Source organism: Sitophilus oryzae, unplaced genomic scaffold (assembly GCF_002938485.1).
Source record: "Sitophilus oryzae breed Bouriz unplaced genomic scaffold, Soryzae_2.0 scaffold_1000_pilon_pilon, whole genome shotgun sequence".
In the NCBI taxonomy this organism is placed as follows: domain Eukaryota; kingdom Metazoa; phylum Arthropoda; class Insecta; order Coleoptera; family Curculionidae; genus Sitophilus; species Sitophilus oryzae.
In genome coordinates this window covers 2,817,154-2,936,058 of record NW_022145617.1, presented here as the reverse complement: position 1 = coordinate 2,936,058, position 118,905 = coordinate 2,817,154, and the positions used below count along the sequence as shown (strand labels likewise).

Below are 118,905 nucleotides of genomic sequence, written 5' to 3'. Positions count from 1 at the left end.
TTATTTAATTTTAACATTACTACTTTTTCAGTGAATCTTTAAATCTGTTGTTTTTTGTTAAGTTCGTTATTTAAACATATGTATGTAATACACTCATATTAACACTAATCATATTTTTACGTTTTATTCATCATTTTCAATGCCCCCCCGGTTGCATCTTTGTAAAGGACTGTGAATTTTTGTTTATATTATACAGTATTATATCTGTTGCGAGTATATTTACCACGTTAAAATACCTTGGGAGACTATAATAATTTGAAAGGCGACCTGTATTTTTTTCTACTCCATTTTTCAAACGGTTATTACTCGAAATGCATTGGATAAATATAAATAATGAATAGAACCTTTTTTGTAGCAAATTTTATAGGGAATATTTTCGGTGAGTATAAAATTTTTTGTGGGACCAACGGGTTCTGAGAAAAATGTGAAAAACCATCGAAGGGCGTATTGGGGGTGGTTTTTTGGGGTGAAGCTCACACTTTAAAGTTAAGAACTCTTTTGATTTAGAGAAGTCTCCTTTTGGTGCGCCTACTCTCAACATATCAAAACGAATTTTTTCTTCTATTCGGGTATTTTAGGTCTAATATAAATATACTAATTACAGTGTCTGTGGTAGTGGGTTTAGTTTGGGTAGTGGGTATTAGATTAAACTGTTATTTTTTTACTAATAATTTGATACCACACACTTGGTATTTCTAGTCAAATTGTCGTTATGAACCGCATGTTACAATTTCAAATAAACCATATGTCAAAAGAAAATAAATATATAATAAAATATAATATGGTAATTCTATTCAGAGCATCATTTTCTATCGAATAAAGCAAAAAAATACTAAGGGTCTCATTTCAAAAATCAAAAGTTGTCGTCATTTCCGGTGAAACAAGAAGTGGTCAAAAATAATTGAATACGTCAATTAATCCTAATTTATGTCAGATACTGACATACCACATCTCGATTTTTTATCTGAAAAAATAAAAAACTTATAGGGGGTGAGCCACTTTTGAGACGCACCTGGTACACATAATATGTAGGTATGTCAAAAAACTATCCCATTTTTTACATTTCGTTAAATATATGGGGGAGGCAAATATTGAGTTGCACGCGGGCGGCTAACACCTTAGCGGCGGCACTGCCCAAATTTATCATTTCAGCTTTGATTTCAGTCAAATAACTATCTACTCAACGTTTATTCTCTAGTCTAATAATTATTGTAAGTATTGACAAATTTATGTCAATTCTAAAAACATGCTTTCCATAAAATAAAACTGCTCAATTAATTTTGAAGTAAATTTTATATTATTTAGTATGATAGTTATTCATAAAAGGAAGAAAAACATTAATTATCTTAATTGTATTTGGGTTTATAGATCGTCGTAAGAAAATAAAAGCAAGTATTAGTCTACGAATAAGCTCCAATAATTATTTTAGCTCGCCTGACATTTAACACGATCTTATTAATCCTTTATTTTCTTCATTTACTTGTAAAATTTTTATGATTAATGAGACTAGTTTAATTAAAAATGAAAAACACGCAGCTATCAGCAATAAATTAATAAATTACACAATTTACGTCTATACAAAAGTGCTTCGTTTGTCCGTTAGAGGGCATCAGACGTCCATAAAATTTAATATTTTCGCCAACTAGATTATTAGCGCATAACATATTTTATACACCTACATAGATTGACGTGACAAGAAACAAAAATTGTTAACAAGAGAGAAAAAATGTAGTAAATACTAGAAGGACTATTTTACGAAAAAAGAATTGGTCGTCGGTGGAGTTGAAAAATATTTATACTAAAATTTATTTAGGGGTGGGGGTATTTTTCACCCTTCCCGTACTTTCTCTTGATGTTTGTGAGAGTCAAATGTTGCAGCACTGAGCGAAACATAGACATCCAAAATCTCATTCAAACATTGATAAAAAAGATAGACTTGAACTAAAGTCGTCATCGTTCTTGAAAAAAAAATTTAGTGGCAAGAGAATTTATTTTAGGGTAAAAGAAAATATTTTGCCTGAAGAAAAACTCTATTTACTCAAGAAAACTGGTTCTCTTGAAAAATTCGAAAATTTCTCTTGAATGTATTTTCATTCAACCAAGTGCAAGTTACTTTGTTTTAAGATAATAACAAAAATACGCTAGGAAGTACTTCATTCAAGAAACATGGCCATTTTTCCAATAGCTAAATACTCTTTTGATGAAAAATAATAACGACACGCAAAGACGATAACGAAAAACGGTATATACAATCAGTCGGCAGTTCAATCAGTCGTACGTCACATTTCATAGGTCGCACATCACGCACGGGTTTTATTGCTTGGAATCACTTCACTTGGAATTTTGCATAATTTGCTTTTTAAACGCATATCGTATAGCAAATTAGTGATCGTTATTAACATGCATCTGTCATTTATTATGGAAAAATTTTAGGATATATGGATTCTTTAAAGGAGTTTCTGAAAAAATGGAAATTAGAGCATTTATTTGCTATATTTGAAGGTAAGAGACATTTACCTAATGCACCTGTTTAGATATTGCATGCGTGACTCTCTTCTTCTTCTTTCTCAGCCTGGTTCCATCCAGTGTTGGATATAGGCCTCTTCTAGGTTTTTCCATGCTTCGCGATCTCTAGCCAATCTTATCCATTGTCTTCCCGCCACTGCTCTGACGTCATCGACCCATCTCTTTTTTGGTCGGCCCACACTTCTTGTTGTTCCCCTAGGTCTCCATAGGATTATTTTTTGGGGCCATCGGTCTGGATCCTGTCTTGCCACATGTCCTATCCATTGCCACTTCCAGACTTGCTTACTCTTTTTAACGACATCTATTAATTTTGTTTTTGACGTATGTGGGTATCCGTATTTTTTCCCTAATGGTGACTCCCAACATGATTCTTTCCATGGCTCTTTGTGCTACTCGTAGTTGTTCTGCTGTTTTTCGGGTAATTGCCATAGTCTCTAAGCCATACGTAAGCACAGGTAGAATGCAGCTGTCGTAAGCCTTTTTCTTTAGGTTCATGGGCACCTTTTTATCCTTGAAAATATTGCTCATATTTCCAAATGCTACCCATGCCAAATGGATCCTGCGTTTGATCTCCGTATTTTGGTTTTCCTTGCCCAGCTTGATTTTATGACCTAAATATATATAATGGTCTACGTTTTCAATAATAACGTTGTCAACGGTAATGTTATGGATATTGTTGCTCATTATCTTGGTCTTCTTCAAGTTCATTTTAAGGCCAATTTTCTGGGATTGGTCATTTAGCTCATTTAGCATGGTGTTTAGTTCTTGAATGTCGGTGCTCAGCAAGACAATATCGTCTGCGAACCTCAGATGGCTAAGGTGTACCCCATCGATGTTTAGACCTCTATTTTCCCATTCTAATTTCTTGAAGACATTTTCCAGTGCCAGTGTAAATAACTTGGGAGAGATGGTATCTCCTTGTCTCACGCCCTTGCCGAGTAGTATTTTTTCTGTTTTGAGGTCATCATCTAATTTAACTTGGAAGGTTGCACTATCATAGATATTTTTAATAATGGAATAATATCTGGAATCAATTCTCGCGTCCTCCATTGCAGCTAGAAATGACCAGGTTTCGATGCTGTCAAAGGCTTTTTGGTAGTCTACAAAGGCCAAATGTAGAGGTATATTGTATTCTGTTGTTTTTTCAATGACTGTTTTAATTGTTTGTAGATGATCGATGGTACTAAAACCTTTTCGAAAGCCTGCCTGTTCTATTGGCTGATAGGAATCTAGTTTCGTAGACAGTCGGTTGTTGATAATCCTAGTGAAGAGCTTGTATAGATGCGAGAGAAGGCTTATTGGTCTATAATTCTCTATATTTGTAAAATCTCCTTTTTTGTATAATAGCACAACTTCTGCGTTTTTCCATGCGTCCGGGATTCTACCCTCCATCAGACATTTATTTAACAATACTTCCACGGCATCCACTAATGGTTTTCCGCCCATCTTCAGCATTTCAGGTGTAATACGATCTTCTCCTGGGCTTTTGCCATTTTTTATTTGTTGAAGTGCGTATTTAATTTCTGTGGTTGATATTTCTGGCATATCTTCTGATCCTACGTTTGTGATGTGTTTTTGTACTCTATCTTTGTTTGGTATAACAGACTGATAAAGTTGTTCGTAGAATTTGTGAATTTTACTTCTAATTCCCATGTTTTGTCTGTTGTTATCGTGCCATGTGTTTTTCCTTTTATTTTACATTTTGCCTTCTCTGCGCATTTGCTTGCGTCTTAACACTTCTCATGCTTCTATTGTTTTCAATTGTTTCCAAAATTTGGTTTCTCTTATAATCCTAAGATCTTTTCTTATTTCTCTTTTAGTTGTTTTATTTAAGGTGTCATATTCTGGGGCATCTCTGTCAGTCTTTCTTCTTTCCCTTATTAGTTTTGTCGTTTCTGGTTTTAATTTAGTTTCCGAAGGGTGTTTCATTTTACTACATATTTTCTTTGTTGCTGTAGTTATGCCCTGCCTTAGATTTTTGAGAATGCCGTTGGGGTCTTGATCTCTGAGTGTCTGTGGCTTTAGTCTCTTTTCAAGCTCATTTTGATAGGTTTCCTGATTTAGTTGTAGAGCGTCCCTTGTAGGAAACATTGATCTGGTAATTAATTTTCTTCTTTCTATATTAGTATAAATTTGTATTTTGGCGCGTACTAGTCTGTGGTCACTTCCTGTATGAAAACTGTTTAACACATCGACATCTTTACTGATTGTATTCTTGTTGGTGAGGATAAAGTCTATTTGATTGCGTGACTATAGAATAATGCGTGACTATAGAATAAGAATATAGGTATCGATTGTTTTATGCAAATAATTACAAAAATTTTAGAATTTCAAGTCGTCGTATTAAAAAATTCAAAATGTGACCAAAGCTTATAATTTAAATAATTTATTTGCTTTACGTGCGTAATTACAGTACGTCTGTCCGTGCTGTAGCTACGGGGTATCCGTGAGAGGGGAAACAATATTCTCTCGATGTTTTTCGTAAAAAATTAGATTACCCGTCCCATCAATAAAAAATCGACAAATTTGCAAGTAAATATATTGTCAATAAATGAGTGGGCGGAGCGATTTGCGGTGACGTACTCGTCAAGTCGACGTATAAAATATATTGCTGTTTATTTAAATGTTTTTTGTCCGCATTCCTTTCATAGACACAGATCCAGCAGATGTACTGTATTTGCTTTGCGTACGTTTGCTTTAATTAATCGTGATTTAACATTTTTTTGTAATTTGTAGAGTGATGAACCAACCCAAAAAAAAATCTAGGAGTGAAGAAGCAGAAATAACCTAAATTTATCAGAAAATAATATACCTCGTATCTAATATGTCTGTATATGATGTATAGACTTCTCTTATATCAAAATTAATTTTAGCTGAGTCAATAGTATTCGCTATTGGTTTAAGAAAAGTGTCTCTTTAATCAGGAAATGTCCCTTTTCAATCCAGAATTTTTGCATGAATCAAAGAGACTATTGTTCTTATAGCAAGAACTTCTTTGCATATTCATTTTGGGTCAAGAGTGAAATACTTTGGACAGATAGATTCTTCTATTCTCTAAAGTAATTTTTTAAAGCTTATGAAAAGCTGGTTAATGCTTTAGGCAAAGAAACGTCGTTCTTGGCCCTATTGAAAAGCGCCAATCTTTTGGGTCAAAGCATATTCATTTCGACTGAGAGATCCTTTTTTTCAGTGAATCGAAATAACGGTACTTAAAATATCTTAAAAAATGTGTTTATTTTTTTAAAGTTTGATACCCTCTAACGAAGCACTTTTGTATAGGGGTAAATTGTGTCCAACAAACTTATTTTTATTCCAAAAATACGTAGTAATTCTATGTCCACGGAATATTGGGACGCCCTGTATGTTAGTATTGATTTCTCGATCGAAAAGAAGTATTTGAAATTTACCAAAAAACAAATTAACTATAATAAGCTTCATTCAGAACGTCCAAATTAGTGGTTTCAATTGACGTAGAAGTTTGTTCTTCTAATTAAATTAGAAGAATTTAATTAGAAGAATTTAATTAAAAATATATTGAAATTTTCAATTGTAAGCATTCAGAACGCCAAAATTAGTGGTAAGTAGTAATTTTCAATTAGTACAAAAAGTTAACAAACGTTTGATTTTTCCCACTAATTATAACTTGTGGTTAGAAATCAAAAACTAAAAAGTATAAAGTGTAATTGAAACCATTAATTTATTCCCTCGTTTATTCCACTAATTATGAGGTTCTGAATGAAGCTTCAATCTTCAGCAATTTCAGAAAATCTGTAGAAAATTTGATTATTTTCCAAATACTAGTGTCATCATCATCTGCTGATGATTAAATCAGTTTTAATGATGAATTAGTGTTTTACAGTATTAATCATATACTGATGTTGCTAAAATGATTAACTAAAGCCGCGTCCAGTGTGAAAAGTAAAGTGTTTTGCATCGGCGGTAATGCAAAAAATTCCTACCCTTGAGCAATTAAAACGAAAATAATATTTGCCTATGAGAGATCCAGATTAATAACAATTAAACTATATTTAACCAAACATCACACATTTAAATTAATCTATATCTATAACAATAAAAAATAAATAGCAAACCAAGACATGAGATTGCTACAGATGTTCGACATATCCACCACGTCTTCTGTTATGGAGAGATGGGGCAAGTTTTTGAACAATTTCTCGCGGAATTCATAAACTCAGTGGGGGTGAAAGATACCCTCTCATGACTGCTAAGAATTTCTAATTCTTGTCTAGATTAAAACCTTTATTCTTCGGCAAATATATCCATAGGATTAGATCCATGGGCACTAAGTCAGGCGGCCTCGACGGCTGGGATCTTGGTTATCTATGCAATTATTCTTGAAATTGGATGCAAAAATTTGCTGATAACTTCAGCGTTCTGAGGCAGTGCGTCGTCTTGCTGGAAAAATATGTTTTCGAGTTCCATTAAGGGCATATCATCAGTAAGGGGTCCAAAGCCTACTAGTTAAAAGTGGCGAACTTTTAAAAATTCTGTATTTCGAAGGGGATTATAACAAAATATCAAGTGTGCTATATTTTTGGAAAGGTAATTTTAAATTCTTTTCAGTTAATTAAAAATATAGAGGATGTCCCAAATAAAAAATCAATTTTTCTGTTGATAACTCTAAACTAAAATATATTTAAACCATGAAATTCTACGTAAAAAGGTGCTTTGGAAACGTTTTCATAGAAATACAAAATTTTCCACAGCAAAAAAGTTACAGCGATTTGTTAAAAATGCACATATTTGAAAAACACCCCGTAACTCCGAAACGGTAACAGATGTCGATGTGCGGATTTCATCATCATGTTTTTGATAAAAATTGAGCTCCAGACACCGCTATTATTTTTCGTCTATCTCCTATATAAAAGGGTGTTTCCCTTTAAAAGCGTGCAGTTTGACCCACCCTGTACATTGGTACAGGGTCTGGCAATAGTGAGTCGGGCATCTGTAGCTCCTAGAATAAAAAAATTGGGAATCTTGTTTAAGTGCAAACCTGTACGAGTAAAGGATGTACTCGTAAAGTATGTACGAGGATGTTTTTCAGGAAAATATTTCAACTTCTATAGGGTGGCTCCAAAGTGCGGTTTTATATTTCATATGGCATTTTCCACAGTAAATTTTAATCAAAGCCACCCCAATGATTCTTTTTTTGAGCCACCCAATTTTTGTTTCCGATAGTTCCGAGGATAGTTCCTATTTAAGAAAACTTGTCTTTCGATAGTGTAAATTTCTGCCTATAATATTAGGGTATTATATAACTTACTAACTATAATTTACTATGTAAGAGTCTTATTACGCTGTACTTTCGGGTCGCTCTCAGGGGTCGGGTAAAGCGGGTGTGTGGACGAAGGAAATATATATTATATTTCAGAAATCTGCCTAAGGCTTAACCCGATCCTGTCGTGTTAAGCCACACCCAAAATTCCAAACACATGTGCTTTGATTAAGGCTTGATTAAGGTTTGCAGAGCTTCAGCATTTGTCATAAAATAGCGAGCCATTTGTTAGAAAACCTTATAAATTACATATCATTGTAATCACAAAACTTCAATCTATTTTTTAAATTATGGCTTTATTTTCGAGAAAATTTAGTTCAAACATAAGGAAATTTTGTTGGTGTTTGACCATCAAAATCTTAAAAATAAAGAAACTGTCTAAAAATGTGCTACAATACGGATATACGTATAGAGAAATTAAAACAACTTTGGGTGCACGTCATCAATGACACCATGCGTCATCTTATGAAGTTTGCTGGTGGTCGTATTATGATTTGCAACCAAAGTTATTTTAATTTCCCTGTAGTATAATCCTTTATTTTTGATTTCATTCTTCAGTTTTGTAAAAATACCTAGCCAGTTTTACATAAAACGTTAAATGCCGAACGCTTCTTTTGCTACTTTTTTGGGCTAGTGAAATGGACTCTAACATATTACTACTAAAAAAAAACAGAAAAACTGTTTTATACTGATTCATATACCAATAAAAGATTTAATATTTAATTGGTCAGGTCATTTAAATGATATAAAATACCAATTCTATGTCATTACTTCTAATTTATTCCATGATATTTATTATTATTGTTTCTGTGTACACGTTGTGTAGCGTTGAGACAACCTGGCTAGCACTAAAAACCGATTTGTATTCAGTATACGCCTATTTATATATATCCCAGGTTTAAGCCTTTACGGAATATAAATTCATCTATTAGTTTCCGAAATATTTTATGTTTTGGTTTAATTTTTAATTAAATAAGTAGAATAAAAATTACATAAAGTTTCACGTAAAAGATATATAATAAAATCTTTTAATTATACATTCCATAAAAAACTATTTTTCCTGATCATTTTTTCCTAGCATTTTATTCGCAGCAATTTTTTCTTATGTTTTTTGCATTTTTTTCCTAGCAATTTTCCGGTATCAATTTTCCTAGCAATATCAATTTTTCAGTCCAGACAATTTTTTCCTAGAAATATTTTCTTAGCAAAGGATTTTAACTAGCAATTTTTCCAAACTACTTTTCCGGCAATTTTTCTGTTTTTTAACTCTTATCCTTGGCAACAATTTCTTTTCTTGCAATTTTTCCTAGAAATATTTTCTTAGCAAGAGAAAATTCTACTAGGACTGTTTTCCTAGGAAATTATTTTGGGTGCAATTAATATCTAGAATCTATTTTTGTAGCAATTTTTGTTCTAGAATTTTTTTCTTATCAATTTTTTCTATCAATAATTCCTTTTTCAGCAATTTCTTTGTGGTACCTTTTATACTAACAATAGTTTCCTAGCAATTTATTGCAAGCAATTTTTCCTGACAATTTTTTTCTTAGTAATTTTTCCTTGCTATTTTTTCCCAACAATCTTGACCTAAGAATATCTTGCTAGCAATTTATTCCAAGCAATAATTACTTTTCCAGCAATTTTTTCGTAGTACATTTTGTATAACAATATTTTCGTATCAATTTATTCCGAGCAATATTCTCCTAGGAACTTTTCACGACAATTTTTTTTATTAGCATTTTTTTTCTATCAATTACTTTTTCAGCAAATTTTTCATGGTACCTTTTACCCTAACAATAGTTTCCTAGCAATTTATTGCAAAGAATTTTTCCTTGCTATTTTTTTTGCAACAATTTTGTCCTAAGAATATGTTGCTAGCAATTTTTTCCAAGCCATTACTTTTCCAGCAATTTTTTCGTAGTACATTTTGTATAACAATATTTTCGTATCAATTTATTCCAAGCAGTTTTCTCCTAGGAACTTTTCTCGACAATTTTTTTATTAGCAATTTTTTCTATCATTTACTTTTTCAGCAAGTTTTTCGTGGTACCTTTTATTGTAACAATAGTTTCCTAGCCATTTATTGCAAGCAATTTTTCCTAGCAATTTTTCCTTGCTATTTTTTACAACAATTCTGTCCTAAGAATATCTTGATAGCAATTTATTCCAAAGCAATTTTTTTCCTAGCAATTACTTTTCCAGCAATTTTTTTTGTATAACAATATTTTCGTATCAATTTATTCGACTATATTTTTCCTAGGAAATTTTCACGACAATTTTCTTCTTAGCAATTTTTCTGACTATTTTTCTCCAACAATTTTTTCCTAAATTTTTTATGCAATTTTTAAGAACAATTTTTTTACATAGAATTTTTTTCTGGAAATTACGTTACCAGCATTTTTTTCGTAGAATCTTTGTTTCTAGCAATATTTTCCTAGTAATTTATTCCAAACATTTTCTTTTTCATGGCAATTTTTTGGCGGGATTTATTTTTGCAGGAATTATGAATAATGATAACTATTTAATAGGAGCAAATATTACTAGAGCGTCACAATGTTTAATCCTCGGTACTTTCAACCTGAACCAAGAACCAACCTCTCGGCAATTTCTTCTCAAAATTATTGCCTGCATCCGAGCAAGGTTTGTTGCCCTTTCTCGATCGTAAACGTTCCGTAATTTCCACACTTATTTTAATTAACTATCGGAGAAAATTCATTTTTTCGCACATACCTCCATAATATTTAAATATACCTACAGGGTGCAAGAGTAAACGCAGGAAAAAAAATAAAGGCGCAATTTTATGACGAATATATTGAACAGTTCTAATTAAAAAAGAGCGAAATAAACTTTTGAGTTTGAGCTTGTTGAAAGTCTGACAAGTGCGATTAATAAACTGTCTGGAACTTGTCTCGATATATCTGCTAAATCCTTAGATTTGTTTCTAGAAATACTGAAGCATGCTGTTGGGAGTTTCAAGGTACGCTACCGAAACAAAGCTACTGTATAATCGAAAAAAAAAAACGGCGTCCAGTTGGCTTGCAAATGAACATCAATGACATTCCCCATATAATTTTACATATAAAATGAAACGATCTTCATTTCATAGCCATCGCTGACGCCGTTTTTTTTCGATCATACAGTATATCTGCCATATAATCAAAGCCTTTGCAACTGGAGATGTCATTTTAGATTTTTTCCTTAATCTTTTTATTCAAAAGGTGCAAGTTAATAGATTTTGTTTTTTTTTAGGTTCATTTATACCGTGTGGTGCATCGGAACGCGGGACCACAGTTTAAAGAATATAACCGCCTAAATATTCCTCCCGCCGCTCCCCGCCTGTCTTGTAGACTTGGGTCAGTCTACATCAGTTGCTCGACGTGTACACAGCGTTCCAAGTTTATTTTAGTTTTGTTTTCGGTCCGACGCATAGGGTGAACCAAAAATAGTGTTTTAGTTGTTTTGTTCGAATTGTGAATAAAATGTCTACTAGAAATATTTGTGCAGTGGATGGTTGTGAAAGTAGAATGACAGACAATATATCGTTCTTTAGGTGCCCAAAAGATGAAGGAAGGTATGTGTTTATATAGTATAGGATATTGTATAGTATACTGTATCCCCGAGTCAATCTTTTTCTTTTCCTCAACATGAAGAATATTCAAGTCATTGTTGTTTACTTCCTGTTCAATTATTTTTGTCTTCACACTTCTATGTGCTTAATACCTTAGTGCCTTTAGTTTCAAACCTCCGGTTTATTCTTTAAATTGTTGACTTATTATTCGGTATAGGCTTTCCAGCGGGAATACTATTTCCAGCAAAATGCCGTTTAACCATCGTAACTTTTTCAGAAATTGCAAAATTCATAATTATTTTATACAAAATTACTCTGTTTGGTACCTTCAATTTTTTTTAAACAAAACGTGACATCGAAGTTGACAATGACACAATCATATTTTTTGCTGGTATTGTAATTGTAGCTTTTCTGGGCCGTATTATACATTTTTTAGTAATTTGAAGGTAGATTTTTGCAAATAACTTTTAGATGCCTATTCCAAATAAAACGAAATTCTAGACGACAGTACAACTTTAACGCCTCTTCAAAAAAGTCTAATACAACTTTTGCATAAAAGCATTTGGGGAGAAAATATTTGACCTTTTCAAAATAGACCACACGGTATACCTTTAAATAAGTTTAATATAAAAATTGCAAAGTAAACAACTGGATTTATTGGTTTTGTTCTGTAAACGTAGAATGCAATTACGAATTCCGAACGTATATCTGATTTGTGGGATTTTAAAGGCTAGCGCAACATTAAACAGTTTGCGTTAAAGCGCGAACAAAATTTAGGGTAACCACAGAACTCATTCGCTAGATTGCTCTCTCGCTAGGATTAGCCCGGTTCGAAAAACGTTTCTATTGGTCGGCGTAGGGGCTGCAGGAAATAACGTATTGTACAGGGTGTCTTGTTTTCGTGTTTTATAGGGTTTCTAGTTTATGAGTAGAGGTACAAATATGCGGTTTTTGCATTACTATATGTTACTTATTTAGGAAACTAAGGCTGTATTCCGTTGCAAAACCAGGCGAACCAAACCGGTAAACTATGGTAAAGAGCGAAACCTGAAAAACATCGGTTTAATACTTTGTTTAATACGGAATGTTTGGTAAAATACTGGAAATGTCAAATGTTGACGGTTTCTAAATTACAATACCATTTCATAAAATTTATCTTTTATGCATTTTTAATGCACTTATTCTCTGCTTTTATGTTTGCTTCTTCTTTTCAATGGAGTTTAATATTGAAAAGTACTTTATTAATGAACTGTTAAACTCGTTAGACAGTTCAAGTGAAGATTTGCAGGTCCAATATTAAAATAGATCAATAATAAATAAACAAATCTAATCAATATTTATATTTTTATAGCTTACCAAACATTCACGATTACTTGTCTTGTTTGTCATGTTTTCTTTAAATGTTCCTGACTTTAAGAAACAATGGCTGCATGATAAGTTTAAATAGTCCTAAAAAGTAATTCTGTTTAGTTAATGAAATTAATTTACCTTTACTACCTATCTCCATTGCTTTTGGATATAAATACAAAATATTACAAATTTTAGAAATGAAAAGAGAATTTCACTCGAACTTCCAATATTTGCTTGATTTCTGTCACATAAATGACATTGATTGACAAACAAAACCGAAAAAACAGCCTTCTCGCGCTGGTTAGTTTGGTAACAATTATGATAGATATTTTTCAGGAACCGTCAATATTCTTTGGGAACCGTGTTCCGTAATAACCTTTGAATAAAGGCTGATTCATGGTACACCGGGCCGTACCCGAGCCGGGCACGGACGGGGCACGGACGCGCTCTGGCGAAGCTCGGCCCGTGCTCGGCTTAGCATGAATGCATACGTATAAATAACATTTGACAATATTTGGCCGTGCCTTCGCCGTCGCACGGCCCCGGCCCGTCACGGTGTACCATGAATCAGCCTTAAGAAGACTAAGGAAGGAGCATATCAAAAATTTTTGGTACACCGCGATGGGCCTCAAATATGGCCGACTTAAATTCCGGTTTATCAGTGTCGTTCTAATTTTATTTAAAAAATGTAAAACTATGATGTAGGGTAGACGTGGGGTAAACTCAATAATTTGTTGTTTTATTTTACGTTGTGAATAAATGTTGGTAGTTATTAAAATTGTTATAAAAATATATAATTCTAATAAAAATAGATAAATTATAATAAGTATTTATTAACACAAACATCCGATACGCTACTGAAGCAGGTAAGTCAAATTAACGTATCTAAATTCTCTGACATCTAATCTTTGACAAGTAATAAATAAAAGCTAAAATGCAAGAAAAATATATAATTTAGTTAATTTAAGTGAATTTCATAAATGATCGGTTTACTACACGTATGTGTATATTATATAGTCACTTACTAACGAAAAGTTGTTCCATTATTTCACTCAATTTTTGCCGAGATCTACCGCACGCTACACAACCAACTATTTTAGAGTCTTTTTAGATAAATCGCGATAGTGTCACTGTTAATTTAAGTTCTGCCACAATTTCCATCTAGATTTACTACCTTTATACAACTATCAGTAGTAGAATAAATAATAAATAACATAAAATAATCTCCGTAAAGACTGACAAATCCACAAAATTTCAAATCAAATTTAAATGTGTCAAATGAATCGTCAAACAGAACTGTCAAGGATCCCCACCCTAGAGAGCTTTTATGGTGGCTTTTCCGCCCACCATGCATGAATACATGGATAGCATTATGCTCCTTCCTTAGTCTTCTTATTCAAAGGTAATAACAAAACTTTCAGGAAACCGATAGAAACGGAACATAAAACCATAACCAAGGTAAGCAAGGGGATACAGCCTAAGATGATTCACACAGTTTTATCCTAGCCCCCTTAGTTCCTGAAATACATTGGGAATTATCTTATAATTTATAAAAAACATTAAAACTGGAAAAATGGATAGATTTCCGCTGGGAGCTGTCATTCTTGAAATATGAGACAAACTTATGCTATTTTTTATAATTTTACAAAAAAAATATATTGATACATTAGAGTATTTTTAATAAGAAACTTGTAAAAATAAGGTATTTTTGCATATTTTCACAAAAAAATGTAATTAATAGAGGATCGAAGAAGGAACTCTAACCTAACCTGACATCTAATGGCAATTTTGTTCCTATTTTGCTTAGGCGCAGAATTCCAGTAAGGTTCTTCTAGACAAGAAAAGTTGGCAATGAGTATCTTACATACATAAGTTTGGTTTGGTTTGGTTTTTTGGTTTGTGACTTTTTATTAACCCCTTTATAATAAATATTATAATAATTATAACCACGTGTTTTATTAATTGCTTTATCTACAACCGTTTAGTTATAACGTTTTTACATCACTATTTTTTTTAGTATTTCAGTTACGTTATGAGATTCATAACACAACTATACTCTTGTTTTTTTTCTCAGGTAAGATTTCGACAGACGATGACAGAAGAAAAGCAGATGACGTCCCATACCAATCTATTTATTTTACTAAAAAAAGTTTCTAATAATCTTTAAGTTAACTATGGATGGGTTTAAATATAAATCCGTCATGCGTTGTCTCTTGTTGTTTTTAACCAGTTTTATTGGTTTATTTCAGAAATGACAGATCGTATTTCAATTTTATTGGTTTGACGGAACGATGAACGACAAACGGACGCCGATGCGTATGAACTTGCCTTTAGATTTTTGACGCTTGTCAAAGTCTTGCCAAATTAGAGGTTATAAATTTGTATCAACTTTTGTCAGTTTTGTCAAATACCCTGCGTTTTGGAAGATGATGCATTTTGATTCGTGTTATTACATGTGTTTTGTGTCTTTTGAAGTCAAGTGGAGGAAAAATCGAGTTAAAATTAACTGTAGACCCAGAGCACAGTTTATGGTTAATACTCGCTGCCCGGGCAAAAAGTCTTACACACCAATAAAGTTACCATCATTAAAGTTCGTATACCATCTCATCGTAGATAAGTGCCTCTCGAATATGGTAGAAGGACCATACTAAACACATACTAAAAACTGGAGTAGCTGAAAAATTTCGACATCACACGATACGTAAATAATGGATTTTAGTACTGCACAAGAAAAATAATGCCAAAGGTACTGGTTTAAAAACTTATGATTAAAGTTAATTAATCAACCTTTAAGGTACCTCTAAAATTTGGTAAGTGTTATTAATAATATTATATAATAGTTTGTTTTATTTATGTTGTTTTATTTATTCCTGCGGAATATTACAAATTTGTATTTGTACATAAGTTATATTGATAAATATAATCATAAATGCGGGAAGTTTCATAAAGCTTGAAAGTAAGAAATAGTTCTTTTTTATATTTTTTTGGTATGTGGTGTCTTGTTCTTGTTTGTTTTGTATTAACACATACCGTTCTTTATTAAATAAAATAACTCGATTACATTTTTTCAGTTTTATGTAGTTTTTTTGACAATATTTTGAAGTAATCACTTGTCAGTCAAATTTTAACTATAATAATTTCCTGCTATGCGTTCCAGTTGTACCAACTTATTTCTTTGTAAAATAAAATAAACTACTTTGAAATTCAAATGACAGACACATCTATCACTGTCAGGGATCTTCTCGTTGGACAGACTACTGGTGTTATGAATCTATAACACAACTAGTTTTTATAATAATAAAAAACAACTATGTGACAAATGTCATAGTTAAAGGTGTTATAGGTGGGCGACTAATAAACGGAAATTAAAATAGAATTTTCTTATTTTTCGGTTGTAGATAAAAGGTTGTACATGACACGTGCGTTTAAACATGATTACAACACTCGTGTGATTAGAGTGTTGTAATCGTGTCAACGATTACAACAAACAAAACAAAACAAACTCGGTCTACGACCTCGTCGTTCTAATCGTTCACACTCATTATTGTAATCATGTTCATAAACACACTTGCACTGTAAATAAATTAAAAAGTATTAAAAAAAATTATGTGAACACTTTGTGAATTTACAAAAGTAATTGTAAATTCACTACAATAAAATGTTTTAATTTGTTGTTACTCTATAGTAATATTACAAGAAGTTGGCGATTTTAAAAGATAAATTTACAAAGAGATACACATTTTTTAAATAAATTCACAAAGAATATTGGTAAATATAAAGATATATTATAACATATTTACAAACATGCCACAAATTAGCCATACAGCGATTTTACAAATGTTGTAAAAACTGAAGAGTTGTAAAACTAAAGAACGGATGGTAAATTTACTACAATAATCTGTGGCAAGGAATAACCGTCAATATTGTTATTAAATTCACAAATTAATTTTTTCAGTGTATCATTACTATACAATCATCAATACAAACGGACAGACCTAAGGACAGACGCACGCAGACGGATAGACGGTTATTTTAATACAAATTTTGTAAAAGTGAATCAAATTATGTATTTATTAATTTTTAATTTTTATTATTTATTCAACATTTATATAATATACTCTATAAAGTCTGTCCAACGAGAAGATCCTTGACAATGATAGATGTGTCTGTCATTTTAATTTCAAAGTAGTTTATTTTATTTTACAAAGAAATAAGTTGGTACAACTGGAACGCATAGCAGGAAATTAATATATTTAAAATTTGACTGACAAGGACAAGTGATTACTTCAAAATATTGTGAAAAAAACTACATAAAACTGAAAAAATGTAATCGAGTTATTTTATTTAATAAAGAACGGTATGTGTTAATACAAAACAAACAAGAACAAGACGCCACACACAAAAAAAATATAAAAAAGAACTATTTCTTACTTTCAAGCTTTATGAAACTTCCCGCATTTATGATTATATTTATCAATATAACTTATGTACAAATACAAATTTGTAATATTCCCCAGGAATAAATAAAACACATAAATAAAACAAACTATTTTATTAATAATAACATTTACCAAATTTTATACCTTAAAGGTTAATTAATTAACTTTAATCTTAATTTTTTTAAACCAGTAGGTACCTTTTGACATTATTTTTCTGCAGTACTAAAATCCATTATTTACCTATCGTGTGATGTCGATATTTTATAGCTACTCCAGTTTTTAGTATGTGTTTAGTATGGTCCTTCTACCATATTCGAGATGCACTTATCTACGACGAGATGGTATATGAACTTTATTGATGGTAACTTTATTGGTGTATAAGACTTTCTGCCTGGGCAGCGAATATTAACCATAAACTGTGCTCTGGGTCTACAGTTAATTTTCACTCGATTTTTCCTCCACTTGATTTCAAAAGACACAAAACACACGTAATAACACGAATCAAAATGCATCATCTTCCAAAACGCAGTACTTGACTAAAAGTTGACACAAAATTCTAACCTATAATTTGGTAAGACTTTGACAAACGTCAAAAATTTAAAGGCGAGTTCATACGCATCGGCGTCCGTTTGTCGTTTATCGTTCCGTCAAACCAATAAAATTGAAATACAATCTGTCATTTATGAAATAAACCAATAAAACTGGTTAAAAACAACAAGAGACGACGCATGACGGATTTATAATTAAACTCATCCATAGTTAACTTAAAAATTATTAGAAACTTTTTTTAGTTAAATAAATAGATTGGTATGGGACGTCATCTGCTTTTCTTCTTTCATCGTCTGTCGAAATCTTACCTGAGAAAAAAAACAGAGTATACTTATTTTTATAACCTATATTCAGTCCATGCTAAGCAACTAGCTGTTTCCATACATTTTTATGGCTTATAAATAACGCCCTGTGGGTGTTCGATCTCGGTAACTAATAGAATATCTAACGTTTTAACGAAGGAGAATAAATTAGTAAAACGGATAGATATATCGAACACCTTTTGGGAGGTTTGTCGCTAGATAGTGCATGCAAGCTGTCACCATAACGCCCGTTTAGGCTTCTGTCCGATGTGACTTAAGAGTTGTGTAAGCAACATGCAGAAAAAGGTCAAAAAGTGTACCCAGGATATCCCTAAAGTGTCTCAGGCAGGGGCGCAACTAGATAGACTTTTAGGGAGACTCAAGTCTTTTGTGGGGCCTTAGGTCGCTATAAAATAATATTTATTTGAGGTTAAAACCAATTTTATACAACCCGAACCAGTCATTTGGGGGGCGAAGACCCCCCCCTAGCCCCCTAGTTGCGCCACTGGTATCAGGACTTACGACCGAAAAAAACAAGAAGTTTTAATAAGGTTGATTCTCACTACTACCTTCCATATCAGCTCCCTTCCGTTTACATAAAATATTATATCTTGTAAATGTTTCCCTTCCGTTCCATATCCTTTCCTTCCATACATTTTTTTGGCGGGTGGACTGAAGCGTATCGGAAAGAGCGTTGTCAAGTTCTTACATTTTTACCAACTCTGTTAAAATTTTGCTGATATTTATTTATTCTTTCACCTCTTAATTAAATCTATTTCCTTTTCCAAAAGATACAAATTTTTAAAATAAAACTTTCGTAATGATAAAAAGTATGGAACTGATACCGAACGGAAGCTTAGGAATAGCGTCAATATAATAAAAAAAAAATACGGAACGGATATGGAATGGAAACGGAAGGTATAGTGAGAATCAAGCTATAGGACACTGTCTAATTATTGAACAACTGACACATTGAAACTATGAAACTAAAGTAACAGTGGCATTATTGCAAATTCTAGAAAAAAATCTGTAAAATAATTAGTTGTACAGCGTGCCTAGGTACCTTGAATCAAAAACGTGCCCCTACCTTGGGTCAAACGAAACGCCGAGTGCTAGCTGCTGTACAGGGTGGGTCAAATTCGACGCTTTTAAATGGAAACACCCTTTTCTATAGGAGATAGACAAAAACTAATATCGGTGTCTGTAGCTCAATTTTTGTCAAAAACATGATGGTGAAAACCGCATATCGATATCTGTTACCGTTTCGGAGTTACGGGTTGTTTTTCAAAAATATGCTGGGTTAAGTATAATTAATTTAAAAATAATAATTTAAGAATTATCAACAGAAAATTTGATTTTTTATATGGGACACCCCGTATATTTTTAATTTATTGAAAAGAATTTAAAATTACCTTTTCAAAAATATACCACACTTGATATTTTGCTCGATTCCCCTTCGAGATATAGAGTATATAAAAATTCGCCCGCTTTAAATAAGTAGGCTTTGAAGGGCACCGGCTGTAATGCAAAAAAATTCTAGCTGTGAGCATCAATTAAAACGAAAATAATCTTATTTGCTATGAGAGATGCAGAATTTTATAACAATTTAAAATATATTTAACCAACATCAACACATTTAAATTATATCTAATAACAATAAAAATAAATAGCAAACCAAGACATGAGATTTTGCTACAGGTGTTCCACATATCGACCGTCTTGTTATGGACAGAAGGGGCAGTTTTTGAACATTTCTCGCGGAATTCATTAACTCAGTGGGGGTGAAAGATACCCTCTCATAACTGCTAAGTATTTCTAATTCTTGTCTAGATTATACGGAATAAAGAATCTTTATTCTTCCGCAAATATATCCATAGGATTAGATCCATGGGCACTAAGTCAGGCGGCCTCGAAGGCCAACGGCTGGGATTTTGGCTAGCTATTCAATTATTCTTGAAATTAGCTGCAAAAATTTGCTGATAACTTCAGCGTTCAGAGGCGGTGCGTAGTCATGCTGGAAAAATATGTTTTCGAGTTCCATTAAGGGCATGGCATATCATCAATAAGGGGTCCAAAGCCTACTAGTTAAAAGTGGCGAACTTTTAAAAATTCTGTATTTTGAAGGGGATTATAACAAAATATCAAGTGTGCTATATTTTTGGAAAGGTAATTTTAAATTCTTTTCAGTTAATTAAAAATATAGAGGGTGTCCCAAATAAAAAATCAATTTTTCTGTTGATAACTCTTAAATTATTAGTTTTAAAAAAATTATACTTAAACTATTAAATTTTACGTAAAAAGGTGCTTTGGAAATGTTTTCATAGAAATACAAAATTTTTCATAGCAAAAAAGTTACAGCGATTTGTTAAAAATGCACATTTTTGAAAAACACCCCGTAACTCCCAAACGGTAACAGATATTGATGTGCGGTTTTCACCATCATGTTTTTGATGAAAATTGAGCTCCAGACACCGATATTAGTTTTCGTCTATCTCCTATAGAAAAGGGTGTTTCCATTTAAAAGCGTCGAATTTGACCCACCCTGTACAAGCATCTACAATTCTGTATGGATCCGAAATTTGGGGAGAAACCTGCAAAGTTCGGAGTCGTAGAGAGAAACTTCTTGCAGTGCAACGAAGATTGGCCATAAGAGTATGTCGTGGATACAGGACAATATCTGCGGAGGCTCCACAAGTTCTGAGCTCAATGGCCCCGATAGACATAGTAATTGAAGAAAGAATGGAAAGGCAAGAACACTCAGGAAGAACAGCGGAAGAAAGTAGAATTAGAGTTCTGGAAATATGGTGTAAAAGATGGAGTGAAAACAGAAATGGGAAAGGTAAATGGACTAGAACACTTATAAAGAACCTAGAGTGTTGGATAAATAGAGAATATGGAGAAATGAGCTATGCCATGAGTCAATTCCTTTCTGACCACGGTTGTTTCAGGTATTACCTACATAAAATAAAGTTAGCTGATAGCCCGAAATGTCTCTATGGCGACTCCGATGCTGATACGGTGGAGCATAATATCCAGACCACTTGACTAAAAGTCGAATCGAACAAGACATACTAAAAGTGCCGCATGCTGTGTAGATTTTCGAATATATACATATACAGGGTCCGGCAATAGTGCGTCGGGCATCTGTAGCTCCTAGAATAAAAAACTTGGAAATTTTGTTTAAGTGTAAACCTAAAATATGTACGAGGATGTATTTCAAGAAAATATTTTAATTTCCTTTTGGAATGTAACCGATGGACAGCTGAACGAAGAGTTCTATACGAAAAACTAAGGGTCCTAAAAATTAAGATTTCCGATCTAGTTCCAGAGATGATTCGATCCCCAGAAAATTGGAATAGTGTTCACACTTTCAGTGGGCACACTAATAGATGCAAAAGAGAAAGAAGCTAGACGAAGTAACTAAAACATCGCAGTAAAACCGCCTCCTCGAGAAGTAATGCCGAAAGGTAGTTCCTCGGGGAGATATTCAAAGCGGCTTGTGGAGGTTTTTTAGTCGGTAAGGTTCCTCAACCGCCCCGACAGTACCACATTACCGGTCTCTGGTTTGCAGAATTTTCCCCACAAAAAAAGCGTGCCTAGGTCAAAAAGTCTAGGTCAAAAATCGGGATAGATATGGGAATAATTTTCAATGGGAAGTAACTATGTAATACAAGTATACCAATCAATCCCTTTTGAAATTCACTTAGAATTAACTAATTAGGTATTATATTTTTTGCATTTTCTCTTTTATTTACAATTTGTCAAGAACAATTATTACGATATGTCAATTTGTTTCAGTAACGTATCTGGTATTTTTGCTACAAAATAATTATTATTACTTATCTATTTTTAATATCTCAGGAAATATATTTTTTAACAAGACCAGTATCGTTCATCACTAAAAGATGCTAAAAGTAAGGCCATAAATGTAGAATTCCATCTGAAATACACAAACTTACCAAAAAAATACAAATTACGAGTATAATTTTTTTTAATACCTACTTTTGATAATTGTAATTGCAGTCTAATCAATGACAGTCTTTAGCCAAAGCTCTAAACTGAACTAGGCACCTAGTTTGATTTCGGAAAAGGCCATAATCGACTATCGACTCTGAAATTCAGGAAAGAATTAGCAGCGCCTCAAGAGCATTCTGGAAATTAAGACAGGGTTTTCTACAATCATGACTTGATCATAAAATCGAAACTTGTACCTTGTACCAAGCCAATAAGAAGGCTCGTCTCGATGTTTTTTCGTTTCAAGTCAATTTCTCGATCTCGATTCGAGATTCTCGAAATTTCGAGAGTCTCGAAAATAAATAATGATTTATTATTATTAAAAAATATCATGTTATAAAGTCGGCACCAAAAGCTAGGGTAAATTTTTTCTGTTAAAAAATTACGATATAAAATACCGAGCTATTATAGGTATGGTAACTCACACAATAGATCTTTAAGGTCGCGGTGACTAACTCCCCTCCTAAACATTCTACATACTATAGGTATGGTATGAACTAAAAGCCATGTGTAAGAAAAAAACGCAGACTTTGGCCCAAAATCCCAAAAATAAAAATATATTGTTTTAAAAAGCGAAAATCAAAACGATTCCTTTATTTTTTAATTTAGTCTTTTATCCATATGGGTTTAAAATTTACCTAGCTACATACGGAAGTTTAAAATTTTTACTTCGTTGTGCAACAAACTGATTTTTGTTTACTTGAAACAGTCTTTTATTGAAAAACTTTTTTTCTTCGACATTACTTAAATTCATTTAACTCAATAGGAGTTAATAGTGAAATTTATACAAAAATGGTGCCATAAGAACAAGAATATATTATATTTACGGCATTTCTTTATTCTGAAAAGACCGACCGATCGAACAGTTTTGGGGAAGTTATCTTTTGATTATTTGTAATAATTGTAAATAAAGAAACGCAAATTAGCATTGTACGAGAAAATATTTCCTAACATAGTTTTTTATTTCTGTTTTTCTAGCCTTTTATGAGCTGTTGAGTTATTGCAGCATCTAAAGTTTTTCGAGATCGAGACATCTCGAAAAAATTTCTCGATCTCGAAAAATCTCGAAGTCATTTTCTCGATCTCGTCTCGAATAAAATCCTCAGTCTCATCTCGATAGAGAGATTCGAGACGAGACGAGAAATCTCGAATTTCGAGAATCTAGTGAAACCCTACGACCTTGCGTAATCATCTCCTGATGAGTGTCAAATACTCGTCAGCGAGTAATAGCAGTAAGTTGAACTAGGAAATGTTGGGGGATTTACACTTATTTTCAATCAGTTCCCTAGATTCCTCGTTCTATATCAATGGCTTCCCATAAAGTGGCGCTTGTACTGAATCTATTACCCTAGTCACCCTATATTTCCTCGGGAACATTTGCGGGGGATGAATTAGATCATCATATTCGAAATCCGGAGCTCCCGAAATGGCAAATCAATAATCGAAACTCATTGAAGCCACGACACGCTGGAGGGAGATTTCAGTCTGGGCTGATATAAACGGTGTTCCATCGTTCCCAAAAAGCTCCTTACCCAGAAACCTGGGCCACCCTGTATTCCGTACACGAAAAACTGGCACTTTGAAATTTTCATGTATTTTTTTTATCAATATATCTTGTTCTAGTGGCCCGATTTTGATGATTTTTTAAGCAATTAGGAGCTAAATTTCTTGTCTTTTTAACCTCTTTTGAAGTTAAGAATTAAACTTCCCGTCTGTCTGTGATACGAGGGAAGACAAAATATTGTAATTTTGATGAAAGTTTCAAACACTCTGTAGAGTGTTTAATTAAAGTAGGGAAGTTAAAAACAAGGTGCATCAACAAGGTGCATCTTTTCTCAATATTTTGTTTTTTGGTTGATCTCGATAGCTTTATTTTTGTCCGAGATATTCGCTTTTGAAGAAGACTTAACAATTTACAGCAATTTTAGCTAAGAGCATGTTTTTGATTTTAATCTTTATCAACACATCTATGAAATAGTGTTTATTGTTTTTCAGTGTCACTGTCATTGAAAGGTAGACAAGATGGAAATCTCGCATAGAGGGCTTTAAGTTTAGAAGTTGATTACTACCTACAAATTAAAGCAACATAGATACAACTTTTTTTGAACTTAAAACCATGTCTGCTATAGTAACTATCAACAAACAATAATAATATGACCTTTCAATGACAGTGACATTTCAAAAACAATAAACAATGTTTCAGAGGTATGTTGATTAACGCCAAAAGCAAAGACATTCTTTTAATCGTTATTTTACTGCTTTCTTCGAGGTTTTCTTCAAAAGCCAATATCTCCAACAAAAATAAAGCTAATGAGTTGAATCAAAAAACAAAATATCGGGAAAAGATTCAGCTTGATGATACAGTGGTTTTTAAATTCCCAACTTTGTTAAATCATTCCACAGGGTGTTTCAAACTTTCATCAAATGACATTTTGTTTTCTCTAGTATAATACAAATGGGGACTAATGTTTAATTTAAAAAGAGAGACTAAAAAGTCAAATAATTTAGCTACATATTGCTTAAAAAATCATTAAAATCGACACACGAGAACAAAATATACTGAACACTAAAATAGATGAAAATTTTAAGAAGTCTGTTTTTCATGTAATAATAACTGATCCAATTTCTCGAACACCATTTTTTTATATAAAAATGAGTTCTCCTTGGAACAAATTAGGTAAAATAATTATCTATTACCTTTTTTCTACATTACTAGGAAACTAGCACATTTTACGTAAATTATTACAAATACGTAATAATATCACTAGTTTCCTATTATACATTTATTTATTATGTTATAAATAACATAATAAACATATATAACTTTAAATCAGTTCAATAAGAATAGAGTAACATTCTTTCTACACGAATAAATTGCTTCTAAGCCTAATTTTTCTGGTAAAACCTGATAAATCTGAGCCCTACTAAGCAATAAATCTCTTAAAAGCCATTTATTGGCTCGCTAGAAAACACAATACGCTCTTAAATCGATATTTTTAATAAAAATTGGATGAAACTGTAATATATCAAAAATAAGGGCGAAAGCAAGGAATCCTTGCCTTGTAATACCTTCTACATATGATACGCCCTGATATTTCGACTTCTAAAGAGAATTTCTGTATGAAATTTGCGTTATAATGAATTAAAAAGTATAAATAAACATAAGTACCTTCGAAAAAAGCATACAACGGCAATCCAAAAGTGTTCTGAAATGATCAATATACAAGAAATATCCGAAGATCGTATATGGACACTTGCACAGGCGACTGAGACAAAGAAAATCACATTTTTCACGACGCGTTTTCACGCACTTATTGTCTAATAAAGTGTATTTTGTGTAGTTTGTTAAACACTACGTTTATTAGTCTTATCATTTAAACTCACTTTTCGCGCGGACTTGCTATATTTGTTTATTTATGCGATCGAATTTGAGATAACACACCGACGTCCACGAATCAACACCGCGACGCCATCTTGTATATTTTTCTTTTGAGCGTTGCCAACCTGAGGATATGATTTATTCCTGTTGCAAAATGGTTACCAATTTGAAAAATTGGAAAAATGTTTTTTTGATTTTTTAATTATTCTGGAATGAAATTCATAATTAATTTCAGATACCCTGATATTATTCACGGTCTAGATATATTTTTAACAATTTAAAAGACCTACAAGCAATTATTAATAACAAAAACGTTTTTTCACTAAAAATGAGTGAAATACAAACCTAGTGATTTATTAAATTGAAGAAGAAAATAAAGGAAGGTATAGAAATGAATTTCAATGTTAATAATATACCTACCCTACCCATAAAAATACAAAAGATTAGTCTATAGTATGATAAATTTTATTGTATGTTTATTTGACTGTAAAAATTACCATAAAGATTATGCTAATTTGGCGTTTCTTTTGTTTAAGGGCATTGAAATGCTTTAATAACACGTACGTATTTTTAGAGCTGTATTGAGCATACCAAAACTCAAATCGTGCGTAATATCTAAAATTACAGAGTACTGTGAGATCAAAAACTCATTGCCAAAAGAACTTACCACTTTTTCTTGTTTTTTTCCTAACATATAATAGTTGCCCCTATTGTATGAACGAACAGGCTTTGATTTTGACAGTTAAAAAATTATATTATACTGTATGATCGAAAAAACACAGGATGATAAGCAATAACAATTTTGGCGAGGTCTATCCATAGACGTCATTTATTAAAAATTGACTTTAAAAGATTGACTAATGTGACAAGTAATGACATCTAGGGCTTGACCTCGCCAAAATTATCATCGATTGTCATTCGTCAGCTATCTCTGACACCGTTTTTTTCCATCATATGGTATATTTCAATCGGGGATTAAAAATTTTCGTCGGGGTATATTTTGAATTTTATTATAAATTAAATGATAGGGGACCTCAAAAACATAAATAAATAGTCGTATATCATAATTAAAACATTTTTAATTTATTTTTTATACATAAAACAACCAGATCGAAAAATAAAATGCCAAAAAGTTTACGAAAAATCAGCTCAGACCATGTTTTGAACATGTATTTTGGCAGAATTAACTGATATTTTACGAAAGATAGACTGCTACAAGTTTATAACGTAGCAAGTAGTAAAATCCAAGTATTTATTCCATCAATAATAAAAGAAATATAGCCTGTCCAACGAGACGATCCGTGAAAGTGACAGTTGTGCCTGTCATTTTAGTAGACAGGTAATTGAATTGTCATTTTTCTTGGATCTGTCGAAATCTTCTCTTTCTTGTTGGAAACATATTAGTATATACCAGTTGCGGCTCAAAAGTGGCCCAATAACTTTTTTTTTTCAGATAAAAAAAACGAGATTTGGTACATAAGTATATGACATAAATTAGGATTATTTGACGTATTCAATTGTTTTTTTATCACTTCCTGTTTCACCGGAAATGACTAAAAATTTTGCTTTTATATACATATTACGTATTATTTTACTTTGCTCGATAGAAAATGACACTCTGAATAGAATAACATGTCATAATATGTCAACTTATGACATTTTCTCATATGGTTTATTTAAAATTGGAACATGCAGTTCATAAATGAGACGATCAAATCTACTTTTCCAAGGCTCCTTAATTAAAAATTAGTGTTTTTAACACAGCCATGGCACTCTAGATTGAAATCCTCATTTTCTATCGAGTAAAGTAAAAATATACCGAGGGTACCATTTAAAAATCAAAAGTTGTAGTCATTTCCGGTGAATCAGGAAGCCACCAGAAACAATTATTGAATACGTCAATCAATACTAATTTTTGTCATATACTAACATACCAAATCTCGTTTTTTATCTAAAATAAAAATAAAAAAGTTATAGGGATGAGTCACTTTTGAGACGCACCCGGTATAGTCTGTCTATGACAGTGACAGTTGTGTCTGTCATTTTAATACACAGATAAATTGAAGTGTGTCCGCACTCGTTGGGCAGCTTTTATTTAATAGAGCAATGAAAATAAAAAAAATAATAATTACATATAAAAATATATTTTATACAACTGTCAGAAAAAATAATCAAACAAAAAAATATCTCATTGAATGAAATTTCAAAATTTATACAGCACAACCCTTTTTAGGCTTATTTTGAGCAAGTTTTTTTTTCTTTTTTTAAGTAACTTATTCCTTAGAGATTTTTTAATCTTACATCCTTTTACGGTAAATATACATTTATATAATTTTATCTTTATATCTAAAATTTTTAACTATACTTAGCTAGTCTCTATGTAGAATATATCCAAACCTGGGTTAAAATAAGACTAAAAACGGTTTAAAATTGCATGATATTACGTTTAATACTACAGAGTAGCTTTTAGACTAAAAAACTGTTTTAATATTAGGAAATGAAATATTAAAAATATATAAGAGTTTAAATTTACTTGTTTTTTTGAAATATTTATTTAAAAAATTGTTCCTTATCAATTTTTTGTAATCACAGCTGACTATCCTTTATCACCAATATGATGTAACATTCTTAATGAGCTAATAATAAATCACCATAGATATATAACCAGCAATAAAATCATAAGATTTAAAAATATTATTTTCCAAAATTAATACCTAAAGTCTGTCCCACGAGAGAGTGACAATGACAGCTGTCTTTAGTAAGTGACAGTTTCCTGTCAAGCTTAGTTCTCAGAACTATGTGCTGTCGCTGGCGACACCAGAAAGAACCAATGAAATTTGTACTAAATACAAATTTAATCGCTGTACTACCAAGTCGTAGAGCTTGCGGAAAAAAATATTTATAACTAAAGAGAGCATGAGAAATTGCTGGAAATTATTTTCAAGTTTGTAGAGCGGCCACTAGAGGGCGCAACTGCTATTAAAAATAAGAAAATGTAGTTTTCACACAATTTTGCCTAGACAATGGATGCTACAAACAATAGATTCATAATCTTCAGTAAATTTTGCATATTTTTTATTAGAACCATTTTCCCCTATCTGCCAAAATAAAGTGGCGGGGGAAGGTTAGATCTGTTTTTATTTAAACATTAATAACTCCGGACTGGATGAACGGAATCTAACAAACGGGGGCTCTTTTAAAAGAGCGTTTCTTACTCTATATTATAGCGTACAAACAATAATAATAAGCTTTTGAATGTAGACGCTAGGGGGCGCTGTCTTACAATTTAACTAACATTGCGCGTTTTTTCAAAAAAATTAAATGCGATAGTATATATAATTTTAGCTGATAGTAAAGAGTAAAAAATGCTTAAAAAGTCAGCGAAAACCACATCTTGATATCCTTTTTCAAACCGAAGATATTAGCAAAATTATAATAAAAACGAAAAAATAAGCCTTTAATTACATTATTTTTTTAACACGGTTACAGTAGCCCTCTTGATTATGACCATTCTAATAAAAAATAAGATAGAAACGATTAGTTTTTTCTAAAATCGACAATGTACCAGAATACCATAATACTAGGTGTATGAATATCTAATAATTAAGATATCAATGAAAGTGACTAAGAAACGACGCCTCAGTGAATTCATGGTAGGCTTTGGAAAAAAGTTGCTTTTAAAGAGATAGTTTAAACTCAAAATATTATTATATCAACATTTTGATAGTCTTAGCAGCGTTTTTTCTCTTTTGAAGAAAGGCATTTTTAGAAATACAATCAAAAGATAAAAAAACGCTGCTGAGACTATCAAATTGTTGATATAATAATATTTTGAGTTTAAACTATCTCTTTAAAAGCAACTTTTTTCCAAAGCCTACCATGAATTCACTGAGGCGTCGTTTCTTAGTCACTTTCATTGATATCTTAATTATTAGATATTTATACACCTAATATTATGGTATTCTGGTACATTGTCGATTTTTTGAATGAAATAATCTTTTCTTATTTTGTATTAGAATGGTCATAATCAAGAGGGCTAGGGATACCGTGTTAGAAAGATAAGGTAACCAAGGGCTTATTTTTTCGTATTCATTATAATTTTGCTAATAACTTTGTTTTGAAAAAAGATATCAAGATGCAGTTTTCGCTGATTTTTTAAACTTTTATTACTCTTTAGTATCAGCTAAAATTACATCGCATTTTATCGCATTTAACTTTTTCGAAAAAGCTCGTAATGTTTGTTAAATTGTAAGACAGCGCCCGCTAGCGTCTACGTTCAAAAGCTTATGTTTATTGTTAATACGGTATAAGATAGAGTAAGAAACGCTCTTTTAAACGAGCCCTCACTTGTTGGATTCTGATCAACCAGTCCGGAGTTATTAACTTTTAAATAAAAACAGATCTCGCCTTCCCCCACCACTTTATTTTAGAAGATAGTGGAAAATGGTTCCAAAAAAAAATATATAAAAATTACTGAAGATTATGAATTTATTATTTGTAGTAGCCGTTATCTAGGCAAAACTGTGTAAAACGCCTTTTTCTTATTTTTAATAGCAGTTGCGCCCTCTAGCGGCCGCTCTACAAACTTGAAAATAATTTCCAGCAATTTCTCATACCCTCTTTAGTTATAAATATTTTTTTCTGCAAGCTCTACGACTAATACTTTCCGAGATACAGCCGAGAGCTATTCTTAGTGGGACACCATGTACAAATCTCATTTGTTTTTTTTTTGTTTGACAGTTTACAGGCATCTATTACTGTCTGCCCTCTTGTGACAGTTGTGACTGTCATTTAGTTCACTTCTGTCGAAATCTTCCCTAACTCAGGGGACAAACTTTACTTAACATTATAAGATATAAAAACATTAATAATAAATAATACTTATAACAAATTAACAAACTACGTATAGTAAAAATATTTCTTGATTATTACTCATTTCAAATAAATTTGTTGTTAAAATTCAAAAGTTTTAATAAAAATATACTTATTTCATAAAACAAAATCTAAAGAATTAGTCAAATAGTAGATAACCAGGAGTTAGTAAGCAAACTACATATTCCTTTTGGTTAATGTCAGGATTTTATAACAGTTTTAATATTAACCAGTTATTTTAGTTAGTTTGTATAATAACTTTGTATGATTTTGGATAATATTTATGACAGCTCTATTAGTTTCAGTCGTTCAAAGCAACAAGATTGCTAGCTAGTTTATAAACAGACAGAATGGACTCTGTAACTTTACTTGTGAGGTTACATCTATCCAAATCATCAATAAATATTATCTTTATTAATAATAATTAAAAAAACAAGTAAATTAGACTCTTAATTCCCTTATATTAATGGATTCATACTTTTGTCCATTGTATTACGTAATGCACTTAACCTATAAAACAGTTTACAACTTATCAGGCTCTTTTAAGAAACAGGTCTGCAAATAAAATTAATAATAATATAAAGAATGTAGCTAAAATGCCTTCCTGACACAATTGATTGTTCACGAATTTATATGGGAAATATATACAGGATGATGCATCAGGGCTCGGGAAATATATAGAAAACCCCATTTAAATTTTAAGGGTGTAGTTTATTGCCTGTCCTATTGAGTTTAGAAAAAACTTGTCATAGTTTAATAAAAGTAGGTGGCCAAAATGTTTTTACCCTTGTATAGATATATAAGAGATTAAGATATCTTAAGGGAATCATAAGCAAGGACTTATCCTTCATTAAAGAGTGGTTTAACTCAAATCACCTTTGTTTAAATTTATCCAAGACGCATGTTGTTGGGCTTAGGTTTGACATCGCAAATCTACATTTCGAGTAGAAGACTAGATTCCTAGGAATTATTATTGATAGAAATCTGCGATTTGAAGACCATATTCTGGCCTTAAGTGGCAAGTTGTCTTCTGGATGCTTTGCTGTTAGGGCAATTAAGGAAGAACTAGGTTCACAAGTGGCAAGGACGGTCTATTTTAGTTTGTTTGAGTCTCACCTACGGTATGGAATACCATTCTGGGGTGTGGCCAATCAGGGTCTACTAAACATTCTTTTTATTTTACAAAAAAAGGCCGTACGATTTATTGTAAATGTACCACTTAACGAATCCTGTAGACAACACTTCAAAGCTCAAAAAATTCTTACACTACCACGTCTTTTTATTCTGGAAACATCATCCCTTATTTTTAAAAATCGTTTCAGACTACAGGGTCCTATACCCAATATTGTTACCCGCCAAACCCTGAATCTGCCCTTACCACTTCCAAATAGCACATTGGTCAAAAGATCTATAATATATGATGGCCGATGAAGATCTTTAATCATCTGCCGGTTGCTTTAAGATTGGTTAATTCCATAAAAACCTTCCGGAGACTACTGAAAAGGGAACTTTTAAATAGGGAATTTTACAGCGTTGACGAATTCTACCGGGGCTCCCTTGATATTAGTGTTTAGAGTCCAGAATTGCTTGTTAGTCTGACTTATTCTTTTTAGCGTTATTGTTAATTTTCTCTTTATTCTGTATATTGTATATGTTATTTTACTTAATTGTTTACACCTATTTTTCTGAATACTGTTTGTTGTTTAAATGGATGTATTTCTATCTTATATTTACACAATTTTTTTTTATTTTAGGTTTAGATTTAGGAATATTTATGCTTTGTTAACAAAAATTTGTATATTTTTTAAACAATAAAGTACTTTTGAAATTGAAAATTATAAGTTCTTTAAAAAAAGGCTCTTATAAAATCAGTAGGAGAGTCAATAAACAACACCCTTAAAATTTACAAGGGATTTCATATAAGTATATCTTTGACATCCACACAAAGTGTCATAACTAACATTTCGAAAATTTTACAGTAGATCGAAAAAACCGTCTTTTAGTATGATCGAAAAATTAAATTTTGTTGGATATGTCATTTATTTTGTCTGCTACAATACAAGAGACAGTATTGTTACAGTTACGACACTGTGGTGACTGTCAGATCACACTAAAAGACGTGTTTTTCGCTCTACTGTAAAACTTTCAAAATGTTAGTGGCGATATTTTGTGTGGAAGGGGACGATATACAGGGTGGCGCCAGGTACATTCGCCTCGATTGATTATACGAAAACGGGAAGACGTAAAAACAAAATATTTTATGGGTATATGCTCTTTCAAACTATATTAGGGTATCTAGCTCAGATTAAGAAAAAAAAGCGCATTTTCAATAAAATGGCAATCGCGATAGCTGATGTCACAATGGCAATTTTCTAGTGACAGTTAGTAACTATTTTCAAAATCGACATTAGTTTATGAACTTTATTATTTAAATTTATAGCAGTTTACTTAAATTTACCTACAATAGTTTAATAAGTAAGAGTATATTATTTTATCAAGAAAAATAAAGCAGTATCTGCTGGCGAAGAATGGATATGTTACTAGTGATTTTTATTTTGTGAGGAAAATTGCCTCTTCGTCTCAAATTGGAATTAATTCTGAAAAGTAATGTACTGGGTGTAGACAATCTTTTTTATTTAGCATGCATATTTAAATATCTCAAAAGTAAAAGCTTGTAAACATATTTAAACCTATATATAAATGCGTTATTTTGTGTCAAGGATCCAAAAATGAAATAAAATACCGGGTGTTTCATAAGAAAAAATATAAGTTTGGTGTGGATCTTAGTTCTAACATACCCTGTACATTTCAAAATAATGTAAAATTATGCACATTACCTTCCCACATATACCGATAAAATATTTTGTTCCTACATCTTTCCGTTTACGAATGAGATGCGCCACCCTGTACGTCCTGACCCGATGCATTACCCGGTACATAAAATAACGCTTGATTTTTAACGCCCTGTATAGACTACAACCTCAATTATTGAGAACAACGCAAAGACCAACAAGGTACTAAAAACCAACGGAAAATGATAATAATAATAATAATATGAATGTCAGTTGAATGAAGATCGTATTAACTAACCCTAGGACACATATCTCGCAAATAAATTACTCTTGATCACGCGCTTAGTTCACTTCTTTTTGTTTTTGTTGGTGGCGCCGCGAGGGGGCGTCACGGGTCTGCCCGAGTTCATGTTGTACTGGAATTTCCGCTTGTCGGCTGGCTTCAGGATCTGGAAGGAGCACATCAGGGTTTCGTCCACCGACATCATAGCTCCGGCATTGTCAAACTCACCTGATAACAACAAAAAATACCGTAAGTGCACGTTCATATTTGCACCGCTAGAGCGCTACTTTGCTTTCTCAGTTGCAGAGAGTAAAAAAATCAAGATTTAAAAAAAATTAAAAAGCGATTTTTTTATTTTAATCGGATTTTTTTAATTTTAATCAATTTTCTATTTAAATCGGATTTCTAACTAAATATTGACTTATTCTCACTTAGTAACTCTACCCGATATCGATAATATTAACATGTCTCCGGCGCGTGTCGTTTTTCCACATCGCATCGGTCACCAATATATTTTATTCTATAGTACTTACTGCAGAACAAAATGTCGGTAGAAATTACTATTATTAGTGAAAATATGAATAAGTTTGTAAAAATCTGAAAATTTTTGGGTCAAGGAATGTTTGCCCGGTTTTTTTATTATCATAAAACAAGACAAAATTCAAGCAAGTTCTAAAATGTGATAGCTGTTAATTCTACCGTTTAGGGCTCGAACACACTGACGACCAGGTCGCACCGGCCAGGCCGCTGCTACCTCTAAAACCATTAAATCAAATGATATAGCGCACATTAACGTCCTGGCCGTCCGTTGGTCGTTGCGACCAGTAGACTGCACTAAAGGTGCGTATTCATTATCCGCACGAACGAACGAACGAACGAATGTTCGCTAGTGGTATGGACGGGGACCGCACGATAGGACCGCACGAGAAGACCTTAGAGAAGACCGGAGGCATTTGTTGGCGAACGCCTTTGATGTACCGACTTGAAACGGATGGTCGAGCGAACGAACGAACGAACGGCCGCATGCGTTCGGTCCCCGTCTATACTCTGTTTTTTTTCTCAGGTAAGATTTCGACAGACGATGACAGAAGAAAAGCAGATGGCGTCCCATACCAATCTATTTATTTTACTAAAAAAAGTTTCTAATAATTTTTAAGTTATAAACTATTGTACACTTTTTCAAATGCTTACAGTTAAATGCTAAATTAAATTTGATAATATAAAGTTATCTATGCTGAATTAACTTCGATCCGTAAACTCGTGATGAATTTCTGTACACTAATGCCAAATAATTTAGTTACTAATACCAATAATGCCAATGAAATTGCCAACATCTTGTACACCACCAAAATACACCAACGGTTTACCCTTCGATTTACCTATAGTATTATAAAACGTATTGTCAACGCCAATTAACAAAGCATATAAGATCGCAGGCAATCTATGCTATTATAACAGATAAAGATTTAAATAAGACATCATCAAAAATTAATTCACCTTTAAGTCAGCAGTTGAATTTCAGTTGAGGTAGCAAATGTTCAACACTATTAAATGAAGGCCTAAATTTATAGTCAGTTCGTTTTACGTTCACAGAGTTCAGAGATGGGCAATGTCTTTACATATCGAACTTGCTTTGCATGATACCCTTTCCTGGATCGTGTTCAAATCACATCATCGGCTGAACAAAATATTACATGATAATGGCAAAACACAGCACAAAATATAAAGTTCAAATCATAGAGAAATATAAGGTATCTGGTTCCTCGGGAAATAAAACTTCGTCCATAATTTCTGTACGCACAAACACAACACAAACAAACAATGTTTATGCTACACAACTGGTTTTGCTACAAAAATAATAACAAAATTCCAAAACTCAAAACAAAATTGTAAACAATTGCAAAATACAAATAATTTGCTTGTCATGTCACTTGTCATTCTTGTAATGACACGTGACAGGTAGCAGGTGGCGACGCTTTGGAGCCCTAACTGAACTATGCAACATTATGGCCAAGTTAGACAACCTTTCAAACACTCTTTTATTTTAGTTACTTTATGGTCCCGGCCGTCCGTTGGTCGTTGCGACCAGTAGACTGCACTAAAATATTATTTTCTGCCACTTGTTGCCGGTTTTCTTCCAAATTAATAATTTTTCAGATGAAATCCCTCAAATTCAACGCACAATATTTTATTTTCTATTAGATATAGTGTTTTAGTGTAGTTTTTGCACACGTGCAGAAAATCCAAAGAAATAGTATACAGACTGGATCAAAGGGAAACTTAAATCTAGACCCTTTTTTTACCAAGGGTCGATTCTAGTAAAAATTCAAAACATTTTTATATGACATACCTACTCTATTTATGGTTGGTATGATACCTGTTATTATACCTTCGAGTTTCGATGTTAAAAAATAAAAAAAATAATATTTAAAGTTTTTCTACAACCATTTGTTTTTTTATTAAATTAGTTTTTTTAGTTGTATTGTAGTCATGTACAAGGAGGACAACTGTATTTTAAATATTCTATTTAATTTAACGTTTTTCAAACAGGGTTCATTACACTATATTTCTACTAGGTACATTATTTTTAAAAAAATTAAGAGTAAAACTAACTTAAACATTCATAAAAATAGAAGTAATTGCTGTTTTTATTATACTGATTCTCAGTAACAATAAAAAAGAGGAATTTATATTGTAAACATTGAAATAACTGGAAGCTAAACTTTCTACCTGCTTATATTTAGAGCCAGTGTCTGACGACCTTTTTTTACGATGGCCCTAATATGTTTACTTCTAAAGTCGATTAGAGCCATCAGCAGAAGTCCATATCAGTAGAAAAAAGAAACAGAATATCTCCCTTTTTGTCGGTCACGCCTACAAAATGCTTTTTGTTCGGCCTATTTGTTCTTTTTGGTCGTGCGCGCTCGGTTAGTTCGGGCTAAAATGCTCAAGTCTAGACGCACCTTTAGGAACAATACTGTTTTTGTCCCTTATTGATATAATGCTGAAAATCTCTCGAGTTACATGTCTCACTCTACACATATTAAATTACATAGACGTAGGATGTAGAATATTCTGTTATGAAACGACTGATGAAATAGCAGGCATTGCGGATTTGAAAAACATGGAAATAACGACGTTATCGTGTAGTCGGGGTTGGAGATTTTACTTACTCCGTTTGCCACACCAGTATTTATTAACGAAAAACCCAAGAATATTTTAAATGCATTATTTAATATTAGAACATTTAATAAGCTCATGAATAGCAACTTCGCTTTTTAGTTATTAACTCGGATATTTTAACATTTCTGAAACAATATTTTCTAATTGGTAAAACGTAAAAAACCGTTAGATCTGACAACTCTGTTGAAACTGGTCGTTCATCTGGCCGCAGCTATAAACGCAATGCATCCGGCCAGCCGACGGCCAGGTCGTTGCGACCTGGTCGTCAGTGAGTTAGAGCCCTTAAACGTACTACCAATACTGGCGTACTTGGCAAGTATTCCCTCCATCCCCACTTTGTAAACACCATTGGCAAGTGTGGCGCTCACACGACGTGTCTTTTTAAATTAATTTACTGTACACTGCAATACGATTTCTATGTTCTTTATGTTTGGCCATCCCTATGAAGACCTCATTTTCGTATAAATCCATAAATTCCAAAACAGCATCATTTGAAGACTACACGGGAAAAACCAGTTTTGTCCATTTTAACTGGAGCCGAGAAAAATGCAATTTAGTGCTTTTAAAGAAATATGTTATTTTCGGTTGAATAATTAGAAAAATAATTATATTACTACCAATTCTGAATTATTAATAATGTTAATTATGGCCATATTCTGAAATACCGAAATAAAAATGTCAAAATGCAAAACAAAACAGGGGATAAACCAGGGATGTCCAATTAAAGGTTGTATAAAACCTAAACATAAACTATTATTTTTTTGTTATAGGAAGAAAATTAATATTTAAGTAGGTTTTTATTAGAGTACATAAATTTACTACATGTAATACTAATTGCAAGATGTATGCTTGTCGCCCATGTGTAAGGACATCTCTTGTTTTTGCCATTTACGCGTGTACTACTCTGGTTTTTCCTTTGTACGGCACAATAACCAAGCTGTAATATCTCTGGGACTAAGAGTATTATTGCTTTCTTTTTTCTCGAATGATGTTAACATTTGTCTATAAAGTTGTATCGCTATCTTAGTTTCTATGAAAATGTGACATATCTGGTTTTTCCCGTGTAGTCTTCATTTGTCCACTCCATTTATTGCTATGAGAACAATTTAGGTATGTCGCCAATATTTAAGTTATTAATGTAAATTTGATATATAATCTATTATTATTTTAACGTTTTACATTATCCGCAATTAACTCGAAAAACACTAAGATCCGGAAATAAACAAGACATACTCATAACAGTACAATTATTTGCGCAGTCGTTTTTTTGCGTCTCGGCAAGTATACACAAGGCTGGCCAAGTACACTTGGCAAGTGTACAATTAATTATTGTGATCCATTGACTCGGGCTATATTTACCGACAGAGAGTGGGGACGCGATGCGTGACCAAGGAAACCGTTATCACGACATGGCGAGTATATTCCAATAACAAATGTTTGTCAAGTACACGAGTCGTGAGAATGCGCCTTTAGATAATTATCTTCATTTAAATAGTATACATAAAAGTTTTTAAAATAGTTTATTTTACTCTACACACGTAAAAACCGGCAACACTCTATGCCGCTTTTTATTTTGCCTCCCTGTCTGTCAACCGGTCATTTATATTATATAAAAATTATAATTGATATTATTGAAAATCTATTTTTAAGCGTAAAAAACTACACACACCGGAAAAGTCTAGGGATATTACAATTTTATCCAGCCATCGTCAGTAATTTTATTATTTGCATTTCTGATATAATAAAATTAAAATAAACAAATAGTTTACAGGACCTATTGGAAATAAAAATGCGAAATTTACCGAATTTTTCAATTTTTCCTTGATTTTTATTGAACTCAAAAAAATATACACATTTTTTTTTATTCTAAACTGTGAATTAAAAAAAAAGAAAAAAACATTTTTACTTAATAAAGAGTATGTCTCTCCATCGTCTCTCCATGCTCCTGATCAGGTTGTCGATCTCTTCTTGAGGTACAACCTGCCACGCTGCATTCACGGCCCGAACCAGATCCCTCTGAGTTTCACGAGGCATACCCATTCTCAAAATTCTTCTTTGGACCGCGTCCCATACGTGCTCGATGGGGTTGAGGTCAGGAGATTGTGCCGGCCAGGGTAAGATTAATTGATGAGCATTGATAAACTCACTTACCACTCTGGCTGTATGAGGCCGTGCATTGTCATGCATGAGAATGAAGTTTCTCCCAAAATCAATGGCATATGGTAACACGACAGGCTCAAGAATTAAATCACGATATGTGATTCCTGTTAGAAACCTTTCAAGAAAAACAAGATCGGTTTTTCGGCCTAACTGAACTCCTCCCCAGACCATAACTGTTCCACCTTGATAAGGGTGCACTTCCTGAACATGATCCAACCGAATAAGATTTCCCGGTTCTCTCCATACCCTAAGCCTTCTCGAATCTGGATGAATTCCAAAGCGTGACTCATCCGTGAAAAGAACATTTGCCCATTGTTCATTCGATCACTGAACATGATCTTGAGCCCACAAATATCGTACCTCTCGATTTCTCTCGTTAAGGGTTGAGCTCTCCAGGGGCGTCTGCTTCTTAAGTTAACCTCTCTTAATCTATTGCCAACAGTGTCAGGACTAACGGTTACATTATGTGTTTCCTGGAGAATTAAACTAAGCTATGGTGCTGTAAGAGTCGGTCGGCGTCGAGCATTTAATTGTAAAAAATGATCTTGCTGAGGGGTAGTAATGCGATGTCGCCCTGTGTGCCTTTCAGCAACATCACCACTTTCACGGTACCGTGTACTTAATCGCGATATTACACTTTGCGTTGTATTTAATGCTCTAGCTACATCGATTTGGCGCATTCCAGCTTCGAGCATACCCATGGCCCTTAGCATTTCGTCTCTGTTAAGATGTCTACGCTCCATAATGTCGTTTAATACTAAACAGAGTTATTTGAATGAATTCTGGTCAGTTATCATAAAAACATAGCCAGTACAGGTTAAATTCGAACAATTGATGCTAGGTGCTTTTTATATATTTGACAAAAAATGCACAAACACTTCTGCAAATATCCCAAATTTAGAAATAACTAGTGTGACTACTTCGTTTCAATCGAAGTAGAAAGAATCGGCCCACAAATATGTGGTTGTTCAAAACATTTATTTTTAACTTTAATAAAATGATATCCCTAGATTTTTCCGGTGTGTGTATTTGCTACACGTAAAAAACTAATTGTTACATGCAAAAACTACTTTTAACGTGTAAAAAACTATTTGTTACACCAAAAAAACTATTTTTTACGCGTAAAAAAATATGTTTTTAATTTATTACTTTTTCAACATTTTAAACTAGACTTTTTCAAACATGTCCTTCAAATCCTTCAATTTTATAGCTGTTAATAAGAAGTTTCACTTCAAATATGTGCACATACTGCACACACATTTTTTTAAGAATACTTACCACAATAATTAGGTGCACTGAACAAAGTGACAAGCTGCCTCTTTGCAAAGAATTCATAACCATCCTCGACAACTTGATGGGCTCGACATATCAAATCAAAGTCGTGTTTATGCAAAAATTTACCGACAACCTAAAAAATTAACTCCGTAGCTTTATACAGTTCTTTCTATTTACTCATATAACTTATTACTTCAGCTCCAAAAGTAAAACTAACTCCCCTATCGTTCTCACCCCATCCCATCTGATCCTTGTCCGGATCAGACCAAAGCAAATCACACAACAACCCTTGATCGGGTACATCGGTAGGTCTCATTATTCTTCTGATCTGTTCCATTGATTGGAGATCGGGACTTAATCCTAGAGAATAAATATATGAAAAACTTGAAAAACGATATTCAATATACAGGGTGGCGCCTCTCTTACAACGTAGAGGCTCCAAAGCTAATTTAGAGCATGTTTTAAAAATATATTAGAGTTCTACAGGCTGTTCCCATAAAAAGTTACTCATTGAAGTTGTATTTTTAATGGCACACTCTATATATGAATTGATTTTCAGATTCCAGCAAAAAAATAAAGGCGAGTTTGATTATGGATAAGTAAATATATAAAAATGAAGAACAAATTTTAAATTTCATTAAAAGCTATCTAAATTGTAATTTACCCTGTATAGCTTGATATACAGTTAAAATAACTATTGAATATGCTTTAAACCAAATTAAAACTTGACGGAAAAAATTATACAGGATGAGACAAATTTAATTGAATATTGGGCGCTTTTTAAAGCAAGTTACCCTTTTATTTTAATTGGAAGACCCATATTATTCTGATACTCAGTGGAGAATTTTTAGAAAATATATCAAAAACCTTACATTTTAGTCATATGCTTTTCCAACCAAACTCATCTTTATTCTAAAAACACAACTTTGATGTGTAATTTTTGTGTACTATTTGTGTAACACACTGTATTATATTTAACACTATGTATTTACCTCCATGACAACAAAAAATCTTCTCATCTACTATGGCAGCTACAGGAAGACAGTTGAAACAGTCTGTAAAGGTCTTCCATAACTTTATGTTATACCTACAAAAATAAAAAATAAAAATAATTACCAAAATCCAAGTTATTTAAAAAAATATATGTACCTTCTTTTACATTCATCATAAAATCCATATATTCTATTAATGGAAGCGCATTCATGATTCCCTCTGAGCAGGAAGAAGTTCTCTGGGTATTTGATTTTGTAGGCCAGAAGGAGACATATCGTCTCAAGAGACTGTTTGCCACGATCAACATAATCACCTATACAGCAAAAAGTATTAAAATCTGATATCTGCTATTAATTTAAAGAAAAGCACACACCTAAAAACAAGTAGTTTGACTCAGGGGGGAAACCTCCATACTCAAACAGACGTAGAAGATCATAATACTGCCCGTGAATGTCACCTACAAAATTAGTTAATATATTTAATGCTAAAGATTTGCAATTTTTCAAAAAATATTGCTTCAGTCTCTAGTTCAGTTTGGTACACAAATACACCCTTGGTAGCGAACGGCGTTAAGTAGTCTCATAGTAAAATAAAAGTTAACAGACAGATGTGAAGTTGTTCACTATTTATAAATATTTTTATGTAACAAGATGATGCTAAAAGTTAATACATTTAGAAGCTCTGTATCCGAATCAATAAATAAATATGAGCAAACCGAATAAAGAACATCGTATTCATGAGCATATCTAGGTCTTATCAGATTTTCCAAATATAGATTACTTACCACAAATTTTTAAAGGAGCTTCCAGCTCTAACAAAATGGGTTGACTCAAGAAAATTTCTCTGGACTTCAAACACAACCCCCTGATCTCATTTTCAGTTAGCTGTACGTTTTTTCCTGGCCTAGCACCTCGAACTAAAAACGTTTTATAAACATTATCAAATTATTCTTTGACACATAACAAGGCGTCACCGAAATATCAAGCGAAGCCGCCATATTTAGTTGCAAATATTCTCGACCTTTAAAATTTACCTTCCAATAATCGCGCTATGATCGAGTCAATGTTCAATTTGTCCGCTTCCGCCATTGAATGGAAATGTTTAGATTACTTTTAAACTATATTTTAACAAAATATAAGGAGATGGGCTGGATATTTTCGGAATTAATACGAGCCCCGAAAACAAAAACAAGAACTTTTTATCTGTATTTTACGGAAGGAACTAAATTTGACAACAGTGCGACGAAAAATTCCCTACGTCAAATACTTCATTTTAATATGCGTTTATTTTTGTTAAACAATAAACTACACGTACCTAATTGGAAATAACGAAAAATTTTAACATTAGACTAAAATCTGCTAAAATATAATTTTCCTAGTAGCTTAAAAAAACCTTAAATATATTAAAAAAATATATAAACAGAAAAGTTGTACAATTTAGGTTGGCATTTGTGTATTAATTACTAAAAAAGACGTTTGACATGTATGTGACATGTGTCGGCGAATACATAATATGGCGGCGATGTAAACAAATCATTATTTGCATTGTTTTAATAACATTTTCGCGTATAAATTCAACAATATGAGTGATATCGATGATATATTCTTAAAACTAGAAATATCGGAGCAAATCTTCAAAGATATAAGATACTACACAACGGGGGAGGTTCATGATAAGGTAAGACAATTAGAAGTGTAGTTATTTATCTATTATAAGTTATATTTTTCTCTACTTAGATTGTAAATATATTAAAACTTGGAGGTGCAGAACATCAAAACTACATTTCAGATTACGTTACGCATCTTATAGTGGGGCATAACCCCGAAGAAAACGATATTACTGATGCTAATGATTTATATGAAATACCTGCTATAACACCAAAATGGGTTCTTATGTGCGTCCGATTACAAAAACGTTTAGACACTACTCCTTATTTATATCCAACAACTCCCAGACTTTTTACTGGACATATATTCTGTTTCTCTAACATTTCTGAAGATCGAAATGAATTATGGGGCCTAATAACATATAATGGTGGACTTGTCTATAACAAACTTAATAGAGATTGTAGTTTTTTAGTAACTAATGTAACTGATAGTGTTAAATATCAAAAGGCTGAATCCTTAGGGCCTGAACGCATTAAAATTGTAACATCGGATTGGATTGTACAAGCAGTTAAAATAAATAGTTTTCCAGATCCAGCCTTATTTCATCCTAATCTAATAAATTGGCCAAAACCGTTGAAATTACAAGAATCTACAACGGCTATTACAGGTTTCGATCCAGATGTTCCTGACTGTGAAATAAAGAGTGAAGAAAAAACTATACCTAACTCAACTCAAGCGTTATTGGAGAAATTAAAACAACGTATGCCATGGAATCAGCCCCCTAGCACCTCAAGTACTTCAGTTACTAGCAGTAGTGAACCTGTAGCTCCTCCTAATGTTGTGGCTCCTAGTTTTTTGAATAAGTTGCAACATAGTCAAAATGTCCAAGGTGTTACAAGACCTACAGGACAAATATCACAGGCTTCCATGCTGCCTAGTTTTGGATCAACAGGGCACCAGTCATCTAATCAAATACCCAGATCTGTTGCACATCACAATCTAAATAGTCAACCAAATCAACAGTCAACTCTTCAACAAAATTTAAATCGCTTAATAGGAAATGCTACAGCAAGACCGAATAGTCTACAGTCATTAAAAGGCCAGTTAAATACATCTCAGATTCATCAACAATTGATGCAGCAAAGAATTCAACAACACAATCAACAAAACATTATCCAGAGAACGTCTTCGGGCCAAATCAATATCAATCAGCAATTGTTACAGCAACAGTTAAGTCAGGGACAAAGACAAGCTTTACAGAATCAACTAATGAATCAGCAAGGGTTAATTGGTCAGCAAAATGTTCAACAAAATTTAAATCAGGATGCTCAGAATCAGATTATGTCCCAGCAACACCAGCAAGTTAGTCAGTCAAGTCAGTTAAACAATCAACAACAGAATTTGTTAAATCAGCAAAACCAAATAAACCAGCAGATGCAGGTACAAAATCAGGTGATGGGAATGCAACAGAATCAGCTATCGTCCTCCAATCAGCAACAGATGCTAAACCAAAATCAGTCAAACCAACAGATGCTTGGTCAGCATCAAAATCCTGTGATTAGTCAGGCAACCAGTCAGAACCAACAATTAATCAATCAGCAATCTCAACTTCTCAGCCAAAATCAATCAAGTATAATGTTAAATCAGCAACAGAATCAGCTTTTGGGCCAGGCACAAATCCAAAACCAGCAAAATCAACTAATCAGTCAACATCAAGGTCAGATATCTAACCAATCTCCCAGTCAAGGACTACAAAGTCAGCTAATGAATCAGTCACAAGGTAATATGATCAGTCAGACACAAGTTTCCTTACAGAACCATCTCTTAGGTCAGCAATCACCACAAAAAATAGTTACTTCTCAAGCTCAGAGTCAGATCATGAGCCAGAATCAGCTTTTAAATCAGCAACTTCAACAAAATCAGATGTTAGGCCACCAGAACCAGGTTTTGTCTCAGAATCAGCAAAATCAGATATTAAGTCCACAAAATCAGTTTTTGAATCAGCAAAACCAGCTTTTAAATCAGCAAAATCCTGGTCAAACTAGCCAGTCTAATCAAGTAATTGGATCGAATCAGTTATTAAATCAGCAGGTTATGTCTCAGGAGAATCAGCATCAAACAAGTCAGGCTAATTTACTAAATTTGCCAAATTTATCCCAAAATCAGCATTTAAATCAGCTGAGCCCGCAACAAATCCAACAATTACAGCAAATGAAAAGGGAACAGTTGCTGAGTCGAAGTCAGAGTCAAAACATGACTATAGGTCAGAATAATATGGCTTTAAGTCAGCAAGGAATTTCTGGTCAGAGTCAGAATCAGAATCAACCCATGCATAGTCAGAGTCAGCAATTAGTGAATCAACAACTAATTGGTCAGTCCCAACAACTTCTACAAAATAACAGAGTTATTCAACAACAAAACATAAACCAAAATTTTGGTCAGCAAGCTTTAAATCAGCATATACTATCTCAAAAACAGCAACTACTTGTCCAGCAACAAATTAATACAAGCCAGCAACAACAAATCATTCAAACTCAAGGAAACTTAACTAACCAGCAACAATTTGTGAGTCAGGCACAGTTTGATTCTTTGCAACAACAAAAGTTAAATCAAAACAACCAGAATCAATTAAGTCAAACAACATTAAATCAGTTAAACGTTCAAGCCCTTAACCAGCAGTTGAACAGTCAAAATTTGGGTCAGCAATTAAATCAGCAATTAATGCAGCAAAACCAGCAAAATTCGCTGAATCAGGGTGGTATCAATCAGCAAGGAATGATTGTTGAACAACAGGGACTGGGAGGTCAAAATATAGGGTGTATTAAGCCAGCAAAATAGTTTAAACTCACAACCGAATTTGCCTCAGCAAGGTATGAGTCCGTTAAATCAGCAAGGACAAATAAATTCGACTATGAATCAGCAAGTTATTCGAGGACAGTTTCAACAGCAGCTGTTGGTAAATCAGAGTCAGCAAAGTTCTCAGGGTGCAATTCAAAGACCGCAGTTGAATCAGCAACAGATTTGGGCTCAGCAACAACAACAAGGAAATCCTGTACAAGGTAAGTTGTTTTTTGTTTCTTTAATACTGTTTTTACATTTTTTATTTCACTTATTTATGTTTTGATGTATTTAAAAATTGAAATAGAATAAAGATTCAAAAATTAACTCTTTTAAAATATGTATGTAAGTATTAATTAATCTGTACTTATACAGGGTGGCCCGAACTGTATTCCGGAAACTTCGGCAGCATGTTTTGCAGATCAAAATAAGTAAAAAAGTTCGTTTAAATATATGTCCTAAAATTCTTAGTTTTCGAGATACAGGGTGTAGAAGTTTCATTTTTATTTCGATTTTTTCAAAATAATTTCTGAAGTAACGTCAATATTTGGATGAAAATTGGTGTCTAGCAGTTTTTTGACATGAGAAATTTGATTTTGATGTCACTATGACTCCTACTGATAGAGGGCGCCACCTACATATGTTTTAACTGTTTTGAAGAGTAATAACTTTTTGTCCGTACCTGTATAAAACTACAGAGGGAAAAAATATACATCTCTGCGACTTTTCACGTAAAAAATATCTCTTAGAGATACAGGGTGTAGAAGTTTCAGTTTTATTTCGATTTTTTCCAAATAACTTTTGAATTCACGTCAATATTTAGATGAAAATTGGTGTCTGCGAGTTTTTTGACATGAGAAATTTGATTTTGATGTCAATATGACTCCTATTTGTAGGCGCCACCTACATATTTTTTAATTGGTTTGAAGAGTAATAACTTTTCGTCCGTACCTGTATAAAACCAAACTTAGTAAATAAATATACATATACGACGTTTTTTACGCAAAAAAAGGTCTCTTGGTAAAAATCGTTACGGGTAATGGTTCTCGAGATATTTGGAATCGAAATTATCAATACCTGTCATAATTGATATAAATTAAACTCAAATTTCCGGAATACAGTTCGGACCACCCTATATATGAAATTTAAATAACGAATAATTCTATCTGACTCGGAAAATAAGTACCAAAAATCTTCACTGCTTCCTGGACTAAAATAAATTAACTGATTTATGTTCTTTTAATCTAAATATTTACTTTTACTCCACAAAAAATATATTTAAAGAAATATGTTTTTTTGATGATTTTTTTATTGAAAAAAAATTAATATCTTTAAAAAAATATATGGTGATAATTTTATTGGCTTCTTCGTGAGACAGTCTATTCTATGTATTTTAAAGTACATAATATATTCTTTAATACGTTACATATTATAATATTGTATGTAAAATGCGTACCAAAAAAATCCATTGGCATAACTACGAAGAACATCAATCTAGTGACGGTACAACAGAGGGTTGGCTTTATCGAAAATATTAAAAAATTCTTTCTTCTTATTAAATATTCTTTTTTACAGGCCAACAAATAATCCGCCATCCTGTGAATGTAGCCGTTCAACAGCCCGGCAATGTTGGACAGCCTAGGATACAGTGGCCGCAAGGACAACAGCCTGGGATGCCCCAAAGACAGTTTATTCAACTCGGTTAGTGACTATACAGGGTGTTTTTTATAAAAGTTTGTTTTTATAAGGTGCATGATTTTATTTTTGTTGGATATGTTACAGTGAAAGTCGGAAATGCTGTGATTGTTAACATTCACTAGGAAATGCTAGCAATTACGCATTGGACCAGTGAATGTTGTATTTTAAAGAGATTTGTCGACTTTTCCTAGTAATCTGTAACATTCTTTATTGAAAGTAACATTAACTACTAAAGGTTGCCAGTAAAAGTATTCTATCGTACAGGGCGAGTGTGGTGACGAAGGATATTTGGTAGAAGTTAGAACAAATAAAACTTTTAAGAATATTGTATCAACTCAATTTCCAAGCTGATCCGCATATCTTAAAATTACAATTTACTTCTTTAGTAAAAATTATAGAAAATAACGACATATTATAACCTTCTAAATATTAAAAGGAAAAACATAGTAAACATTTTAAAGGGTACAAAACAATTAAAATAAAACATTCATAAACATAAGATTACTAGTGGTACAATTTTTTTTTTAATAAAGTTCTTTATCGTGGACAAAATAAAGTATGCCCGAATTTTCTTCAACGGGAGTTATTCATTTTTTTCAAACCAGCTACTTCAAGCATATCAAAACGTTTAATAAGTTCATCGTCACTAGGTTCCTTAGTATATTTTTCTCTTGCAGGCTTAACTTCTGTTATGACTTCATTATATTGCAAAAATGAAAAACAAGCACTATTACATTCTTGCTTACCCTAATTTTTCACAGAAAATTTCTTCTTTATGGAAAATACCTCACAGCACTTTTTACAACAATAACAGACAATTATACATAATTATAAAGCGAATTTACGTCAGATGTCTGTCAACTTTGCCCAAGTTTAGTCCAATTTAATGTTATCTTTATATTGCCTATTATTCAACTTATCCTTATTTATCCTTATATTTTACTACATATGGCAACCGCGCTAACTGAATCTTTCAAATTCACTGCTATCGTCCAGGGAATGCTACCAGGGTAAGTAAACCGACGAGTAGCGACATATATTATGAAAAAGCAAAGACTGTCATATGAAAAAGCGAAGTTGCCACTGTTGCCATTTATCAAATATCTCTATATACTTTATTTCAAGTATACCTCAGGCAACGAATCGTTTTTTTAATTATTTATTAGCTGTAAGATATTTTATACATACAAATTTAGAAATAAGGATAAAACAAAACAAACAAAATATGTATAAAACTATATATTTAATTCCACTTCAAATTATGAGCAGTGTATACCATGTTTATAGGACCACCTAATAAGCTGAGCAGTTAAATACGTAGTCTATCTGTCAAACACGTCAAAAGAGAGAGAAAGAAAATTTGGTCCCACCACATCAAAAGAGCCGACGGTTTCTGTCGCTACTCGGCGATCTACTTACTCTGATGCTACCATTCACTAGTAAAAGTTGGTTTCAAAAATAGCTGTTGAACTTTTACTGGCGTAGTCTTAGCAAATCAGTGAATGTGAGCTTTTACTAGTAATTGTTAACAATCACTGATTTCCAACTTTTACTGTTGAAATTTTGTGGATTTGTCAGTCTTTATGGAGCATATTTTATGTTATTTATTCTACTACTGATAGTTGTATAAAGGTAGTAAATCTAGATGGAAATTGTGGCAGAACTTAAATTAACAGTGACACTATCGCGATTTATCGAAAAAGACTCTAAAATAGTTGGTTGTGTAGCGTGCGGTAGATCTCGGCAAAAATTGAGTGAAATAATGGAACAACTTTTCGCTAGTAAGTGACTATATAATATACATACGTGTAGTAAACCGATCATTTATGAAATTCACTTAAATTAACTAAATTATATATTTTTCTTGCATTTTTAGCTTTTATTTATTACTTGTCAAAGATTAGATGTCAAAGAATTTAGATACGTTAATTTGACTTACCTGCTTCAGTAGCGTATCAGATGTTTGTGTTAATAAATACTTATTATAACTTATCTATTTTTATTAGAATTATATATTTTTATAACAATTTTAATAACTACCAACATTTATTCACAACGTAAAATAAAACAACAAATTATTGAGTCTACCCCACGTCTACCCTACATCATAGTTTTACATTTTTTAAATTAGAACGACACTGATAAACCGGAATTTAAGTCGGCCATATTTGAGGCCCATCGCGGTGTACCTAAGATTTTTGATATGCTCCTTTCTTAGTCTTCTTATTCAAAGGTCCCACCACATCAAAAGAGCCGACGGTTTCTGTCGCTACTCGGCGATCTACTTACTCTGATGCTACCATTTACTAGTAAAAGTTGGTTTCAAAAATAGCTGTTGAACTTTTACTGGCGTAGTCTTAGCAAATCAGTGAATGTGGGCTTTTACTAGTAATTGTTAACAATCACTGATTTCCAACTTTTACTGTAACATATACATCACAGTCAAAACATATTTGAGAGACTACAGTGTTTGTCCATTAATACGATACAGGGTACCGTCTCTCTTGGGGAATTTCCTCGCGTAGAAATAAGATTTATTTTTTATATCGACATAGGTCCGATTCTGCTTTGTTTCGTAGATATAGGGGGTTTAATCTTATTTTTTTTCGATTTATTATAATATTCTTCCAAGTGCTTTTATTGCGACTCAAATGAAATTTTGAGGGTGATGAATTGAAAAAAAAACATGTGCGTCACTGACTTTTTTTTCCTCTTGGAAAATTGTGTTGGTTATTTAATGCCAATTAAAAGTTGTCTCTTGATATTTGGTTAATTTCGGTCTCCTTGATGAGAAAGACGCAATTTTATTATTTTACCTTAATACAAGTCTAATAGCAACCTTTAAAAAGTTTTAATGTCGTTATTTAACTGGCCAAAATTTTAAATAAATTTTTATTGACTCCTCATCAAAAAATATGAAAAAAAGTTCCTATAAACATCGGTATGGAATTGTATGGTTTTAACATACCTGTAGTTACGAAACAAAGCAAAATCGGACCTATATAAGAAATAAACCTTATTTTTACATGAGGGACCTCACGAGAGATGGTACCTGTTTTTTGAAACACCCTGTATATTTATTATTTTTTTAGATGCCCACACTCATAATCAACTTCAAAAGATGCCTCCAGAGCAACAAGCTCTATTTGTGGCAAGGTTACAGAAACAGAGACAGCTCCAGCTGGCAAAACAAGTACCTCAAAGGGCTGGAGGTCATATTCTGATTAGAGGTATTAGAGTACCAGATTTATTTGTTACAAAATGATGTATATTTTTACGTATTATTTTAGGTAATGTTCCACCTGGATTGACAGCTCAACAACAGGTTCAGTGGTTACAACAACAGGCTAAGCAACAGGGAATTGTGCTGCCACCCAATTTGCAACAAAATATTACTCCAGGTTAGTTTTTGTAAGAGCTGCAAATTCACAGAAAACTTTTTTATACAAATTATTTCAATGACTTAAAATTTATGTAATTTAAATCTTTATTGTGAAATGGAAAAAGAATTAAGCGTTTTATAAAAAGGCTTTTTAGAACAGTCTTGAGTCATTAAAAAGATTTAAGGCTGTATGCCGTTGCAAAACCAGGCGAACCAGACCGGTAAACTACGGTAAAAAACGGTTCCTGAAAAATGTCGGTTTGATACGGAACGGTTTAGTAAAATACTAGAAACGTCAAATGTTGACGTTTTCTAAATTTCAATACCTCTATTATAAAATTTATCTTTTATGTATTTTTAATATACCTATTCTCTGCTTTTATCTTTGCTTCTTCTTTTCAATGGGGTTTACTATTGATTACCATTATTTATTAATGAACTGTTAAACTCGTTAGACAGCTCAAGTGAAAATTTCCAGGTCCAATATTAAAACAGATCAATAATAAATAAACAAACCTAATCAATATTTATATTTTTATAGCTTACAAAACATTCACGATTACTTGTTGCCTTGTTTTTCATGTTTTCTTTAAATGTTCCTGACTTTAAGAAACAATGGCTGCATGATAAGTTTAAATGGTCCCAAAAAGTAATTCTATTTAGTTAATGAAATTTATTTACCTCTACTGCCTACCTCCATTGCTTTTTGATGTAAATACAAAATATTATTACAAATTTTAGAAATTAAATGAGAATTTCACTCGAACTTCTAATATTTGCTTGATTTCTGTCACATAAATGACATTGATTGACAAACAAAACCAGAAAAACCAGCCTTGTCGCGCTGATTAGTTTGGTAACAGTTATAACCGAATTTTTCAGGAACCGTGTTCCGTAATAAGAAAACTTTCAGGAAACCGATAGAAACGGAACATAAAACCATAACCAAGGTAAGCAACGGAATACACCCTAGTCTTTTTATAAATGACTTATGTCAGAGTTTTATGTATATTTATGATACATTTTTAACAGCGGCATTTCTTTTCAACTGTTAGGCGGTCTAAAAAAAATATCTTTGATTAACAGCGTTTTCAGATGGAGTGGAGCGTCCGCGACGGACCGTCCGCGACTTCGAGCAAGTACCATAAGTTTATATGAACGATTTCACATGGGTCGCGTATGCTCCGTCCGGATAAGCTATATTGAAAAAACGTAGACGCGGACGCTCCGCGCGTACGGTCCGCTCCATCTGAAAGCGCTGTAACCATATAATAAGCCAAATACAATTTAGTTTTTTTAATTGGGGAGCACTTTAAACTTGACTAAACTTTTTTCTGTTGCGTTTTTTTTCATCTGAGTGTATATATATTTCAGGAACCATCACACCTCAGCCAGGACCCTCCTCTTCAATACCTCAATCGCCTCATGCTCCAGGTTTGAGTCCAATAAACCAAAACTCTGGCCAACAATTCGTTGGTGACCAAGCCCAACTAAGGCAGTATAAGTATGGTTAACATTATAACAAGGGAATATTTGTTTTAAAACATTTTTTTATATTTTTTAGGCTGCAACAACTACAATTACAAAGAGAACAAGCCCAAAAGAACCATTTAAATCAGCAAGGTATATATAATTCATAGTAATTTATTATTTATAAGAAAATCAGTCAACTTTAATTGATTTCTCTATAAATTTGGTTAATTATTACTGATTTTTTTAGGTCCATTGACTCCGCAAGCTCCAGTAAGACCAACTATTGGTCAGCCTGCTGTTGCTGACTCTACTACCAATCCCCAGGTTCAGGTTAATCCTAAGACAAAGACAGCACTGGCTAATATGCTGAGTATTAAGCTCCAAAGTGGAGGAGCTATAGGTCCGGCAAGAACTGAAGGGTTGCCAGAGCCCTCTGCTGCTGGTACCTTAAGGTAACTAATAGATATTGTAGCGATCACATACAGGGTGGCGCTTCTCATAGGCCGCGGAAGCTCCAAGGAGAACGGTAGTTTATATCTAAATGGAATTTTGCCAGCATATGTAGATTAACTGAAAGCATTTTATAAAAATATATAGAGTTATACAGGGTGTTCCCCAAAAAATACCCTATATATTAATTGATTTTCAGATTCCAGAAAAAAATAGAGTGAGTTTTATTAAAGAAGCATATACCTAAAATCTAAGGATTTTGACATATTTCACATTTTGTGAAAATGAAGAGTATATTTTAAATTTCGATAAGAGCTACCTAAATTTTAGTTGACCTTGTAAAGCCTGATATTTAATTACAGTAACCATTGTATGTTAAACCAAATTGAAATTTGACCCGAAAAGTTATACAGGGTGAGACAAAATTAATATGGAACATTAGTCACTTTGAAAAGCAAGTTAGTCCTTTATTTTAAATGGAACACCCAGTATATTTTTCCGGTGTTCAATGGGGAAATTATATATCTTCCAAATATTATTAAGGTTGCCTACCCCTCAAACAAAAGTTTTCCTAGATATTTTAATTTTTATGATTTTGCGTCAGTAGATCTTTATTATTTGAAAAAATCTAGGGTGGCTGTGTGATATACCTTTTGTTAATTTAACAAAAATTAAAGATTATAGAGTAAAATACTGAAGAGTAATAAAAAGTATCCTATTAATTAATTAAAATAAATTAATTAAGAGAAAATTTATAATCATATCAATTTTCTCTGATTTTTTTTATTTAACTGACACAAAATTATAACTAGTTGTTAAAGTTGGATTAATTAGACACGTATGTTGAAGTAACGTCAGACATATCACAGCAACCTAGATTTTATTAAATAATAAAGATCTAGTCAGATCGAATCATATAAACGAAAATATCTAGAAAAATCTTTGTTTGAGGGATAGGCAACCTTAATAGTATTTTGAAGAGACATGAATTCTCCATTGAATATCGGAATATTATACTGGGCGTTCCATTTAAAATAAAAGAGTAACATGGTTTTAAAGGTGACCAATGTTCAATATTAATTTTGTCTCACCCTGTATAACTTTTTGGATCACGTTTTAATTTGGTTTAAAGTACAATAGTTAATTTAACTACATATTAGGCTATACCGGGTAAACTCCAATTTAGGTAGCTTTTATTGTAATTTAAAAATTGTTCTTTATTTCTAGAAAATGTTAAATATGTCAAAAACCTTACATTTTAGTCATATACTTCTCTTATAAAACTCACCGTTATTTTTCTCCCAGGATCCGAAAATCAATTAATATATAGGGTGTTCCATTACAAAAAACACAACTTTTATATGTAACTTTTTTTGGGGACACTCTGTAGAACTCTCTATATTTTTAAAAAGTGCTCTGAATTAACCTATATATGCTCACAAAATTTAATTTCAATATAAACTGTCGTTCTTCTTGGAGCGCGGGTACTTCATGAAATCTTGTTCCAATACTGAAGGATAGATATCTATCTAAGTTAAATAATCTTTTTTAGAATGATGACGGCTCAACATAACGCTGCCATAAATTCCAAACCGCAAGAGATAATAACTTTGCAACAGCGCAGAGTCATTAGCGGGCCCAATGGAGAGATTGTCAAGCCCCCTGGCGTTCCGGCGTTGCCACTAACTCCTCAAAATGATCCTCCTAAACTGCAATCAGCCAGAAAGCAACGGTGCCTGTCCAGCATAGGGCTGGACCCTTCTATGGACACAATCCAAACTTGAAATGTGTGTTTTTCTAAGATATTTTTTCTGTACTGTATAAGTTATAATATTTTCTTTGCAGTACCTCCAGATCTATTCTTGCTTGGATGCATTTTTGTGGTTGTGGAGGTTGAAGAGTATTTAGAGGAAAATTTGCCGGGCTGGCAACAGAAAATTGAAAAATATGGAGGTAGGTACTAAAGAAATTGTCTTTCACTGACTGTTCAATGAATACTAGATGCCTTAATAATAAAAAGTTATGGCAGCAATATACGGTATTAAGGGAGGCGTTATAATGACAACTTTGACAGTTAAAATGTGATAATAAGCGTATATGCGCTAATAAAGTTACCCCATGGTTATTTACGTAGAGAGACGCCATGCGGTATTTTGACACTTCAAAAACGTTGTCAATTGAGATACTGTATTTTAAAAAAAATATGAACATATCTTTGTTTGGTAAGGGTTTTCTTCGTCCACTAATGTGACGTCACACTATAAGGCATATAGTCGTTATAAGTCTATAAGAGTTTAACGTATAGTTCATATCAAATAAACTTTTAGTCACGTGCTTAAGCTTGACAGGCACAGCGTTGCCCAGATTTACATATTTTCTTTTAATCAAAATATTTTAAGAAACAGAAATAAATTAATTATAAATATATTAAACAGTTAGTATTTATATTAACAAAACTCACCTTCTTAAGAACACTTAAGGAACATAAAGGGCTATTACTACCGCTTTCCCGTTCAAAATATTCTAATAAAGTTGCGATGAGTTTTTACGGCTATTAAGCTATCTTGTACACTTCGTACTAAAAGAGGTTCTAAAAAGAACAATGTTCGACTGCAAGGTCTGCTAGTAAAAATGTTTAAGCTTAAAGTATCACAACACAATCCATTTAAACCAAAACCTCGTAATACAAAACTAAAGTATCAACACGAATGACAATGTCGGGAAATAAATAAATAAATGTGGCAACTTGACATTTTTACAGCAGAGCTACCACCTGAATCCCCAGCGGGAAATTTAAATTCCAGTTGGTCAGCCCGGCGCCGAATATGTCCAGGGTTGGCAACAATGGATTTAAAAATTGCGCCCTCTATTACGTAACTAAAAATTTAATTGGTATCGAATATTGATGCAGAGATACAGGAATATATAAAAAAATTATATATGTATATGTTTTTTATATTTCTTTTAGGTGAAGTCGAAAAACAATATTGCAACAGGGTTACCCACGTTTTGTGTGAAACCCAGAGACATGGTGTCGTCATGCAAGCGCTTAGAGACCTTAAGCGGTGCGTCACTATAAGATGGTTAAGTGACGTTTTAAAAACCAAACAGGTACAGAGTTTTTCCAAGAATAACTGACACGTATGGAAAAAATATTTTAGGTTTCTTAAAAATATTAAAGTATAGGAACTATCTATAATATTTTATTTTTTATACAGGGGAGCTTAAAAAATTAAAATTCTCATGGAGTAAAAAAAGGGGTCCAATTTTTCAAAAGACGTAAAAAAGTTACTTAAATAAGACGTTTAGAATGAAAGTCACATCTCCTATAAAATACTAATTTTAATGGGTCTTATTTATTTATAAAACAAGGAAATATTTAGTTTTTATTTCTTCTATTTAGGTTTTACCTCCATGGACGGCACTTCATTTACCTCAGATATATTTAGACATAACACCCGCATCAAAGCATTTAGTATCTATTAGTGGATTCGAAGGAAATATACGTCAAATCGTGAAGCAAATGATCCACTATACTGGGGCAAAGGTAAATATTTAAATACCGGGTATTTTTCAAAAGTGGCTCACCCCTATTATTTTTTAATTATTTCAAATAAAAAAACGAGATTTGGCATTTTAGTATATATGACATAAATCAGGTTTGATTGACGTATTCAATTAAAATGAAAATTAAAAAAAAATAAAGTAAAAAAATACCGAGGGTACCAATTAAAAATCAACTTAAGTTGTAGTCATTTCCGGTAAAACAGGAAGTGACCGAAAATAATTGAATACGTCAATTAATCCTGATTTATGTCCTATGAAAACATCGTTTTTTCTTAATAAAAAATAAAAAAGTTATAAGGGTGATCGAGTTTTAAAAATCACCCTGTATAATAATATATTTTTTTTTATGTTCCGATAGTGTACTACGTACTTCTCCAAGCACAACACTCTTTTGATCTGTGGTAAGACTGAAGGTAAGAAATTCAGCCATGCTAAGAAATGGGGGATTCCCACAGTGAACGTCCAATGGCTCACGGACATTATTTTGGGGAATTTTTCAGCCATGAACCAGATGGATAATCAGACTTACCAAAATTTTTCAAATCCGCCAAATTTGAGTTTTGATCCAAAATTAGTGCCCAACGTTATGCGTAAGTAGTTTAATAATGATTGATTTTTTTCTTAAGGGCAGCTAAGGTACACCAAAAAAATAATTACCTTGAAAATATCGTTCACGATGATGAAAAAAAAAATCTGGTATAGTTTGAGATAGAGGTGGGAATTCTAGTTCCTCCAGAGGAATAGTTCCTTGAACTAGGTCTTTAGTTCACAATAGTTCCCGACTAACATTGACATCCCCGTTGTTTGCTAATGGGTTTCGTTGTCAGTCAGAACTATTCACAGTATGATCTGTATAATTTTTATAAAGTACGAAATATAACGAGACGTGTAATTGTGTATGTTAAAAACATATAGGTAAGTTTTATTGCAGATACAAAAAAATTAAAAAAGAAACTCAAATGAGAGTTTAAAAAACTATATCACAAATCAATTGGAGCAAATATTACGAAAAATTGTATTTTTCCTCACTTCAAGCTTTTTGTTTTTGTCTAAAAATTCAGAATATCTACTTCGTTTTATAAGATATTTCTTAATTTTAGGGACCTAAAGTGAAACATTCTCATAAAATATTTAGAGAACAAACTAAAAATCAAAAACAGTATCCACGACAATTTTCTGTGGTAAAAGGCCGAATCCATCGTCGTCGCCTTGTATTATATCTCGGATCTGCCGACAGAATAAATTCCCGTGAACTAGTCTTTTAATTAGTTCCTCTATGTCCGGATCCGATAACATACGGCTGGCACTCCCCACGCTTACCTAGAATCAATCGCGCTGGCCGATCTGTACGTAAACTAGTCTTTCATTTAGTTCCTCTAGTTCCTTTAGGTCCGGGTCCGATAACATACGGCTGGCACTCCCCACTCCTGCCTAGCATCGATCGCGCTGGCCAATCCGTACGTAAACTAATCTTTTATTTAGTTCCTCTAGGTCCGGATCCGATAACATACGGCTGGCACTCCTCGCTCCTGCCTAGCATCGGGCTACTGTTACCGATCCGTCGCCGTCGCATATTATTATATATCGGTCACAGTCTCGATCCTGGAATAGGTCCTGAGGAACTAGTTCTTTGAGAAATCAGGAACTAGTTTCCTTCATTCCCGGGCCGGAATAGTTCATTGGAACTAGTTCGTTCACGAACTACACACCTCTAGTTTGAGGTCTTAATATTAATATTAAGAGGTTTGGTATTTTAAATAACACGAGGATTTTTTTTAATTTTATTTTGTTCTAACAAATCAGCGTATTGTAAAAATCAATACATATTCTTGAAGGAAATTGAACGGTCTTTAAAAAAGGTCTGATACTATTTTTCATTTAATCGACTCGTTTGAAAGTTATTGAAGGTTAAAGTTCAACTTGAAATCGTATATGATAACTTCCACAATTTTGGAAATTTTTTCACGAAATAATGGCTCAAAAATAAAAAAATATCCTATTTTTCATAAAGTTCATCAAGTGTTCTTTGGTAAAACATTGAAAATACAATAATTATTAATTATCGCTAATTAAAATAATTAGGAATCATCCTGAATCATTATAGTAATTTATTTTTAACTACGACTATTTTTTATGTATCTTTCCTGGCCCCCCAATGAAATACAAAGGAACCCATGACTGCCCTATTAATGAAAAGCTGCCGTACGCAAGGGACAATATAGCTTTTTAAATAATAATTTTTTTATTAATTAAATCTGCTACAACTTCAATAATTTTCAAACGAGTCGCTGAAATGAAAAATCATATCAGACCTTTTTTGAAGATCGTTCAATTTCCTACAAGAATATGTACCTATTGTTTACAACAACACGCTGATATGTTAAAAAGCAATAAAATTAAAAAAAAATATCAAAATTATTTTTTTCATCATCGTGATGATATTTTCGCGGCAACTAAAATATTTTTTTTTGTGCATCCTAAAGGGCCGATTTGTAAATTCATTAGTTTTTGTATTCATTGCTTTTAGAGCTTATCTAACAAGTCTTATATATTATATTATACTATGTTAGGGGTTGTTTTAGATGCTTGGAAGTCTCCGATAAATATCTCACAAGAATTATATGAAAGGGTAAAAAGATCGTCCTCCCCTGTAGTACTGCCAAAATTGAAGAAACAAAAAACTGAGCACACTGACGAAAACGAGAATATTACTGACGAGATCACTGATTCTGAGTATAAAATTTTGTTTACTCAATTTGAGACACCTAGATTGAAGGAATTGGAAAAATTAGTCAGGTAAAATGCTTTATATATTACAAAAAAATATGTACACATGTAGGAAGTATTTTCATGCGTTAATATGATAAAGAGATAACAATTTTATTTGCTGGGGAACAATAAAACTCAATATTTCGTGTTACATAATTTTTTTCAGACACAATAGGGAGATAGCAGATATTCGCCTTGCGGAAAATAAGAAATAAAAATATACTTCTGGAGATAGCAACCTTTATTGTTTGAAATTTTGAAAATGGAATTGAATATTACCCAAACAGATTTAGAAATAATGAATTAAATTTAAAAAATATGATATTCATAACCATATATATATATATATATCGTAGGTCTAGAAGAAACTGAAGTAGCAGCATTTTGGACTTAATGAATATGAAAATAATTTAAAAATTAAACTTATAATTCTTAAAAGATATGGTAGAATCTTCCATGCTTATTTTAATTTTTATACAACAGTAGTAGACCGAGCTTGAAAAAGAGTGCGTGATTTTATTAAATTTTTATTATGTAATTTCCTCCTTATTTTTTTAATTTTTATAAAAATTATGTATCCCTTACGTGGAAAAACGTTGAAAAAAATAAAACTGATTAGGTATTATGGAAATTCTTGTACAAAAAAGTAATGTTATTTAAACTATTTATAGCACGCCTATGAATTGCTCGTATATAGAGAATTTCGTTTTTCCCCTTACCCTTTACTGATACCCCGTATTTACAGAACGGATCGACGCAGGGTCGGACTGACCATATTATATATATAACTATTAGGTTCGCGGGCCCCCTTTATAGTTCATTATTTATTCTTAACAATATTTGCTTTTGCATTGCATTATAGCATTTGCATTGCATTGGTTTACCTTGCATTAGGGTAGTTCCCTGATTTCTATACAGGGTAAGTCTTAAATAAGTGCAAATATTTTCAGGGCTGGTAAATCTCGATAAAAGAAACATAATATTTTCTTTTTACAATTTTTTCAAATAAATCCAAAACAACCGAGTTATTTCACATTTAAAATTTCCAATTTTTTGCTATAATTTTGAGAATCATTAGATTTTCATTCTTGTAAATTTAATCTATTACCTATGTTGCCATATTACAAAGTATGTTTTTAAATTAAAAATTAAATAAAAATCTATTTTTTTTTAAAAATTCAACATTTTCAAAAAAAAAATTCGCACAAAAAACCTCATAATCGTGTTTCTTGGGGTCGAAATATACTCCCCCTAAAAATATTTGTACTTATTTAAGTTTCACCCTGTATATAATAGGGAAAAATTGCCCAAAACGTAAGGCTAAAAAATCCACACGGGCCCTCCTTACATTGCCACACGGGCCCCTTTGGCCTAGTGCGACCCTGGATCGACATGCTGTACTAAAGAAACATACGAATAAGAATCCGTGTGTTTGATTTAGCGTGATCGGAACGGAAATTACGGAGATAGCAGTATTTCGGTGGCTATTTCAGATCATTGGGAGTTAGCAGATATTATTGAGTTAAAATAGCAAATTTTCTTTAATGGGAAAAAATGTATTTGCTTTCCCTACTTATATAGTATTTTTTTCTCTTTCTAATGGTATAAAAAAACTTATTAACGTAAAAAATGGAGTTAGCAGGTTATCACGTTTCACTGACGACATACTAACATACAAAATCTCGTTTTTTTATCTGAAAAAATAAAGAACTTATAGCATACTTGAAAAAGACTCGGTATATACATAGTTTTTTTAGGAATTTATGAATGGAAAACTGTTTTTTTTTTCTTAAAACTATCTAAAATAGTCTTAACTAATTTTTCCTTACAGAGAACTAGGCGGAATGGTTTCAAAAAGCTACAAAGAATTCACCCACTTGGTAGTACCGAAATTATCACGCACCCACAAGTTCCTTTTTGCCATCTCAAAATCGTGCCATATAGTATCCGAAAAATGGCTAGAAGAATCGCATTCAATGAAGAATTTCCTGCCGGAACTTGAATTTGTCCCTTGCACTGACGAATTTAATCAAACTTATAACGTGTCTTTGGAAAGGACACTACAAACACTGAATCGTGATAAAATTCTTGAAGGGAAAACTTTCTGGCTAACACCCAGCGTATATCCTACTAAAAGGATTGTTTCCGACTTAATAGAGTCATCTGGAGGGAAGTTAGAGCGAATAAGACGAAGCAGAGCTCAAATAGAAGCAATGAACACTGCGTCTCCTCTGTCTTACTTTATTTTGATTGCTAAAGAAGATCTGCATCTTGTTGCTGATCTATTGAAGAACAAGAAGGATAATCAAAAAGTGATTTGCAGTGTTGAGCTGGTTTTTAGTGCTGTTCTGAAGCAGAATTTTGAAGTCGAGCCCTATGCTGTTAGTGTTGTATGATCGTCAAAGAGGTTTAGGAAGAGACGGTAACTAAATGTGTCAAAATTTAGGTTCAGTAAAGTTAAGAAAGAAACCTAAAACGCTAATATTTGTGTCTTAACATTTGAATAAAAAGATTATAGTAAACGCCACGAATGTTTGGGAGTGATTCATCGGTCGCTGCCATGTGAACTAATCTGTTCAGGGTCACATAAAACTTAATTCCAGTGCCGTGGTGTTTCAAATCATATAATAATCAATATATAATCTGTTGTAATTTGTTGTTTTAACTGTCAAAGTCTTGTCAAAACATATATTTGGTTATAAATATAAACTGGAATGCCCCATTGGTCGCACTGCAAGCACACCAATGGACTGACGCACAAAAACGAACCAATCAAAGAAACGCGATACAGTATCGTCTTTGTCAATCACGCTAACATTTTAGAATAAGTAGGAGGAGCGCAGGCAGATGATTAGACCGGGCCCTTAAAAACCTACGTCTGCGGTAAAAATTTACGTTTTTAATGTAAAAATGATAGCGCGCGTGTCGATTCTAACTTCATCAAGCGATGAATCACTCCCAAACATTCGTGGCGTTTACTATACTAACCTTACGTATGTAATAAAATAACAGTAGTAATCAAATTCGAATGTGTCAAATTGAAACGTCAAACAGAACTGTCAAAAATTGGGGTTTGTCATGTCGGTTCCATCTCTGATATAGTCTGTGAAACGAATAACTTTGAATTTGACAGTTCCCGCGGGCTTTTCTAGTGTAAATTTTATTAGGTTAACAACTTGCGGCCATGCTGATGAAATGCCGTCTCTAATAGAACAGCCTCCGAGCGAGATTATGACGTCACACTAGTTAGATATTACGGATTAATTATGTTGTAGAATACATGGAAAACATAATTGTTCCTCGTATATGTAATTTTTTGGATTATATTCGACACTATTTTTTTCATATGACACAGCACTGATAAAGGCTATAAACGTTAGCTATAACGTTTTTTTAAAGGAAAAAAAAATAATGAAAAACCAAATAAAAACTTAATCAGCGTTTTTCCCGAACCTAAATCCCAAGAAAATCAAAAATTTTAGAATAATTTTACATATATATATATACAGCGATCTTTATTTCATAGCCATCGCTGACGCTTTTTTTCTATGATATTGTATTATTTGCAAATATATAATTTTTCGAACATTGATGCTTGCAAAATATACATATAAATTTTCTGAATGGACATAATAATATATCACTATTAGTAGATATTGAATATTTTTTGTTGAATTAGATTGATTTTCAAACCCCAAAATTTAGAATATATTTTACATTTAACCCATTATCATATGTACCTATTCATTATTTGTATATTGTAAAACATTTGCTGCATTTGTATGCCAAAGCAAATATTACTATAAATAGGTATATATATATATATATATATATATTGTATTTATTAACTGTATATTATGTATATTTCATGTAAACTATATCATTTTTAAAATACAAACCAAAAATACGAGGAATAATTATATTTTCCATGTATTTTACAACATATTTATTAAACCGTGGTATCTAACTAGCGTGACGTCATAAATCTCGCTCCGAGGCTGTTCTATTAGAGACGGCATTGGTCTGATATTTAGAAATGTCAAGGGCTGATGACATTTTACTTATGTCAGTCATGACATTTCGCGTTGATTTTTGCCAGAAGAGGAAGAACTGTCACTTGTTTTATTATTTTCTTTTTCTATTTCACGAAAGTAAAAAGAGTTACCTATCTGATTCGTTCAGGCACTCATTTTAAAGAATATCAGTAACTTTTTGGATAGAGAGATTTTATATTTGCCATGTTGGTAAAAAATAACGGTCAAAATTCAAAGTTATTCATTTTATAGACTATAAATGAATAGCATTATACTCCTTCCTTAATCTTTTTATTCAAAGGTTTTGTCAACCCTAAATCCTATATACTTACCATTAAATCGCTTTAATATAATATAGAATACCCCAATTGGCCCAATTTTGACTTCATTTAAAGGCGGGACATTTAAAAATAAGTGCATATATTTTTATAGATAGCAATCAAAACACACTTTCGACAATTTTTAGTTTGTAATTAATACACACGTCATGTGAATTATCACCATTTATTGGAAAAATACTATTTTTTATATTTTTATCACAAATTACATTCAAATAATAAAGGCGAGTTTACACGTACCCGTCATTCCGTTATTCCAGTCACGTTGAACTTTGATCTGTCATTTTTTTTTAATTCTCTACCCATTAAGTACTGTAAATACACGTAATAGATTAGAGTATATAAACAGGGTGTTTCAAAAAACGTGCCATCTCTCGTGGGGAGATTCCTCACGTAAAAATAATATTTATTTTTTCTTTCAACATAGGTCCGATTCTGCTTTGTAACTTTGCTACAGGGGGTTAAGGTCTTAATTTTTTTCGATTTATTATTCTTCCAAGTGCGATTTGAATGAAATTTTTAGGGTAAAAGTTACTATATTGCCTACATATTTTAATGCAAAAAAAGTGTCGTCAAATTTACCAGGGGCGTGCGTAAGCGTTATCGCTGAAATATTTTTAAATATAAAAAAAAACCTGTATGCTACTGACTTTTTTTATCTAATTAGCACAGTTGGGTAGACCGTTTAATGTCAATTAAAAGTCGTATCATGATATTTTATCAATTTCGGTCTCCTTGATGAAGCAAACGCAATTTTATTAATGGCCAAAGTATTAGAGTACCCATTGATTCCTCATTAAAAAATTTGAACAAAAGTTCCTACAAACCTGGGTGTAAAAAAATAGGTCTTTTCTAATTATCTTATAAATACCATTATTTTTTATCGGCGTTTACTGTCAGATGGCACTGATCATCAGTGTTATAAATTTTAACAAAATTTAATAATAAATTAGATTAAATAAATAATTAATTTATTAATTTTATTATTTGTAATCAATAAAATTGCGTTTATCTCATCAAGGAAATCGAAATCGAGAAAATATGAAGTTACAACTTTTAATCGGCATTAAACGTACTATACAATTTTACTAACAAGAAAAAAGAAAGTCAGTGGCGCACATGTTATTTTTAGAAAAATATTTGACAGTGATAACCCATATGTACGTCACTGATGAACATATCGACACTTTTTTAGCATTAAAATATGTAGCACTTATAGTAACCCTTACCCTCAAAATTTCATTCAAATCAATAAAACAACTTGGGAGAAAATAATAATAAATGAAAAAAAACTTTAACCTCCTGTAGTTAAATAAAAACACTAAATCACCACAATACACCAAAACACTTTTACTTTTACACTGGACGCGCGTTTCGCTAACCATGTTAGCATCATCAGCAGATGATTATAAACTAAAGTACAATCTACAAGTTGAACGTTTATATACTCGCCCAGTGGGCACCGAGTGGGCGTGGCAAAAACTAGCCAACCGAGTCAGAGCCAACTGAGCGTAACAGTTAGATTTCCGCCACTAGAGTAGTAGGAACAAAGAACTTGAAGGAATTGGACCGTTGTGTCTGTTCATACTATCTTTACATTTATTAATTCATGCTTTCATATGCATCTAATTGCCTCATAATTTGACACTTGTTTAATTCATTTTTAAATTATTAAGATCTATGCAATGTTCTTTATCAACAATATGTTCGGCAACGCAAGATTTATCCGGTCTACCATATCTTATCTGAGCTAAATGTTCTTTAAATCTAGTTAATATTGATCTTAGTTTGCCCAACATATTTCTGATTACAATCTTACAAGAAATTTAAATATCCGACCTTTCCAGTGGAGATGTTTTATCCTTTGGATTACCTAATAATTGTTGTAATTTATTATTAGCACTATACACAAGTTTATAATTGACATTCTTAAAAATTCCTTTTAGACCACGGGTTAACTCTCTATCAAACGGTATCGAAAAATATTTAGACGTATCTTTCTCCACTTGAAAAGTCGAATTTTCAGAAATCATTAACCTATATAAGAACTAAGTTATTTTAGTTTAAATTTCTTAGTTCATAGATTACTTAGTTTCCCACTTTCCAACGAAAGATATGAAATAGAAAGAGATTACATTAGGAATGTAGCTGAGTGTAATGGATATTCTCCTTCACTAGTTGATAAATTAATTAGAAAACGTAGGTATAGGTTAATGATTTCTGAAAATTCGACTTTTCAAGTGAAGAAAGATACGTCTAAATATTTTTCGATACCGTTTGATAGAGAGTTATCCCATGGTCTAAAAGGAATTTTTAAGAATGTCAATTATAAACTTGTGTATAGTGCTAATAATAAATTACAACAATTATTAGGTAATCCAAAAGATAAAACACCTCCACTGGAAAGGTCGGGTATTTATGAAATTTCTTGTAAAGATTGTAATCAGAAATATGTTAGGTAAACTAGAAGATCAATATTAACTAGATTTAAAGAACATTTAGCTCAGATAAGATATGGTAGACCGGATAAATCTTGCCTTGCTGAACATATTGTTGATAATGAACATTGTATAGATCTTAATAATTTAAAATTAATTAAGCAAGTCTCAAATTACAGGCAACTAGATGCATATGAAAGCATCAGAATTAATAAATGTAAAGATAGTATGAACAGAGTCAACGGTCCAATTCCTTCAAGTTCTTTGTTCCTACTACTCTAGTGGCGGAAATCTAACTGTTACGCTCAGTTGTCTCTGACTCGGTTGGCTAGATTTTGCCACGCCCACTTGGTGCCCACTGAGCGAGTATATAAACGTTCAACTTGTAGATTGTACTTTAGTTTATAATCATCTGCTGATGATGCTAACATGGTTAGCGAAACGCGCGTCCAGTGTAAAAGTAAAAGTGTTTTGGTGTATTGTGGTGATTTAGTGTTTTTATTTTGCTGTTTAACACCAAAGGTTCCAACCCTCAACTGTAATCTCCTGTAGTTACAAAACAAAGCAGAATCAGACGTATGTTGATATGAAAAATAAATCTTAATTTTACATGAGGAATCTCCCTACGACACATAGCATATGTTTTTTTAAACACCCTGTATAAACTATCTGTATTTGTAGATTTTTAGAGCATAAAGCTATATAGACATTTTGTATACCTATAAAGGGTGCTGCAACACTTTTCTGAGACACTCTGTACGAGTACCCGCTTACACAAAAGCCCAAGTCCTTTATTACAGGAGATTTATAAATACCCGACGTATCGTGGAAAGATCCTGTATATATAAAAATAAGTAAAATATAAATGCTATAAAGTACTTACCTATAAGAAGTGATTTGTTGGTCAGAAAAAAATAATTTTGAGACACTATATAGATTTACACGACAAAATAACAAATAAGTATGGTTTAATAGTGTATTACAATAATGTTACTGTATATATTTTGTATAAGATGATAAATGTATTCCGTCTTCTATAATTCTAACTATTCCAACATTATAAAACATCTTTATTGTCATGTAGGTATCATAAATCCATACGATCGAAAAAAAAAACGGCGTCGGAGAGGGCAAGGCACTCGATGATAATTTTTGGCGATATCAAGTCCTTGACGTCATTTACTTGACCTTAAGAAGGTTGTAATTTATTTTAATTTTGAGTGAACATACAGGGTAGTCCGAATTGTATTCCGGAAACTGCGGCAATATATTCTGCAGATAAAAATAAGTAAAAAAAAGTTGGTATAAATGTATGTCCTAAAATGCTTGGTTTCGGAGGTACAGGGTGTAGAAGTTTCATTTTTATTGTCGATTTTTTCCAAATAACTTCTGAAGTAACGTCTATATTTGGATGAAAATTGATATCTGGAGGTTTTTTGACATGAAAAATTTGATTTTGATGTCAATATGACTCCTACTCGTAGATGGCACCACCTACATATGTTTTAACTGGTTTGAAGAGTAATAACTTTTCGTTCGTACCTGTATAAAACTACTGAGTAAAACAATATACATTTACGACGTTTTTTACGTAAAAAAGGTCTCTTGCTAAAAATCGCTACGAGTACTGGTTCTCGAGATATTTCGAATCGAAATTATCAATACCTGTCATCATTGACATAAATTGAACATGTTGACTGACTAAATAGTTGTTATTAAACTAAAATTATAAATTTGAAATGATTTTGTATCAACAGAAACTGTTTTATTATCATTTTTTTAAAGAAAAATTTATGATTAATTTATAAAAATAAAAAGTTCCCAAATTTATAACTTCTCTCTCTCTCAGTCAAATAAATATCTACTATAAAGATGTTTATTTTTTGTCAATAATGACATGTATTGACTACTTTCATTCTAAATATCTTGAGAACGGTTACTCGTAGCGATTTTTACCAAGAGACATTTTTTACGTAAAAAATTACGGAAATGCATATTTTTTCACACGGTAGTTTTATACAGGTACGGACGAAAAGTTATTACTCGTCAAAACAGTTAAAACACAATATGTAGGTGGCGCCCACTACAAATAGGAGTCATATTGATATCAAAATCAAATTTCTCATCTAAAAACTCCCAGACACCAATTTTCATCCAAATATTGACGTTACTTCAGAAATTATTTGGAAAAAATCGAAATAAAAATGAAACTTCTACACCCTGTATCTCCGAAACTAAGCAATTTAGGACATACATTTATACGAACTCTTTTACTTATTTTTATCTCGAGAATTTGCTGGCGAAATTTCCGGAATACAGTTCGGACCATCCTGTATATTTGAGAAAACGATTTTTAAATGGTGTAGGTCTGGAAACGTTCTATCCTTTTTTAATCTCGCTATAATTAGTATTAATTTTGACATGTTTTATGTCAATTTTTATTAAATGACGTCTAGAGATTGACCTCGTCAAAATTATCATTGATTGTCATTTCCAAGCCATACTTGACGCCATTTTTTCGATCATATGGTATTTATATTTAGTGATTTTATATTTATTATCACTCAATTGGTTTATTGTTCCTTCAATATTAAGGATTGCGTTATTAATTCATAAATAGAGTGGACTAGAAAACAACTTCAAAATTATTATTTTTTTTTGTTTTATACATTAGATATTATATCAGTCAGATGTATAATAGTTCATAAGTGTATTGTTAAGTATTTTATTGTTAGCTGAACGCTGCTTATGTTATTTAAAGAAACATTTTTTATTTTTTGCTAAAGTTATATTTTGTATACGTACCTATTACATGTTTATAATATAATTGGGACTATCTGAAATCTGTATTTTATTTAATACATACCTTAGTTAGGTTTTTGTAATTTTAAATGTAAAAAGTGTAAACAAACTAAAGTCTACCTGGAATGGGAATCCTCCAACCGGTCTAAGACACTCGAAGAAATTTCTCAGAACTACAGAGAAAAATCAACGATTTTCTTTGATTTAAGTAAAAACAATCTTCGGATTGTCACGGGGTTTTTGGCAGGGCACCTATCTCCTCAATGATCACCTTAGTAGATTGAAGCTAAGAAACAACGGCGAATGCAGATTCGGTGGGGAAAATGGGGAAACACCAGAACACCTCATCCATAGGAACACAAAAAAGCCTTTTTTGTGTTCTGAAATGTCCATGTATGTTCTATTTGTAATTTTAATGACGTATTTTTTTTTAATTGTATGATATTTTTTATTATTTGTATTTTTTTTGTGCTTTTGTTTGTTTTGTAAATGCTTTGTCGATGAAGCTATTTTGGCTTTTTGTACAATAAAGCGTTTTATTTTGTTATTTTATTAACCTCTGTAAAACCGTCTCAGATACTGACTTTTGTCAAAGATTTGAGACTGTACGATGAGTTATAACTGAAGAATGGGAAACACAATAGATCTATAAGTTCGAGGTGATTACACAAAGGTATGTATACTTTATTGTTTATTCTTATTATAAAATAAAAGATGACAGAAGTTTTAAGAAACATAAAAAATTAAGGAACGTAGTATTTCTTCAGTTGTGCTGATTTTTCTTTCCATTCTTTGATACTAGGTAAACTGCTGACTTTGTCAATAAGGCCGTTCAGTGCTGGATAGGACTTCAGCAATCCAGGTGAGCTTTTTTCAAATTCCGGTAAGATATTGGCAAAATGGAAATCAGACCAGGTAATCTAGAAAAATATATTTTTTTTGCTGAAAAAGTTGTACTTTATTTTGAATAAAAAGATTAAGGAAGGAACATAACAACAAATTTAGGTGGAGTGCGATGGGGGATTAAAACGGCTGACTCAAATCGGTTTTCTCTGCTCAAATCTCGGTTCAGCAGTGCCGTTCTAATTTTATTTAAAACGTGTAAAAATATAATGTACGGTACACCCAATAATCTGTTGGTTTTGAGTTACTGTTCGTTGTCAGTAAATGTGTTATTATTAAAATTGTTTTAAAAAATATATATTTCTAATAAAAATAGACAGAAAAGTTATAATCATTATTTAATAACAAAAATACCAGATACGCTACTGAAACACCTAGGTCAAATTGACGTATTCTAATTGTTTCTGGTAGTAAATAAATGCGAAAATGCAAGATAAAATATATAATTAGTTGATTTTAAGTGAATTTCATTTATTGTTTGGTTTACGTATGTTTACGTATGTTATACCGTATGATCGAAAAAAAATAGCGTCCAGTTGGCTTGGAAATGACGATCGATGACATTTCCCATATAATTTTACATATAAAATGACAGCGATCTTCATTTCATAACCATCGCTGACGCCGTTTTTATTCGATCATACGGTATATAGATCATACCAAATAAACTTTTAGTCACGTGGTTAAGCTTGACCGGCACAGCGTTGCCCACTTTACATATTTTCTTTTAATCAAAATATTTTAGGAAACAAAAATAAATTAATTATAAATATATAAACAGTTATTATTTACACCAACAAAACTCGCCTCCTTAACAACACCTAAGGAACATACAGGGTCATTACCATTACTACAGTTTTCCCGTTCAAAACATTTTAATAAGGTTGCGATAAGTTTTTTGCAACGGCTATTAAGCTATCTTGTACACTTTGCACCAAAAGAGGTTCTAAAAAGAACAATGTTCGAAGTACCGTATGATCGAGAAAAAACGGCGTCAGCGATGGCTATGAAATGAAGATCGCTGTCATTTTATATGTAAATTTATATGGGAAATGTCATCGATCGTCATTTCCCAGCCAACTGGACGCCATTTTTTTTCGATCATACGGTATAAGGTCTATTAGTAAAAAAGTTTAAGCTTAAAGTATCACAACACAATTTATTTAAACCAAAAACTCGTAATACAAAACTAAAGTATCAAAACCAATGACAATGTCAACAAATAAATAAATAAATGTGGCAACTTGAAATTTTTTTACAGTAGGGCCACCACCTGAATCTACAGCGGGAAATTTAAATTCCAGTTAGTCAGCCCTGCGCAATGAATTTAATAATTGCGCCCTCGATGACGTAAATAAAAGTTTAGTTGATATCGCTCTTAGTTTCCGACATACTGTGAGAAATGCGATAATTTAAAAAAAAAAGTTAACGCCCTGTACTGTAGATTAGAAAAGATTCCGTGTTTGATACCCTTAATTTTTTTCTTTGAATAAGAAGACTAAGGAAGGAGCATAATGCTATCCATGTATTCATGCATGGTGGGCGGAAAAAGCTGTCTAGGGTGGGGATCCTTGACAGTTCTGTTTGACGATTCATTTGACACATTTGAATTTGATTTGAAATTTTGTGGATTTGTCAGTCTTTACGCCCAGCTTATTTTATTATTTATTCTACTACTGATAGTTGTATAAAGGTAGTAAATCTAGATGGAAATTGTGACAGAACTTAAATTAACAGTGACATTATCGCGATTTATCGAAAATGACTCTAAAATAGTTGGTTGTGTAGCGTGCGGTAGATCTCGGCAAAAATTGAGTGAAATAATGGAACAACTTTTCGCTAGTAAGTGACTATATAATATACATACGTGTAGTAAAGCGATCTCTTTTTGCATTTTAGTTTGCATTTTAGCTTTTATTTACTACTTGTCAAAGATCAGATGTCAAAGAATTTTGATACGTTAATTTGACTTACCTGCTTCAGTAGCGTATCGGATGTTTGTGTTAATAAATACTTATTATAACTTATCTATTTTTATTAGAATTATATATTTGTATAACAATTTTAATAACTACCAACAGTTATTCACAACGTAAAATAAAATAACAAATTATTGAGTCTATCCCACGTCTACCCTACATCATAGTTTTACATTTTTTTAAATAAAATTAGAACGGCACTGATAAACCGGAATTTAAGTCGGCCTTATTTGAGGCCCATCGCGGTGTACCTAAGATTTTTGATATGCTCCTTCCTTAGTCTTCTTATTCAAAGATTTTTTTATACTATTTAGGAAATATCGCATACCTAATATTAGACTCATTCCTTAGTGTTTTTATTGAAAGGTAATTTATAGTATATAACATACCTGTGATCCTACGGTATATCCGCCATTTTTCGAAACAATGTCCTCGAATTTTTTGAAGAAAAATGGTACGTCTTCTTCAAAAAGTTTTCTTTTCTCAATTTCTTTCTGTTTGGGATCAGTCTCAGTAAGATACTTCTTGCTTTCTGAAATTTTAAATTCAATTAAAGCGGATGGTAGGTAGTGTATTGTAAATAATTTTTTACCGAGTGCGTCTCGAATATTGTCACCCTTATAACTTTTTTTATTTTTTCAGTTAAAAAAATGAGATTTGGAATGTTAGTATATGACATAAATTTGGATTGATTGACGTATTCAATTGTTTTCGGTCACTTCCTGTTTCACCGGAAATGGCTACAACTTTTAATTTTTAAATGACACCCTCGGTATTTTTTTTTACTTTGTTGACATATAACATGTTAACTTTTGACATTCTCGCTTAAAAAAATCGTATTTTATATTTCAATCTAGGGTGCTATTGCTGTGTTAAAAACACTAGTTTTTGATCAAGGAGTCTTGGAAAAATAGACTTGATCGTCTAATGTTTTCCGTGTCTTGTCCTGGCCGGTTAAAAGATGCCCAAATCGTATTTTTAATCATATCTCTTTTTTTTTCAAATGGAACGAGGGTGGCTCATTCGCATATTTGAAAAAAGCATTTTTTAAGAATAATTTGGCACCACACATATTTTAACTCAAAAGTTGACAAATGCTATGTCATCCTATTCAAAATGTCATTTTCTATCGGTAGAAGTAAAAAATACAGGGGTGCCATTTAAAAATCAAAAGTTGTAGTCATTTCCGGTGAAACAGGAAGTGACCAAAAACAATTGAATACGTCGATTAATCCTAATTTATGTCATACACTAACCAGTGCCTTCTATTAAAAGATCAGCCTACGGGCGAGATTTATGACGTCACGCTAGTTAGATATAACGGATTAATAAATATGTTGTAGAATACATGGAAAACATATTATTCCTCAGATTTTTGGTTTGTATTTTAAAAATGATATAGTTTAAATGAAATATACATAATATACAGTTAATAACTACAACATATATACCTATTTATAGTAATAAATACTTTGGCAAATAAACTATGAACCATACAAATGCAGCAAATGTTTTACAATGTACAAATAATGTATAGGTACATAAGATAATGGGTAAAATGTAAATATATTTCAAATTTTGGGGTTTGAAAATCGATCTAATTTAACAAAAAACATTTAATATCTACTAATAGTGATGTATTATTATTTGCATTCACAAAATTTATATGTATATTTTTCAAGTATCAATGTTCGAAAAATTATATTTACAAATAATACAATATTATCTAAAAAAAGGCGTCAGCGATGGCTATGAACTGAAGATCGCTGGCATTTTATATGTTAAATTATTCTAAAATTTTTGATTTTCTTGGGATTTTTAGGTTCGGGAAAAACGCTGATTAAGTTTTCATTTGGGTTTTCATTATTTTTATTTGGTTTAAAAAAAAACGTTTCGGCTAACTATAGCCTTCACAGTGTTGTGCATATGAGAAAAATAGTGTCGAATATAATCCAAAAAATTACAGATACAATATAATTCACACCTTATAATGTTTACTGCAAATAATAAACTAATATAAACTTATCAAAAGATGACCACATATTTTTTAAAATTATTATTCTTAACACTAAAATTATCTACATTGACTATGGAGTACGCAGTAAACATTATGTGCGTGGTGTGAATATTTTATATGTAATTTTTTGGATTATATTCGACACTATTTTTTTCATATGACACAGCACTGATGAAGGCTATAATGTTAGCCGAAACGTTTTTCTTAAACCAAATAAAAATAATGAAAAACGAAATGAAAACTTAATCAGCGTTTTTCCCGAACCTAAATTCCAAGAAAATCAAAAAATTTAGAATATTTAGAAACAAGGTTCAAGAATATCAAATTTTCCAAGATTGTAAAATTCTAGTTAATTATTTTATATGTACAGTTATTTAGGGAATGTCATCGATGTTCATTTCCAAGCCAACTAGACGCCGATTTTTTTCGGTGATACGGTATAATTCTTACGTAAAATGTAAATAACATTAGACCAATTAAAACAAAGAAATATGAATTTCTTTGTATTTTTAGTAACACCTTTATTCTTAAAACTTAATTTTGTATTATGCAAATATACCAATTTTATTGTTATTTTATTCATATTCTATTCAGCCATCACTTAAATATTTGATATTAATTTGGTATTATAAATAATCAACACCTTTCATTAAAAATTACTGAACAAATATATGTTATGCTTGACATACATTATATATTATCAAACAAAAACACATTCTTCTTTTAAACTGTATCTGTCTTGTCTTTACAAAAATCTTTTTTAAAATGAACTCAAAGTAATAATCTTTTTCATGATCTTTAATACACATATTCTTTATTTTTCCCTAGATCATAATACCTACTTACGTGTTTGAATCTATCGAAGCTGAACCAACAACACTTGGAGTGGAGATTCCACAATATGAATAAAATAAACATAGTTGTCCAGTTTTCATTAATACCATCATGGGAGAATATTATTTTTAAATTTATTAAAGATATTTTCAATAGAATTCTCTTGATTTATAATTCGTACCCACTTTTCTTGCTCTTCCGGACACTTTAGGCTGCCTAGTATAATAACTATCCTTAGTAACTATCCTTTCCACCAGGAACACAACAAAGATGAGGCATAGCACCAATAACACACTCCACTTAAGCTTTATTGATGAATTGTTAGAGTCTTAAGAAACACACACAAAAATCACGATAAGTAAAAAATGTATGGGCACTTTTAGGTTAAATCACTTGCACAACGTGTAATTTTTAAAATTTCTATTTTTTTATGCGAAACCGAGAGTGACCATATATCTGGTAGTAGTTTATGTCAGTTCAACACCAAAATAATTAGTTTTTTGCACTACAATAATAAATAATACCAAAAATCAAAGAGTTAAAACCAAAAATCAACCGACAAAATATGAAACGGAATCTAACCCAATATCTAAGTATGTACAGCTGATGAAGTAAACAAAAGTCCGCCCGTAGGCTGATCTTTTAATAGAAGGCACTGCACTAACATACCAAATCTCGTTTTTTTTATCTGAAAAAATAAAAAAGTTATAGGGGGTGAGCCACTTTTGAGACGCACCCGGTATACTGCCGTGTATACTTTTTTTGAGTGTACTTACTTTGTATTAGGTCTCCTAGTGTCTCTACCATTGAGTCACATTCCAGAGCCTCTAACTCATTTTTCCCATCAAGATTGAATTTTCTTGCTAAGTATCTACAAATAGAAAAACTTTGCGCTATTGGTTTACCATCAATTTCTAAAACTGGAACCTGTCCATAGGGTGTTTCTAAAACAAAATATTCCAATAATTAATACACAAAATTATATTTTCCTCTAAAATACTTAAAACACTACTTTGTCAAATAGTAAACAAGAGATAATCAAGCATAACAACATTTTCACACACAGAAACACCTAACAAAGTTAAATTTAAAGCTTACTTTTTTTAAACTCCGGCCATAGGTCTTTGGTAATTCTAATATCCTCAAAATCCTGTTTTGCGTAAGCAAATATGTATCGAATTTTTTCACCACGGCCAGGTGTATCGAAATAATAAAGTTTATACGTTGGAGCCATTTTACTTTTGTTAGAAATCCTTGAAATCGTACCTGTACTACTGGAACTACCTACTAATTTCGCTTGTTGATAAATAAACCGAACAGATTGATGATATTCGTCACGCAGGCTATCTCTTTAATGAAGTTATTATATTCTAACAGTATGTTTATTTGTTGGCTGTCAAATTTATAGTCAAACTTAATGTGAATAACTGAAGTACCTATCATTCTGATATTATTATGCATATACATACAAGATATACTCATAATAGATAATTAGAAAGATATATGATTCATTGTTGCTATTTAAACAATTTGTACTTGGTTGTTGGATGTAGAGATTCGTCCTATTATACAGGGTGTTTCAAAAAATGTGCCATCTCTTGTGGGGTGACTCTTCACGTAAAAATAAGATTTATTTTTATATCAACATAGGTCCGATTCTGCTTTGTTACGAAGCTACAGGGGGTTAGTCTTAATTTTTTTTCGATTTAATATAATTTTCTTCCCAGTGCTTTTCGCGATTCAAATGAAATTTTGGGGGTAAAAGTTATAATAAGTGCGACATATTTTAATGCTAAAAAAGATCAAATCGTGGGCGTACAGCGAAAATCCACTAAGTCACATTTTTGGTTGAATTGGTTTAAACACACCACTATGTCCAGTTTTTCACGGTCTTTAACATGAAAAACCCATTAAGTCCAATTTCGGCATCCTTATAATAAATATAATATCCTTATAATATAATATAAGGATGCCGAAATTGGACTTAATGGGTTTTTCATGTTAAAGACCGTGAAAAACTGGACATAGTGGTGTGTTTAATCCAATTCAACCAAAAATGTGACTTAGTGGATTTTCGCTGTACGCCCACGAAATCATCAATCAAAAATCACATCAAAATTGATCAACATCACATTGTCTTTTATGGGTCTTATTAGACATTTTTTTAGCATGTGTTGTACAACATTGTTTTTCGAAGGTAGGCGTATACAGGGTGTCCAGGCTGAGCGTGCATTAGAAGTTTCTAAAGAACTACAACATCTGGCTCGGAGATTTTTTGCACATATAGTTTCACAACGAGATTTATCGATTAAAAATATTTTCAATATGGCGGCACTTCCGGAAATACAGGAAGTTAACAGCAACTTTCTTATTTTAAACGGTTGCCCCAATTTTTTATTACATACTTAAATTTTCTGAAAAATTTTATGAATTTTGATATTAAACACTCTATATCTAACATTAACCATTTTTGAGAAAAAAAATATTTAAAATTTTTGAACGAAAAAGACCTGTCAAAAATATGTGTATAGCCTAAACGTCAAATTTAGTGATTACCATCACAGCCACTGTGCCATAGAGAGAAAACATGTGGCTATCTATTTCATTCCATTAAGCAGGCAGTATTTATAATATAGGAAATTCAAATAATTCGTTTTCTGACAGATGGAAATAAATTGTCTGACCGTTTGACACTTAATGTCAAAGGAAGCTAGATAAAATCAAGAAAAATATACGTTTTCAAATTAAATCTCTTAAATAAGTTAAAAACGATTTATTTTAGGTATAGGAACATGTAGAGTTCAAAAGTAACGAATTGAAAAATCTTTTCATTAGTGAAATAAAAAAAGTGGTTTTCCATTTAAAAAAAATGATTTATGATAATTTTTTAATCGCTCAATTCCATGACAGCTATCGCCATTATTATATGACATTTGAACAAAATTTTTGAAATAGATAGCCATATGTCTTCACTTTATGTCACAGTGGCTGTGGTAATCACTAAATTTGACTTTTAGACTATACAAATATTTTTGACAGGTAGTTTTTTCCGTCCAAAAATTTTAAATATTTTTTTTCTCAAAAACGGTTAATGTTAGGTATAGAGTGTTTAACATCAATGTTCATAGAATTTTACAGAGAATTTAAGTATGTAATAAAAAATGGTGGCACCCATTTAAAATAAGTAAGTTGCTCAACTTCCGGTATTTCCGGAAGTGCCGCCATATTGAAAATATTTTTAATCGATATATCTCGTTGTAAAACAATAATATGCAAAAAATCTGCAATCTAGATATTGTGGTTCTCTAGAATCTTCTAATGCACGCTCAGCCTGGGACACCCTGTATAGCACGCGAACTACACTCACCGACCGGTATGAAAAACGAGCACCTTAAAATTTTCATTTAATTTAAAGTTTTATATATTGTGTTCTAGTGAACCGATTTTGATGATCTTTTAAGCAATTTGTAGCTAATTTATTTGACTTTTTAGTGTCTTTTTCTAAATTAAAAATGGAACTTGCCATCTGTTAATTATACGAGAGAAAACCAAATGTTGATATTTTGGTAACAGTTTGAAACACCCTGTGGAGTACCTTAATAAAACAAGAAATTTAAAAGTAACTTTATCATCTAGATGTATCTTTCCTCGATAGTTTGTTTTTGGTTTCATCTCAATAGCTTTATTTTCTTTGGAGATATTCGCTTTTCAAGAAGATACTAACATTTTTTCGTATTTTTTACATTAAAACCATACCTTTGCTTTTGCTCCTAGTTAACAGCCTATAAAATAGTATTTATGATTTATGTAATATCACTGTCTTTAAAAAATCATATTATTATTGTCTTTTGCGCAGTTACTCTAACAGAGATGGTTTTAAGTCCAAAATTTGATCAGTACGATCAGTACCATGATCCATTAAAGCAGCAATGGTCAATACTTCAGAACTTAAAACCATATCTACTAGAGTAAACATCAATAAACAATAATAATATTACTTTTCAATGACAGTGATAATAAACAATAATAAACACTATTTTATAAGTGTGTTGATGAGAACCCAAAAAAAAAGCGAATATCTCCAATAAAAATAAAAATACTGAGATGAATCAAAAAACATACTATCGAGAAAAGACGTACCTATCTAGATGATGGAATGATTTTTAAATTTCTTACTTTATTAATATATTCCACACAGTGTTTCAAACTTTCACCAAAATATCAACATTTATTTTGTTTTCCCTCGTATAATTGACAGATGGAAGCTTTCATTTTCAATTTAGAAAGAGATACCAAAAAGACAAATAATTTAGGTACAAGCTGCTTAAAAAATTATTAAAAACGGCCTACTAGAACAAAATATATTAAAGTTTAAAATACATCAAAATTTTAAGGTGCCCGTTTTTCGTGCCTGTGAGTACATTTTGAATGAAATTTTTAAATTTTTGTATATTTTTAATCCCAGCATTTTAATAATAACAAGTTTTTACTATCATTTATACTTCAGCTAGCTATTTTAGAATTTTAAAGTACCTACACAGATTAAAAGCAAATAAGCGGAAATTGCACAAATAGTTAACATACATAGATACACAATATATATTAAAAGATAATACTATTTTTGACAATAACATACGTAATTAAGTTTAGCATCAAGGTTGTTACTAAGTACCTATTTATTAATAAAAAAAATATGTTTGTGCATTATTCTTGGAATTACACTATGATGCTATGATGAGTCCTATATTTTTGATATCATTGTTGTCCACATTATCTAATCTAACGTATATCAGTTGTACATATTTGTCAATGGATTGAAATAATTAATTAATATGAGAAAGATGAGAATTTCTTGTACTAATGAAATGAGCAAGGATCAACTTGTTCTAATTGAATTCTCTTTGTATCTTTCCTGATTTAGGAATAGGTACTTTGTTCTGGATATCGTGTAACTTGTATAACCTGCTTAATTATTTATTTTTATTATCATACAACATATCACTTTTATCATTTATAAAAATTATGTAATGTTTACCCTTAAACTATTGTTTACACGTATAGTACTACACTTTAATGAAATTGATAGTCCTCTGGCTAAAGTTCCTCCTACACAATAACGTTTTACCTGTCAGGCTTAACTGAGTTGACTGTTCAGTCAAAACGTATCAAGCAAAACATTGTGTGTAGACTTGAACTGATGGAAGACCTTCTAGACTCTAGAGAACTGACTGGGATCATTTTACAAGAAAAATTTACACAAAAGAGTAATATGGATATAATACAGCATCTTTAAATAACATTTTCATAAAAATGAAATATTCTAATATTTTTCATAAAATAACGTAATTTCACATAATTGTTTATGTTATATCTGAAACGTATCGGTCCTTGAAAATGCTAACTGCGAGAGCGCTGAAGTCATGTTTACTGAATCCCGCTTAAGATGGGCTGGTCGCGTATATATGCAGGATGCAAGAAAACCGCCTACCGAAATCTCCTCTTTATGGTGAGTTTGTAGACGGTAAGAGGAAACCAGGTGGACAACTGAAAAGGTACAAGGATATTTTCAACGAAAACTTAAGGGGATAAGTATTCAGAATCAGTGGGAGGAAGCAGCACACAGTAGAACGCAATGGAGAAGAATTGTAAACTCAGCGACAACCAAAAAGTAAAGAGACAACAAAGTAATAACATTTTTGAATGTCCGGAATGCGGAAGAGAGATAGAATGTAGAATGAGTAAGAGGAGGGGTCACGGAGGGGTTAACCACTGCGACCTTCCTTGAGTCATCACACGATCTATAACCCATCATACCTCTGTTGTAGAGGGGACAGATGGGGTATTTCCCATCCTCCTCTGACAACAGTTCTTCCTCCGTTACACACCCTTCCACGGTTGGAGTTTGGCCCTCCGTGCCGCTCTTCACTGTGCTCTTCACAGTCGAAGAGCTTGCCTCCGGCTGAGGTACCCGTGAGGTGGAGGCTGGAGGATCTGTCTCCATTTCCTCCACCTCTTTAACTTGGTCTCTCCTTAGACCTGATACCGGTGTTGTGCCGTATCTATAATAGAGGATATATCCCTCAATTCCTATTATCTAGGTCAATTCCTCTTCCCTCGAGTTGATGACTCGCCAACTCGATGTCCTTACATTGAAGTTCTGACCTTGGATAAGGCTCAGCAGGTAGGTGGTGTCTTTCCCCTTGCTCCTCGGCAGAAAGACCGTTATGGCCGCCCCTTTAGGGACGTTTTCTCCCTTCACTGCCCAGTTCCGGCCCTTGCCAATTTTTAAGCTTAGGTGCCATTTCCACCAACCAATTCGCCGATTCTTGAGATACACAGTCTAAGAGAATCGTGCCGACCCGAAAGTGTATCCCCGCAAAACGCAGCTGACCCACATTTTGTAGATCGTTGTGTTGCGATCCGATCGTCACTACTTCGTCCAATATAGCCTCTTCTAGAGACGGTTGCTGGTCGGTGGTCAGAGCAACCTCTGGGAAATCATTTGGCAGCACCGCCATTTTCACTTGTCCAGCAATAGCGGCAAAGCTGGTGATACGTCCCTGCCTGCCTCCCGGTGTTGGACGGCTTTCCATCCTTGCTTTTTTCTCTCCCTGCCGGAGAAGAGGTGAGAGGTTTTCGCTCCCTCTCTTGCCCTTTGATGGAGATGAGTTAGGTTGTTTCTTGGTTTCTTTACTCTCCCCTTTTCGGAGGAGTGTTTTCGCTTTTGCTTCCTCTGGAGCAAGTCCTTCGTGGAGCAGTCGGAGGTATCTCCGTGCTTCTGCTCCGCTAAGACCTACTCTCAGAGGATCGTCTAGCCCGCCTGGTTGACCCAGGCCGGGTAGACGAAACGGTAGCTTATGTCGCTAATTGGGTCTAGAGGTAGGCTCCCGACCCTTGCTGGAGTAGGTGGTAGCTTGTGTGCCACTTGTGGAGGATGATCGCAAGCAAGTGTCAGCCGCCCCTCCTGTAGTTTTCTTTGGATTTGTTCCCTTGGAACTTTCATTAGTAATGTTCCCAGTGTCGCTAGGGGGCTTCCCCACAGCTTCACCAGTGGTGTTTTTAATACTAGATCTCATAGTGTTCCCTCGAGTCGCTAGGGATAGTCGGTCCACTTCTACAGAGCCCCGCATGCAGAAGTAAGGGGTAAATACAATGGGGTGCACCCTGATGCCCCAAGGTTGAGGCCAGTAATGGCTAGTCCTCTATCTAGCCACGCATCCCTTTGACCTGGTCCCGCCATCGTAGGATTTAGGTTTTTGGTGAGGTTGTCTCCTCTTGGTCCAGGCGGTTAAGCCAAGACCCCCCACACCCTCTATCCGCGATACATGACCACAGTCAGTAGAGGGTGCCTGGTATGACGGACAGGGGTAGCCCCGTCCGGCATCGTTATATGTCTTGGTGCAATTCCCTGGCCACGACACTACAGCCAGGGACAAGACAATTAGATGCTTCTTAGACCGAGCTAAAGTGCTAGAGGAGATTCCTCCAACACCTGACAAGGAGCTTCCCCACCAACGACAAGGTCTTGCATCTCCTAGGGGAAGGGAAAAGAGATAACATCACGTATCGGGCTTTTGTGTGTCAAATACTCGTCAGCGAGTAATAGCAGTAAGTAAGATGGTTGAAGCGCTTAAGACTGAAGACCGTCTACAGAACTGTCGTCAATGTTATAGACGGGTTCCCGTTTTACCCGACCTGCAAAACTTACAGATAAAACGTTATGTGTAGACGAAGCTGTATTATACAGGTTATTGTTGATGGCCTGAGGTAAAACAATGAATCATTTAATATCTGAATTATCAATTAACATGAGCTTGTTATTCGAACAATCTAGACTGAGATAAATACTATTAACTACGATAATATATGCAATATAACGATGATACTTCAGATTTCAGTAATTTTTTTTTCATTATAAATATAAATTTATACGTTACTTCACACTGTTCATTCAGTAGACAACCTTCATACACGAACAACAATATAATTATTGTACATTTTAGTTCAATTTCAGGTATTTTTAACAAAATAAAATGGCTCCAACTTATAAACTTTACTATTTTGATGTTGCCGGTAGAGGTGAAATTATTAGATATTTGTTAGCTTATGGAAACCAAAGTTTCGAAGATATTAGAATACCTAAAGAAGAATGGCCTGAATACAAGAAAAGTAAGTGGACAATTATCGTTAAATAGTGATATACATGTATATTAAGCTGCGTCCAAGCTACTCGAACAAAACGTTCGCGAACATATATAATTCACACTATATACTCGTAGCAGCAGGTCGTAAACGACGGCACAGCCCATAGCCACGGTCCCGAGGACTGAGGTGCGGGGTAGAATGCGACAACCAGTTTGCTCTATAGATCTAGGATGCGTTTAGGTAGTCGCTGTTTTTTCGAGTGCCCGGATTTCGAGTGCAAGCATTTTATTAAATAAATTAACCGGTAAACAGTTTAAGAACTTTTGTCGTTGAAGAATCAATATTTAGCAGGCGGAGGGTCACAGGGGTCTTTTGGTAGATTATTCGTTATAGTGTATAAGTTATATAGTTATATATAGTGTATAAGTATATAGTTAAGACCTGTATTCATTTTCAGCCGATTCTACCAGGTGTTTGTCAAAAGGGGCTCACTTTTTTACTTTTTTATTTTTTTCAGATAATACAACGAAATTTGGCTTGTTAGTATATGACATAAATCGGGATTGATTGACGTATTCAATTACCTTCGGTCGCTTCCTGTTTCACCGGAAATGACTACAACTTTGTATTTTTAGATTATATCCTAAGTACTTTTTTACTTTATTTGATAGAAAATGACATTCTCAATAGAATGACATACCATACGTTAATTTTAGACAATTCCAATTAAATAAAAATAGCATTTTAAATTTCAGTCTAGAGTGCCAAGACTGAGTTAAAACTATTAATTTGTAATCAAAGAACTTTGGAAACATATATTTGATCCTGTCATTTTTTTTGTATCCTTTCATGACCGCTTAAAAGATGCCTAAATCGTATTTTTAATGATAATTCAAATTTTTCAAATGGTACGAGGCTGGCTCAGCATATTTGGAAAAAGCATTTTTTACGAATAATTTGTTACCACATACTTGGTATTTGGAGTAAAATTGTCGTTACGTTTATTTATGGCCATTTTTAAATTGAAAATGTCAAAAGTTGACATATAATATATCATTCTATTTAGAATGTCATTTTCTATCATATACGGTAAAAAAATACCGAGGGTACCATTTATATCAAAAGTTGTTGTCATTTCCGGTGAAATAGGTAGTGACCGAAAATAAATGAAAACGTCGATCAATCCTGATTTATGTCCTATACTAACATACCAAATCTCTTTTTTTATCTAAAAAATTAAAAAAGTTATAGAAGTGAACCAATTTTCAGAAACACCTGGTATATTTATTTCTAAAAATGTAATGGTAAAATTTCATTTCCGGTGTAAAACTTCCTATTAAGTAGTAATTTTTAATTTCAGAATCCCATAATAATTCCGGTTTTTAATAAAAATAATCATAAAGGTCTTTATTAACAAAAATGAAATTATATGGACGAAGTCTAGCTACATAGCTATTCACACTCAACCCATAATAAAATTAAAATTAAAAAATCTTTTCTTTGTGTAAACAAATTAGTTGTAAATGTTTTTCACGATCCTAGTCAATAACTGCCCCCCATTGTCGAATACTCGGTGAAAAATAAAAATCACAGATGGACGCCCGAAATTAAATGAGACACTTCCAAGTGTCCGGTACAATGTCCGCCGAAATGCACGCCGTTCGCTCCTTTTGATTTACCGACACCCGTCGGAAAAATAACGCGTGCGCTCTAGCATAGGCAGACGCACGGTCTGGCGTACAAGCTAGCCGTTCGGCGCTCCGCGCTCCTTAATAGGCCTAGGCTAGCTGTACTTGTTGGCTTTATTATTTATAAATCTACCTATCTCACAATTTTCACTTAGTATCTGTTTAATTATATATGTTCGCGAACATTTTGTTCGAATAGCTTGGACGCGGCTTTAGGGCGCACCAAATTTTTTTTTAATTACCGTGAAAATATCGTTCACGATGATGAAAAATAAATCTGATAAAGTTTGAGATCTTCATATTAATATTGAGAGGTGCCTCATTGTAATTTTCTATTTCCCATTTCAATAACATGGGGAATTTTTTTTTATTTTTTTTTGGGGTCTAACACAAATCAGCGTATTGTAAAACTCAATACTTATTCTCATAGGAAATTGAACGGTCTCCAAAAATTTCTCATATGATTTTTCATTTTATCGACTCGTTTGAAAGTTATTGAAGGTTAAAATTGAACTTCAAATCCACAGATTTCAAATCGTATATGATAACTTCCCCAATTTTTTATATTTTATCAGGAAATAATGGCTCAAAAACATGAAATATCGTATTTTTCGTAAAGTTTATCAAGTGTTCTTTCGTAAAACATTATTTAAATTATTTATTAAATAATTATTAATTATCGCTAATTACAATAATTAGGAATCATCCTGAGTCAATATTTATTTTTAACTACGACCAGGGCCATGTAAGTGAAATATTAAAAATGGTTCCAGCAAAAGTTTCCCAATTATGACGGATGATGGCGTTGATCATCAAAATTTTTGGACAGGGATTTTGCTTACCGACAATACGACGTGAGCTACGACCGGACCAGGACCAATCAGAATGATCAGTCTTTCTTGGACATTTGCCGCGGAAGTGTGTGTTAATTTCTGTTGTGATAAGTGTGGTTGTGTTTGCAGTTTGATTTTTCGGTTTTGATATTATGTTAAAATTAATTTTGAAGTATTGTATCACCTGTTTTTATGTAATAGTACTTTTTTTAGTTCTATGATTGTTTCTATGTTATGATTTGTTAATGTTTGTTTAACAATGTTATACCAAAGAGGTTATACTTAATATACTTATCAATTTGCATAGCCTAACTTTTTTATCAATAAACTTTGTAGATTTTCAGATTATTTAATTCCTTTTGTTTCCGTTTGTAATTTTATTTTTAAGACATATTATGTGATTGTTTCACATAATATGTTTTAAAAATAAAATTGCAAATAGCGAATAAAAATAATTAAAATAAAAAAGTGTATTTTATAATTCCCCCCGGCCCCGCACCCCTTTGGCTAACCTATAATGTCAGCTATGTCGAGAGATGGCGTTACGAAAATGGAACCGATTTATTACAAGGAACTTGGGCTTCTTTTTCGTTAGTATATTCTGTGACTACGACTATCTTTTCTTGTATCTTACCTGGCGCCCAATACTTTTTGTTTGAGTGTAATTTGGTTTCCTCCAAAGAAATACAAACGAACCCATGACTGCTTTATTGATGAAAAACTGCCGTACGCAAGGGACAATATAGCTTTTTAACTATAATTTTTTTATTAACTAAATCTGCTACACCTTAGTAACTTCCCAACGAGTCGATTAAATGAAAAATCATATCAGAACTTTTTGAAGATCGTTCATTTTCCTACAAGAATATGTACTGATGTTTACAACAACACGCTGATTTGTTAGAAAGCAATAAAATTAAAAAAATAAAAAATAAAAATTCCGAGTGTTAGGAAAAAAATAAATTTTCTAAAAAAAAATTTCGATCATATTTTTTTAGAAACTCCTTATGGACAGCTTCCTGTTCTTGAAGTCGATGGTAAACCAGTAGCCCAGAGTCTGGCTATTGCCAGATTTTTAGCGAAAAAATTCAATCTAGTTGGACAAAATGAATGGGAAGCCCTAAAATGCGATGAATTGGTGGATACACTTGGAGATCTTGGACAAAGTAACTTAATTTCTATTATTAATCATACAGGGTGTCTCAATATTCCGTGAACATAGAACTACTACGAATTTTTGCAATCAGAACAAGTTAAATTGGGTATAATTTAGTTTTATATAAAAGTACTTTGTTTCTCCGTTAGAGGGCATCAAATTAAAAAAAAATGTGTTTAACATTTTTTGATGTTCACAAAAAAATTAAGAGAAAGAACGAGAATAACCCTACCTACTATAATTAACTTATTTTGATTCTAAAAATATATATCTAGTTTTATGTCTACGGATTATTAGGACAGTCTGTATACCGGGTGCGTCTCAAAAGTGACTCACCCCTATAACTTTTTTATTTTTTTACATAAAAACGAGATTTGGTTTGTTAGTATATGACATAAATTAGGATTGATTGACATATTCAATTGTTTTCGGTCATTTACTGTTTCACCGGAAATGACTACAACTTTTGATTTTTAAATGGCACCCTCGGTATATTTCTACTTTATTGGATAGAAAATGACACTCTGAATAGAATGACATATTATCATATGTCAACTTTTGACATTTTCGAGTATGGTTTATTTGAAATTGTAAAATGCGGTTCTAACGTTACGAACTATTTGACTCGAAATACCAAATGTGTGGTACTAAATTATTCGTAAAAAAATGCTTTTTCCAAATATGCTAATGAGCCACCCTTGTTCCTTGATTTGGACATATTTTAACCAGCCAGGACAAAACACGAAAAACATTAGACGATCAAATCAATTTTTCCAAGACTCCTTGATTAAAAATTAGTATTTTTAATACAGCCATGGCACGCATCTAGATAGACATTTAAAATACGATTTTTTTAAAGCGAAAATGTCAAAAGTTGACATGTGATATGTCATTCTACTCAGAGTGTCATTTTCTGTCGAATAAAATAAAAATATACCGACGCACACTGATCAAAAATTGCAAATTCGTGATCGAAATTAAGATCTTCTTAACGAAGCAATATAGGTAGGTCAAATGTCAAATACATTATGTTTAGAAATATATAATATAATGCAGATATCTGTAATGCATTTTTTTGTAAAAGCTAACCCCAAGCGAGGGATGAAACTCTAAGGGAGCGTTATTGTAAGTTCATGGCCGAATACCATACCATTAATACCATCCATATTAAGACAGACTAAAGGAGATTTTTATTAGCGTAAAAATTACTAATTTTAGGGAAAAAAATTGTTCATAGCGAGTAGAAAGGTGTGATATAATGAAACACAAAAATGTAAAGTTAATGGACTTTCCAAATTGGAAGAAAAATAAAAGAAACTACTCTATAGAATAGATTTATGTATTTAGTAAAATTAATCCCCAAACAGATTTAAATTAGTAAAACGACACGCAACGATTATGATGAAAAAAATGTTTACAGAAAAACATGGTATATTACAAATACTTTTATGGCATTTGTAATTAGTTAGTCAATCTCGCTGTCTGAAAATTCCTCGTTGGCGAGCTGTTCCTTTTCCTCGTTATCTTGTTCTTCAATAACCAATAAATCTCTAAGTTCATTTTCTACTTTGGTTTTCTTGTAGTTCTTGGTAGAATATGAACTTATGTATGGATCAGAACTTAGCAGTAAACGGTGAAAAAGATCCTCGTTTACTTTAAGAGCATTAAACTTCCTTGTAAAACTTTCTCTGTACCTTCTTATATCCAAAAAAGACAAACAAAAGAACCAATCGAAAACACTCTTTTTCTACGAAAATTTCACCAGGAACATACAATAACTAATAATCCAAAACGAAATACAAATTTTATATTAACCGCCGCGGCCGCCTGACATTTAGTATAGTTATTGATGCATATCAACGCGATTGCGTTAACGCGCAGGAACAAATGAAGACTGTCTTAGTCAAGGGGCAGACAGTGGCAGCTGCACTAACAATTATGATGTTCATAACATTCCAAATAATATTGTAATGAAAATTTTAGCATGTCATCTCGTGTCACACTAAATATATTCTACGATTTACTCATACATTTTACGTAGATAGCCATGTTATTAATTAATTAATAAATTACACAATTACTAAGCGGTATTTTGATAATTATAAGTAATCAAAATAAAGAAGAAAGACAACTCTTTCATATCATATATATTAGGATGTGATTACTTACGGTACTTAAGTATGGAAATTCTAAGAAAATGACATTGTTTTATTTATATTGTGCAATTCAAAGAAAATTATTGATTTTTGTCAACTTCGGATATGCAGAAATATTTTTTGGGAATAAATGTCAAATGGGTAACTTGTTCAGAACTTGAGTGACACATATGAAATTACAATACTTTAATTTGAATGTCGTATGAAGAAATTGAATTCTTGAATTTCGATCACAAATTTGCGATTTTTGATCAGTGTGGCGACGGACGGTGCCATTTAAAAATCAAAAGTTGTAGTCATTTCCGGTGAAACAGGAAGCGACCAAAAACAATTGAATACGTCAATCAATCCTAATTTACGTCATATACTAACATACCAAATGTCTTTTTTTTATCTGAAAAATTAAAAAAGTTATAGAGGTGAGCCACTTTCGAAACGTACCTGGTATATATCATATATGAGAAAAAAACGGTATAAAGTATGCTTATGAATGCTGATCGATGACACACAAAAGGAACATAATAAATTAAAAATTTTTATTTAATATTTCAGAAGGTATGAGGTATTTCAGAGAAGCCGATCCTGAAAAGAAAGAAACACTGAAGAAACAGCTGTTTGAAGAAGACGTGCCTTATTATTTAAGTAAATTTGAGGCTGTAGTGTCTAAAAACGGAGGATACACAGTTGGATCACAGGTATACACTATGATACATTGAGTGACGCGAAAAATGGACACCTTAAAATTTCTATGAATTTTAATGTTCAATATATTTTGATTTGCTAGTCCGACTTTGGTGATTTTTTAAGCGATTTGTAGTAAAATTATTTAAATTTTTTGCCGCCTTTTTAAATTAAAAAATAAAATTTTTATCTGTATATTATACGAGGGAAAACAAAATGTGGATATTTTGTCGGAAGCTTGAACACCCTGTGGATTTGTTTAACAAAGTAAGGAATCATATATCAATAAGGTTGGAAAACCCAAACCAAACCATTTTATCATTAATTTATCTTTTCTCTATAGTTTATTTTTTGGTTCATCTCAATAGCAATTATTGATTTATAGCAATTAAAAATAAAAAAACTGATTTTAAAATTACTCACTTTAGTAAACTTTGCACAAGGTGTTTGAAACTTTCCCAAAAATAGCAATATGCAGTTTTTGACATTTTCTATGACTGTTTTAGCTTACATGGTCCGATTTTCAATTTGCCGGAACTCTAGAAGAATTCGAAAAAAGGCATCCTGGTCTGTTGAAGCCGTACCCTGCTTTAAGTGGTCTTGTTGAGAAGATTTGTAACCTGCCAAGTATTAAAGCATACAGGGAGAAGTCAGCACAAAAGAAGTAGATTTTGTAAAAATTATTTATTTGTCGCTTTTTATACTGCACTCTCCTGTATCAAGTCTGTAATTTTTTAATTTAAAATAAAATATAAAATTTGTAATTTAGCATGTGTTTGGGGAATTCACCACAGATTTAAAATTTTTCAAAGTAAAATAACTCCGTTATTTTGGACTTATTTCAAAAATGGTATAGAGAAAATATGTTTTTTTATCGATATCTACCAGCTAAGACTCACCCTGTATAATATAACAATAATATTAACAATATAAACATACATTACAACCTTTGTTAAGGCTAACTGGGAGAATTATCATTGATTGTCATTCTCAACCGTCTTAGACGCCCCTTTTTTCGATCATACGGTATGTCGTTTTAAAAGAACAGAAAATATAACAGTTTTGATTTTTATTATTATTTATTTAACAAATGTTTTTCAACGGTACTTCCCCTAACAACAACTAGAAAAGATGGAGTTCCAGCTCTAATAACATACCTAAAAAAATAAAATCAAATTTACATATATTTTCATCAAATAATTCAATAAATTTACTCACTTCTTATCTTGCAATATTTCTTTTAGACTTTTACTAACATCAACTCTTACTAAATCTTGTTTTTCAGTCTCGAAATACACGATTTAAATTATCAACTTTATATTCTTGCTTTACATCCCACTCTGGATACGTATTAAAAACTACCTCAAGTTGCTCATAGAAACTAAAAAATATTATTAAAAATAATTTTGAAATTTTTAAAATAAAATTAAGACAAAAAGTACCAAACATTTTCTGGAAATTGTTGTATATAATCCATAATCTTATACTCTGGATAAACTAGTACTACAGGCCAAATCAAAACATTCTCCTGGTCATCTAAATATACTCTTGAATTTACTAGTTCCGGAAAACATGGTTCTAAATGACTCAGATTTAAATTTCCTAAAAAAATCTATTGTTAAGTATTTTTCTAGATATCAGAATATCAAGATATTGGACGAATACACGTCGCGATGTTGCCACGACTACTTTTTTTTACTTTAACACATATTCTAATTAAATGAAGTTATTAGCAAGTTTTCTGAACGAAGGCTGAAAAATGTAAAGTTCTAATTGGTTAACATTACTCTTTACTTTTTGTAACTTCAAAATTAAAGACTTTAATAAAAAAAAAACTTTATTGTGTTGGTAAAATGTTAATAATTGCAGTTACCTACTTATTACATCCCCTTGTATTGACGCCAATTTTTATTGATTTCTCTATAATTAAAAGTTATTTATTCTCACCCTTTCTCTCAATATTGTATCCCCTCTTCAAAATCTCTTCAATTAAAGTATTTTCAATTTGTTTTTTCTTTTTATCTTCTAAATATTTTTTCCTCGTATTTCTGTCTTTTAATTTCGCATCATTAACACATTTTTTTCTTAATTTCAAGATATCTTTATCGGTTTTATTTTTTTCCAAAATTAAATCACAGAATTCGACAGCTTTGTCATATTGCCCCAATTGGTATGAACAATGAGCAGCCCTATTCGAAACTTTATCATAATCAGGCTTAAGTTTTAAGGCTAACTCACAGTCATGTAGGCAAGACCTAGAATAGATTAATACAGAGTACAGGGTGTCCAATTTTTGTGTGTTTTATAGGGTTTCTTGTTTATGAGTAACAAAGATGCGGATTAAAAATGCTTCAAACAGATTTGTCCTAGCTCTCTTAGTTCCCAAAACACAGGGCGAATTTGAAATTGTTGTAAAGTTATATTTTTTAAATGGGATACCCTGTATATTATATTTGTATTTTATTTGGTTATTATGAACTCTCTAAAAATATAATATACTCTATTTATTTTATAAATAAGGTGAAATGCATTATTTAACTTTTTAACATAGGCGGCCGATTTATATTAGGTAATCAAAACAATAGAACAATTTATTCAACGTCAAACTTTAGTTATTGGCTATTCCACGCTAGTTTCTGTGTGTACAATTATTGCACAAGTGCAGTAGCATCTTTAGATTCATAAACAAGTATATAGTACAGTGATGACTTTACTCATAAATGAGACACCCTGTACAAAGTTACAAAAAAAACACAAACCTGTAATTTTTAAGGAACCAATGAGATGCCGCTCTATTATTATATAAACTAGCCTCAATATCTGCATCTCCGCATTTCTGTTTAATGCCTTCAGTGTAAGCTACAATTGCCAACCTATAGTTTTTATGTTTAAAGTTAAAATTTCCATCATCTTTATATGCTACAGCCAATTCTACAAAAAAACCGTAAGAAAATCACAATGTTACAAGGCATTTTACAGTATTTTACCATGAGGTTCGTTCTCATTAGGATCGTATTTCAGTTTTTGGAGTCCCTCGTACAATGGATGTAGGTGTTGACCAGGTTGAGGAGACTGTTTCATAAAAAAAGGTGTTTCTCCATTTCCTAGATAAAATAGGTTCGTTATAAATACAAGGCTTCTAAAATTTACAGTAATATAGGTACTTCTTCCCAGCGATCTTCGGGCCACCCATCTTCGTATTTTCGTTTGGGTAAATTATTTATGAATTCATCCAACTCTAGATCAAGTTTAGCAGCTAACTTTAACCTGTCTTCGTCCGTAAATGCAGTTTCTTTCTCCTTATTATTCATAATTTAAAAATATTTAAATCCCTGAAACATAACAAAATAAAAACATAACCTAAGAATCTACATAACCTCAAAACAGAGGTCAGATCAGAGATATAGGGGTAGAAAGAGCCATTACGAACTTGCGCAGAAATTATAAACATGATAAATCATCATGTTTGCGCTTAGGTTTATAGGGGGAGATCAGAAAGTAATCGTGATTATAAATTATAAGTTTTTTGATGGCCATATTTAGTATTAAATGCGCACTCGTGGTAGTTCTTTCGTCCTACCTTCATATCTCTGGGTCAGATACCATCAACTGTCACTGTCATTTACTGCCGGAAAAAAACCGGAAAATGTTTGTTGACATATCGTTATCCTTTTCTAACACGTATGCATTATCGATTAAAAATTATGTCTAGTTTCGCCATACTTGCATTTTTTTCTCTCTCTCATTTCTCATAAAATAAAAAGAGATAGATAAATAATAAGACGCAGATTCTGACATTATGTCCAGACAAGAATGACAGATATCAAATTATTTTTTTCATTAAAGTTAATCTATAAAAGCTATTATAATTTTTGTAGTATTTGACTGTATCAAAACATGTAATTTATTTATAAAAAAAACAATTATAAACAACAGAATGGCGGCAGCTTTCGAGAGCAGTAATCCCGAGAATTCTTGGATAGATTTTTGTGAGAGACATGCCATGGTCGCCGCTCAAGATTTTTCCAAAAGTTGCAACCAATACATCAACATGAGTTTACCAGAAAACGCTCGAAATCTAGTAAACCACAAAGATTTACTGAAAAAATTCGTAGATTGTTTCACTGAAGAGTTCGAAAAAGACTTCACCAGACGTAGACTAGGAGGAGGAAACAAGGTTTTGAACGGAGTGAAAACAAATACTACCCCTACAAATAACGAAGATAGTTTTGAAGTGGAAGAAGGCTCACCTAAAATGACCCACAAACCTTTTTTCAGAAGGCTCAGCTTTAAGATGTTGAGAAAAAGTAAAGATATCTTTCACAAACATTCAGATGATGATTCTATCAGTCACAACAAAACTAAGTTGGCTAAAATTGTTGTTGAATGCCGCAAAGAGGGTATTGTTGATTACACAACCCCTGAATGCTTAGATCAACCCTCTGGAACACCGAAATGGGAAAAATGTAGACTGCAACTGGTCAAAGCCACCGGTGGGTATATGCTAGAGTTTTATTCGCCCCCAAAAAACCCTAAGGTGAGTGTATACACTAAATTTAAAACATAGCGTCAAGAAAATGGGTCTTTTTTAGCCCCGAAGTGGTGTATTTTGTGCCCTTATTACGGAAGCCAGGGAGACCACAGCACTGGAAATGCCTGATCACGAAAACACATTTGTTCTTAAAGCTAGTAATAACATGGAGTTTGTTATAGAAGCTCACGATACAGATGATATGAGATCTTGGCTGGCCACTATAAAGTAATAATTTTTGATACAACATATTTTTTATTATTTATATTCAATAAATCAATTAATGCTTTATTGTTTCTAAGATTACTCTTGTTAACAAAGCTGCGTAAAAAGAAAAAGAAAAAATAGAATATATACTCAGCCTAGACAAAAATAAAAATTAGACAATATCAATAAAAAAACAACAAAATAACATACAAATATCATACAAACATGTTTATCAGTTAAAAAACATAGATCAAAATTTAAAAACATATAATTATATCACGTTTAAAGCAGTAGAACATTAGAACCCATAATATACAGGGTCCTGCAACAGTTTTTGGGCATCTAACCCCTGTCTAAAGTTTGAATTAGTATTTGTTTTTTTCCGAAAAATATTTTGACTTCTACAGGGTGGCTGTTCATCTAATAAAAAATAACATACAGGGCGTTCCATTTAAAAAAAAACAGAAAAATTATTTTATATGTTAGAAAGTTTGGCGTAGAATTTTGAACACCCTGTATGATTTAAGATTACGATATTTATAGCAAAGTAATATAGCCCATCAAAAGTAAATACCTAATATAGTTTTGATTTCAGGACAATTCTTGTATTTGTAATAATTTTTTAAGGAAGTTTGAAAAATATATATTTTTTTATTTATTTATTAATATCTCTAAAATTATCTAAATATATTTACTCATATCTTAGAATTATGTAAAGTGATCTGAAAGAAAGCCAAAAATGTAATAATATACAGGGTGTTTCAGTTAAAAAAAATCATCCTGATTCACTCACACTTTTTTTTTCTTTTCACAAATATTTTCCTGAATTACATCCCCTACATACTTTACGTTTGCACTTAAACACGCACTATTGCCGAACCCTGTATAATTTTATAATGTGTGTTTTCTAGATATTGTATGAGGCTTGGTCCTGGTGGCAACGAACTAGGGGTTGGCAATTCTGAATATCAGTCAAACGCTCCAGATTTACCTCCTAGACATGCGTCAGGAGGTGGCCGTCCAAATGACAGACTGTCATCCAGTTCAAACTTTGAAATAGGAACCTCTGGCATTGAAGGCACCCCTAGTAAGTCCCAGATCAGGGATGGCGAACCTTTTTGACACATGGGTCAAATTCTGTTCATATATTTGTTTGACCCGCGATTTGCCATCACTGTCATAAATTATTGATATTCTTTGAATAAAAAAATTTAAGCAAGGAGTGGGGATACTTGACAGTTCTGTTTGAAGATTCAGTTGACACATTTCAATTTGATTTGAAATTTTGTGGATTTGTCATTCCTTTGCTGAACTTAGTTTATATTATTCATTATTTATTTTACAACTGGTAGTTGCTTAGAGGTAGTAAATCTAGAAGGAAATGGTGGCAGAACTTAAATTAACAGTGACACTATTGCGATTTATCGAAAAAGTTGGTCGTGTAGCGTGCGGTATATTTCGGTCAAAAATCAAGGGAAATAATGAAATAACTTTTTACTAGTAAGTGACTATATAATATACATATTATACTAAACCGATCATTTATGAAATTCACTTAAAACTAACTAATTACATATTTTTTCTTACATTTTTGCATTTATTTATCACTTGTCAAAGATTAGATGTCAAAGAATTTAAATATACGTCAATTTGACTTACCTGCTTCAGTAGCGTATCAGATGTTTGTTTTAGGGTGTATTCCGTTGCTTACCTTGGTTATGGTTTTATGTTCCGTTTGTATTGGTTTCCTGAAAGTATTCTTATTACGGAACACGGTTCCTGAAAAATATCTATCATAATTGTCACAAAACCAGCGCGGGAAGGCTGATTTTTCTGGTTTTGTTTGTCAATCAATGTCATTTATGTGACAGAAATCACGCAAATATTAGAAGTTCGAGTGAAATTCTTATTTAATTTCTAAAATTTGTAATAATATTTTGTATTTACATTCAAAAGCAATGGAGGTAGGCAGTAAAGGTAAATAAATTTCATTAACTTAATAGAATAATTTTTTAGGACCATTTAAACTTATGATGCAGCCATTGTTTCTTAAAGTCAGGAACATTTAAAGAAAACATGAAAAACAAGACAACAAGTAATCGTGAATGTTTTGTAAACTATAAAAATATAAATATTGATTAGATTTGTTTGTTTATTATTGATCTGTTTTAATATTGGGCCAGCAAATCTTCACTTGAGCTGTCTAACGAGTTTAACAGTTTATTAATAAAGTACTTTTCTATATATTAAACTCCATTGAAAAGAAGAAGCAAACGTAAAACCAGAGAATAGGCACATTTAAAAATGCATAAAAGATAAATTTTATAATAGATATTGAAATTTAGAAAACGTCAACATTTGACGTTTCCAGTATTTTACCAAACCGTTCAGTATCAAACCGATGTTTTTCAGGAACCGTAGTTTACCGGTCTGGTTCGCCTGGTTTTGCAACGGAATACAGCCTTAATAAATAATTATTATAACTTATCTACTTTTATTAGAATTATGTATTTTTATAACAATTTTAATATATACTGACATTTATTGACAACGTAAATAAAACAACAAATTATTGAGTCTACTCTACATCATATTTTTACACGTTTTGTATAAAATTAGAACGGCACTGATAAACCGGAATTTAAGTCGGCCATTTTAAGTTTTTCAATCTAAGTTTTTTGATATGCCCCTTCCTTATTTTTTTTTATTTAAAGTTTTTATTCAAGATTCTTTAGTGTAATTTTTTTTTTTTTCTAGCAACTGAATCGGATATTGGTCAAAGTTTGAAGAAAGAATTATGGTTTCATGGAATGCTACCTAGGTCTGAGGCTACACAACAGGTGTTACACGATGGTACTTTGGGACACGGAAGGTTTTTGGTCAGGCAAAGCGAAACGAGAACCGGAGAGTTTGTTTTGACGTTTAATTTCCAGGTTTGCCAATTTTTTAAATTAAGCTAAACCTCAAGAAATATTCTCAATCAGATGTATAAATTATAATTAGCCTGTACACAAATTAAAAAAAAAAGATAATGGAGCATTTTACAACAGCATTAAAACCTACATTACACAGTTATCAAAATTAAAAAAAGAGTTATCTCCATATGCCATATGATTTAAATTATTTTTTTGAGTATGGATGAATTATAGGAATTAGAATATAGGTACCCTTTTTTATATCTATTGCATTTTTTATTGATTATTTTTTAAATGAGGTGAGAATTTATACAGGGTGTCCCAGGCTGAGCGTGCATTAGAAGTTTCTAGAAAACTACAATATCTAGACCGGAGATTTTTTGCACATCACTGTTTCACAACGAGATCTTGTTAATGTTAGATATAGATTATTTGATATCAGAATTCATAAAATTTTACAGAGAATTTAGGTATGTAATAAAAAAATGGGGATACCCATTTAAAATAAGAAAGTTGTTGTCAACTTTCGGTTTTTCCGGTAGTGCCGCCGTATTGAAAATATTTTTAATCAATAGATCTCGTTGTGAAACAGTAATGTACAAAAAATCTCCGATCTTGATATTGTAGTTCTCTAGAAACTTCTAATGCACGCTTAGCCTGGGACACCCTGTATACCTTGTATGTCTTACGTTTCTTTTTAATACAGTTTTAGATATTTACATGTTAATAGTCAGAATTTCGATTATTTGTATTTTTTAACTTTATTATCTGTAAGAAAGTAGTATATATGTTTATTTCTGTTTTTTTTTGACACTATTTCAGCCTATGTCATGTTACATATTTTTGAAATAAAGAGGTATATCTATCTATATCTATACTCTATGGTCGAATAAAACGGCTTCAAAGACGGCTGGGGAATGACAGTTGATAATAATTTTGGCGAGGTCAATCTCTAGACATCATTTACTAAAAAATGACATAAATCTTGTCAAAAAATATAACACTAATAATTATAGAAAGATTATAAAAGGATAGAACGTTTCCAGACACTTAAATCTTGTATTTTTTCTGGAATTTTAAACTACACCATTTAAAAATCATTTTACCCAATATAAAAACAAATTACAACCTTCTTAAGGCCTACCTGGCCAACGAAGCGCTATAAAAAATGAGGGGGCCAAGTAAATGACGTCTAGGAATAATTGACCTCGCCAAAATTATCATCCTTTGTTATTCCCCAGCCGTCTTTGACGCCGTTTTTTTTCGATTTTTTGATATTAAGGTTGCCTACCTTTCAGACACAGACTTGTCTAGATATTTTATTTTTTTTATGTTTTAGTGCGAGTAGATCTCGATTATGTGAAAAAATTATGAGGGTTCTGTTTTAGGGAAGGGCTAAACATCTGAGAATGACGATTAATGAACATGGTCAATGCCGTTTGCAGCATTATTGGTTCGCGTCCATTTACGAGATGCTCGAAAATTTCAGGTCACACCCTATACCCTTAGAGAGTGGGGGTAATTCTGACGTCACACTGACCGATTATATTTTAAACCCAAATGCCCGACAACAGGTATATTTTTCCTCTAGATCATACCAAATAAACTTTTGGCCGCGTGATTAAGCTTGACCGGCACAACGTTGCCTACTTTTACATATTTTCTTTTAATCAAAATATTTTAGGAAACAAAAATAAATTAATTATAAATATATAAACAGTTATTATTCACATGAACAAAACTCAGCTCCTTAACAACACTTAAGGGACTTAAAGGGCCATTATTACCGCTTTCCCGTTCAAAATATTCTAATAAAGTTCCGTTGGTTTTTTGACGGCTGTTAAGCCATCTTGTACACTAGTAAAAATGTTTAAGCTTAAAGTATCACAACACAATTCATTTAAGCCAAAAACTGGTAAACAAAACTAAAGTGTCAAAACGAGTGACAGTGTCAGGAAATAAATAAATAAATGTGGCAACTTGACATTTTTTCCAGCAGAGCTACCACCTGAATCCCTAGCGGGAAATTTAAATTCCAGTTAGTCAGCCCGGCACCGAATATGTTAATGGTTGGCAACAATCAATTTAAAAATCGCGCCCTCGATTACGTAACTAAAAGTTTAATTGGTATCGCTTATAGTTTTCATAATTTTGAAATAAATTCATAATTAATTATTAATTTTTCATAATTCATAATTTATGTAACGTTGAACGACTGCTGGATAGACAGTACCCTATACCCTGCCTGTACAGAGTGTTTAACAAAAATATTTTTTCATATACAGTTGCAGCATTCTATTGGGCGAAATACCTCATCATCCCCACCACCGCAGAGCACGTCTAGCGGACAAATGACAGCTGTCAATGGAACGGAATCTGCTGGGTCGCGTCGTGCTATGCCCGTTCCGGAAGTCAGACAAGTGAGATAGATGTTAGAAAAAAAATGATATAGATATATAGTAGGTGTTGGTATCGTTTATGTGTAGGCAGAGAGATCAGAAAAAATGGCGCTTCTTGCTGTTTTTTTGCGGTGTGATTGGAAAAAACTGTCACAAAAAATAAGTTGGCCGTGTTTTTATGTTTCTGAGTGTGTTGAATGACGTTGAGAGATATACAGTATGTCCCTGGATTGTCTTTACAAGAGAATTTTTTTATTGTCATTTTGAGAAAAATGCATTATACATAAAAACTTTCGCTTGTTCTAAAATGGTTAATCCGGTTTAAGCTTGATTTTCATGCAGGCGTTGTCCGATGATACAATATTAATTTTATTGATTGAATTTAAAGACTTAGATTGGTTAGAAAATTACGAAGTTTTTAAATTTATTGCATTTTCATGCCTCCGTTTATCGGATATACGATTTGCTTGTGATTGGTGTCATTTTATATTTTTATTTCCATAACAAAATTTCGCTGTTTTACTTGTAGTCTAAGAGCAACGTTTTCTCGAGAGAGAATCTTTAGAAAGCTGGTTCTTTAATATATCTTTAGCTATGCTCTCCTGAACAGAGTACGGACCGTCTAGCTTCCGGTAGACGTTGCGTTCACTACTGTGCATCATATCTGTATTCAACATCTTACTGCGCATCACAAATTCGCCGTGTATTTCAGGAACTAAGGAGGCTAGGCCAAACCCAATAACGGTAAACTAATAGGATTGCTCATCCTCATAAGACGTACGTTCGCCTCTTCCCGCGCTTCAGCTGACGGTTGTGACGTCATTGTATGTATTATTGGTTGCCTATGGTAAACTAATAAAAATAACAGCTGTGAAATTATGAGTTAATTATTTTGTCGATTCTAAATGTGAAAAAGGTGTTTTTAAAGTTTTTAGAGCTATAGAGTTTATAAATACGTTCATTTTGTGTTGTGGATTGTGACTAAGTGCCTACGATATTGTTTATTAATTATTTTAAAGCAAAATACGTAAGTACTCTAAAAAGAATGCCTGCAAAAGGTGATACTGGGAACTGCTGTTCTTAAAAATGCATTATGCGAATATTTAATACGATTTAGACAGTTAATTTTCTATACTGCATACATATAAGGTGTTTAAATAAATAAACTAAATGAAGCATTCCCTCGAATAAGGGTTTATGTTGCATTTTTCAGATATTGGGATTTTTGCACAAAACGGGTCTGTGTAGACAAGTTCATCCTTTTACAGTAATAAATACCCGATAATGTGCCGTCATCTATGAACAACATGCGACACCATCTTTTCTAGCATGGAATAAAGTTATATGTTGTCATATTTTATTCAATATCGTAAATATATCGAACGTTCAGTCACGCCGTCGCTTTGCAAAACATTAAATAAAGGTCGAAAACGAAAAATAAATGTAACTGTAGGTGTATTAAAAACAAACGGTTAAGAAATGTACAACGTGTACACAAAAAAATGCAATCTAAATTGGTTGCCTGCAATAAGGGTTTATGTTACGTTTCATATAAACCCTTATTCCCGGGACTCAAGAGTTTATTACATTATATCTCTAATACTGGTTTATTATTATTTGTGTTGTGCAACTTTTTATCTCTGGGGATTAATAAAGTTGATGTTAGTACCACTTGAATATGATTATCAATACGCAAACCGTAGAAAATCGTTTTTCTTCATTTACTTAAAACTTACTTTTTTTAACATGGCCCCTTATTCGAGGGAAGCCTTCAAATAATGAATGTTTTGCATACGGCAACCAATAATACACACACCGTCATGACAAGGACTAAAATGACGTCACAAAGCGAAGAGTTTTCGCATGCACCTGGCAGACACTTTCGGCTGAATGAGCAGTCCTATTAGGTTAACTGTTCTTGGGCCAAACTTTGCATCATTGTATCTGTACTTTTAAACGAGAAACCCTTAAAACACACGAGAATGGGATACCCTGTACAGATGTGATGCGCAGTAGTGAACCGCAGTAGTCTACCCGCAGCCAGACGGCCCGCACTTTGGTCAGGAGAGCATAGCAAAAGATATATTAAAGAACCGGCTTCCTTAAAATTATCGTTTTCCCGACGGTGCTAGTGCTATTATATTTTTATTAAGGTTAGATGTAACTTGTCAAAAAAGTGTCAATACGTCCGTTATCGTACGATCTTTCTCCGTTGACGGGCTGATGGAGTATTTACGGATGAAAAGTGGCGCGAAAACGCTATGACCAATCAGAGAGCCGTCGGACCATCGTATCAACGGATAACAGATGCATGAAAATCAAGCTTGATACGTTTCAAGACTTCCATACCGTTTTAGAGAAAATAATAAAAAAAACATGAAAATATGGTTGAATTTTTTCAAAAATATGTATGTGTAAGTATGTACGTGGGGAAGAAAGTATGAAACTGTTTTATCATTTCTATTTTTCGTGAATGTGATAACAAAAACAGGATATTTAGATTCTTGGATGTAAATATTCCTCAAAAATTTAAAGAAATGATATTATTATGTTTATCATTAGTTGAGAACGAATTATTATTAACAAAAAATATCCAGTTAAGTGCAGAACGGCGAAAAAAATCGGCGTCAAAGACTGCTGGGAATGACAATCGAAGATAATTTTGGCGAGGTCAAGCCCTATATTACGTCTAGAGATTGACCTCGCCAAAATTATTATCGATTGTCACTCCCCAGCCTACTTTGACGGCGTTTTTTTTCGATCATACGCTATTTTTATCCCAAATTCATAATTAAGTAAAAAAATACACTTTTTAGTAGATACAGTACAGAGCAAGTAATATTTTGATTTTCTCTTTTATATAACCTCATATTATGTAGTTATTTTTGTTTTTAATGTGTCTTGATTTGGTGCGTGTTTGATTTAACTCTTCTTCAACATCTCTGCTTTATTTAGTAAATATGCATTTCAATGCCATTATAATGATAGTTATATGTATAACATTACTCATCTAAAGAATTTTATTTTTTTTATTTTTCTTCATACATGTTCATTATTATTTAAACATAAATCTGAATTTTGACTGCTTTTCAGTTCTTTTCTGATCTGATGGAAAAGTTTAAGAGATAAAATTATGTACAGGGTGTCCCATTTAGTTGAAATCATACGGTATCTTCGTTATTAGTAAAGATAGGAGGAGGATGCGGTTTGCACAAACCTGTTCCTGTTTCTTGTCAAACGGAAGATGCTGTAAATAAAATGCTCATAGTCCTCTTCGTTTCTGAACTACAGGGTCTTTTTGAAATTTTGTAATTTGGGACAGCCCCCGTATCTCCGTTATTGTGGACGATATCGAGGGGGTGAAAACTGATTCTTGTAGAAGTTTTTACGTAAAATACAGTGGAGTAGTTTGTTTTTCTAGTAAAAAAATATTTTTGAAAATATGAACTAAAGTTATGTTTTTTTCAAATGGGACACCCTGTATATTTATAAATCATATTATCCGTCTTGCTATGAGCTTTTCAAAAATATATATCACTCTATATTTATTTTCACTATTTACTGCAATATTTAAAATATATAATTTTCGTGATAAATAACGAAAAAATCAAAATGGTATGGATTGTAATATACAGAAGAATTGTGTCAGATTTCGACATATTTTAGTCAAAAACATGTTTCACTATAAATTTACCCTTCTCACATTTTTACGCAGAGTTTTCTCACATTTTTACTCTTATTTTTGGTCCGAAAAAAATTACGTGATATTTTCCGAAACCCCCTATCTCCCATACGTGAGGTTTTGTGAGATTCCCTCACGTAGTTAGTGGGTACCCCTAACCTGTATCTTCGACAACCTATTATAATTTTTATCATTTTTCTTTGTTGGTAGCTATTTTTAAAGTAACTTAATTTTTACATTTTTTAACTGATATTTTTTTACAACAAAAATCATCAATCTCAAAAAATCTGTTCTACAGAATACTCATATTAAGTATATATAAAATAATAGTAGTTAGTGTACAAAGATTAAAAGTGCAATTTTTTAAGTTATCTTGTAAACTCTATTTAATTATTAACTTATTTTTATATTATTTTCCGATAGACTGCCTAAGTCGTTACGTCGCTTCAAAAAATGCGTGGCTTAACAACCTGTCCAAACAAGGTAAAACAAATATTAGGCAATTTTGGTGGTTTATTTTATATCTTCCATTTTTTTTTGAAGAGCAAATTAGACTTCTCAGGTGTTTATTTTAATATAACGTGTGATACTGAATAGTTTTTTCTATAAATTGATAAAAAACAAGTCTATTTTAAGCGGTTTGTGAGGTTATATCCATTGTTGATTTGTGATTGAATAAAAAGATTAAGGAGCATATGAAAAAACTTAGGTCAAGCGCGATGGGAACCTAAAATGACCGACTTAAATTCCGGTTTATCAATGCCGTTCCAATTTTATTCAAAACGTGTAAAAATATTATGTAGGCTAGATAGGGTTCCCAACTTGAGCATCGGCGATTCCGGGACAATTATTTTTAAGTTTTTAAATAATTGAAACAAAACATTGAATATTAAAAATTCAAATATATTATATGTAAATGTGATTTTCTGGTCCCGGCCAAGGCAAAATTTTAGCCATGACAAACTTTCTGATTCCTGGTTAATCCCGGTCAAACCGGGACGGTTGGGAACCCTAAGGCTAGACTCAATAATTTGTTGTTTTGTTTTACGTTGTTAATAAATGTTGATAGTTATTAAAATTGTTATAAAAATGTATAGTTCTAATAAAAATAGATAACTTCTAATAATTATTTATAAACATAAACGTCCGATACGCTACTGAAGCAGGTAAGTCAAATTGACGTATCTAAATTCTTTGACATCTAATCTTTGGCATAGATAAAGGAATTTATTAGATTGGAATGCCCGTTAAAAGTTAAAATATATAATTGTTTTGGGTCGCGACCGCTGGACGCGATCTAGCGTTGCTATAGCGGTTGCTAAAACAACCGCAAACAATTACGAAAATAATTTTCTTTTGTCAAAGTCAGAATCTTCAAAAATATAAAATCTTTCAAAATTTAAACCGCCCTCATTGAAAAAATACCGAAAAGTGTTTAAAGCATCCATTTTCAAAGTAATTATTGACAACTTGTGAGTTTAATTTAAATTTTATTTACTCAGACCCGTGATAATTGGGAAAAAGTGGCATTAAAAACTTGAAAAACTGTGTTGTGAAGTGTGAACTGCAAAAACCATCGTGGATCGTGGTATAACGTCGGTTTCCAATGTTTTTCCAGGTATTTAATACATGTCCTTATATAAAATAAAGTTCTTGTATGCAACACACTGTATTTTATTCATAAAATTAAAAGAAAATAATAATAAATTTGAATAAATAATATTTGGCGACATAATTCCGGAAAAAACCGAACCGATCCGAAATTATCAATAGCTTTGGGTCGCGACCGTTGCAAGAATAGCGCCAAATAGTGTTTACATTGTCCTTATGGGCACTTTCCAATCTAACCTTGTTTCATTTATCTATTATCTTTGGCAAGTAGTAAATAAAAACAAAAATGCAAGAAAAAATATATAATTGGTTAATTTTAAATGAATTTCATAAATGATCGGTTTACTACACGCATGTATGTTAATATATCATAGTCACTTATTAGCGAAAAGTTATTACGATAAATCGCAATAGTGTCACTGTTAATTTAAGTTCTTCCATAAAATTTCCTTCTTGATTTATTACCTCTAAAACCCTACTAGATGTAGAATAAATAATAAATAACATAAAATAAGCTCAGTAAAGACTGACAAAAAACAAAATTTCAAATCAAATTCAAATGAAACGTCAAACAGAACTGTCAAGGACCCCCACACTAGGGCCTCATCTTCGTCTACCATGCATGAATACATGGATAGCAGTATATTCCCTCCTTAATCTTTTTATTCAAAGGTTGGAACAAACCTATTGTTTTTGTTTGGAAATGTTTTTTAGGCTCCGCCTACTGTCGTGACGTCACACTTAGGCAGTCTATTACCGCTTATTTATTCATAATGTAGGAAATGCGAATTAAAGTACTAAGGCAAAATTTCTGGTAATTTTGACCAGCAGTTATGGTGAACTCATTTTGTTACAACTGCCAATTACGAAATAACCAGTAGTTTAAGAGATACTTTGTCAAAATACTGTGTTTTAAGTACAAAAATAGTAAGTGTAAATATAAACTATTTCCAATTTTTATGTTTGTTTTATTTTTGTCACTCCCTTTTAGTTATTCACGTTTCTTATTCTTTCAAATTCATTCTATCATATGTACAGGGTGTGAAAAAAAATAGTCTAACGAACTTCAGTGAGTAATTCAACAGAAAATTAAAAGAAAAAAAGGTTTCTATGATGATCTATACTAATATATAAAATCCTTAAGTGACTGACTCACTGATTAATCACGATCCTGCTCAAACCACTCAACGTAAGAAGCTCAATTTTGGCATACAGGTTGATTCTAGGGTGTAGAGGTTCGATAATATAATATAAGAATAATAAGAAGGGATTCTTCGAAATTCCAGTTCCAAGGGGATGAAACCACCCTAATGAGACCACCTAGGTAAATTAAAAACGGTCAAGTTTCCGAAAAAAACGCTTAAACACGTATATTTTATTTTGTTGTTTTACATATTTTAAGGTATTTTTTAAAAATGTATACAGGGTGTTTCGAAAAATCTGGTCATTGATTAATCACGATCTTGCTTAAAGCGTTTGACGTAAAAAGGTGATTTTTGGAAAACGGATTGACTTTAGGGTGTAGAGGTTCGATAAGAAGGGATTTTTCGAAACTCGAATTCTAAGGGGGTGAAACCACCCCTCAAATATTAGAATATTTTTTTATTTAAAAACCGGTGAGTTTTTCTTGGACACGCATAATTTATTTTTTTTTTACATATTTTGAAATTTTTTAAAATATCATACATGTTGGGTAATCGATTGACCACGATTCTGACGTTGAGTCAAATCTGACGTCGATTCTAAGTTGGTTCTCCCTACAAGTAGGAGTCATATTGACCTCGAAATCAAGTTTCTCAAAACCAATTTACATCCAAATACCGACATCAGTTCAGAAATTATTTGAAAATACCGTAAAAAATGAAACTTCTACACCCTGTATCTCCGAAACGAAGCCCCATTTTAGGACACACAACTTTTTTATTTATCTTTAACTGCTTCAGAGGAACTTTTTGTTTTAATTTCATCTGTAGAATCACCCAATGAAGTTTAGTACACTATCTTTTTACACCCTGTATATACGCACAATAAAACGTTTTTTACAGGTTGTGTCTCATAATGGGAGTGTGCGTACACAAGAGACTACCTTGGATCAGATTCAGAGTGAGGCGTCGAGTAGAGCTGTTGAAAATCAATATAGTTTTGTTTAAAAACGTTTAGCATAGGGTTTCCATACAAGATTTTGGAAATTCTGGAAAAGGAAGCTCTGAAGTCAGCGGATTTCGTCAAAAAAATAATTATGAGTTCGTTGAGGTAAGTAGAGTTTGTCTAGCGAGAGAACACCTGACAGCGAGAGTTGTCTGTCATTTTAATTGACAGATAAATTGTATCTTCTGTCATTTTGTGGATGTCTTTTTTGACTTGTTGAACAGACAAACAGACTTTAAAGTAGAAATTAAAGGCAGTTAAAAAAGTGTTAAAATACTAAGATTTCTACTGCATCCGTTACAAATAACATCAGAATTATAAGAATGTTCAGCCCTTGTTCAACGTCACGTCATATATTGTCGAACTCTCTCAATCACTTGACAACCAGATGAAAGAGATTGGTGACGTCATTAAGGTATTTCGTAAATTGCTGCATATTCTTTTTAGTAATTGTCATTGTCATTTGGTTTGGGGTTATAATTTTATTGACGGATATCTATCAATGTCAAAATTAAAAATCTATTGTCGCTATCAAACAAAATTCAATTTTTATTATTGCAAAAATGCCTCAAAGATTTAATCAAAATGAACAAGAACTCATTGCTAAGCTTATAAATTATTTTTTTCAAGAAAGAGACACTGGTAGAACACTCTTGTCCGTGGACGCCGTATATGAAGTAAGTACAATGCAAAAGTGTAATATTCCTATGTAAAATACAATTTGATAGCGTTTTTAAATAATATAGCGAGTTGCTGATGCTTTAGAAGTAAGAATTTCAACAGTCGAAATGATTGGAACTAAAGGGATCGTAACTGTTCAAGAAAAAATCAATAAATGTCGAAAAATAAACGGAACTTGCTCAGTCAATAGAGAACAACGGCATACGGTCGAGTCGGCCGCTGCTGGCACGTATACGTAGACGTAAAGAATCTTTTACGTGTATAAAAAATAGAAAATATAAGAAATGCGCATGTGTACGTAAACGTTAACGTGTTTGTAGGCCGACTCGACCGTATGCCGTTGTTCTCTATTAATATAGGAACGTACTTAAAATTAAAAAAACATATGAACTGATACTGAAGCTGTGGTTGGTTCCTTGTGAAACATCGTTGAAATATTAGTATTTTAATAAAGCACGCTTTTAGATGTTTCAAAAAACTTTTAATAAGAGTAACTTTAACTCTACATATATGTTTCGGCTTGTTAGGCCTTTTTCAAGAGTTTTTTAAGAACTAATCGTCTAACTACACTGTAACTATATATATATTTGCTATTGGGGTGGGTTCAGAGAGTTTACAATAGGAGTAATAAAAAATGTGTTTAGAAATCCTTGTTGGTCGTTAACATTATTTTCGTTTTTAACAGATTTTAGTATGTCTAACTGTTCAATGTAATTTAAGCGTCTACCTTTTGTTTCTCTGTGTAGTAAGTTAATTGAGTTTTCATTAATTTTGTGATTATTTACTATACAATGAGTTGCAAGACCAGAACTATGCTGGAGATTATTAATATACTTTACATGTTCTTTAATCCTTATATCTACATTTCTACCTGTTTGGCCTATGTACACGGCATCACAATCATTGCAATCCACCCTATATACACCCGACTTATTTTTGACATTAGTTTTGTCTTTATTATTTAATAAAATTTGACCTAAATTTCTTTTATTTACGTTAATAGTTTTACATCCTATTTTATTGAGATTATTTGATATTTTGTTAGTTAAATTAGGAATGTAGTTTAAAAGTCGATAATTGTTATTGTCTTTAGAATTAGCGGAATAAAATTTTTTCATTAATATTTTCTTTTGTTTTTTCTTTAGCATATTATCAATAAGGGAACACTTATATCCATTGTTGATGGCGATTTGTTTAATAATATTTAACTCTTTTTTAAAATTCTCTGGGCTCAGTGGAAACATTACCAATCTATGAATTAAACTATGAAAGGGTGACATTTTGATTTGCCAGGATTGGTGTGATTGACTATGTATTACAGTGTCTGTGGTAGTGGGTTTTCTGTAAATATCAAATTGTAATCTATTAGACTGTTTTATAATTGTAACATCAAGAAAATTGATGGTATTAATACCTTTTTCAATAGTAAATTGTATTCTCGGGTTAATTGAATTTAATAATGTTAAAAAACTGTTTAAATTTCTCTCGGTGCCTGACCAAATACAAAAAATGTCATCTACATATCTTGCCCAATAATTTATTTTTGATATTAAACTACTCTTGTTTTTAAATAGCTTCTTTTCAAAATCTGCCATAAATATTTCTGCGAATAACGGTGAAATTGGGGAACCCATCGGTAACCCATCTTTCTGTTTAAATATTTCATTGTTATACTGAAAATAGTTTTGTTCTAAACAAGTTTCAATTATTGTTATTAAATCTGATTTTACTATTATATTAAGATTAGATTTATCAATTAGTTCATAAATAATAGAGGACAATTCATGGGTTGGGATAGAAGTGAACAGGCTTTTGACATCGAAAGAAACGAGTGTTGCATTATGTGGAACTTCAATATTTTTCAAATTATCTAGCAACTCAAAAGAATTCTTTATGGCAAATTTTGATTGAAAATTGATCATGGAAGGAAGTGTTTTAGCTAGTATTTGACATAATTTATAAGAGGGAGCATTTATGTACGAGACGACTGGTCTAACTGGATTATTGTCTTTATGTAATTTTAGTAAACCATAGAGTAATGGGGGTGAAGGATTCATTATTTTGGCATAGTATTCATTGTTATTAGGTAATATAGATTTGTTATTTTTTAAAATAGAAAGAATTTGTTTTTGAAAATTACATGTTGGATCAGAAATTTTAGTAAAATCTCCACTATTTAAAATATCAGCTATTTTCTTATCATATTCTGTTTTTGTAAGAATTGTTATAGTGTTGCCCTTATCGGCTTTTGTAATTATTAAATTGTTATCATTTAGAGTTAAAGTTACTCTTATTAAAAGTTTTTTGAAACATCTAAAAGCGTGCTTTATTAAAATACTAATATATGAACTGATCTCGGACATACCCTAAAACAAAAAATTTGACATAAATAATGACGTAAAGATGAACGGTGGCTGAATAACAGTCTTTAAGACAAAAACTAGATCGTATTTTATATTTGGTTACTCTCCTAGTAAAATATATAATGATAGTTCCAAACCAATTTACCCGTTACCCGTTGCATATACAGTTAACAAGAGCTAAAGTTTGTCCAACGAGTGCAAGAAGATTTCGACAGATGGCATTCAAAATATGACAGAAAATACAATTAAAGGTATGGCTACAATAACCAGGCAGCTTCACTTTTTTTCGAAAATGAGATTTTTAATGAATAACCCTTTAAAAAAATTGGCCGATTGTTTCCTGCAACAATCAGTTCTCTCAATATCAATATAACAGTAAATAAATGGCGATGTTAGTTGGAGCTTAAAAGCGCAGCCTCTTTTTCCATTTCCCACAAATTTATTAAAATGGAGCTGCCTGCCTGGTTATTGCAGCCATCCCTTCAATTGTCTTGTGAATTAAAATGACCGACAGACCCAACTGTTAATGTAATGGATCGTTCGACAGACTTATAATTATAAAGCGCCCGTAATCGTAACAAAATAAAGACAAAACAATTCACATCAACGAGTGTACTACTGAAAACGAAAAATTTACCTGATAAATATGGGTACTTTTGAACAATGTCGGTATAGTAGATATTGTGACATCGTAACGGTTAAATTATTCAACAAAGTTAAGTTGTTTTTACAGTTAGATATCACGGATCACAAATTCCTGCCGGACATGTCCGGGTATATCCGGACGTATCGTATGGAAACCCTAACTTAACATTGATCTGTACCTAACAGTTTTATTTATCTGTGATTGTTTCTTACTTTTGTGATAATGTGTATTTTCTTCAACATTCCAATTGTAAATAGGTATAGTTTGATCAACGGTCTTTCAATGTTACGTCATATATCGTCGTACTCTCTCTCATTCACTTGACAACCAGATGAAAGAGCTTGGTGACGTCATTAAAGTCGTTTTAAAGTTATTGAATTTCTTGTTAAGTAAAACCAATGGTTTATTTTTTTGTGAACTTAGAGAATATCAAATAGAATATTGTATAGAATAACCTTAATTCTTTTGAATAAGTTTACTTTTTTTGAATAAGTTTTTTTAATAAATACGATTTAGCAAAGAAAGAACTGGTATATATAGGTAAAATTATTGAATTGAAACACAATCAAAACATGAATAACGCTTAACAAACCCTACTTGAAACTAATAAAAACGGAACTCAGTCAATTAGTAATTTCGGAAAGTACTTAAACATTTCTAAACAACATGAACTAATCTCAGACACACCGTGAAGCGTATATTTATTAAAAATTGATGACGTAGCTTTGAACGCGCGCGCGATCATTGTACAAACTATACTATTTCTAATACACTTTATTATTATTAAATGAATGTTTCTGTAATATATAAACTATATAATATCAAATATAAAAGTTGGGACCGATTTTACGTGCCAAAAATGGTGCATGTTTTTTCTTCTTCAGTATTAAATCACGTCACACAATATTTCATAATTCTACAAAAATCAAAACTTCTATCATTCCGTATGCATTTATTATTGTATTATATAAGATAATTACTATTGAATGTTTTTTTTTTATTTATTTACCTTTATTCCTTATAGTACGAGAGCTAGCAACGTCGGAAAACCAAGTATTTTAAGACGTCTCGCTCTTTAATATATCTTTTACTATGCTCTCTAGAACAGCATGCGGCTCGTCTGGCTGCCGGTAAACGTTGCGTTCCCTACTGCGCATTGAAAGAAGATCCTATATTTTTATTAGTCCTATATTTATATTAGACATTAATAGAACATGTCTCCATAGCGCAGTGCGTAGAGTTTCCGACCACGAACCGATGATTCATAGTTCGAATCCGGGTCAGGGCAAAGACTTTTTTATTTTATTTTCGTTTATATTTTGATAGTAAAGTATTAAATACTTGTTTTTTTTTAAATTACTATCACTTTATTACTATCAGAATATAAACGAAAATAAAATAAAAAAGTCTTTGCCCTGACCCGGATTCGAACTTTGAATCATCGGTTCGTGGTCGGAAACTCTACGCACTGCGCTATGGAGAGATGTTCGATTTATATTTAATACTAGAATTTATAGGACTAAATTAGTAAAAAATATAGGAGCTTTTTCCGATGCGCAGTAGTGAACGCAACGGGTATCGGCAGCTAGATGTGCGCATACGTCTTAAAATACTTTCTCGAAAACGTTGCTAGCTCTTAGACTATTATACAGGGTCTTATACATGTCAATTAACATTCTGCAATTTATAAGACAACAATAAAATCATGCATGTTATAAAAACAAACTTTCAAACAGAATAGATGAAAACAGAAAAGTTATATTATTATTTCATTTATTAAAAAATACCGTATGATCGAAAAAAAAAACGGCGTCCAGTTGGCTTGGAAATAACGATCATGACATTTTCCATATAATTTTACATATAAAATGACAGCGATCTTCTGAACAGCCATCGTTGACGCCGTTTTTTATTCGATCATACGGTACCACTAATCATCAAAAAATTCTAGCTGTGTATTTAGAACTTCCTCGTATGTTGCCGGATTTATTATTTCTTCAACAATTTTCCCTGTACTTCTAGCTATGCTCACAGCCAACACGTGCTTGCAAGTAAGTCGATCCTTTAAATCTAATACATGTTTTGTAAAACCATCACAGGTACAATAATTGATATTTTCGAAAACTGTATGTAGTTCGTTATACGTGGCAACCTTGTACATTGTTCTTAGTTTATCTGGAGTACTATACTGATGAACCTTGTACTTTTCTAACAATTCTGATGCTTCAAGAAAGGTATCATGAAAATTTGAATACAGACTTTCTAAAATATCACTTTCAACTAAAAAACATATATCGTTTTTATTATTGCAACGGTTTAAAATTAAAATTATACTTACAACATCCTTTAATTTTGTATAACTGCTCAGATTCTTTTAAAATCGCAAATGCCAACTTTGGTATTATACTTTTCTCCATTTTAAATATTCATGTTAGTTTCTTTGGTTAAATAAATTAAAAAAACGCAGTATTCTCCTTAACTAAATTAATAGAAACATAAATGTAGAGGTAAATCTCTGTTTGGTTCAGGTTTTTGTTTATTTACGTTTCACTAGTTATAGGTTATGTTTCTAAATGTCATATTTTGAAAATGATGCAATGAGCACGTGCAGAAATAACGCTTTGTAACTGGTTAAAATGCGGCTCACGTGATTATAGGCCTAAAATTGTTTTGACAAGGGGAGAGAGTGACGTAACTTTTGTAGTCAAAACACACATTACGCGGCTCTCATATTTTTTATAACGTAGGCCACGGTTTTATAAGAAAAATAAGTGTGGAGGTAAATCTCTTTGTCATATGCGTTATAGGTTATGTTATAAACGATATATTTTGAAAAGCGAGAATGACGCAATGGGCACGAGCGGAAATAACGCTTTGAAATTGGTTAAACTGCGGTTCACGTGATCCTATAGGCCGAAAATTGTTTTGACAAGTAACCAGAGTGACGTAACTTTTGTAATCAGAGGACAAAACGTTCTTATTTCCCATTTAAACAAATAAATAATAGTTATTATAAATTTTAACGTATTTTGTCATATACTTTATTATTATAAAACAACAAGACATTTTATAAAACAACAAGACATTTTTTATAACACAATACAAAATATATACATTATTTTTACATCATATAATACCGTATGATCGAAAAAAAAGAACGGCGTCAAAGACGGCTGGGAATGACAATTTATAATAATTCAATAAGACCTCGCCAAAATTATCATCGATTGTTATTCACCAGCCGTCTCTGAGAGCGTTTTTTTTTCGATCGTATGGTATAATAATAAAACATTTTTTGTACTATTCTATCCCAATCTCTTTATCAAACTCTTCATCTGTAATCTTCTTTTTCTTCAGTTTTTTCAGTAAGGCTACATCTCTCTTTAGCTCTTCTAAGTCTTCTTGAGATATCCCACCTGAAGAAATGTCTATTAAATCTAAATTACTATACTTAAATTTTTATATCAAACCTTTTCTTTTTTTACCCTTCGAATCTTCTTTAACAGCCTGCATTTTTGCGTTTTTTCTTTTAAACCTTCGTTCTTTTTTCGCCTCTTTATTTTGCTTAGTTACCGACCAGGGTTGTGTGGCTTTTTTCACAAGTTTTTGTTTTTTACTAGGCCAGCTACCTGTATTTTTATACTGTTCTAGTTTTTTCAAGCGGATAGCTTCTCGAATTTTATCTTTGTAGGGAATTGAATTTAAATCTAAGCTATCTATTTGTGGAAAATCGGATACATCTTTATTTTTGAGCTCTGGCATTTTCGGTAGGGTTAGTAAGCCGTAAGTAGCTGCCATAGCACCTAGTGGTAACTCCTGTAAACGTTTTAGCAACATTAAACTAAAAAATGTCTACAGGGTGAGTTTCCTACGATATTCTCTATGGGCATCTCGGAAACTACTGGAGATAGAGAGACGGTTAAATGGGGAAAGAATTGCAGTTTTGTGGGGTCATAAATATGCGCCTTTCAGATTTTTGAAAAAGTTCATGGCTTACTAGATATTTCGTAAAAAAAACAAATTTGGGCTATTTTAAAAATTGTCCCTAATTCCATTATAATCTATTTTAGACAGAAAGTGTTCAGATAAAAGTTGTAGATAATCACATTCCTAATGAGTTTATATTCTCCGATTTTTTCTAAAGCCTGTCATTTTTGACATATGACACAAACATATGTTTTTTTTAAATGGAAACCATAGTTGGTCATGACTTCATAAAAAGCGCCATTTTTTAAGCTTTTCAGCGATATAAACTATAATATGTTTCTTTCACAAAATTACTGAGTTATAGCTAATTCTTATCTTTCTTGGCTAATTTCACTTAGTTAGCCATGGAAATAAGTTCAATCATCGTTGCTCTCAGAAATGTGAAACTGTTACATCCAATCTCGGAGAACACAATCTCATTAAGGATGTGATTATCTACAACTTTTATCTGAAAACTTTTTGTCTGAAATAGATTATAATGGAATTGGGGACAATTTTTAAAATAGCTAAAATTTGTTTTTTTCGAAATATCTAGTAAGCCATGAACTTCTTCGAAAATCTGAAAGGCGCATATTCATGACCCCACAAAACTGCAATTATTTACCCATTTAACTGACTCTCTATCTCCAGTAGTTTCCGATATACCCATAGAGAACACCCTAGGAAACTCACCCTGTATATCTTTGTGGCGGATTCATCGTTTCAAAAAAGTCCTATGGGCAGTCCTTATGGCCTTAAGGCATTTTATTTTGTAGATTTTCTTACAGTGCAAGTGACGAATTACCGATAGAACTTTTTTTGAAAACATTAACCTCATTCTTTAAGATTCCTTAGTGCATCTACTTACTTTTACTCTTAACAACAACGAACATTCATGCTTTGAATATGCTCTGACATGAGACACGTACGCTTTAATAGCTTTTTCCATCAAGGCCCTGTCTGTTTTCAACAAATTTCGTATTGATTCCCGTAAATCGTCTATCTAAAAAATATACAGTTCAAAATCCCTTGTATGAACTTTATCAACAATTTCTCTTAAGGTATAGTTTGTTCAATGATCGCTCAACGTGACGTCATCAACATTTGTGATTTTTTATTTTGACATTCATGGATATTCATCAATAAAATCAATAACCTCTAACAAATGACAGTTACCAGTATGGAGGGCAGAGGTAAGGAGAATTATCTATGTGTAAGAGAGAACAATTAAGATGGCGCTGCTGTAGCAAAAGTTCTACATTTAAAAGAAGCGGTAAGAATTTCAAAACAGAATATAATTAAAAATGGATAGATAATTGCCGTGTTACTCTTTCTTGACCAAGTTCAATATATTTTTAAACAGAAAATCACAATGAGACACCTCATAATATAATATCTATTTTTTTGGGTGCACCGTACTATACATACTTCTTTTTGCTGCGTTAAATCGTCGATTTTAGTTAGTTTAACCCTCTGATTAGTTTCTATAAAGTTAACATATGCTTCCTCGTTTTCAAGCAAAACTAGAAGGGCACTTCCTTCATTCCCTTGTCGTGCTGTTCTTCCTACTCTATGCACAAATGCTGAAGCGTTTACTGGTGGATCCCACTGAAGAACCCAGTCTACCTAGTAAAAAAAAACAAAAAAAAACTGTCATAAATACCGTACGTTCGAAAAAAACGCCGTCAGGGACGGCTGAGGAATGACAATTGCTAGTAATTTTGACGAGGTCAAGCAAGAGACGGAATTTAATTGACCCGTACTCTTCCTTGTTCTTTAATGTTGCTTACTGCCAGTTGGCTTTAATAGGGTTGTAATTTATTTATGTAAATTTTTAGTAAATGACGTCTAGGGCTTGACCTCGCCAAAATTATCATCGATTGTCATTCCCCAGCCGTCTTTGACGCCGTTTTTTTTTAGATCATACAGTGTAAATACAAACAAAACATTTCTTTTACCTCTGGTATATCGATACCTCTGGCCATTATATCTGTACATAACAACAATGCTTTGTCGCTGTCTTTAAATTTACTTAGTACTACTTGACGTTTGTCTTTCATTTTACCATGGATCGCCAGTACTGGTATAGGTAATTTTTTGATGCGTGATAAAACTTTTGACCAATAATCTACACAAGCGCAGGTCGGTAAAAAGAGCATTGCTTTCTGTAAATCTTTCCTTTTTATGAAATCCAACAATGATGCCAGTTTTCCTACATATACTTTTGAATGTTATATACAGTATGTCCCCGGATTGTCTTTACAAGAGGAAACGCTTTTTTATAATTGACATTTTGAGAAGAATCCATTCTTCATAAAAAATTTTGCTTCTTTTAAATTGGTTAATCCCATTTATAGTGTTCAAAATTTCCATACCGTTTTAGAGAAAATTAATGATATAATAGATGTTGACAGATGCTTATTCATTTTGATTAACGTCATATTCTTTGTTGTTGTTAAAGTATGCCATTTTCCAATAATTTTCAGAACCCTTTCCATAGCATTGAACTAAATAAATGTTGTGCTTCTTTAACATTTTAAAACAACAGAAGATATTTTGTTAATTAAAATTCTATGAATAACAATCTATCAAAGAAGGAAAACGAAGTTATATTACCATAGAAACGCGTTTTGATTTTTAGGAACAAATTCAACCATATTTCCATGTTTTTCTTAATTTTCACTAAAATGGTATGAAAATTTGAAAAATATATAAACAGTATTAACCATTTTAAAACAAGTAAAATTTTTTATGAAGAATGCATTTTTGTAAAAATGTCAATAAAAGTCTTTCCTCTTGTAAAGACAATCTGGGGACATACTGTATAGCAAATTCAATAAAAGTTGGCGTTATTGATTTCTCTATATTATTGTATTATTGTTATTTAATAATATACGAGTACCTTCATTTTTGCTTAAAATATAGAAGTTATTTAATAGTACTGGAGTACTTTGTTGAGCCTTTGCGGACACGCTCACTATAACAGGGTTTCTTAAGCCTGCTCTTATTAAGTTTTTTACCTGAAATAAAATTTCTCAATTAGTTCAGACTTATTATTACAAAGACAAATAATACTTTCTTCTTTGGTCTGTGTTGCTGAAAATAGCCCAGTTCTACGTTGCTTAGGTAAATAACTAAAAATTGTGTCTAAAGATTTTTGAAATCCTAAATCCAAGAGTCTATCGGCTTCATCTAATATCAGTACTTCCTGAAATCAATGGATTCAAAAATTAAGACAATAGTTAAGATAATTAATAAGAAATCTCATGTAAATTTTAAAAATTAAGTAAACTGTTCATTTGTTATGAGAGATACAAAGTTAAGTATGTACTTGTTAATGATAAAATGGGAAAATTTACCCTATATTCTAGGTGGCATGTTTGTTATTAGTATTTTTTATCTTTCATAACTCCAAAAGGAATATAATGAACACTTTCCTTCATTTTAAGTACCTATGCTCTTTAAAGAGTTTCAAACAACTTTTTCTGAGAAATAAAATAGGGAATTACTAGGGACTTATTCATCATTTTCAAAAATTTACATTGGACTTCCTATATTCAGGTCGGTGATGCAACAGATTGGATAAATTTGAGTACATTACCAATGATTTAATACAATTTGGGAAATTAATATCGTATTTTCCTGATAGTAAATCCTCTAGTCTTCCTGGAGTACTAATTATTATATTGCCTCCCAATTCCTTAAATTTTTTTACATCGTCTTCTACAATGTTTCCTCCAACAAATAATACTTGTGTTAATTTCTATAAAAAAACACTGATTATGGTATTACAATAAACAGAAATTCAATAGGTACTAACTGTAACGTTTTGAAGTAATTCTTTTAGTACATCTCGTGTTTGTAAAGCTAATTCTCGAGTAGGTGAAATGATTATCGCTCCTACTTCATGTTTTTTCCAAGGGTCTTCGATTTCACGAGTTTTTAATATCTGTAGTGTTGGGATTAAGAAAGCTAACGTTTTTCCTGATCCTAAATGAATAAATACTTTATAAATAATACCATACAGGGTGTTATATCTTTAAATACCTGTGACTGCTTCTGCTGCCACATCTTTTTTGTTTAATAACTGCGGTATAGTTGCTGCTTGTACAGGGGTCATGTAAGGAAACTTAAAGCTTTCTATTCCTCTAATTATTTCTTCGTGTAAATGCACATTCAGCTCACCCCAAGATTTTGGCATTTTTCATATATTTAAAATAAATTCCAAATAAAAACGTTTTCAAAATTTAAAAAACAAAACCTCAAAATATTTAACCATTGCTGTCTTTCTTTATTTTTGTCGTTCTTTGTCTAATAATTAACCATAGATTACAACTTAGACTTTCTTCTTTTAATTATTTTTTTCTGGACACTGGCCGTATGACTAGCATGAGTTCGAGCCTTTTCGAGGTAATTAAAAGAAAAGAAGAGAAAACTTATATCTAATCTGTGGTAAGTTTATGTTTCGTACCATTTTTTTTTGAAAGAAGAAGAACATTACTATTATGCTGTGGTTCGGTTCTTTTAAGACCTAAAATATGAAAAAGAAGAACGCATGTGGCGCCATTGTGGATAAAGTGTCAAAATTTTGAACTAAAGTTTTTCCAAGGTTGCCAAGATGTTAGCGAAATCCTGAAATTAAGCTAAATCAATATTTTTTAAGAATAAAACGATTTGAACTGTTATGTTACAAAATAATGATAATATAAACCATATATAAACATTCTTTCGCTAGAATTAATAAACATTCTTTTTGTAGACAGTATTCAAATGAATATCAATACCCCAAAAATTGGTTATTTTATTTTACATCTGCTCAATCTGACAACGTTGGCGATGCGGCATTTTCCGTTGTGTTGTTGTTGCTCTCATAATTTTTCTGATTTTATATAAAAAAAGTGATTTTTCTGTACAGTATTTTCCTATTCCATTCCTTAAGTATTGTTTAACCCTCTGAAAATGTAACTCTTTTACGTTAATTTTGAAATTA

General features: G+C 32.2%; 8 protein-coding genes across 9 annotated transcripts; 3 read left to right on the top strand and 5 right to left on the bottom strand.

The window, feature by feature from the left end:
• Positions 1-32,873: 32,873 nt before the first annotated feature.
• Positions 32,874-42,192, bottom strand: LOC115884197 (serine/threonine-protein phosphatase alpha-2 isoform). Its single transcript, XM_030902728.1, has 8 exons — positions 42,012-42,192; positions 41,763-41,894; positions 41,352-41,435; positions 41,135-41,291; positions 40,978-41,072; positions 40,179-40,345; positions 39,989-40,118; positions 32,874-33,595 (listed from the first exon to the last, which is right to left on the bottom strand). The coding sequence occupies exons 1-8, from the start codon at positions 42,064-42,066 to the stop codon at positions 33,432-33,434; spliced, it is 984 nt and encodes a 327-aa protein (XP_030758588.1). The 5' UTR covers positions 42,067-42,192; the 3' UTR covers positions 32,874-33,431.
• A 292-nt stretch (positions 42,193-42,484) lies between these two features.
• Positions 42,485-61,238, top strand: LOC115884111 (PAX-interacting protein 1-like). Its single transcript, XM_030902643.1, is given in 17 exon segments — positions 42,485-42,655; positions 42,715-45,416; positions 45,418-45,644; positions 46,999-47,124; positions 50,214-50,351; positions 50,412-50,522; positions 51,878-52,007; positions 52,068-52,126; positions 52,224-52,428; positions 53,979-54,139; positions 54,142-54,213; positions 54,272-54,379; positions 55,395-55,537; positions 55,830-55,973; positions 56,352-56,583; positions 58,576-58,789; positions 60,594-61,238. Coding segments are annotated over 17 exon segments (5,433 nt in total). The 5' UTR covers positions 42,485-42,559; the 3' UTR covers positions 61,159-61,238.
• Positions 61,239-69,052: 7,814 nt separating this feature from the next.
• Positions 69,053-75,557, bottom strand: LOC115884043 (glutathione S-transferase-like). Its single transcript, XM_030902526.1, has 4 exons — positions 75,206-75,557; positions 74,884-75,051; positions 71,646-71,788; positions 69,053-69,294 (listed from the first exon to the last, which is right to left on the bottom strand). Exons 1-4 carry the CDS (start codon positions 75,339-75,341, stop codon positions 69,118-69,120), a joined length of 624 nt encoding a protein of 207 aa, XP_030758386.1. The 5' UTR covers positions 75,342-75,557; the 3' UTR covers positions 69,053-69,117.
• A 6,473-nt stretch (positions 75,558-82,030) lies between these two features.
• Positions 82,031-89,526, top strand: LOC115883965 (glutathione S-transferase-like). The gene is made up of 4 exons (XM_030902420.1): positions 82,031-82,276; positions 85,772-85,939; positions 88,638-88,780; positions 89,273-89,526. The coding sequence occupies exons 1-4, from the start codon at positions 82,141-82,143 to the stop codon at positions 89,432-89,434; spliced, it is 609 nt and encodes a 202-aa protein (XP_030758280.1). The 5' UTR covers positions 82,031-82,140; the 3' UTR covers positions 89,435-89,526.
• Positions 89,527-89,817: 291 nt separating this feature from the next.
• LOC115883885 (tetratricopeptide repeat protein 4-like) lies at positions 89,818-92,139 on the bottom strand. The gene is given in 9 exon segments (XM_030902325.1): positions 89,818-89,923; positions 89,985-90,064; positions 90,066-90,147; positions 90,209-90,368; positions 90,714-91,021; positions 91,526-91,697; positions 91,754-91,855; positions 91,858-91,870; positions 91,931-92,139. Coding segments are annotated over 9 exon segments (1,146 nt in total). The 5' UTR covers positions 92,078-92,139; the 3' UTR covers positions 89,818-89,841.
• A 451-nt stretch (positions 92,140-92,590) lies between these two features.
• On the top strand, positions 92,591-107,284 carry LOC115883743 (SH2B adapter protein 1). 2 transcript variants are annotated; one of them, XM_030902177.1, is made up of 7 exons: positions 92,591-93,303; positions 93,359-93,525; positions 94,416-94,591; positions 96,262-96,437; positions 97,808-97,993; positions 98,705-98,839; positions 106,157-107,284. In XM_030902177.1, the coding sequence occupies exons 1-7, from the start codon at positions 92,704-92,706 to the stop codon at positions 106,259-106,261; spliced, it is 1,545 nt and encodes a 514-aa protein (XP_030758037.1). In that variant the 5' UTR covers positions 92,591-92,703; the 3' UTR covers positions 106,262-107,284. The 2 variants fall into 2 exon arrangements, with proteins under 2 accessions (XP_030758037.1, XP_030758098.1); XM_030902238.1 differs by having other exon boundaries at positions 98,705-98,850; positions 106,157-106,279.
• A 4,550-nt stretch (positions 107,285-111,834) lies between these two features.
• Positions 111,835-112,504, bottom strand: LOC115889036 (zinc finger SWIM domain-containing protein 7-like). The gene is made up of 2 exons (XM_030909261.1): positions 112,288-112,504; positions 111,835-112,229 (listed from the first exon to the last, which is right to left on the bottom strand). The coding sequence occupies exons 1-2, from the start codon at positions 112,364-112,366 to the stop codon at positions 111,880-111,882; spliced, it is 429 nt and encodes a 142-aa protein (XP_030765121.1). The 5' UTR covers positions 112,367-112,504; the 3' UTR covers positions 111,835-111,879.
• Positions 112,505-112,976: 472 nt separating this feature from the next.
• Positions 112,977-118,269, bottom strand: LOC115883681 (probable ATP-dependent RNA helicase DDX55 homolog). Its single transcript, XM_030902096.1, has 10 exons — positions 117,963-118,269; positions 117,736-117,905; positions 117,517-117,678; positions 116,995-117,123; positions 116,818-116,935; positions 115,874-116,127; positions 115,344-115,541; positions 114,784-114,918; positions 113,420-113,765; positions 112,977-113,365 (listed from the first exon to the last, which is right to left on the bottom strand). The coding sequence occupies exons 1-10, from the start codon at positions 118,114-118,116 to the stop codon at positions 113,250-113,252; spliced, it is 1,782 nt and encodes a 593-aa protein (XP_030757956.1). The 5' UTR covers positions 118,117-118,269; the 3' UTR covers positions 112,977-113,249.
• Positions 118,270-118,905: the final 636 nt, after the last annotated feature.

Coding starts and splice junctions, on each gene's coding strand:
- LOC115884197 (XM_030902728.1), bottom strand. CDS start 42,066: ATGGCGGAAGCGGACAAATTGAACATTGACTCGATCATAGCGCGATTA. Junction 41,292..41,351: donor GTCAAACTACTTGTTTTTAG/GTGTGTGCTTTT, acceptor TTTGCTGTATAG/GTGATTATGTTGATCGTGGC. Junction 40,119..40,178: donor GTTTTACTTTTGGAGCTGAA/GTAATAAGTTAT, acceptor TTAATTTTTTAG/GTTGTCGGTAAATTTTTGCA.
- LOC115884043 (XM_030902526.1), bottom strand. CDS start 75,341: ATGGCTCCAACGTATAAACTTTATTATTTCGATACACCTGGCCGTGGT. Junction 71,789..74,883: donor ACTAGGAGACCTAATACAAA/GTAAGTACACTC, acceptor TTAAAATTTCAG/AAAGCAAGAAGTATCTTACT. Junction 69,295..71,645: donor GATATACCGTAGGATCACAG/GTATGTTATATA, acceptor ATATTTTTCTAG/ATTACCTGGTCTGATTTCCA.
- LOC115883965 (XM_030902420.1), top strand. CDS start 82,141: ATGGCTCCAACTTATAAACTTTACTATTTTGATGTTGCCGGTAGAGGT. Junction 82,277..85,771: donor ATGGCCTGAATACAAGAAAA/GTAAGTGGACAA, acceptor ATATTTTTTTAG/AAACTCCTTATGGACAGCTT. Junction 88,781..89,272: donor GATACACAGTTGGATCACAG/GTATACACTATG, acceptor TGACTGTTTTAG/CTTACATGGTCCGATTTTCA.
- LOC115883743 (XM_030902177.1), top strand. CDS start 92,704: ATGGCGGCAGCTTTCGAGAGCAGTAATCCCGAGAATTCTTGGATAGAT. Junction 97,994..98,704: donor ACCCAAATGCCCGACAACAG/GTATATTTTTCC, acceptor TTTCATATACAG/TTGCAGCATTCTATTGGGCG. Junction 98,840..106,156: donor CCGTTCCGGAAGTCAGACAA/GTGAGATAGATG, acceptor CGTTTTTTACAG/GTTGTGTCTCATAATGGGAG.
- LOC115889036 (XM_030909261.1), bottom strand. CDS start 112,366: ATGGAGAAAAGTATAATACCAAAGTTGGCATTTGCGATTTTAAAAGAA. Junction 112,230..112,287: donor ATACAAAATTAAAGGATGTT/GTAAGTATAATT, acceptor TATGTTTTTTAG/TTGAAAGTGATATTTTAGAA.
- LOC115883681 (XM_030902096.1), bottom strand. CDS start 118,116: ATGCCAAAATCTTGGGGTGAGCTGAATGTGCATTTACACGAAGAAATA. Junction 117,906..117,962: donor GGCAGCAGAAGCAGTCACAG/GTATTTAAAGAT, acceptor TTATTCATTTAG/GATCAGGAAAAACGTTAGCT. Junction 117,124..117,516: donor CAAATTGTATTAAATCATTG/GTAATGTACTCA, acceptor CATTGATTTCAG/GAAGTACTGATATTAGATGA.